The following is a 144,179-nucleotide window of genomic DNA, read 5'->3' on the forward strand; positions in this document are numbered from 1 at the left end:
TCTCCTTTTCTCCCGATATCCCTCTCGCGCGCTACGCGTTGCTACTGATTGCAAAGTAGCTCTATATGCTGCATTTTTCTCTTCGGTAGCAGCACGACACTCCTGGTTATACCATGAATTCCTTTGTGGAGGTCTCTGGAATCCAAGTATGGATTTTGCGGCTGTTTGCATGGAGTGGGCAATATGTTGCCATTGTGTTGTTATGTTATCGGGACAAGGAGTGCTCGCGTTAAGCAACTGGGCTAGTTGAGTGGAACATGCTGTGGCTATCTGTTGTGTTTGCAGCCTATCGATGTCCAACTTCCGCGTTGAGTCTGTTCGTGCCTTATTTGCAACGTTTAGACGGGTACGTACCTTTGCTGCAACAAGGTAGTGGTCCGTATCAATGTTTGCGCCTCGGAACGATCGTACATCCAACACGCTGGATGAATGTCTTCCATCTATTACAACATGATCAATTTGATTATTTGTTATTTGATCTGGAGACAGCCAGGTGCCCTTATGAATATCGAGATGATTAAATCTGGTACTGCTAACTGCCATGTTTTTTTGCAGCAGCAAAGTCTATCAGCCTCATACCATTGTCAGATGTTTCACTGTGGAGACTGAATTTCCCGACTGTTGGGCCAAAGATATTCTCCTTTCCAATTTTGGCATTAACATCGCCTAGAATGATTTTAATGTCATGGGCAGGGCAACGGTCATATGTTTCTTCTAAGCGCTCGTAAAATATATCTTTGGTCTGTTCGTCCTTTTCTTCAGTGGGAGCATAAGCGAAAATAAAGCTGATGTTGAAGAATTTAGCTTTTATTCGAATTGCAGCAAGTCTTTCATCCACTGGGGTGAAGCTGGATACCAGATGTTTTAGTCTCCGACTAACTACGCATCCGCAACCAAACTCATGCTTTACGTCATGGCAGCTATAATACAGTGCGTCACCTTTAGGTGTTGTGACGCCTTTCCCAATCCATCGTATTTCCTATATGGCAGTAATATCGGCCTTGTACTTTTCAAGTACGTCTGCCAATGCGAAGACTGCACCTTCTCTATAAAGAGTGCGAACATTCCAGGTGCAGATTCGTAGATCATGGTCCTTAAAACGTTTGCGGGGTTCGTCAACTTTAGAGGGGTTTGTTTTTCTTTTCTTTCGTTTTTTCATAGTAGGATGTTTTTTCTAGGGGAGGGTTGCTAACCCGACGCCCAAACCCAAGTTTTTAACGTTCTTATGGGTGAACGCGCGGCACATGTTAGCTCACTACCTTTAACGGGTGTTAAAGGCAGTTCTCCAGGTGACACCACGGGGAGGTCAGTGCCCACTTGAGATGAAAGAGGGACCAAGATAAATCCCGGTCAAGACCGTTGCTTTGTATCATTCATCCCCTACGTCACCCACAACATAGTAACTCATAAAATATTCCACTCCTTCCGGTACCTCCCCCACAAAAGTTTGAAAATATTCGCTGAAATGGTAGGCGCAATATCTCATAAACGGAGCAATCGATTTGTCCAAACTTAGTTTAGGTTCGAAAGTGGGCTCTATCTGCCCATTTCCTAGGGTTAAGGGTCTGTGCTAGAATCCTATAAAAATTTACCGAAGGTACTCCTAGTATCCCTGCGACATAATGTTTTTAAGCCCATGTTTCCTGATATAATGGTTCTATCGAGAGGAATGACTCCCAAAATAAGGCACACTTCCAAAATAGACTATGTCGGTCCATTCCTTTAGGTACATCCCTCGCATAACTTTGAGACCTTAACCTAATCCATATCTTCGCCGGCAAGTTCATACGACTAAAATTCTGAAGACCCCCTAAATACATATGTTTTTTGGGAAAAAGGTTATTAAATTCACATAGCCTGAGGGCATACTTCTGTCGGCAAAGCCGACTGATTCTGTTTTACTTGTTTGTGGGGAATTCAATACTTCTTGATAATTAACCAATAAATTAAACTAAAAACTTCTGCCGGCACCAACCAAAAGGATTGATGGGACTATACGTTTCGCATTGAGTATCCGATGTGGTCAACACTTTGTACATTTTAATATTTCTTCCAAACGTGCATTACGTTCCACGAATGTCTATTTGTGACAAATCCTTTTGTCGCCACCCGAACAAAAGTAAAAAAATTGATTGATTGAGTTTTAGGGTATCGTTTTCATATTTTCATCGACGGTAGTACATCTTGTCCTGATATATATTTTTTAATTAATTATTTGAATTAATCGAGCTAACATGGCCTAAGGAATTTGTATTGAAAAACAAGTTAAAAAGTATCAGTCGGCATTGCCGACAGAGATATACCCTCAGCCTGTGCAAATTGAAACACTTTTTTCACAAAAAAAAAAAAAAACTTATGTATTTAGGGGGTTTCAAAATTTTGGTCGTATGAACCGACAAAAATGTTGATTAGGATTAACAAAACAAAACAAAACATTGTTCCACAACATCCCACACGGGACAAGGGAGACTTCTCTCATATCAATGAGTGCACCCCGATTCATATTTAGCTCAATGATATGGGACCTACTGTTTATCGCCGAGTCCGAACGGCGTGTCTTAAGACACCACTTGTAGAGAAGTTTTTCAAGGCTGAAATACTCAGGAAATGTCGCCAACATTACTGAGGGGTATTTTGCCACCGTTGAAAAATGTTTGATGTTGCCTGGCCGGGGAATCGAACCCACGACCTTCTATGTGCAAGGCGGGCGTGCATACCATTGCACCACGGTGACTGTTGATTAGGATTAAAGTTCAAAAATTTTGCGGAAAAGGTACTTAAAGGAAAGGACCGACATAGACCAAGGGGGTGCCATAGGGGGTTTTTACACCCTTCGGACTGTTTTCTCAAGAAGTATGGACTTGCCCCTGAAACAACTTTTACCATCGTAATTGAGGCAGCGAATGTAAGTTAAAAATCAAAGTGATTTAATAGCAGGTCTTAAAGTGAACTTATCCAAAATTTTGTGTGGGAGGTACGGGATGGAGGGGATATTTGTCCACTCCATATTCCATGTTCGAACCTGATCTATATCTTTTTCCGAATATTTTTGAACTTTTGTGGGGTAGGTACCTGAAGGAGTGTACCGATATGGCTTATCTGCGAACATAAACTAAGTTTGGAAACAATATTACGAAGGCAAAATTTTGGCCGGAATCGGCATTTCCGTTCGAGAATTATCTTGCGCTTCCACCCATCAACATGGTGTCATAGGTTTTATTTTTTAACTTTCAGGCTATTTTTTCAGGAAGTATGGACTTGCCCCTGAGGAAACTTGTACCTTCGTATAGGGGACAGTGAATACAAAATGTTACAACAAAAACCAAGGCGATTCGATTGTGTGGGAGGTACTCGAAGGAGTTACCGATTGAGTCGATATTGGAACCTCGTCTAAGTCTGGTAGAAATTTCATAATGTGCAATGTATGGAACAAATCGGATACTTCATTCAAGAGTTATTGCACGCACAAATTTTCCGAACATTTTCGAACTTTTGTGGGGGAGGTACCGGAAGGAGTGGACCGATATAATCCATCTTTGAACTAAGTTTGGACAATATATTACGAACGCCAAATTTTGGACCGAATCGGCAGGTCCGTTCGAGAGTTATCATGCGCTCCAACCACTACAAACGGTGTCATAGGGTTTTTTGTAACTTTCAGGCTATTTTCTGAGGAAGTATGGACTTGCCCCTAATGAAACTTACAGCGTCGTATAGAGGACAGCGAATACAACTTGAGTAAACAAAAATCAAAGCGATTCGAGACCAGGCCCTAAACTGAACTTTTTCGAAATTTTGTGGGGGAGGTACCCGAAGAAGTGGACCGATGGAGTCCATATTGGAACCTCATCTAAGTTTGGTAGAAATTAAACGATGTGCAAAGTATGGACCAAATCGGTTATTCCCTACAAGAGTCATCGTGCGCACAAGTTTGGCGACAATTTTTGAACATTTGTGGTGGAGGTACCTAAAGGAGTGGTATATGGCCCATCTTCGAACTTAAATCGAATCTGGGCAAAATATTTCGATACCCAAAATTTGAACCGAATCCGATGATCCGTTCGAGAGTTATCGTGCGCACCAGCCAGCCAGACAGACAGACGGACAGACAGACAGACAAACGGACGGACATTGCTAGATCTACTCAAAATTGTCTGAAACGGATATCGTTCAAACATACTTGGGGTCTAAATCCATTATTTCGATGAGGCACATTTTTGGTCGTATCAAAGTGTAAATACCCTCTTTAGCCTAAAGGCTGATGGTATAATTAATTCTAGCGAAGTACCACACACTCAACCAGTATGCTGCGATCGTTTCGCTGGTGGTTTAGGCCAGCTCATCAGGCATATTTTGAATGTAAATGGCTAGAAGACAAAGGCTGATTTTGATAACTTCTATTTATACAACCATTTTTACAAATTTGTAGATATGAAGTATGTTTTTCGTTGGCAAATCCATACATTCTAACATTGCCATATATCAACTAGCAAGCCTTTGAGCCCTCATGTCACGTTCGTTCTATGCAAACTATTAACCCAACTGTTTTTTATTATTTTTGTAATTATCCATTTAAATTGGGGAAGTCAAAGTAACATTTTTTTTTTGCGTAAGGACTCTCTTTGAGCAAATTAGGGATATATGAAAGACATGTTAGCATCGATCTTAAATAAATTCCTTTAATCTCCCACCTTTCATCATCTTGAATACTTAAACCTTAGATACAATTTGCTTACCTTACAGGTATTTATGAACAACAAATATCGGTACAATCCAAGTGAAATGTGGTTTCAAATGTTCCTTCACTTCTCCCCTGACTAGAGTTGCTGTTTGTTCTTGTATCGGATTGTTGCTATTGTTTAGCTGTCTGTTTGTATTTGTTCATAGGACTGTGCGGTTTTAATTCAGTATTTTTGTGTTTGTTTCACTTCTTTGTTTTATACGTTCATTCAGTCATTCAGTGTTTAGTTCGTTCATTCGTCTGTTTCAAACGTGTTGTAGTTGTTTTTTTGTGTTTTTCTATTGGGTTTTTGTTTTGTTTTTGGTTTACAAATACAAATTGGTTTTTCTAGTTGTCAGCTGTACAGTACATTTATCACTTTGGGGGTATTTTGTTATCGTACGTCGTCTGTCCACCCCAGTCGGGCCGTTGTGTTGTTGTTGTTGGCGCTTTGTTGCAACAATGTTGAAAAATATATTCATATCTATTTTTGTGCTGCACTCAGGCCACATTGAAAACAACAACGCACACACAAAAAATGAATGTTATTTTAGCCGTATTTCCCCCTTTTTGCCACCATCGTTCCATACTATGTGCAAAAACGCTTAATATTCGTTTTTGTCTTTCTTCTATAAATTTCTGCTATTGTGGTTTTTTGCAAAATTTATTTTGTTGTAAATAGAGTTTTACGTTTTATGTTACATCTAAGCACTACTAGATTTACATCTATAAATATATATACATAGATATTTATGTGTATTTACGCATAGTTTTGTGAGCGTAAGCAAGTTATGGGATGTCCTGAAGACATTTTGAATGAAATAATTTGCAATAAAAATTGGAAAGGAGTATATTTGGGAGTAGTTTACTAAAATTGAGTTAGGTGGCACTATGTAGCTATGGTTGGAGCGCACGATAACTCTCGTCCAAAATTTGGCCATGGTAATATTTTGTCCGAACTTAGTTTAAATTCGAAGATGAGTCATATCGGTTTTTTTCCTTTAGGTACCTTCCCATAAATGGTCAGCAATTTTCAGAAAAATATTGCGCACGATTACTCATATATCAGGTTCCAGTATGGGCTATATATGTCAATTCCTTCAGGTGCTTCTCACTTAAAATTTCGGAAAAGTGTAGTATAGTTTTGATATGTGTTGTTACAACTTGTATTCGCTGTGAACTTGACCCTGAAAAAAACTTGTACAGTCGTAATTACAAGTTATTTTTCAGGGTCAAGTTCACTATGTGTAGTGGCTTGTATTTGCTGCCGCAATTACAACTGTACAAGTTTTTTTAGGGGCAAGTTCACTATGTGTAGTGGGTGGAGTGCACTCTAACTCTTGAAGGTGCAGCCGATTCCGTCCACAATTTGAGCTTATTGTCCAAACTTAATTTATGTTTGAAAATGGACACTGTCGGTGCTCACCTACCGGTACCGCCCTCACAAAAGTTAAAAAAAATTAACTAAAATAGTACGTGCTATATCTGTTGCAAGGAGCAACCTTCCAAACTTTTGTTCAAATGCTAATCCTTGTGGTCCTGTTTAAGCGATATTATGCTTTTTCGTGGGCAAGTCCATGCTTCCGAACATAGAGGCCCAACATTTATAGGGTGACCAACGAAAATTACTGGTGGTCACAATATCTACCGAAAGATTGACTCCCAAATTAAGATCCAATTCCAAAATGGATTATGTCGGTCCATTCCTTCAAGTACATCCTCCGCAACACATTTGAGCTTCAATCCAAAAATATTTTTTTTTTCGGCAAGTTCATACTTCCAAACTGAGCTACAAATTCTGCGTAGCCGGTATTAGATTCGATAATGTCAGAAGATTTTAGTTCACACAGTGTGAGGGTATATCTCTGTCGGCTAAGCCGCCTGATACTTTTTTACTTGCTATACCCTCAGCCTTTAGGCTATAAAGGGTATAAACACTTTCATACGGGCAAAATGTGCCTCATCGAAATAATGGTTTTAGACCCCAAGTATGTTTGGAAGTAATGTGTTTCAGACAATTTGGAGTCGATTAAGCAATGTCCGTCTGTCCGTCTGGCTGGCTGGAGCGCACGATAACTCTCGAAGGGATGAACCGATTCGGTTCAAATTTTGGCTTTCGTAATATTTTGTCCAAACTTAGTTTAAGTTCGAAGATGGGCTATATCGTTCCACTCCTTCAGGTACTTCCCCAACAAAAGTTCCAAAATGTTCGGAAAAATTGTTCGTACGGTAACTCTTGCAGGGAGTGGCCGAATTGGACCATACTTTACACATCCTAATATATCTACCAGATATAGATCAGGTTCAAATATGGACTATATTTGTCCACTCCATCCGGTACCTCCCACACAAAATTTCGGATAAGTTCACTTTAAGACCTGATATCGAACACTATGATTTTTGTTGAAGCAACTTGCATTCGCTGCCGCAATTACTATGGTAAACGTTTTTTTAGGGGCAAGTCCATACTTCTTGAGCAAACAGCCCGAAGAGTGTAAAAACCCCCTATGGCACCATATGTTGCGGCTGGAGATCCACTTCCATAACGGTCAATGTCGACCCGTTCCTTTTAGTATCTCCTCCGCAAAACTTTTGATCTTTAATTATAATCAACATTTTTGTCGGTTCAAAAGCCCAACATTTTTAAAACCCCCTAAATACATACGTATTTTGGGAAAAAATTGTTTCAATATACACAGGCTGATTGTATATCTCTGTCGGCAAAGCCGACTTATACTTTTTTACTTGTTAAATAATCGTATATGAGTTTTTATATGGTTTTTTTTAAAGCCAAAATGTTTTTTTTATTTTTTATCAATTTTTTATTTTTTTTAAATAAATTTTTTTAATAAATTAAAAAAAAAATTAATAATAACAAGTAAAAAGTATCAGTCGGCTCTGCCGACAGAGATATACCCTCAGCCAGTGTCAGAATTTTGTGTCCCTTTTTGGACATTCGAACTTGCCAACAAAAATGTCGATTAGGGTTAAAGTTAAAAAGTGTTGCGAAGGAGGTACTTCAAGGAATGGACCGACATAGTCCATTAGGCACAAACGTTGAACTTTTGTGGGAGAGGAACCCTAAGAAGAGGACCTACATGGGCCATTTTAGATGTTAAACTAAATTTGGGCAAAATATTAGGAGATCCAAAATTTGGACCAAATTGGTTGATCGGGTCGGAAGTTATCGTGCTCTCCAGTTATACAAATGGTGCCATAGAAGTATGGACTTGCCTCTGAAACGGCATTTACAGTCGTAATTGAGGCAGCGAATGCAATTCGCTTCAACAAAAATCAAAATGATTCGAGAGCAGCTCCTAAACTGAACTTATCCGAAAATATTAAAAAGGCCAATTTTTGGACCGAATTGGCAAATCCGTTCTAAAGTTATCTTGCGCTCTAACCACTACACACGGTGTCTCAGGGGCTTTCGGCAACTTTCAGGCTATTTTCTCAGGAAGGATGGACTTGCCCCTGATGAAACTTGTACCGTTGTATGGGGACAGAGAATACAAGTTGCATGGACTACACACGGTGTCTCAGGGGCTTTCGGCAACTTTCAGGCTATTTTCTCAGGAAGGATGGACTTGCCCCTTATGAAACTTGTACCGTTGTATGGGGGCAGAGAATACAAGTTGCTACAATAAAAATCAAAGCGATTCGAGAGCAGGTTTTAGACCCCAAGTATGTTTGGACGAAATGTGTTTCAGACAATTAACCGATTTGGTCCATACGTTAGATGATGTTCCAATATGGACTCAATTGGTCCTCTCCTTCGGGTACCTCCCACACAAAATTTCGGAAAAATTAAGTTTAGGACCTGCTCTCGAATCGCTTTGATTTTTGTTGCAACAACTTGTATTCACTGCCCCCATACGACGGTATAATTTTCATCGGGGGCAAGTATATACTTCCTGAGAAAATAGCCTAAAAGATACAAAAAGCCCTTATGACACCCTATGTAGTTGTTGGAGCGCAAGATAGCTCTCGAACGGATCTGCCGATTCGGTCCAAAATTTGGCCTTCCTAATATATGTCCAAACATAGTTTAAATTCGAAGATTAGCCAAATCGTCCCACTCCTTCAGGTACCTCCCCCACAAAAGTTCAAAAATTTTCGGAAAAATTGTGCGCACGATAACTCTTGAAGGGAGTGACCGATGAAATCCATACATTGCACATCCTAATATATCTACCAGATATAGATCAGGCTCGAATATGGACTATATTTGTCCACTCCTTCTGGTACCTCTCACACAAAATTTAGGATAAGTTCACTTTAAGACCTGCTCTCGAATCACTTTAATTTTTGTTGAAGCTATTTGCATTCGCTACCTCCATTACGACGGTAAAAGTTTTTTCATGGGCAAGTCCATATTTCTTGAAAAGACAGCCCGAAAGTTGTAAAAAAAACCTATGTCACCATATGTGGCGGTCGGAGAGAACGATAACTCTCGCACTGTTCAACCGATTTGGTCCAACATTTGGCCTTCGTCATATTATATCCAAACTTAGTTTCATGGGGCAACACCGGTCCACAACTTCCGGTACTTCTCCACAATATTTAAAAAATTTCACTAAAATAGCATTTTGCTAGGACGATATCACTTGAATGGGGTGACCAATTTGGTCCAAACTTTGGATCTCCTAACATTTTGTCAAAATTTATTTTAACTTCCGAAATGGCCCATATCGGTCCTCTCTAAGGGTACCTCTCTACAAAAGTTCAACATTTGTGTCTTAGTGCAGTTAATTGCTAATGTACATTTTTTTCGGCAAGTTTAAATGCCCAAAAAGGGACACACAATTCTGAAGAGACCTTGAATACTTTCGATCTGTCCGTAGGTGAAAGTTTCACTTCACATTGGATGAGGGTATATATCTGTCGACAAAGCCGACTGACACCTTTTCACTTGTTTTCTCTAATTTCAGTTGATCACGGTATAGCTTAGAGTTATTTGACCACTATGTCAGGAAGCATGAACTTACCAACGAAAAACATAATATCCATGTAAACAGGACCGCAAGGAGTAGCATCAGTACAATTTTAGAAAGGAGATTCAAACAGATTCTAAAAAGAATTTAAACAAAAATGTGGGAATTTTGTAGGGGAGGTGCCCTAAGGACCGCGTACTATTATAGTGACAGTTTTTTTAACTGTTAGGTGGAGCTTCCGGAAAATGTGGACCGATAGTCTGCATCTACTAAAAGTTTGTGTAAAATATTAGGAAGGCTAAACTTTTGACCGAATCGGTTGATCCGTTCGAGACCTATCGTGCTCTCCAGCTCCACTTTTCCGAAAATTTGTGTGGGAAGTATTCGAAGGAGTGGACCTACGTAGTCCATATTTGAACCTGAATTATGTTTCGTAGAAATATTTCGATGTGCCAAGTATGGACCATATGAGTTTCTGCTTTCGAGAGCTATCGTGTGTACAATTTTGTGGGGGAGGTACCCGATGGGTGGATCGATATGACCAATTTTCGAACTTAAGCTAATATTGGACAAAATATTACGATTCCAATAGGTTCCTGTGTCTTTAAAAAAACTTTAACAAAATTCCTTATTTTGCGTTGTCTCTATATTCTGATTTGAACTACGAAACATAATCGTTTGGTCTTTTCAACAAAAGTTTGGCTTTCCCCTTCTGTGTGAATCGGCATTAGTCCATATGTTATTCTAGTTCTGGTCATATTCATATAAGGTTCAAAAATTTGTGCCTGTACACCCTAATAATTTTCCTACAATCTACGAATCTCTTTTTTATAAATACAAATCGAATACACAAACTAAAGTGTCTTCTGTAAAGAATAAAAGAAGAAGAATTTGAATAATTTTTGTTTATTTTTGTGGCCATTATCCCCAAATGGTTAGACGAATACTGACCGGACCGAGTACAGACCATATGCTGCACATAAAGTCGACTTTTTTAAATTATCGGTGGTTTTATCCAACAAAGACAACAACAACACAGAGAAAAGAAATATTTGTGGTCAATGGCTGAATGGATGAACAAATGTTTGATGCTGCAAAAGACTTAATGATGGATGACAAAACGAGTTGATTTGTCAATTCACATTTAAATGCTAAATAAAAGGATTACTGACTGACTGTCGATGTGGAATTTACAAATTATACAAATTAGTTTAAAGACTTGAAAAATGTAATAAACAAATTGATATAAATTTAAAGCCAAGATGTTTTTGACTGTGTGAAACAGGACAAAATTACTGTTATAGCTAAATGAATTAATTCTAAATACATTTTCTATATAAAAAACAATTGAACAAATATCCCCAGGAACAAAGATAAATACTTGGAGTGTTTACATTAAAGCGAGTCACAAATATTGATCCAAAGCTGGCAAATTATGCGGGCAAATTATTTAATCTTTTTCAATATCTTGCCGAAAAATCCAAAATAAATCTTTTTTGAAATAAAATATTTCAAAGGCATTTCAAATTTCCCTCAACGACCACTTGCAAGTACTGTTTCTGAATAACTTTCATTCAAATCCGTAACATAATATTCAGTCAACATGTTTCCGTTCTGTGCTTTACAAAATTTCGAACAATTATTTATGTTAGCCATCAATTTAACGCTAACGCTATGAAGCCATCGAAAAGAAAAAATCCCTTTTTGCACAATTCTCCCTGAATTCGTAAATAAAATATTTAAATGTTTGGAAAACTAAGTGAAATGGAAATTTTGTACATCAATGTTTACGCTCATATGGATTTTTAGAGGAAAGCCAATAAATATAGTTTTGTCGGAAAAATAAAATATGAAAATTAAATTACAATAAAGAAAAAAGTATTACCCTAAAAATATTGATTATTACTTTGTGAATATTGAACAAATATTTCAAATATGCCATATATGCCAAATAGATTTCTAAGGCAAAATATAAAAATGGGGAAATGTAAAGGGACAGTGTGGCAAGATCTTATGCCGTAATACTAAAATAAAATTGGACTTTGTGTGACTCTGTGATTAGTTAATAACAAAGAACAATTACCTACCTACGATCGCTTCGCCGGTGGTTAATCACCACCAGCTGTTAACCAACCACCAGCGAAACCTCAATAAGTCCATATCTACATTAGGCAATTCTCCTTGCGGCACCATTTCAACTTTAATTCAGAGTTGTAGCAGTTGAGTTGTAATTCAGAAATTCCATTTAAAATTCAGAGATTTTAATTGTAATTCAGAATTCCCAATTGAAATTCAGATATTTTATTTGTAATTCAGAAATTCTATTTGAAATTCAGATATTTTATTTGTAATTTAGATATACGGTTTGAAGTTCAGATATTTTATTTGTAATTCAGATATTCCATTTGATACTCAGAAATGAAAATTTGATATTCAGAATATTTCGTTTGAAATTCAGATTATTTCATTTGAAATTTAGAACCATTCAATTATTTATTCAGAAAAAAATCAATTTGTGAGATGTAGTTTAAATTTGATGTGGTTTATTTACATCAACAGCGTTATAAAGTAATTCCGAATTTCAATTGCAATTTTCTGAATTTCAATTAAAATTTTCTGAATTTCACATGAAATATCTTAATTTCAAATGGAATTTCTGAATTAAAAATGAAAATTCTGAAATTCAAATTATATATTCTGAATTTGAAATGGAATATCTGAATTACAAATAAAATATCTGAATTATAAATGCAATTTCTGAATTAAAAATAAAATACCTGAATTTCAAATGGGATTTCTGAATTACAATAGCTATTTTCTGAATTGCAGTTGAAGAAGGTGTAGTAGACATTTTTTAAGTCTTCGATTTCTGATATTTCTACCTTATACGCATGTCTAGTTTGACTGGACTGTACGACTACTACATTTTTTATTCCCTTTTTTAATGGTTCTCCTTTTTCCCACTGTTCCTGTACTGATTCACCCATTCTCTTCTTAAGTAACGCGAGTATGGATTTTGCGTTTAGATTTGTCAGTACCCTTTCATTGCACTGTTACGTTATCGGGACCAGAGTTGCATCCAGAGATGCGCAAAGTACCCTGTAGCAGTCAATTACAATTTTACCTTTCCTTTCGTATTGCCTCGCCTCATTCATTTTTTGGTTACGGACGGCGCACAGTGGTTCAGAATGATTTTTTTCTGGTCAAAATTCTGTAACTTTTCAACGGATAGAAATAGATATGTTCACTTTTTTTCTAAATTCAAAAATTTTTATTTTGTTTAAATTAGAAAAACTACTCAGGTGCTCATAATCCTCATTTATTTAAAAAAATAATTTTTTTAAAAAAAGCTATAATTCATATGAGAAAATGGTAGGAAAAAACTCACATTTTTACCCATGTAATTTCAACAAATTTAAAAACGTCTTAAAAAGACGGAGCGGGGCGTTTACAAAAGTATATATGGGTTGAAAAAGTGATTGACCTTCTGAGTGCAAGGCAGACGTGCTTACCAACCTATCACATTTATGATCGACTATTAGCTTCGATGCCAAAATCGTACAACCACCTACATATGTACATCCATGCCGTCCGGAGGGTGTGGAATTTCAGTACGGTTGGGAGGTTAGACAGTTCCGGAGATACAACCTTGGAGATACCACCTATACTCTGCGGATCTTCGAGTTCCTATTTCTGAATTCGGCAAACGACTGGCGCCCTTACAATGTTCCAACCACGGCTGATGGGAAGACTTCTTTATGTCTTCGAACATCTTGGCACGGTTAATTGCATCGTAGGACTTCGATAAGTCATGACGGTTTTATATGCCGTGTAATGCTGTTGTGGTTCTATGCATTAGGCAACTAGAAAACAGCATCTGATCATAGGAAGAAGTAGTGCCCCTAGAATCTTCGCTATTGGCGACAGATGGGAAATCGGCCTGAGGGTATATCACTAAGGCTGAGGGTATATCTCTGTCGGCAAAGCCGACTGTGACTTTTTTACTTGTTTTCCATAGGCAGATCAAGTTTGAATATGGGCTATATCGGTCCACGTTTTGGTATAGCCCTTCTATAACGATACTTCTGAATATTATGTATTTTGAGCATTTTAGCTGCATTGTTTGTCCGAACTAGCTGCAAATTAAAATTTTAAGTTAGTTAAAGACACCTTTCAAGGTTTTCTTTCCGAATTTCTAGTAGGTTTCTTCTATTTTTTATAGTTTTCGAGATACTCAAATGTCAAAAAAGCTGATTTTTTTTTGCGTCCGAAGTGGATATGGAACATATTGACATTTGAGTATCTCGAAAACTATAAGAAATAGAAGAAACCTACTAGAAATTCGGAAAGAGCAGGATTGAAAACCTTGAAAGGTTTCCATATCCATAACGTCTGGCTTATGTGGACAAAAGAACTTTGAACTTTTTTGTTCTATATCCATACTGTTTGGCTTATGGAACAAAAAAAAAGACAAAAACGAATTATTCTTCACGAAAAATGATGGCCTTTGGAACAAAAAATTGTCCAATTTTGTCAAGTTACGAACAATGTGGCGTATGGAATGAACTGTTTTGGTTTAAAAACTGAAGAAGAATAGTTTTTAAATCTAAATATTTTGAAATATTTTATTGTTATATGAAACTATAATTTATTTTTGCTTAGGCTTAACTATTATTATATTAAATATTATTGAATTTTTCTAACAGATATGGCCTTCTAAACATTATCATTTAATGTGAAAGTTTAAAACCTCAAAATTTTGTTTATTTTGGATGCGTTACCACAGTCGTACAGACCAAAAACTCAATTTTAATGCATTTTTCCAAAAACACTCCTAATAATTTTGAGCTACTTTACAAATCACTTACTCCCTTCAAGAGTTTTCATACGCACAAATTTTCCGAACATTTTCAAACATTTGTGGGGGAGGTACCGGAGGTACCAATATAACCCATCTTCGAACTTAAACTAAGTTTGGGCAAAATATTACGAAAGCCAAATTTTGGACCAAACCGGCTCATCCGTTCCGAGAGTTATCGTGCGCACCAGCCAGACAGACAGACAGACGGACGGACATTGCTAAATCGACTTCAAATTGCCTGAAACACATTTCGTCCAAAGATACTTGAGGTCTAAAACCGTTATTTCGATGTGGCACATTTTGCCCGTATGAAACTGTATATGAGTGAAAGTCAAAAAAAATTAGTTTCCATGAAGCCAAGGTTTGCAGTATTTAATACGCGAACTATTGCAATTTACCAGTAACTATGACTATTGCTAGATCAATTTAAGTGTTTTTGAACAAAGCTCAAAAATTTGGCAAAGAAATTTAATTTGCGTGGACGCTATGACAGCGTAAATGAATAAAAATAGGCAAAAACCCGTTGAAGCTAACGAGGTTTTTCACGTTACTATTTGATTCCTGATTAAACCGTTCAAATGACGGACATATGTCCAAAGTAAAAGTAGAAGAATACAAAATGAAGATTACATTTCTAATGTATCACTTTTCAAAATTTCCACTGCATCCACCTTTTATGGATGCTGACATTTCGAAGCCGGATTTTAGGTGTTTTTCGTATCTTTAATTTAACTGGAACCCGCATTCGAGTATTTCAAAAAACAATTAATAGGATTAAAGTACTCGCGATTACGCATAATTTTATATGTATATTGGCTATGTAGCCCACACAGCAGCAGAGTAATCTACTGCCAAAGGCCAAAATTCAGTGCGATATTTTTTTTAAAAAACCTCTTTTTTGGGTACAGTATTTACAATATACTTTTGAGTGTCCTAGTACCCCGCGATATTTTAGTTTTTTCGGCGGTCCGGATCATATAAATCATAGATCGTGAAAATCCATCCACTAGAACGGCGAAAACAGCAACTGCAAAACCCGAAAAATGTGCGAAAAATGTTTTTGAAAATATCGCGGATTTTGTCGCATTTTCTGTGGATCGTTTCCTTGTCAATGACGAACCTGACACATCACTCGCGGTTTTGCGAAAACAGCGGATGCACTTTGTGCAAATTATAAGCGTTATACAGATAGTTGCACACTAAACTGCAGACGACGCTACATCTTAGTGGCCAAAGTAAATCCTGGCAAATGTGTACAAATTAAAAGAGAAGAATTCGCCGTATTGATAAACCGCATGCACATCAAGCGTTTTTGAGGATTTCGCGATTTACATGCATTGCAAATGATACAGTTTTATTTAAAGATTATACCCCATTCAAAGGAACCCAACATTTATTTGAACGTTACCCATATGTTCCGCTAGATGTAAGCGTGTACTCGAGAAGTGATTAGAATAAAAAACGAGATTTTTTGCGTGAAATTTAACTGAAATAGAAGAATAACTCCGACCCAATTTTCTTACATTTTCTTCAACTAACTCAAAAAAAATTTGAAAAATATTTTCTCTTACAAAAATTGTATAACTTCCCTCAAAATATTTTTTTTTGTTTTTGCTAAAATGTGGAAACCGCTAACCAGATTTCTATATTTTTGGTTCCATTTGAATCGTCGCGATGTTTAGATTACGTATATATTTTTAAAATATTTTTCCGATGCATAAACAGCTTAAATTTTATTAAAACAAGTTGCAAGCAAACAATTTTTTTAATTCTTTCTTAATTTCCGCGATTTTACAACTTTGTCCCCTTAATTAACAATGTTTCGCAATATAATGAGTAGCGTTGTTTTAAGATTTATTTCTTATTATCAGAATTGAAACCGCCATAACTTTTGCGCGCAACAACCAAAATTAGTACCTCGAACAAATTTGAGAATGGGAATTTTTTCCCAATCCATGAACCAAAAGTCTTTCATTTAGCTTAAAATTTTTTTTAATTTTTTTTTTTGTATGGAAAACTAAAACAAATTGATTTTTCCCCATATACCTTTTCTAGCCTAAAGGCTGAGGGTATAAAAATCAAATGTCGTTCGTTGGTAATGACATCAGTTAAAAAGGGCAGACCGATTTCGATAATTTTTCTGTAAAATGTGCGCCATAACCCGACTTCGGTTTTTATGCAAAGAAATTTTTATCAGGCCCACTTTTTCGCCCACTTTTTCAATTTTAAATTTTTATCATTTCCACAAGAACTATTGAGCCGATTTTCCTGAAACATTGCTATGTTAGCGTGAATTGTTGTTGTGTCTCCGACCTTACCCACTTTTTTAGGACCCAAATACTTGACCACATCCTCTTTTTAAAATATGTTACATCTACAAAACTACTGAACCGATTTAATATGCCATAACTCTAATACTACTGAACCGACTTCCATAAAATTTGCAGCAAAAGCTCAATGTTTGCCATTGTTATGTATATTTTATGAATTTTGGAAGGGGTGGGGTACCTTCCCCATGCCTTTCTTTTAAACGCTATATGTATTAGCCAAACTTATTATATCGGTTTCAGCATACATTTTGGTAGGCAATGAAGTTGTGTGCACCCTAGGTACATATTTGGATCCAAAATACCGGACCACGCCAACTTTTTTTAATATGCCCACTCTTTTCAAAACATTATTTTTCCAAAACTACTGAACCTAATTTTCAGAAAATGCTCAGGAATGTCCCGTGATCCAAAATGCTATATATATATAGACGACTATATTTGCATAACCTATGAGTGTATCTGGTTGCAAATGAATTTTCGAGACAACGGTGATTGCGCCCCCGATCAAGAAAAACGTTATATTCACAAATTTCCTTAAATGGTGAGGTTCAGCGGTCCATCAGCATGAACAACTAAAATATATAAGTCTCAATAAGCGAGAGAATTCGACTTAACCATTTTTTAACTTTTATAATTAGATCGCTTTAGGATAAAGACAGGGACATAAACGATAAAATTGGCGAAAAATCTGACAAAGTCCGTAAAAGAAAAGAAAGTTTACAGATCTGTTGATAAATTTAAAATCTTCGCTTTGACAATGGCTCTTCGGTCCATGAGGTAGAAAATACCTGTTTTTCATAAAGTCAGACCGGGGTCTGCTAGTTGTGTATAATTTTTGGGAATATTTTAAGAACGTGGCCCATTAAGCTGATAACACGGTGATCACCACAATGTTTAGCATGACTTTTATTAGAATTGCTTTAAAAGTTGATAATATTAAGTCTTGTGGGTAGTGTCCTATGGTATGTGCATGATTCATGTTAGCATGTCAGTATTATTTTCTTCTACGAGCTTTAGCATTTTTGAAGGAATTTCGTCCGGTCCTGCTGATTTCCTAGTTTTTAGAGATGTGATCGCAGATTCTACCTCGCGATTAGTAATATTTGTTCCTGTGACGACACAAACATTTAATTCTAAGGTGACGGACCCTGATCGAAGATACAATAGAGTCATTCTGGAACATATAAGCGTTTGAATCCATTGGCGCAAACGTGCCTTGTTTTATTACAGCTGAAACACAACTCGTCACCTTAAGGTGTGGGTGAACTGTAAATGGTCCAAAGATTCCAGATAGATACGCACATCATGGTTGTTTTGTCAACAAGAATATATTAGTTTTTCGCCAATAATCCCTTTTGTGTTTCTTTTCACTAATTTACCGATTTTACTCTTAAAGAACAGTTGAATCGATATAGGAGATCAAAACTTTAATTATACCACCAAAATAGTAATGTGATTTCTATTTCCAACTTTAAACTTTAGCCATATTTCCCAATAACACTGTGCAACATTTGTAAGCTCGACATATACAGTAACGATTAAAATTTCATGGAAATAAATATATTTTTTTCCATTCTAATATTATCGTTTGTTCGAAAACATAAAATTGTACATTTTAGTGAGAAAATCCAAACCCTTTCTATTTATTTTTCCATTTTTTTTACAAAGCCATTTACAAATATTTTACCAAACAGTTTGAAACTTTTATTAAATAAAACTTAACGTGGTGTTTGTGATATCAAAAACATCGGTTACAACAGTCAACACATACACATGCAAACATTTTTCGATGCCATAACAACATGCAAACACATCCATAACACAGGATATACATACATATGTACATGCAAGTATGTTTGTATGTATGTTAGCTGAGGTATAGATTTGTGTTTAATCAATTTCCATTGAATTGTATAGCAAACTAGCTTCCTTTATTGGTTTGTTGGTATGGTGTATCCACAAGCACACACCATATGCACACTTGCGTGTGTGTGAGTGCTTGTTTAGAGGTTGAAAGTTTTTATGGGAAATTTATGTTAAAAAATATGAGAAAAATCTCTAATAATAATCATAATGCTGGCAATAGTTAGTTATTGTTGTATTTCCGATGTAGATGTAAGCCAATGTACACACACGTGAACACAGCCTTGTTTGCTTTGCTGGTGCTGAGTATGTGTACATGTACCTATATATATTTCAAGTGGCTGCTTTTATGTCCGTTTAGTTTAACTTCAAATGGTTGCTTCGGCTACAACGACCGGCTGTTGAATTTTTATGGTCCAAAAAACATCAATTCAATCATAAAATTATTTATGCATACATAGACAATTTAAGCCAGGACGGACGGACGCTATCAAATGGGCTTATTCCTGAAATCAGGCATGTCACTTATTCGGCAATTTCTATGCGAAGTGTTATTTGAGTGGCTGCCGCTTTAATTGAATGATTATGCTAACTAAACCAGGAAACTTCCCCATTAATAATTTAGGAGATTCTAGGGGTTTTTTATGTCGAAAAATAACTACTACTTCGATGGAATGGGCAATTGACCAGTATAAATACTGGGTGTAGGTGTGGGTTGGGTTTCCCAAAGAGATAATAATTTAAATATGAAATGTGCGTATTTTTTGTGGGTCAGAGTATTTTCCGTTCGTTTTAACCACAAAATTATGTATTTTTAACAGGATATTGGTTTAGAATTGATTTTGATTGTGCGTAACACATACACCGACATACATACGTACTTTTGGTTGGGCATTAATTTGCCATAGCCGAGGATAGCTTATTTTATGTTAAAAATTACAAATTTGCGTAAACTGAATTTTATTTAATGCCAATATTTGAAATAAATAAAATATTGGTGTTGGAGAAGTGGAACCATGTAAGCCCAACACGCGATATTTTCCTACATAGCTCAGTACAAAGTAGCATTTATTAGCCAGTGTAGTTATTCCTCATATCTCAAAATTATATAAATTTAATGCTGCACTATAGTTTCTGAATCGATTAAATAGTTGAATAAAATTGTACGGAAATTTGCATTAGACTACAGAAATTTTAGTATTTAGATAAACCAATGTGTATTCGGCATGCATGCTGAAAGAGGGTAGAGCGCTACCGAGAAGAAATTACAATTTTTTATAATCTCTATTTTTACATTTTGTGTCAAACATATTTTGTGACGTAGAGGGTAAAAGATACCAGGCAACTGCACTGACCAGGACCTATATTTTTCCACTTATGTGGACACTGACCTCCCCGTGTTTTCACCTGGGAAGGTGTTCTTAACACCCATTAGAAGTAAAGACCTAACATATGTATGTCGCAAGTTCACCCATAACTGTGTTGAAGTAAATAGCAACAATCAGTTTCCTTTCGTATGGGGCGTCATCGTTTATTTTTCCAAAACATGGACAAATATTTACAATATTCTGAATTGAGATTTTGTATCTCTGGCAACACACAATATTAAAAACAAAATTCCAAAAATCTTCAAAAAAAATTTTAGTTATTGCGGTTGAATAATAAGGCTAAAACTTTCAAAACACCGAAAATCGTGAGGTACCGTTATAAGTGGGACATATAAAGACATTTCAGGTGGAAAGTTTTATTTCTCTAACGGAGACTAAGTAGCAAATTTCAGACATTTTGGTGGGATATTGAGGCCATAATCGTCAAAATACCGAAAAACAAGAGGTTCCATTCTAAGGGGGCTATATGAAGACATTTTAGGTGGAAAGTTGTATTTGCATTTTGAGCTTCCCACATAAAGGTTCCGCCCGATTTTAGGCAATTTTTGAAAACGATTCGGCTGTAATTTGGCATTTAGTTTTCTAAGTGAAGAAAATAAAGTGCATCCTTGCAAAAATATAGGCCCATATATATGTAGCGCCCGATTGTCGATATTATGAGGATATTCGCCAAATTTTCAAACCGATTTCGCTGTAATTTTGATTGTTGATTTCAGAGTGAACAAAAAATGTTTAATATAGGTTTTAATATAGGTACCTTCCGATTTTCGACTTTTGCATCAACCGACTTTTTACAATATTGCAGGTGTGGTATAATTGGAATAACTTACCGGGTGGCAGATGGGGGCAGCTGGATTTTTTGTTTTATCGTAAACAAGCTCCTTTTTCCTAAAAAAATCAAGTATTTATGCGGTTTTCAGAATTTTGGACGTATGGATATAGATTAAAGCTCAAAAGTGTTGCGGAGGATGTAATTGAGGAAATGAACCGACATAGTCCATTTAGATGCGGATCTTATTTTGGGAGTTATTTCTTTCGATAGATATTGTCAGTCATTTCAGTTGGTCGCCGTATAACTTAGAGCACTATGTCAGGAAGCATGTACTTGCCCACGAAGAATATAATATCGCTTGAAATGGACCGCAAAGATTAACATCTGTAAAGGTTTTCGATCCGTTCGAGAGTTATCGTGCGCTCCAGCCAGTAAACATGGGGCCATAGGGGGTTTTTACTGAATTTGGGCCATTTTCTCAAGAAGTATGGACTTGCCGCTGGAAAAAAACTTGTATCGATTTGTGAACAGGACTTAAACTGCGGTTTTCCCAAATTTTGTGTGGGAGTTACCCGAAGCAGTTGACTGATATATGTATATTAGAGAGTTATCGGCTCTAGCCAACCAGATAGACGGACATGGTCAAATCGACTCCAAATTGCTTGAAACGGATTTCGTCCAAACAACTTGGGGCCTAAAATCATTATTTCGATGAGACCCATTTTTACCCCCATGAAAGTGTATATACTCTCTATTGTCTAAAAACTGAGGGTATGTAATTGCATAGGCTAATTTGGTCTGAGCAAACACTTTAAAATCAAACAACAACAAATAATAGAATGTTATATTCGGACGGGGCCGACTATGTTATACCCTACACTACAACACCGGGATAAAAGTTTTCACGGAATTGGGTCAAATATTTTAGGAGTCCAGTCATACCTAGATACATAGTAACATACCAGAAATATAGCTCATACAGACACCGTTAGTTTTGGAAACGTATGGTGCTATTTTTCGTATTTAATAATCTACAGACGAATAATTTTTGATTTGGTTATCAAGTTTGGTTTTCGTAAATTGCTGTAATATGTCTCCCAGAAATTAAAATTTTGGACCAAAAATTATCCATTATCCAAAATTAATGGCATTTTCGTTGACTCTTATATAACTGCGGCCAGTGGGTTTATGGTTAGAAAACACACAATTAATACTGTGAGATACATGTGTAGACTAGGCTGTAACTCTGTTATCTAACGACGTACAACAGCATAATTGGCATCAATATACAACAACTTAATTTCTTAATATAACTTATGTTGGTGTAACATATGTTCCAATATAAGATAAGGCCATTATACTTAAAATTTTACCGATTTTCACGCAAAAGTTTCGGTCCATTTAACCCGCTAAATACTACCTGACCATCATGTACAACTGTAAGCTTCTTCTTCGTCATAAACTCGAACCAGCTTAAAATTTTGCGCTGATCAGACAAATATTGCGACATTTAGATCAGCTACAAAATCGGATAAAAATTTAGTTTTTGATCCATTTCACCTCCTAAATACACTCGGACCTCGAATCGAATCCCTGATCATAAAGATTTTCACGGTTGTTGGGTCTAAATTGAAGAAAAAATATGTGTTTTCCTTTCCCGGATAATGGGATTTTGCGATCATCGCCAAAATTTAAATCGATGCGTTTAGAAGTCTATTCATAGTTCGACTTATAGAACAAAAGCCACCTAAGTAAGAATTTTCTTTTACTTCCGCTTGTCAATTTCCTAAATGACAATCAATTATAGAATATTACTTTATATCTTCACTCCCTCGTCCATTTATTGTCCTTCCATGTAACACACACCAACAATACTTATAATTATCACTTTTAAATCCATCCTTTCAAAATCTGAAATATTACTAATTACTCTCCCTAACTAATCACATGTGTCAAATACCAATTTTCAGATTAAATTAGGAAGAAGCAAACCAGCAACATCATAACAATCCGTACTAAATTAGAGATTTCAATAATATTTAATATATTAGAAATTATACAACAACAAATCCTCTTTCTTTCTATTTGAAATCTACTTTTCTTGGCATCATTCAAATTGAAACAATCAAAATCCTGTAGTAATGCCTTGACTTTAGGTAATTATACAAACTAAATCAGCTTAGTTTATTCAAAACTTGCCAATAAATTCAGTTGCAGGCAGAGATTTGGATATTTGCTAATGCCAGTTAGTTAGTAACTGCTGTCAGAGTTTTATTTTACATGCACATCTTTATATTTTTGTCTCTTCTTTGTAAGTGTGTGTGTTTATTGAATATTATCTGAAAACGTAGGATATGCAAAAGCTGTCAGTTTTATCCTTGTCTGTTTGTAATGGCCATATGTTAGTTCTGCTCCAGTGGAAAGTGTTGAAACTTCTTACAATTTCCTAAATAAAAGTAATGAAATTCAATATGCAATTACATGGATATATGGGTGCACACACACACACACACACACTCAAAGAAGTACTAATGTCCTGTAAGTACTTTTACTTCAAATCTAGTCATCTTTATCATCATGTTAGAGTTGTATGCAGATTTTGAAGAGGTGATTTGCAGGGAAATTTTTAAATAAATATGTATGTAAATATATTTTATATAAATATATTAATATGTACCTTCGTATGTCTGTGTGGGTTATATGCAACAAGAATATCTTCTAGAAACAATGCGAGTATAAATTTAGGAAAAGGATTCTATTTGACACACAGTTTTACCAAAATGTGTACATTAGGGTTATGACTTTTTACAACTTCGTATCCCTTTATAATATTTTGATGAGTTTTTACCTAAGATTACATAAAATCTCAATTATAAAGTGCATCGATAACAAGTAAAAAAGTATCAGTCGGCTTTGCCGACAGAGATATACCCTCAGCCTATGTGAATTAAAACTTGCATCTATGGACAGATCGTCATTTAAATTTGCCGACAAAAATGTGGATTAGGATTAAAGTTCAAAAGTTTTGCGGAGGATGTGCTTAAAGGAATAAACCGACTTAGTCTATTATGAAAGTGGATCTTATTTTGGAAGTCATATCTTCTCGATAGATATCACTTCAACTAGCCATTTCGGTGGATCATCGTACAACTTTTGGAACAGTATGCTAGGAAGCATAGACTTGTCCACGAAAAACATAATATGGATGTACACAGGACCACAAGGAACAACATCGGTATCCATAACTGAACTTTTCTGGGGAAGGTACCATAAGGAGAAGATCGATATCGGCCTTTTAAGGAGTTAAACTAAAATTTTACAAAATATTAGGAGATCCAAAGTTTGCACAAAACTGGTTACCCCGTTCAAGAGATATGGTGCATACCACTTTAGTGACATTTTCCAAATATTGGGGGGAAGTTGTTGCCCATCTTCGAACGGAAACTAAGTTTAGATAAAATATGATGAATGGAAAATTTTTGACCAAACCGTTTGAATAGTTCAATAGTTATGGTGCTCTCCAGCGACTGCATATGGTGCCGTAGGGGTTTTAACACCTTTCGGGCTGTTTTCTCAAGAATTATGGACTTGCCCACGAAAAAACTTTTCCCATCGTAATTCAGACGCAAGTTGCTTGAACAGAAATTAAAGTAATTCGAGAGCAGGTCTTAAAGTAAACTAAGTCGAAATGTTGTGTCGAAGGTACCCGAAGGAGACAAATATAGTCCATATTCATCTGGTATACATCTGGTAGATATATCACAATTTTTAAGTCAATGTAAGCTGATATTTTATCATCATATTATAACATATGTATAATATTATCTATATATATAAAATGGAAATTTGTTTGTCTGTTTGTTTGTTTGTTCCTTATAGACTCGAAAACCGCTGAACAGATCTTACTGAAATGTTAAGGGTACATTGCTACATGGCCTGGAATGAAAATAGGCTATATCATTTTTTGAAATTTCGCGTTGATCTGGAGATATAGCATCAAAACCGGAGGTACCTCCAAAAAATTTAGATTTTGTATGCAAATATCTTTAAAACTATTACAGATACAATCTCCAAATTTTGTATGTGTGACGGAATTTGGTGTAGAAATAAATTTACTAAATTTTATTCAAATCGGTTCAGATTTGGATATAGCTCCCACATACATATATTTTCGGCCGATTTCCTTATTTTATGTACCAAACATGCTATTTATGTCCAATTTCAATGACATTTGGAATGTGCGGCGGAATTAGTTTAAGAAATAAATGTGCCAAATTATATCGAATTTGGTTCAGATTTGGATATAGCTTCCATCTACATATATTTTCTGCCGATTTCCTTATTTTATGCACCAAACACGCTATATATGTCCAATTTCGCTGAAATTTAGAATGTGTGATGGATATTGGCCTAGAAATATATGTGCCAATTTATATAGAAATCGGTTCGGATTTGAATATAGCTCCTATATATATTTTCTACCGATTTCATGTGTTTGAGGCACCAAACACGCTATTTATATCCAATTTCAATAAAATTTGGAACGTGTGACTGAACTTGGTCTAGAAATACATGTGCCAAATAATATCGAAATCAGTTCAGATTTGGATGTAGCTCCCATATATATTTTCGGGCGATTTTCCGCATTTGATGGACCAAACACGCTATATATGTCCAAATTCGCTGAAATTTGGAATGTGTTACAGAACTTGGTGCAGAAATAAATGTGCCAAATTATATCAAAATCGGTTCAGATATGGATATAGCTTCCATATATATTTTCGGCCGATTTTCCACATTTGATGCACCAAACACGCTATATATGTCCAATTTCGCTGATATTTGGAATGTGTTTCAGAACGCGGTCTAGAAATAAATGTGCCAAATTATTCGAAATCGGTTCAGATTTGGATATAGCTCCTTTATATATTTTCGGCCGATTTTCCGCATTTGTTGCACCAAACACGCTATATACATATGTCCAATTTCGCTGAAATTTGGAATGCGTAACGGGGTATGGTCTAGAAATAAATGTGCCAAATTATATCGAAATCGGTTCTGATATGGATATAGCTTCCATATATATTTTCGGCCGATTTTCCACATATGATGCACCAAACACGCTATATATGTCCAATTTCGCTGAAATTTGGAATGTGTTTTAGAACGTGGTCTAGAAATAAATGTGCCAAATTATTCGGAATCGGTTCGGATTTGGATATAGCTCCTTTATATATTTTCGGCCGATTTCCTGTATTTTATGCACTAAACTCGCTATATACATATGTCCAATTTCGCTGAAATTTGGAATGCGTAACGGGGTTTGGTCTAGACATAAATGTGCCAAATTATATCGAGATCGGTTCAGATTTGAATATAGCTCCCATATATATTATCGGCCGATTTCCTGTATTTTATGCACCAAACACGCTATTATGTCCAATTTCGTTGAAATTTGGAATATGTGACGGATATTGGCCTAGAAATAGATGTTCTAAATTATATCGAAATCGGTTCAGATTTGGATATAGCGCTCATATATATTTTCGGCCGATTTCATGTATTTGATGCTCCAAACACGCTATATATGTCTGATTTCAATGAAATTTTTAACGTGTGACGGATATTAGCCTAGAAATATATGTGCCAAATGATATGGAAATCGGTTTAGATTTAGGTGTAGCTCCCATATATATTTTCGTCCGATTTGATCAACTTAATGCACCAAAATCGCTGTATATGTCCGATTTCACTGACATTCGTAATGTGCGACGGAATTTGGCCTAGAAATAATTGTGCAAAAATATTTCGAAATCGGTACAGAGTTAGATATAGCTCCCATGTATATTTTCGGCCGATTTCATGTATTTGATTTGATATATACGTCCCATTTCAATGAAATTTGTATCATTGTTGACATATCTATATCAATATTGGAGTAAAAATTATCAATAACAGAAGCAGCTATCCTAAGAGTAATTTAAGATGTCCCAATAGGCTGAATAAATTACAAGTATCCTCAAACTGAAGGTACTCAATTTTAGTGTTGTTCCTAATTTAATTATCTTCTTTAAAGGAGAGAGTGGACTCAGAAGTATTAGAGTATATAAAATTTGTAAATGTGACCTACGTAGGACTCATTCATTTATTTTTCACTTAGTCGGGGTAGCGAAGCGCACCGGGTTAAGCTAGTATTACATATATTTTTTTTTCCTATATCATATAAAATAAAGTAGTTTGTGCGTGGCATTTTTGAGCATTTAAATACAACAGGAAATACTTTTTTGAGAAAAAATCTTCATTTCATAGTATTTTTTTCATAGTAGTTTGTACGGAACCTCTATTTTATAATAAAATGCAATGAACGATTTTTGAAAAAAAATGTCAAAAAGTCATAACCCTAATCTACATTTGTGCGTCGTCGATGGTGCTCTACATTTATACGTTCAGGATGCTTATGCCCAAAAATATTTATTTGATTTATTATAGTTGTACTGTGTGATTTGTAAAGAGTCATGCAATAGAGTATTTAGATCTACCCTACATCATGTTATTCAGGTTCAGAATTTATATTAACAATGCGAACCTTATACAGTTAAGACGATTAGAATGTTGATCTAAGTTAGGCTAACATACATTTTATTTAACCAAAGAAATAAGTGTCGATTTTATACCAAAGTGATATACCAAATGACAATTGCAGTACACTGAGAAGTGTCACTCCATGTACACTGAATGCCTGGATTCATGTCCCAGACAAACACCATCACATATTGCTGACAAAATTGTAACCGAATATAAGACTTTAGTCATCCAAATGAGGTATTGACCCTGGCAATAGATTTAGTACAAAATTGCATCCATCAATTTTTTGTTTTTATACCCTCCGCCATTTTTTTATATATATGTATATAATTTGGGATTTTGTGTTTCCAGAGGTTTAAAAACATTTTCACAAAAGCTGTCTATATAGGTCCAGGTTTGGATATAACGTTTCCTGTTACGATGTTATTTGACCTTCACGAGTTATAGTGGACATAGGTCAACGTTTTGGAATAGCCCGCAAATAAGGGTAACGACCGATTTTAGGTATTTAGCAGTTTTTATCGACGTTTTCTGTCCATCGTGGCTGTTATTTGGCATTTAGAGGTTCTAGTGGTCAAAAATTTATCCACCAAAAATTATGCACATAAGTCTACATTCTGGAATAGGCCCCCATGTGCGGTACCGCCCAATTTCAGGTATTTTGAAGTTTTTATACCCTCAGCATAAAATGTGCTCATCGAAATAATGGTTTTAGACCCCAAGTAAGTTTAGACGAAATCCGTTTCAGAAAATGTCCGTTCGTCTGTCGGTCTGTTTGGCTGAAGCTCACGATAACTCTCGATCGGATTAACTGATTTGTCCAAAATTTGACTTTCATAATATCTTGTTCTAACTTAGTTTAAGTTCGAAGATGGACGAAATTGATCCACTCCCTTCCCCACAAAAGTTAAATTTTTTCGCAAAAATTATGCGCACGATAGTTCTCGAAGGGACTAACCGATGTGGTCTATACTTTGCTCATCGTAATATTTTTACCAGAAATAGATCAATTTAGAATGTGGACTATATCGGTCACTCTATAAGACTTAGATCAGGTTATAATATGGACGATGTATGTCAACTCTTTCGGGTACCTCCCACACAACATTTTGGAAAAGTTCAGTTTAGGACGTCTTCTCGAGTCATTTTGATTGCACTCAGGGCCCCTATTACAATCGTATTAGCAAGTCCATACTTCTTGAGAAAATGACCCGAAAGCTGTTAAAAGCCCCTATGGTAAGCAAGTGTAGTGGCTGGTGCGCACGAATACTCTTGAACCGAATACTTCCACACTTTGCATATCGTAATATTTCTTCAAGTATTAGATAAAATTCGAAGTGGTGCTTATAGGCCCACTTCTTCCGTTATCTCCCTCACAAAAGTTCGAAAATATTCCCTAAAAAGGTAAGCGCGATATCTCATAAACAAAGCAACAGATTTGATCCAAAATCTCAAATGGATCTCGAAATATCGTGTCAAAATTTAGTTTATGTTCAAAACTATCGGTCCACTGCTTGGGGTACCACCCACACAAATGTTCAATATTTTTGCTTAAGTGCGGTTAAGGGCCTGTTCGAGGATCCTTTAGATATTTTTACCGAAGGTACTCTTAATGCTCCTGTTTCGTGGGTAAGTCCATGTTTCCTGATATTATGGTCGAAAGGTCCAAAATTTACTATGTCGGTCCATTCCTTTAGGTACCTCCCAAGCAAAAGTTTTGAGCTTTAATTAAAATCCGTATTTTTGCCGGCATGAACGTATGAACGCCCACAATTCTTAAAAGCTTTTAAATACATACTGTTTCAATTCCAACAGAGGTATACCTCTGCAAAGCCGACTGACACTGTTCGATTTTGTTCGTTATGGTACTGTTTACAGCCACATGCTTCCTGGTATGCTGGTCAAAAAGTTATACGATTACCCTCTTAAATAGTTAGTGGGCGCGATATCTATCGAAAATATATGACTCACAAAATAAGATCCATTTCCATATTGGACTATGTCGGTCCATTCCTTCAAGTACCACCTCCGCAATACTTTTGTACTTAAATCCTTATCCACATTTTTGTCAACAAGTTCAAATGTCCAAAAAGGTCTACAAATTCTGAAAGACCTTAAATTCATTCGTTCTGTCTGTAGATTAAAGTTTCAATTCCCACAGGCTGAGGGTATATCTCTGTCGACAAAGCCGACTAATACTTTTTTACTTGTTGTTGTAGCAACGCGGCATCAATTCTGGTCAAATACGAATTGAAACAGATGCATCGTCCTGATCTTAACTGGGCTAATACCACTCGTGCTTACCTTGGCAGCTGGCGTTCTTCTGCTGCGATGGATGGCGGGTGGTCACTAAGTACGGCATTTTTACTGTATCTGTCTAGACTGGGCCACAAGTCCCGGCCCCGTGTGGGGACCAACTGGTAGTAGCCTTCATGGTTACGAGGTCGTACCAGAGACTTAATTCTGGGACCACGGGTACCGGCAATCCCCCTGGTCCTTGTAGCACTTTCCTTCGGGAATGCAGCCTCGGACTGTGGCCGGTATCTGGTGAGGCCCTTCGGGGAGGATCGTGGTGGCTGTGGTTGCCCAAAATCGCGGGAAGAGTTCGTAGAACTCGAATGGGGTAGCATTCTGCGCCATAAAAAGACAGGAGTTTTAGATGGTGCTCCGCGCCAATCCAAGGTGGTGAACAGGGCCAAACACCTGAACGCAATTGGTACCTCAATACGGTGCAAGGGGCGTTGATTGGTCGCCTGTAACCAGTCCAGTGTTGTGAGAACACTGTGGGGTTAGGCTGAAAGGCAGGGACCCACGGTAATCACACCACATTTTGTATCTGTCTAGAAGTTCCCGTTTATACCTTTGTACATCTCTCTCGTTAAGATCTCTCTTGACGTGCCAGGGTAGGGGAGCCTGTCCATTAAATCGTGACAGGGATGCTCACGATAACATCCTGATGTGCTGATGCGCCGGTAAAAATCCTTCGTCTCCTGGGTTCACCGGTGTCATGAGGAGGCACCCTGTTGAAGTCCTCAGGGCGGCATTCTGACAGGTTTGAATATTCTTCCACTACGTAGCGCTAACATTTGCATACCACACTGGGGCCGCATATCAGACAGGCCTGTTGTAAGAGGCCAACAAGGTTTCTTTGTCACCACCCGAAGTGCTGCGGACAACTTAAAAATATTATCAAAGGTTATACCCAGTATTTTGGGGTATTAGTGGTCGGAATGAGTACACCATCGAACAATAAGTTCAATGGGAGCCTCATTTCAGCCGCCCAAGTGGTGAACAGTGCAGCAGTCGATTTAGCGGATATTTTCATATTCCTAAAAAAGAAGAACTGCATTAGGCCAGTTATAACGAACCCGACGTCAAGATCGTACAATCACCCGCATACATTGCGATCTCTGTGGCGTCTGGCGGGTGTGGAATTTCAGGAAGGTAGAGTTTACACAATTCCGGAGGTATATCCTCCCTTGGGGGAACTCCTGTTTAGACTTCTGGTTTCAAACACGGCTGAAGAGTGGTCTTCTTTATATCCTCGAACAGCTAGACATGGTTGACGGCATCGAATGCCTTCCATAGGTCAAATGCCACCATGACTAATCGTCGCACTGCCTGTTCTGGTTCAGTCCTCTACTGATATGTGTGGTGATGCTAGGTAACTGTAAAACGGCTTCTCATTATTGAAATAGGGCATCTTTATATGCTATTCATCTCTCCTGGTATCCTTGTCAGGCGTCAGTAGCAGGCCAACTTTCCACTGTTCTAGTACAATATGGGTGGCTAACGATAGGTTGAGGACACTTGTTAAATACCCAACTCCGGTTTCATCCAGTTGATTAAGCTTAACTATTGATATTCCATGTGCACCCAACGCTTTGCATGGTTTTGCGTTTTCGATGACGTCCGGAACATCGTCCATTGTGAATTGTGGTGGTACCTCCTCGGCTAGGGCTCTTCTTATACGGCGTAGACTACTCCTCTTCGCTCTTCATTCTCGCGCTTTTATTTAGGTCAGTTACTGTCACGACGTTGAATGTAAAATCCGATCTATTATCCTTCTTTCCCGGATTCGAGAGAGATTTAACCGTTACCCACGATTTATTTAATCCCGTATCAATATCGCATTGTTTTAGGGAGTTCAGCCACTTTTCGTGCTTATGTACGCCTACTAGCCTGTTGACTTGGGTCTTTAGGGTTCCTATGACGATGTTCATCACGCTCATTTGCTAGTCCCGTCTGATTTCGGGTATTCGACCAGTAGGTATGATGTATGCTGCAGTGATGGTGTCTCAGAAAGTTCTCTCAGCTACCCTATGAACTGAGGAAATGAACAGCTCTCTGAGGCGGTGATTGGTAAATTCTCTAAACCCTTGCTAATCAGTTCAGTTCGTAAATATATGGCGTTCAGAGGTTATGAAATATTTTGGTCTATTTACGGAGACGATGATAAGAAAGTGATCTGAGCCAAGGGAAATGACGGGTTGTAAAGATACATCATTTATCAGACCTGGCGACACAATAGTGATATCTGGCGAGCTGTTGCAATCTCCTTTTATCCTAGTAGGAGCGTCTTAATTCACCGGGTGTGTGGATGGGTGTTCGAAGTTTTTGTCGACGTTTTTAGCTAAAATAGCATGTCATTTTGCATTTAGAGTTCAAAGAGGTCAGAAAACTTCTGCACAAAAATTTGTGGACATAGGACAACATTTTGGAATAGCCCCCTTATAACCATAATGCCGCATTTCACTGAAGTTTATCGACTTTTTCGGCCAAAATAGGATGTAATTTAGCATTAACTTAAAATATGGGCATATGTTTTGGAATAGCCCCCTTTAATTGCACCGCCTGATGTCATGTATTTTGAAGTTTTTATCTACATTTTCGAACCAAATGTTGGTCGCCACAAATAGCGAACATTGATACTTTCGTCACAAAAAGAAAACAAATTACATAATTTTAGTTCATAATAGTTCATGGTGGAGCGTATAAAAAGTTCGGTCTTGGAGGAACTTACAATTTTTTTTCATGTTATACCCTCAGTCTTTGTCTTTGTCGCGATCAGAAATATTCCTCATTGCTATAGCTCCCCTTTCGTTTAAATACACATTCTCCGTAGGTCGACACTGACCTACCATATGTCCTCAGCAAATCTGCTAATAAATTTGCATGTGTTGGCGAAGAATATATAAATTTAATTTCGGTTGAGATTTTAATTGCAAAACACTTAAGCCAAAAATACCAAAAACTGTTGGTCATGTTCGTCATTATTGTTGAATAGTAAACTAGGAAAATTCATTACTCGATACGCAAAAGAATGATATCAAACTCACAGGTGTGCATTTAAACTTATCCACAACTAAAGTGAAAGCAAACACAAAAAATACGAATTGAAAAAGACAAGCTACACATATCAAATTACAAACACCCCACCCATCCATCCACCACTCATTGTTTATGCAGCTGTAGATCCTCCATATGGACAAATGTTTGCCAGTTGAAGTTGTTGTTGTTGTTTGTTGTTATTCGAGTTACAAATGAATCTTTATCTTTACTACGTGTAACATATAAATCTATTTAGATTATTGAAGTTGTCAGAAAGAGAGCGAAAAAGGGTGGGTGCCTGTGTCAGTGTGTGGATTAGATTGTTTGAGTTTATATTGCATTTAATATGCAAATATAATCTGTACACACAACAACAACACAATCATACACCTTCAAACACTCATACATTTGCATATACTTAGACACCTACCTTTAGTCAACAACCTAATACGAATCTAAACTTAGTCCTCATTCATAACAGCCTGTAACAGGATACAACATCTTTGGAAGTTATACACTAACCGACCATCTAAATTATGTATCTGTGTGTCTGTCTGTCCATGGCTCCTTGTCTATGTTGCATTTTATGTTTGGAATTGGGTCTTGCAGGAGAAATGCTGCAGCATGTTCCTTTCTTGGATAAAAGTGAAATTTCATTTTGCCAACGGAATAAAAAGGATTGTCTCCTTGGCAATTCACAGATACATGTGTGGAAGTGCATGTATGTATGTGTCACATTGACACACTCTATGGGTGTACACATGTAGTAATAAGTAAAAGGATGAATTTTTGATTTCAATACTGGAATTCCATTTTCCATTTTGCCCGACTGTTGTTTCATGTTGAGAGATGCAATGTTGCTTGTCCATGAATCCATTGCCACCAACAACAATAAAGTGTGTAAAGCAAAAGTGAATTCTCATGTTGTGTGTGTCACACCTATGTCTGTGATGCTGTTTATGGATTTTATTCTCAAGACTATCAGGAATTTTGTATTTTAAAACCATTCGTTCGCCAAATGTTGAGGGACGAAGCCACAATACACTTATAAAAATTCCTATAATTTCTATGATGAATATTTTTAGACATAAAAAATAAAGTACTAAAATATAGAAAAAGAGGAATAACTTTAGCATATGACTGTGCAAAAAATAACAAAAAAAATATTTAAACCCTCATATATTACAAAAACAACGTAAGGGGATTTTCGGAACATTCGAACCATTATAGAAATATGGAAAATAAAATTATGACCTTTAACTTGATACCACAAAAAATTCCTTCAGTAAAAACCTGGACTAAAGTGCACCTTTGCGGGAGATATATAACAAAGTGTCCCCACAAATTGCGATATTTTAGGTCCCATATGTTGGGAGGTAATAACTTTTCCAAAAAATTATCCGTGAATTGTCCTTTAAGTTGATTTATTCTCATCTCAACTCGATACTGACACCTCCGCGTTGTCACCTGGCAAGCTGCCTTTAACACCCGTTAAAGGTAGTGAGCTAACATGTGCCGCTCGTTCACCCATAAGAACGAAAGAAAGAATAGTTGACGACCCCCGCAAACGTTTTAAGGACCATGACCTGCAACTGGAACGTCCGGACACTTTATACAGAAAATACAATTTACTCGCTGGCGGATGTACTTGTAACGTACAAGGCCGAAATACGATGGGCAGGAAATACGGTGGACTGGGAAAGGTGTCACAACAACCCCCAAAGGTGGCGCACTGTATGAGTTTGGTTGTGGTTTTATATTTAGTCTGTAGTCTCATCTCGGTGGGCGAAAGACTTGCTATAATTTACATAAAAGCTAAAAATTTCAACATCAGTCTTTTTTGTGCACATGCCCCCAGCGAAGACAAGGACGAACAGACCAGAGATATATTATCCGAGCTCTTAGAGAAAAAACATATGACGGTTGTCCTGCCCTCCAGGCGATTTAATGCTAAAATTGGAAAGGAGAATATCCTTGGTCCAACGGTCGGAAAATTTAGTAACATCTGACAACAGAATAAGGCTGATAACTTCGCAGCTGTAAAAAACATGGCAGTTTCCAATACCAGATTTAAGCATCTAGATATTCACCTGGTTGTCACCAGATAAGAAAACAATAAACTAAATTGATCAAGTTGGGATTGATGGAAGACATTCAGCGAATGTTTTGGATGGAAGATCGTTCCGATGAGCAGACATCGACTCGGATCTCCATCTTGTTGCAGCAAAGGTACGCACGCGTCTAAACGTAGCAAATAAAGTACGAAGTTGGACTTCGGTAAGCTGCAAACACAACAGATAGCCATTGCATATTCCACTCAACTAGCCCAATTGCGTAATGAAAGCACCCCTTATCCTGATAACATATCAGCACAGTGGCAAAGTATTGCCCACTTCATGCAAACAGCCGCAAAATCCATTCTTGGATACCAGATGCCTCCACCAAGGAATAAATTGTATGACCAGGTGTATCGTGCTGCTAACGAAGAGAAGAATGTGCATATAGGGCTTCTCTACAATCAGTAGCAACTCGTAACCCCCGAGAGAGGTATCGGGAAAAAGTAGAGAAGAAAACGTCTTTTCCGCAGTAAAAAAGATAAATGGAAAAGCGGGAGTGCGAACAAAAGTAGCCAGAATGAAGTCCGAAAATTCTACCAAATAGTAAAACATTAAACTTTTTGGTACAGGCAAATCCTCCTGTAGAGACGAGAAGGGAAATCTGGTAAGAGGTACAGATAGTGTGCTCCGGTTATGGAAAGAACATTTTCCAAACTGTTGGTATCCAATACTAGCGAAGACGAAGATACCGCAGATACAGGTTGAAGAATAATAAGGCCCCAAAAGGCGAAGGCGATACGCTGATAAGGTGTATGCATCAGCTAGTTAGCAACATCTAGCTAATTAGCATCTATTGTCCCGTAAGTCTGCTCCTTATTGCATATATGAGATAGTATCTGAGACATTGTGTGAACGACTAAGGCCAAAAGTCAATGAAATAATCTATATATATAAAAGAGTAGTGAGGTGAGTGACTGACTGACTGACTGACTGATTGACTGACTGATTCATCAACGCCCAGACGAAACCGCTGAAGCTAGAAAGTTGAAAATTTGGGTGTAGGTTGCTGTTGGTGTGTAGGGGTGAGATAAGGCTGGGTTTTTGGAAATTCGACCTAGAAGTGTACGAAAAGTACTAAAAGGTACTAAATATGGTACCCTTTGTATTAGGCAAACGGTAAGAGCTAGAATTCTGAAATTTGGAATGAGGGTCACTTATGGAGAGTTAGAAAGATGTACCAAAGGGTTTTTGGAAATTCGAACTACAAGGGTACGAAAAGTACTAAATGGTACTAATTTTAGTACAATTTGGATTTGTGTGAAAGGATAGAGCTGGAATCCTGAAATTTGAAATTAGGGTCACTGATGAAGAGTAACAAAAAAGGTTTTTGGAAATTCGAACTATAAGTGCACGAATAGTACTAAATGGTACTAAATTTAGTACAATTTTGATTTGGGTGAACGGATAGGGCTGGAATCCTGAAATTTGGAATGAGGGTCACTGATGGAGACTAAAAAAGAAAGGTTTTAAGAAATTCGAACTGTAAGTGAACGAAAAGTACTAAATGGTACTAAATTTAGTACAATTTGGATTTGGGTGAACGGATAGGGCTGGAATCCTGAAATTTGGAATGCGGATCACTGATGAAGAGTAAAAATGAAAGGTTTTTGGAACTCGAACTATAAGTGTACGAAAAGTAATAAATGGTACTAAATTTAGTACAATTTGGGTTTGGGTGAACGAATAGAGCTGGAATCCTGAAATTTGGAATTAAGGTCACTGATGGAGAGTAAAAAAGGAAGGTTTTTGGAAATTCGAATTAAAAGTATACGAAAAGTACTAAATGGTACTAAATACAGTACAATTTGGATTTGGATGAACGGATAGAGCTGGAATACAAACATTTGGAATTAGGGTCACTGATGAAGAGTAACAATGAAAGGTTTATGGAAATTCGAACTATAAGGGTACGAAAAGTACTAAATGGTACTAAATTTAGTACAATTTTGATTTGGGTGGGATTGAGCTGGAATACAGACATTTGGAATGAGGATCACTGATGAAGACTAACAATGAAAGGTTTTTGTAAATTCGAATTATAAGGGTACGAACAGTACTAAGTGGTACTAAATTTAGTACAATTTGGATTTGTGTGAACGGATAGAGCTGGAATCCTGAAATTTGAAATTAGGGTCACTGGTGAAGAGTTACAAAGAAAGGTTTTTGGAATTTCGAACTAAAACTGCACGAAAGGTTCTAAATGGTACTAAATTTAGTACAATTTTGATTTGGGTGAACGGATTGAGCTTGAATCCTGAAATTTGTAATGAGGGTCACTGATGGAGAGTAACAAAAAAGGTTTTTAGAAATTCGAACTATAAGTGCACGAAAAGTACTAAATGGTACTAAATTTAGTACAATTTGGATTTGGGTGAGCGGATAGAGCTGGAATCCTGAAATTTGGAATGAGGATCACTGATGAAGAGTAAAAATAAAAGGTTTTTGGAATTCGAACTATAAGTTACAAAAAGTAATAAATTGTACTAAATTTAGTACAATTTGGGTTTTGGTGAACGAACAGAGCTGGAATCCTGAAATTTGGAATGAAGGTCACTGATGGAGAGTAAAAAAGAAAGGTTTTTGGAAATTCGAATTACAAGGGTACGAAAAGTACTAAATTTAGTACAATTTTGATTTGGGTGAACGGATGGAGCTAGAATCCTGAAATTTGAAATTAGGGTCACTGGTGGAGAGTAACAAAGAAAGGTTTTTAGAAATTCGAACTATAAGTACATGAAAAGTTTTAAATGGTACTAAATTTAGTACAATTTGGATTTGGGTGAATAGATTGAGCTGGAATCCTGAATTTTCTAATGAGTTTCACTGATGGAGAGTAACAAAGAAAGGTTTTTAGAAATTTGAACTATAAGTGCATGAAAAATACTAAATGGTACTAAATTTAGTACAATTTGGGTTTGGGTGAACGAATAGAGCTGGAATCCTGAAATTTGGAATGGGGGTCACTGATGAAGAGTAAGAAAGATGTGCCAAAGGTCGAAAAGTCGTAAATGGTAGTGAGTTTAGTATGATTTGGATTTGAAGAGCTGGAATCCTGAAATTTGGAATTAAGATTACTGTTGGAATATAGAATTGAGATATAGAGGTAGCTTTGGAAAATCGTACTAATGTGCACGAAGTAGTACTAAATGGTACGAAATTCGCTATAATTTGTATTTGCGTGAACAGATTATTGTTGGAGTGTAGGATTGACGTAGTTTTGGAAATTCGTACTTATGGAAAAGTGCTAAATGGAACTACATTCGCTATAATTTGCGTTTAGGTGAACGGATATAGCTGAGATATGAAAATACATTTTGGAAAATCGTGTACGAAAAGTGCTACATGGTACAACATTTGGTACCTTTTGGTAGTTGCTATATGGTATAGAATTTTGTACAATTTGTGATTTTGTAAAGGGTAGAACTGGAATTTTGAAATTCGGTATTAGGGTAGCAATTGGTGTTTAGAGTAGAGGTAGGAAGGACGTTTTGAAAATTCGTACTTATTTATACAAAAACTACTAAATAGTCCTCAAATGGGTTTCAGGGGAACTGGTAAGACTGGAAAAGTGAATTAGGGTTAGGCTATATGTTGAAGTAATTTTTGAAACGTTTACCTATGTGTACGAAAAGTTGGGTACCTATTTGTACAAAAAATACGAAATGGAAAAATATTTCTTATGAAGGTCAATCTAAAATTTGAGACAAAGTTCTGAGTTTGAAAAATTGTACTGAATATTGTTCCATTGATTTGATGTTAACGCCAAGGAGATTCTAAATAATGTACTGAGATTAAGTAGTCAAACGTGAAGTATCTTTTCAAAAAATGTTTATTGTTCTGACCGCTTTGGTATGTAAATTTGAAAACGTGGTCCAATGCGACAATTTTGTTAACTAGAAGGTATTTACCCCCTGATATTAAAAAATCCTAAATTGAAATGCCTCCAAAAAATTTTCCATTATATACGGTTGACTTACCCGTGCACATTAACTACAATTTTTTGTAAAGAAGTTTTCTAGCCCTTCATGCCACAAATTCCGAATTTCGGTTGGAAAATGTGCAGAAGATCTTCAAAATACTCTAAATCTTCAAAATATCTTTTCTAATAAACGAGGATTGAAGTGGAGATTTTTTAAATTAAACTTTTATATCCTCTGAGTATTCAAGGTCCAAATTTAAAGAAAATTGGACAATATAGATTTGTTCTTCTTTTAAAATACACTAAGTCGAGAGGTACCTTTATACGGGGATATACGAAAACGTGGATTTTTATGACCATTTTGAATGCCGAAAATTTAACGGACCTATTCGGGTTCTGGGCGAAAGGGTGAGATAAAGTTTAGTGTTTGGAAATTCGTACTGGAAGGGAATGCTGTGTTAGTGAAGGGTTAAAACCAGGAGTCAAATCTGAAATTTGCAATATGATACTTAGTTTTGGAAATTCGAAATAAAAAATATGGTAGTTGTGTAGGGATGCGATACGGCAGATTTTTTTTGTAAATTCTGACTACAATCGAAAAAAATATTGGTAATAAAAATAGGTCTTAGTACAACAGAATCTGCAGTATTCACCATTCCGGTATTAAATATTGTTTATATATATTTCGTTTCCTTTCCGCATACGAAGTAGCGGGCATTTGCTAGTTGTGTTATACCAGGGCGGTTTTAGACCAGGCAAATACAATATTGATTAGATATTTACCTTGAGACAAATCCTGAAAAGACCCAAGAAATGCAGATCGACACCTATCATCCTTTTGTCGATTATAAAGCAGCCTTTGACAGCCCTATACGTTCACATGTATTTCAAGCCATGTCTGATTTTGGTCTGTCGTGTGATCTCAACTTCCTGTTGGAAAAGGTTATACCATATAGGAAAGTCAAAAGAAGTGGAATAATCTACACCAATAGCCACATGTTACATGCTTATGCCGACGACTAAGACATCATGGGTCGATCAGTAAAATAAGTAACTGATGCTATTAAGAAGGGAAGGAAAATCTGAAGGTGAAGTGGGTCTGGATGTAAACGGGTGCCACTGTGGTGCAATGGTATACACATCCGCCTTGCACGCTGAAGATCGTGAGCTCGATTCCCCGGCCAGGCAACATCAAATTTTCAACGGTGGCAAAGTACCCCTCAGTAATGTTGGCGACATTTCCTGAATATTTCAGCCTTGTTAAACTTCTGTACAAGTGGTGTCTTAAGACACGCCGTTCGGACTCGGCCTTAAACAGTAGGTGCCATATCAATGAGCTAATATGAATCTGGATGCACTAATTGATATGAAAGAAGTATCATTTGTCCTCACTGGGATGTCTATGGAACAATTATTACAATCTAATATATAAAAGACAATGTGTGTATGTTAGTATGTTTGTTTGTTTGTATGTTTGTATGTTCCGAATAGACTCAAAAACGGCTGAATAGATTTTCTTGAAAATTTCAGATAATGTACTGGGAACACCGGTGTTGAAAATAGGCTATATATTTTTTTGAATGGTCGTCGCGGAAGTGAAATATCGCGGTCATCCCAAATTATTAAAAAATGTATTATTTCAGATAATAAACCTAATTTTAGTAAGCGTGACTACAAAACCGCTATAACACTGGCTTCAATATGTGGGATAACGCGGTCAACGCCATATTTTGGAATACAGTAAAATCCCGATAACTTGAGATGTCACTATATAGAAATTCCGAAAAATCGATTGGGAAATCTTATGAAATTTTGTATGTGGTGTGTTTAGGTCTGAGAATAGGCCGTAATCTATTTTTTTATCCCGCTAAGTGTAGTGATCGGTGGTCCTCCCCACAATTTTTTTTAAGAAAACCGCGAAATTCAAGATACGTTTTAATATATTGTTTACAAATTGTTTGCAGTGCTATGGTAATTACAGTCTTGACCCTGAATGGTCGTCCCGGAAGTGAAATATCGCGGTCATCCCAAAATTTGAAAAAATGTATTATTTCAATTAATTAGGACTGTCGGGGACCGGTGGTCCTCCCCCACAATGTTTTTAAGAAAATCTGAAATCTTTGATATTTTTGAACGTATTGTTTACAGATTGTTTTCCCCGAATGATCGCGGTCATCACAAAGCTTTCAAAAATGTATTATTTCAATTAATATACATAATTTTAGTAAGCGTAACACAAAAATGATATAAACACTAGCTTGAACAAGCGGTATAGCGTGGTCGTGAGCTATTTTAATACGGCTAAGTGTAGTGACCGGAGGTTCTCCTTCAAATTTTTTTTTTTGAAAAATCTGAAGTCCATGATATTTTTGAACGTATTGTTTACAGATTGTTTGCAATGCTACTGTAATTACTGTCTTGACCCTGAATGGTCCTCGCGGAAGTGAAATATCGCGAAAAGTGAAATATCGCGGCCATCACAAAATTTGCAAACATTTATTATTTCAGATAATATACATAATTTTGTTAGCGTGCCTAAAAAACGCTATAAACGCTGAACACTAAACAATAAGTGGGATACCGCGATCAACTCCACATTTTGGAATACAGTAAAATCCCGATAACTTGAGATGTCACTAGATCCAAATTCCAAAAAGATCGATTGGAAATCAGACAAAGTTATTGATATACAATATAAAATCATCATTGGAATCAGAATACCGCGATCGTGTTCGATTTTTGAAAATATTATAATTACGGATAAAATCTCTAAATGTGTTAAGTGAAACTTCATGAGCATTGATTTCAATCCTTGGAATAGCTAGATAAAGATACATTTTTTAAATACAGCAAAATCTCGATAATAACAACTTCAATTTATAGAAGTAATTTTTTTATGAATTATATAAATGTTGCCATACATATCCCGAAGGAACATACATTTCGCTGAGGGGTATTTTACCACTATTGCATTTAGAGCGCGAAGAAAAAAGTCGTTACGTTCGATCGGGCTGAATGAGGTTAAATCCACCAAAAATAGCGAAAATAAGGCGCCACCGTTGTATGGGAGCCATATCAAAACGAGGACGTATACTGAAAATTCTCTGCAAGACTGTTTACGACCCCCAGCAGTGGCTATATCTCAGAACTATCGAAAATCGGGAGGTACTGTTTTATGGGAGCTATATCAAAACGTGAACCTATAACTGTTACATACCGAGCGCAAATAAAAAGGCGTGTCTTTCTGCTCTCCTCTTTAAAATATATTAAAACCAGATTTCAGCCATTTCGGTGTGATAATGATGTTAAATGCTCAAAAATAGCGAAAATCAGCCCGTACCGTTCTATGGGAGCTATATCAAAACGTGGACCTATACTGACAATTCTCTGCAGTAATAATTACGACCCCAACCGAGACCAACAATCCAATATATAGCAATGTTAATTGACGTGCACCGACCATTATATGTGGGTCACAAAGTGCTTTAAACTGTCGATTTATGGTGAAGGGTATAATAAAAGAGGAATTTATGTCAAAACATTGATTTATATTATGAAGGTTCTAGAGGGATGCCTAATTATGGCTGTATCAATACTGGATAGATAACTAAAGTTTACACGGAGAACCCAAACAACGGGCCAGCAACGCGGACTGGGTCAGCTAGTTATTATATAAAAATAATAAAATACCTGCCGAGGTACTTAAGTTAATAGACGGAAATAACACCAAGCTTCTTTTAAAACTGTTCAACAATATATATAAAACAGGACAATATCCCCAAGATTGGCTCAAATCAACATTTATCACAATACCCAAGAATTATAATGCGAAAACCTGCAGCGACTATAGACTAATAAGTCTAATGAGCCACGCTCTTAAAATATTTTTAAAAATAATACATAGACGAATCTATCCGATCTGCGAAGCACACATGGGACAAACACAATTTGGATTCAAGGAAGGCATGGGGACACGAGAAGCGTTACTAGCTGTACAAGTATTAATACAAAATTGTCGAGAGGTACAAAAATATGTATTTGTATGTTTCGTAGACTACGAAAAAGCGTTCGATACGGTAAATCATGATAAATTGATAGATATCCTACTTTCAATCGGATTGGAAGACAGTGACATAAACTGCATTAAAAACCTATACTGGAAACAGATAGCAAACATTCAAGTAGATAATGAATTAACTGACGATGTTCCAATTTCAAGAGGCGTAAGACAAGGCTGCATATTGTCCCCTCTTTTATTTAACATATATTCCGAGAAAATATTCGAAGAATCTGTACGTGGAAAGAATATTGGTATCCAACTAAACAACACCATAATAAATAACATACGCTATGCCGATGACACCGTATTAGTAGCAAGAAGCGTAGCTGGGCTACAAAAATGAATAGACGCAGTAAGACAAAATAGCGAAATATACGGATTAAAAATCAACGTTACGAAGACAAAATATATGGTAGTAAGCAGGAATCATGCCGACAATAATACGCCACTAAAAATAAATAACGATGACATAGAGCGAGTGACAACCTACAAATACCTCGGAATTCAAATCAACGATAAATGGGACATATCAAGAGAAATTAAATGCCGAATAGAAATGGCAAGAAACAATTTTTTCAAACATAACAAAGTTTTACTTAGCCATGACATAAGTCTTACTACAAAAATACGATTTGTAAAATGTTACATATGGTCCGTTTTATTGTACTCTGCGGAAACATGGACTTTGAAAGCTGTAGATGAAAAAAGACTGAACTCGTTTGAAATATGGATATATCGTCGAATTTTAAAGATCCCATGGACCGAGCGCATTACAAACGACGAAGTGTTAGAACGCATGCAAGTCGAACGCCAATTAATAAAAAATATAAAAACACAAAAAACCGCATATCTTGGTCACATTATGAGGCATGAAAAATATAAGCTTCTGCAAACAATTATCCAAACAAAAATCGATGGGAGAAGACCGAGAGGGTGACGGGAAACATCATGGCTCAAAAACATTCAAGACTGGACTGGACACCATAATGAAAGAACTCTTCTGAATGCCGCCAAAAACAGAAACCTATATATAAATTAATAAACTGATTTGTTAAATATACCAAATTATCACTATGTAATTGTATGATCGCTAAACCCGAATACGGAATGGCAAATAAAGAAGAAGATTATATAAAAGACTTCGTCTACCTCGCATCGCCATAAACTCAATAAACAACACCAGTTCTGAAATACGAAGAAGAATAGTGTTGGCCAACAGATGCTACTGTGGGCTAAGTAAGCAATTTAAAAATAAAGCCAAATATTTTCAGACAAAACTAACTCTTTGTAAAACACTGATATTACCCGTGTCAATGTATGGTTCCGAAGCGTGGGTACTTGCGCGAGCAGATAAGGCACTGCTTGATGTGTTCGAGAGGAAAATTCTTTGAAAGATCTATGGCCCAATCCTCGTTGACGGTGAATATCTACCTGCATCAACAGAGTATCTTTCTTTGACCGAACTATTATGTCGAGGGAAGTCTCCCTTGATGCTTCGATAGACTTTTACTTTGTCTGGAACCTCGGAGAGGCTCTTTCCAAGTTTAGTTTCTGCCTTTTATCAGTTAGTTGATGTTATGCTGCACAAAAGTATTTGTATTGGCAGGGATATGAAAAAACAGACATGGCCTGATACACATCTGGCCTTAGTGGGTTGTCGAAGGCGACAGGTGGTGTGTGTCCAACTTTTTTCATAGCCTTCACCATGATTAGGGCTAAAGTGAAGATTTGGTCTAAAGTATTAATAATACTCAATTAAATATACTCAATTAATAATACTCAATTATTTCCTTTGAAAAATAAATAGGTTTATACCGAGCAATAAGTTAGAAAAACATTGGTTAGTGGATGTAGGTCCACATTTGGGTATAGCTCCCATATAAAGGTACCGCCCGATTTTTAGTATTGTGACGAATTTGGCAAAAATTTTCCAACCGATGTGGATGTAATTTTGCATTTTGAGTTCTGAGTGAATAAATTACATCTTTGGAAAAAATGTTTGATATATGTCCACGTTTAGGTATAGCCACCATATAAATGTAGCCTCGGTATTTTTACGATTTTAGCGAAATTTTCTGAAACTGATTTAGCTGTAATTTTGCATTTTAACGTTTAGGTATAACCCCCAATATAAAGATACCGCCCGATTTCCGGTATTTTTACGTTTTTAGCCACATTTTTCAACCGATTTGGTTGTAATTTTGCATTGCAATTGAGATGGATGAGGCCGATGTTAAGGCAGATCAAATTCAGACCGTTGCTTGGTACTTCCACTTCGTACTCAAACTGCACCTATTCGAAAATTTTATAACTATTATGGGAGAGGTAGTCGAAGAAGTGGGCCGATATTACTCCGAACTCGGTTTAAGCTTGGAAAAGTTCATAGCAACTGAATCCATAAGACTGAGGATATAATTAGCAAGAGTACAGATTGCCCTTAACATGTCCCATTTATGGACTCATCATGTTCTATTGGTTCTATTAGTCGCCAGGAAAAACCATTTTGTGTAGGCGCAGAAAATTGGCGTCATTCGTAGTTGTACTCTTCCCCTGATTATAAGTTAGTATACGAATGCCTCGGCTATCCGAATAGGATTTTTTTAACTTTTTGCGCCGAGTGAAAAATACTTGGGTAATAAACTGATACGGAACAGGGTGCTGTCTGCTGTTCCCGTTTTCTGTCTAATCGTATTGTGTGCTATATCTTCAACCGGGGTGTACATCTCATCAAACCAGGCAGTGTTACGAAGGGTGGAGCTGGCCTATTACAGAACATTTGTTCTATAGGCCGACATAAGAAAAGATTTCCAATTCTCTCTGTTTGTTGCTTCGCATTCTGGAATACCGCATTTTCAGCTCTTCATCCACTTCGCCCATTCTTATTATATGGCCTAGCCAACGCAATCGCTGCATCTCGATACATTTAACTACATTGATGTCGTTGTATAGCAGATACAGCTCGTGCGACGTCGATATTCACCGTCAACACAGGGTGGTCAGTAGATCTTTCGAAGAAATTTTCTCTCAAAAACACCAAGCACTGCCATGTCTGCTTGCGCAAGTACCCAGGCTTTGGAGCCGTACATCAGCACGGGTAGTATCAGTTTTTTGTAGAGTGTTATTTGACGAGATGTGGCATTGATTTTAAACTGCTTACTTCAACCAAATTAGCATCTGTTGGTCAATACAATTCTTCTTTTTATTTCACAACTGATGTCGTTTGTTGTGTTTACGGAGGTGCCGAGGTAGACGAAGTCTGTTACTACCTCAACATTTTAGGAACCAACTTCCACAGTTGGTCCGAACTCAATGGACGCATTGCGCGTCGACACCATCAACTTGGTCTTCTCACCATTTACCGCCAGACCCACTTTAGCAGATTCTCCTTCGACCTTCATAAAGGCATCAGTTACTTCTTTTACTGATCGTCCCATGATGTCTATATTATCAGCATAAGCAAGTAACATGTGGCTATTGGTGTAGATTGTGCCACTTCTTTTGACGTTTGCCTCTCGAATAACCTTTTCCAGCAGGATGTTGAAGAAATCACATGAAAGACTGTCACCTTTTCTGAAACCTCTTTTGGTACAAAACTCTTCTGATAGGTTCTTTCATATTATAACTGAGGATCTCGTGTCAGTTAAAGTCATTTTACAAAGCCGGATGAGCTTTGCGAGGATACCAAATTCAGACATGGCGTGGAATACCTTTGAACGCAGCGGGCTGTCAAAGGGTGCTTTATAATCGACAAAAAGGTGGTAGGTGTCGATCTGCATTTCTTGGGTCTTCTCCAGGATTTGCCGCAGGGTAAATATCTGGTCAATGGTGGACTTGCCATGTCTAAAGCCGCATTGGTATGGTCCAATTATCTCGTTGACCATAGGCTTCAGTCGTTCGCATAATATCCCTGACACGATCTTGTAGGCAATAGGGAGTAGACTTATGCCCCTATAGTTAGAGCATATAGTGTTTCTTGTGGACGGGACACAGGATATTCAGGTTTCAATCGTCGGGTACTCGTACTTCCTGCCAGATGGTGCTAACTAGCTGATGAATTCACCTTATCAGCGTGTCGCCTCCGGTTTTTAACAGCTCGGCTGGTAAGCCATCGGCTCCTGCTGCTTTATTATTCTTCAGCCGATTTATTGCTGTCTTTACCTAATCTTGGCTGGGCGGTATACATTCGATACCATCTTCTGGGATTGGGTCTGTGGTATCTTCGTCGTCTTCGCTGCTATTGGATACCAAGAGTTTTGAAAAATGAGCACACTATCTGTATCAGTTATCAACTTACCTTGCTGGTCTCTACAGGAGGAGGTGCCTGTACCAAAGCCATCAGTTTGATGCTTGACTCTTTGGTAGCATTTTTGGAATTCATTCTGGCTCCTGTACATCTCGATTTTTTCACACTCCCGCTTTTCCATTTTTTCTTGCGGAAAAGACGTTTCTCCTCTCTCCTTTTCTCTGGTACGCTAGGCATTGCTGCGAATTGTAGAGTAGCCCTATATGCTGCATTTTTCTCTTCGTTAGCAGCACGATACTCCTGATCATACCATGGATTCCTTGGTGGAGGTCTCTGGTATCCAAGTATGGATTTTGCGGCTATACTTTGCCCTTGTACTGATATATTATCGGGATGAGGAGTGTTATCGGGATGAGGAGAGTGGAGTATGCTGTGGCTATCTGTTGTGATTGCAGCTTACCGAAGTCTAACTTTCGTGTTGTGTCTGTTCGTACTTTGTTTGCTACCTTTAACCGGGTGCGTACTTTTGCTGTAACAAGGTATTGGTCCGAGTCTATGTTTGCTCCTCGGAACGAAAGCACATCCAACACGCTCGATGAATGTCTTCCATCTATTACAACGTGATCAATTTGATTTTTTGTTTTCTGATCTGGAGACAGCCAGGTGCCCTTATGGAAATCTGGTACTGCTAACTACCATGTTTTTTTGCCGCCGCGAAGTCTATCAGCCTCATACCATTGTCAGTTGTTTCACTGTGGAGACTGCATTTTCCGACTAATGGGCCAAAGATATTTTCCTTTCCAATTTTGGCATTAAAATCGCCTAGAATAATTTTAATGTCAGGGGAGGACAACGGTCATATGTTTCTTCTAAGCGCTCATAAAATATATCTTTGGTCTGTTCGTCCTTGTCTTCAGTGGGAGCATGAGCGCAAATAAAGCTGACGTTGAAGAATTTTATTCGAATTGTAGCAAGTCTTTCATTCACTAGTGTGAAGCTGGAGACCAGGTGTTTTAACCATCGACCAACTACAAATCCGCAACCAAACTCATGCTTTATGTCATGGCAGGTATAATACAGTGTGTCACCTTTAGGTGTTGTTGTTAGACCTTTCCCAATCCATCGTATTTCGTTTATGGCATTAATGTCGGCCTCGTACATTTTAAGTACATCTGCCAATGCGTAAACTGCACCTTCTCTATAAAGAGTGCGAACATTCCAGATGCAGATTTGCAGATCATGGTCCTTAAAACGTTGGCGGTTGCCGTCAACTTTTGAGGGATTTGTTTTTCTTTTCTTTTGTTATTTTCAAAGTAGGCTGCTTTTTCTAGGGGAGGGTTACTAACTGTTCGCCTAAACCTAAGCTTTCAACGTTCTTATGGGTGAACGCGCGGCACATTTTAGCTGACTACCTTTAATGGGTGTTAAAGGCAGCTGTCCCAGGTGACACCACGGGAAGGTCAGTGTCCATGTTAAAGCCGGTCAGGACCGGTATCTTTCATCCCCTACGTCACCCAATATTAAATATTACCCACGAATATGCCAGAAGGGAAAAGGGTAGACATCTCTCACATGAGAGACAAAGTTTTTATGTGTGAGTTGCTGAAAAATTTAAGCCAAGTTTAAGCTGGGAGATTTGACTACAATTAAATGTGACGTTAAGCGTGCACCCTTTGCAACGAGAGCAGTTTCCTCAAAATACCCATTTTACACTCGAATAAGCTGTCCCGCCAATAACATACCCGTGACACCTAAATTCGCTTGTTGGCCATACAAAATGTTCACTTTTTATAATTTTTTAAACTGAATATAAATTTTTCTTTGTGTAACATCCACACACTGATTTTTGCATAAATGCATGCAACGTTTAGTAGACATCGCTCGCATTGTTTTCTGGCATAATGTAAGTGTATCTGTCCTTTAGGTGAGCAGAAAATGCATAAACATGTGTTGTTGACGTTGTACGGATCCGTGTTTGTTGTTTTAGCAACACTGCTGCACTCTCCATAGAGGAAGACAGTTTCAACATATACTCGTACACCCTGAGGCATTCTTGCTCCTGTGCTAGGTGTAACCGTGTCTAATCATATTTAATGATTATGGTTTCTAATATTAGTGTAATGTCGTTGTCGTTTGCAATGTTGTCATCGTTGTTAGCATTATTTGGTAATGTTGATGAGAGTGTGGTGTTTCGTAGTTTGTCCTGATATTTTGTTTGCAGTTGCACCTGCTTTAAAGCGATTGTTCTGTGTCATAAGAAAATCGGTGTGGTAAGATTATTTGTTTGGAATAAAATGCGTATAACTCCAAGAAGATGTAGAAGTAATGTAAACGTTTTGTGTGTTTGGCAAGGTGTTTAAATTGCATTTATTAAATGAGAGTAATTTGTGAGCTAATAAGAAGAACAGCTGAAAAACTTCCTACGTAATTTGGTGCAGATCTAGTTACTTCAGGTTCTTTCGGAAATCGTTAAATTTCATCCTCAGAGAGTTTTTGAATCCACACAATTAAATAATAAATTAGGACATATAGTCTGTGCCGTAACTATATGTTTGTGTTATTGTATTTTGTTCACAGCTCGGATTTCTTTGTGTCCATACCGGACACATCTATACTCAGTTCTGCATCTAGAACATATAGTTTATATAGTTTGGGGCCGTAACCTCAACAATTACATGTTGGTGTATTTTGTTCACCAAGGGAGCGGCAACATAATCCGGAATGCCAGCTAGGGAAACACTTCCGAGATCGCTCCTGTATTAACAGCCTCCAGTATTATAGTGAAAGGAGTTATGATACAATCTGCGCCAGAACAACGTGTCCCCAACTTCGCAGTCCTAATCATCGCGGTCGTTGGAATACGAGAATACGGTATATTAGACGAAGGAATCGTGGTTGCAATCTGTATGAGTCAGATAAATATCATGGTCGCCGCTTCACATGTGAGCTTGCAAGGTTGCGATGTTATCAATATTTTGCAAATGGCCGTGCAAGAAGCGGAGGAGGGGGGACTTGCATTCCTTATACACTAGTCAGTCCATTACAGACCTATCTTGCATGAGCTTGACTTAGTTGCACTTAGTTCTGCTTGACTCTCATGACCCATACATGCAATGCATGGGGGTATTGCCTTACGTTATACGAGGGGTACTAAAAAACCAACTCGCAGTGTCGCCAGGTGTCATTTGACATTTTTTTTTTGAAGTTTGACAGTTTTTAGCCTATGCGTTCTCAGGTCAGTTTGACATATGACCATGTGTTGGGTTGTTTACAGTGGCTTGATTGAAACACCTCCAAAACATAGTTTTGAACGCTTTTACAATATCTTCTGGCGACGAACGTATGTTTTTCTTGATTTGCTGGAATCAAATGAAGTCATTGGATCCCCAGTCGGGGCTGTACGGCGTATGACCCATCAATTCCACGTTTTGTCCGGTCAAGCAGGCGCTGGTTTGAATCGATGTGTTAGAGCACGCATTGTCATGATGCAGAACAATTCGTCTTCACTTGTTCGTTTTTCGAATTTCTCAGGAGACTTCAGGCAAACAAATTGTAGTGTAATGCTCAGAATTAACCTTTAACCTTTATTTCTCAAGCCGTAGAGTCGCCACATGGTCAGTATTGCCGAAGAGACAGGAGAACATTTGCTTCGAAGGTCTATTTCCATGTACAACTCTGGTTGGATTTGGCTCGCTTTCGGAGACCCAAACGGTCGATTCCTGTTTTGTTTCGGGCTTCTAAGCAAAGATCCAAGATTCGTCATCTGTGACGGTCTTATAAATGTCGTTTGAAGCACCGCGATTATGCACAATATCTTTGCACTAATCCACGAGATCCTTTTTTTGAGCGATTGACCAATTTTGCAGAATCTAGCGAGAAAAATCAATTTTTGCGGCCAGTTGGCCGAGCGATTTGATAGACGAAATTTTGCACGGCGAACGAAGACACTCCAATGAATAGAAGAGGAGATTATCACTGCTCGCCAGACGTCACCATTATGGCATTAGGTCTAATACATGACTTGCCCTGGCAAACTTTGAAATTGCTGGGCTCAGACCGCCTTCCAATAATCGTCCTTCTTAACAGTCTACGCAACTTCATAACCTCTTACCGCCGTTTTTTTCTGAAGGCAACCCTTCCTCAAGCGATATATCCGAATGCGCGACTTATTTTAACTGCCGTTTGTGCAGCTTTACAAAAGCATCAGGGCGAACAGGAGTATGCTACTACGTGTAAGAGTTCTCTCAGCGGACGAGGTAACACCGTAATTTACGATTTTGTAGATGTCATGCGAAGCGGGAAGGCATCAAAGCCAGTGGTAATGCTTAAGCAACTGGATGGACCCGCAAATGAGTACTTGACAAATGTCCACTAATTTACCCTGGCAGTCTATGGTCGTTCCCTACCATCGTAATAGAAAATAACCCATATGCTCACAACAAGCACCTCCATCTATGACATTGAAGTTATTTGCTTGCTATAATCGATGCACAATAATTCACACCAGCTGTGACTTAAGTATTTCAGTTTTCGCCATTGCAGTCAGCTTGTTACTGCTGGGGGCTTACCACCAAGGTGGGGTTTTGGTACTTTTTGGAAGGGACTACTCATTGCGGCTGTCCCATCAATACATTGCACACAGAAACTTTTGGTTTACTGTTCCCCCACGGATTCACGCCCCATACAGAAACTTCGGCTTTCGTTCCCACACTGAGACTTCGGTTTTCCGTACCACAAGGAGGTTCCGGCTTCCTGTCCCATACGAAGGCTCCGGCTTACTGTCCCACATAGGGACTTCGGTTCTGTGGTTTTAGATGTAAGCAGAGGTTTGTACGAGGCCGTAGCTTTAATTAAATTAGAGCTATACAGTAATTATACAGTAGACGTTCCCGAACACCAACAGATCGTCAATAGCCCGACATCAATTAACACGTCCCCGATCACCACCAAATCGTAGCATCCACCATAATCGTCGCTCCCTATCATAGCAATCCCCGATCATCAAAAACTCTCGTTATCAACCAACGTCGTCATCACCGATCTTCGTCAATCTTCGTCGCTCCCGAACCCATCATAAAGTCGTTCCCGATTATCATCGCCGAATTCACGACCATCGTCCGCCAAGTTTCCGAGAGACAGCTTCTGAACATATTGGTCGATGATGTCCTACTTCCGATCTCTAGGCACTGCAATTTGTTTAAAACAAAATTCCAACAACAATCTCACAGTCAACTGTGTTGATGGTCTTTTCAATTCACAGAATTCGATGAATTCTTATGTGATACGTGCTGACATGTTGCAGAATATTTTGCAAAAGCCGAAAAGAGAGTGTGATTCTCATTCATATGGGAATACTAGACACTTAAAGAGTTCGGTTTTTCGCTAAAAAGGCATCATTTCAAAAAACTGAGAAGCCAATTGATAGTTCTCTTCGCCGGGATGAAATCATGATATTGGTAGCGATCAGTAAAATTTTGCAACACTGTCAGTTCGTTTTGAAAAACATTACTCTCTGTAGTAGAGGGTAATAAATGAAGTTGAGCCATTGGGGGAATACTCCAACTCAAGCAATCAGATAGTCGCTAGTCGGCAGCACATATGCTGCAAAAAATCATTGTTAAGCACATATTTATTGATAGGCTGGTCTTTGGTAAGTTATTCGGCAATCAATAGCACTACGCTTTTTAAGAATACGTAAACCTTCAGAACGCCTCTCTGTTGACTGTTACAGGGTGCCACCTTATGCACCATCTTCATTAAGAGGCGAAGATTTTACCGGTTCATCAGTACAACAGGATATTCTCGCTGCAATACCTGTTTGGGTGTTATCGCCATGAGCAGCCCCTCCACCGTAGTGTGGACAGGCTTCCCCACACAGGAAAAATCTTCATGATATAGGAAGACATGTCCAAAGGTATAAATGGGAACCTTTTAACACACGAGCCTGCCAGGCAAGCCTGAATAGCATACATGATGATGAGGGTGCGTAGGTAGTCCAAATATATAGCTTGAATGCGGTAGTCGGAGATCATATAACACGGTGCTCTTGAAGCAACTTTAAGTGGGAGGTGCTTACACCTGGAATTTTTAGCGGATTCTGAAACTACAATGTTCACATAGGAGAAAAATAAAAAAAAAAAACAAAAAACAAGTGAGCAAAGGCTATAGTCGGGACGGGGCCGACCATGTGATACCCTACACCACTACCCCTGTGCATAAGCTTTTCACTGGTAAACATTTCTTTTAGGGAATATAATCCGACTACCACCAAAAATAATATGCCTTTTTCTCTCTGGGACCCCCATAAGCAGCCAACATTTCGTGGCCATCCAATCAAAATTACGACCTGTAGCTTGATTGCAAAAAATGGAAGAATTGGATGCATTACCGACTATTGTGGTATCTCCATTGTTTGACCACCTTGGCCAACCTGCTTTACACCAATGTAAAGGTAATATTTTCTTCTTCCATTGACAGGCTTTGCCGTTGGAATACCCCTACTAGAAGCCGATATATTCACAAAGAATTAAACTTTGAATTTGTCTCCAAATGAGTTTTTCCCCATTCCGACACCTAATATTATCCGACTATCACCAAAATCAATAGGCTTCTTACTCTGTGGGCCCCATCTACCCCCAAAATTTCGTCACTATCCGATCAAAATTCCAACTTGTAGCGTAATTACAAAAAAAATGGAAAAATTGGGCATATTACTGAATTTTGCAAAATCTCGGTTTGCTCTCTTACGCCAACATGCGAAGATATTCGCATAAGAAAAAAAAAACGTTGACTTTTCTCCACATAAGCTTTTCGCTTATTCCGTCTCCTAAATATTATCCGACCATCACCAAATCATCAACTCCCAAAAATTCGTGACGATCCGATCGAAATTGCGACTTGTAGCGTGATTACAAACAAATCGGAAAATTAACGACTATTACGATATCTCTGTTGTTTGAGCAGTTACGACAACCTGCTTTAAATCGTTGTAAGGGTGATATTTTCTACTTTCCTTGCCAGGTTTTGTTTTTGATATACCTCTTCAAGAAACCGAGATATTGGCTTTGAAATAAAATGTAGACCTTTTCTCTAAATAAGTTTTTGCCCATTTCGACCCCTGAATATTATCCAACCATCAGTAAAATCAGTAGGCTTCTTCCTCTGTGGGACCCCCATTAACCCCTAAAATTTCGTGACGATCCGATCACAATTGCGACCTGTGGCGTGATTACAAAAAAAATCGGAAAATGGGATGCATTATCGACTATTGCCATATCTCTGATATGTGACCACCTACGACAACCTGCTTTACATCGTTGTAAGGGGGATATTTTCTACTTTCTTTGCCAGGTTTTGCTTTAGATATACCTCTTAAAGAAACAGAGATATTGGCTTTGAAATAAAACGTTGACCTTTCTCCAAATAAGTGTTTGCCCATTCCGACCCCTGAATATTATCCGACCATCATCAGAATCAATAGGCTTCTCTTTCTTTGGGACCCCCATTAACCCCCAAAATTTCGTGACGATCCGATCAAAATTGCGACCTGTGGCGTGATTACAAAAAAAAAAAAAGGAAAATGGGATGCATTATCGACTATTGCCATATCTCTGCTATTTGACCACCTACGACAACCTGCTTTACATCGTTGTAAAGTTGATATTTTCTACTTTCCTTGTTCGGTTTTGCTTTTGATATACCTCTTGAAGAAACAGAAATATTGGCTTTGAAATAAAATGTTGACTTTTCTCCAAATAAGTGTTTGCACATTCCGACCCCTAAATATTATCCGACCATCACCAAAATCAATAGGCTTCTTCATCTGTGAGACCCCCATTAACCCTCAAATTTTCGTGACGATCCGATCAAAATTGCGACCTGTAGCGTGATTTCCAAAAAATAGAAAAATGGGATGTATTACCGACTATTGCGATATCTCCGTTATTTGGTTACCTACGCCGACCTAGTTTGCATCATTGTAAAGACGGGATCTTCTACTTTCATTGCCAGGCTTTGCTTTTGAAAAATTTTAAACCAAAGCTGTGATATTTGTCAATATAATTAAAATCGCAAAAATGAAATTGGGGTTTTATTTGCTAGTATTGTGATATCTTCATTGTTTGATCACCCACGAGCACCTACTTTACATCATTAGAAAGGTGATATTTTCTGCTTTCATTGTCAGGTTTTGCTTTTGGTATACCCCATACAGAAGCTGAGATATTTGCTTTGGAAAAAAACGTTGTCTTTTTATCCACCTAAGTTTTTTGCCTTTTCCGACCCCTAAATATTAACCGACCATCACCAAAATCAATAGGCTTCTTCCCCTCCGGGACCCCCATCAACATCCAAAATTTCGTGACGATCCGATCAAAATTGCGACCTGTAGCGTGATTACAAGGTTTAGATGGACAGACGGACGGACGGACACACATACCAAGATCGACTCAGCTCGTAGAGACATTCATTTTGGTATATGTATATAAGTATGGGTCTACGACCATTATTTCGATGCGTTACAAACTTTTTGGCCAAAACCAACTTATAATACCCTCCCCACATAGTGGTGTAGGGTATAAAAATCGACGGAGCGCTTTTTAAATAAATAGCGACTGAAGTTGACATTTTTAGGGAGTTTCACAATTTTGCTTAGAAACCGCAAGTCCTATCGAAATGACACTAAGTAAGATGTTGTAGCTATGAAAATTCTCTAAAAGATTGACGTTTAAGATAATCTCGTTGGTTTTACCGTTATTGAGATATAGAAGTTCAAATTGGGACAATGTATTGACATTATCGCCTCCTTATAAAACAATGTCATGACTGCAATTTCTCAACTTAAACTTATTTATCTCGATAATGGTACAACCTAGGAAATATTAAAGAAAGCCAATCTTGTAGGGAATTTTCACAGCACAAAGATTCTTTCTAGTCCCACTTCGATAAGACTTACCGTTTTCAAGCAAATCGTGAAAACCTAACAAAAAATTTAAAAATGTGATCTGAACATCTATATATCTCACAAATGGTAAAACCTAGGAACAAATCGTAACGGTCAATCCTCTAGAGAATTTTCACAGCTACAACATTTTCTTGAGCCCTATTTCGGCAGGAATTGTGGTTTCCAAGCAAAATAGTGGAAATCAAAAATAAGCCTAAAAATGTTAATTTCGACCGCGATTTTTTTCTTGTTTTTGGATTTTTCTCACCTATGAACATTGCTGTTTCAAAATCCTCAAAAAATTCCCAGGTGTAAGCGGTTTTCATTTAAAGTTAGTTAAGGCGCACCATGGATGTCATTGTCTTATAATGTATATCTCAATAACGGTAAAACCTATGAAATTATCATAAAGGTCAATCTTGTAGAGAATTTTCATAGCTACAACAATTTATTTAGTCCCGTTTCGATAGGACTTGCGGTTTGTATGCAAAATCGTGACAACCTAAAAAACCCCTAAAAATTTCAACTTGAATCGCGATTTATTTAGAAAGCGCTCAAGCGATTTTTTGTTTTTTTTTTCTCATCTATTAACATTGCAGTTTCAGAATCCGCAAAAACTTCCCAGGTATAAGCATTTTCCATTTAAAGTTGCTTCAAGAGCACCGTGATAATACAAATTCAAAATATATTTTCTTCCAATCTTGTAAAGAAAAAATTTCAAAAATTCTAACTTTGCTTGTTGAAATCATCAAGGCATTTGTGTTTTATGTGTGGAAGGTATATTTTTTTTCAAACATTTTTCATAAAACCTTCAAACGATGTCCTTGTTATCTTTACAAAAATTACACAATTGATATTTCTAAATTTCACACTCACACACAAAACATTTCATTGAATGTTCATAATGTGCGATGCAATAAAACAACAAATAAAAAACACAAATCACGTTAACAGACAAAACAGCTTAAAACTTTTTTTATTTCTCTCCGTCAAAGTATTAAAAGCTTTGCTTTTCTTAATTCGAAGATTGAATTCTATTAAAAATGAAAACAAACAGAAGAACTCACGAAGAAACATATGTTGTTGCCTTCTTCTCCTAGCCGGGATTAATTTAATAACGATTTTATTTGTGTTATGCAAATAAAATTAATTACATTAAATCTTTTTCTGTTTTTATTGATATTCAGTGTTGAACTTAACGGCTTAGTTGGGTGGCAGTAAAATGTGCGTGTTCCTCTGTTTGTTGTATGCCTCGAGACAAACAAATATGAGACGAACATTAAAATATGCTGTCAAACTTTTGACTTGAACTCATAATTTCTGCACTTGGCTTGGCTGGTTGGTTGGGTTTTGTTTCTGCATTGTTGCTTTTGTTGTTGTTTTAATTTGTATTCAGCATTTCTGGGAAACTGTAAACTTTTGTTTGTGTGTACGAGAGTTGGCAATTTGCTCCTTTATTTGTTGTCACCCTCGGTGTTGCTGTTGTTGTTCTTTTTATTCTTTTGCAGTCACGTAATTTTAAAACATTTGTCGGTGAGTTTATATATGTGACTGAGTGAGTGTGTACTTCTGTCTGTGTATTTACGTTTGTTGTTGATTTTATAAAAATACAAATTGTTTCCTCTGTAAAACTTTATTACGTTTTATTATTATTATTTTAATTTTTCAGCTTTTTTTTTGTTATTTATTTTTGTTGCAGAATAACACTTTGTCGCCAGCGAAACGAGCATGTGAAACAAAGTATGAATGTGGAACACACACACACACACACATCGGAACGCCCATACACGTCGAACACACTTTTGAACAACAATCATAAAATGCTAATTACAACAACATGTTACATTCAACATACATGTGTATGAGGAGCAGCAAGTAGGCTTTGGCATGGGAAGTTTTGTCGGCTTAATTTTGTGGTATGGTGGCACTTTAAATTATTTTATGTATACTGAATAACGTAATTATAGGGGATTAGACTTTTATAACTAGCAAGTAAAAAGGCCATAAACCCTACTTTCTACTTGAGACTTTAACTATTATAACTATCATTTATGAAAAGAAGACAACTTCTACAAGAGGAGCGATTGACATTACTACATGTCAAAACAACTATCCATATGCATGGGTTAAGCACTGTTTTTTAATTTTAATTTTAACATGAGTATTTTTGTGTACTAATATATCCAGCCTATCTTGGGTAATTAAATGTTAGCTATTTTATTATTATCACATAAGTTATGTCTCAGCCAAAGGGAGGAGCTTAAGCTCATGTTTCACAACACCTGGCTTTCGGGGTTAATAAATTTAAGCATAGATTTTTAATGTCTTAAGGTGTTACTACCAGTTGTATAGTTCAAAAAATGGTTTATTTGAAACACAATATGTGGACCGATATTCTTAAATTGGACAATATCGTGCCTTTAAACGAGTATTTAACAAGTAAAAAAGTATCAGTCGGCTTTGCCGACAGAGATGTACCCTCAGTCTGTGTGGATAGAAAAACTTTTTTTCCAAAAAAAAAATGGGCGTATGAACCGACAAAAGTATAGATAGGATTAAAGCGGGGATAATGATATATAGGGATTTTTTATCACACTAGCTGTAAACAGGGCCACTAGAAAAACCTTCGTTAAAAATTTCCAAAGGATCCTCGAACAGACCCTTAACCACACAAAAATGTTGAACATTTGTGTGGGTGGTACCACAAGGATTGGACAGATAGGGCCCAAGTTTGAACATAAACTAAGTTTCGACAATATTTAGAGATCCAAAATTTGGACCGAATCGGTTGCTACGTTTATGTATTTCGAATATTTTCGAACTTTTGTGGGGGAGGTATCGGAAGGAGTGGACCTATAAGCACCACCATCGAATTTCATATAATATTCGAAGAAATATTATAATATCCAAAGTGTGGACGAACGCAGAATTCGGTTCGAGCAATCCAGTCACTACATAGGGTGCCATAGGGGTTTTTACAACTTTCGGGCTGTTTTCACAAGGAGTATGGACTTACCCCTGAAAAAAACTTTTAGTGTCGTAATTGAGGCATCGAATGCAAGTTGCTTCAACAAAAATCAAAGTGATTCGAGAGCAGGTATTAGACTGAATTTATCCAAAAATTTATATTTGAGGTACCCGAAGGAGTGGACAAATATAGTCCATATTCGAACCTGATCATTATCAGGTAGATATTTTACGATGTGTAAAGTATGGACTAAATCGGTCACTCCCATCAAGGGTTATCGTACGCAGAATTTTTCCGAACATTTTCGAGATTTTGTGGGGCAGGTACATGAAGGAGTGTACCGATATGGCTTATCTTCGAATTTAAACTAAGCTTGCACGAAATGTTACGAAGGCCACATTTTGGACCGAATCGGCAGATCCGTTCGAGAGTTATCTTGCGCTCCACCCACTGCACACGGTGTCATATGGGTTTTTTGTCACTTTCAGGCTATTTTCTCAGGAAACATGGACTTGCCCCTGATGAAACTTATAGCGTCGTATGGGGGCAGTGAATACAAGTTGCTATAACAAAAATCAAAGCGGTTCGAGAGCAGCTCCTAAACTGAACTTTTGATAAATTTTGTGAGGGAAGCACCAGAAGGAGTGCACCGATTGAGTCCATTTTGAAACCTCATTTAATCCTAGTAGAAATTTCACGACGTGCAAAGTATGGACCAAATCGGTTACTTCCTTTAAGAGTTATCGTGCGCACAAATTTTCCGAACATTTCTGAACTGTTGTGGGGGAGTTTAGACAAAATATTGCGAAAGCCAATTTTTGGACCAAATCGGCTCATCCGATCGAGAGTTATCGTGTGCACCAGCCAGCCAGACAGACATACGGACATTGCTAAATCGACTCCAAATTGTCTGAAACACATATCGTCCTAAAATACTTCGGGTCTAAAACCATTATTTCGATGAGGCACATTTTGCCCCTATGAAAGTGTATATGGTAAATAACAAAAATGTTTTACAATCGATGAATCCGAGTTTCACCCTTTCAGAATTCGCGAACTGTTAACATATTCTATAAAGTATGACTACAATTCTTTAAAATGAAGTGTTTTAGGAGGGATCCCATAATGTCGACCATTAAAACTAATTATCGTGGGAGCTGTGTTGGCATCAATGTAGAAAAATGGGTAAAAATGGGTTTTTTATGTTCCCATGCGAATTTCCCGGAATTTCCGGGTGTTTTGAATTTTTTTAATAATCCGGACGCGCAAGAAGATGATATTCCAAACTCATAACACAATTATAGAACTCGTGATTTTACGTCGTTTGGTGCATATCTCATGAGTGTGCTCCTTACAGCGTCCTAGTAATTGGAGTCGAAAGGCCAAAATTTCATGCGTGAATTTTCTTACAAAACATATTTTTTGCGTGTAAAATTTACAACTGTCATCCAATTTCCTTTGAAACCCGCGTGAATTTAGTTTTTTTTATGCGACGGTTCTAATGAAGCCTTCCGCGATCGAATTCATCTACTAAAACCGCGGATATATAGCATTTCCAGATTAAATGAAACCTTTTCCAAATTAAATGAAACCTTTTCCAAATTAAATGAAACCTTTTCCAAATTAAACGAAACCTTTTCCAAATTAAATGAAACCTTTTCCAACGGAATTGAAACCTTTTCCAATTGAAATGAAACCTTTTCCAATTGAAATGAAACCTTTTCCATTTGAAATGAAACTTTTTCCAAATCAAATGAAACCTTTCTTTTTTATTATAAGGAACTTGAATCTGATATTGATTTTTATTGTTTCAAATTAAAATGTTAACATCAATTGATGTAATTAAAACAAATATTGTTATATAGATATGTATTTGTGAATAAACCCTACAGCACACATAGGTTTCATTCAGGAAATTTTTGGCCAAAACTACTTTTTTGAAGTTTCAAAATTTTAACTGTTTTTTGCGCTGAATAATAAAAAACACTTCAAATCATGCGAAAATATATAGATATTGGAAATACCGATAAATGCCGTTAGTTGGCGCAGTGTCAAAGTTGGCACTTTTTTGTATAAAAATAAAAAATATTTTGTGTAGTAAAATATACCCTTTTTCATGGTACAATAATACAGGTAGCATTATCATACCAGCTGATGGTAACATAATGTGTCAATTGCATTGAATTGATGTCAAATTTTGACATCTTATGTTGCCAACAATTGCCGATGCGGCTACCTGTGTATTTGTACCATGCCCTTTTTGTTGTGTTGTGTCGCTGCATAAATATAGAGAAATGAGACCAAATTTATAATGAATCAGGAAGCTGGTGGTGAGTACTTTCATAATATTTAAAAAATCTCTAAAATTAGCGTAGCAAAATCAATATTTGTATGTATATTGGAAATTAGTTTTTACAAATAATTTTTTAATATATTTAAACTTTTAAAAAAATGTCCAAATTTGTCCACCTCCAAATCGATTCTGGGAGCTACTAGGGCTTCTGCACTAATAAATTAAGAAGTAATTTCTTTCTCAAATTTGCCACAGTTAAAATAAAGTGGAATTGTGTATTTTAATATGGGTGATTTTTTTATAAATTCCTGTTGTGACTGTACATAACATCCAAAATACATATCTATCTTATAATGTAGGCAGCACAATCTGAAGATTAAATCCACTATCTTCTGTAAATATTAAGTGTTCCTTTTGTTGAAGTATCCATTTTGGAAAATATGGAGCCTGTTTTTTCTTAACTCCGACGTTTTACGCTCGTTCTATTTCGACAGAGGCTGTTTTTAAAGCAATTTTCAATTTTCGTATTTCATTTTTAAGGTTTGGAAAACATATTTTTTATTGTTAAGACTGAAGTAAAAACTATGAAATAAAAACTCAAAAACAAAAAAATAAATAAATTAAAAAACAATGATATCTATAACCATACTTGTTATAATAACATCAATTTATGTTAGTATTTTATTTAAAAACAATAAAAATCAATATCAGTTTAATGTTCATTATAATAAAAAAGAAAGGTTTCATTTAATTTGGAAAAAGTTTCATTTCAAATGGAAAAGGTTTCATTTCAATTGGAAAAGGTTTCATTTCCGTTGGAAAAGGTTTCATTTAATTTGGAAAAGGTTTCGTTTAATTTGGAAAAGGTTTCATTTAATTTGGAAAAGGTTTCATTTAATTTGGAAAAGGTTTCAGTTAATTTGGAAAAGGTTTCATTTAATCTGGAAATGCTATAGATACCATGAAAATCGGAAAATCAGCAAAAATATATTTTGACAAATCCGCGTACTAAACCGCGATTTTCTTTAAAATTTTTTATATAAATGGAATACTTCACTCGCGATTATAATATTTGCGAAAACACGTGTCATAAAAAAACAGAGATACGCGAGTAGTATGGGTATTTCGCCAAAAAATGAATGTGGAGGCACATCCGCGGTTTTTGAAGAATCTATTTGAAATAGGTGTATATTGACGTATTTTTGATGCGCAGATGCGCATCAAAATCGTATGCACATTGCGCGACTTTTACCAACTTTAAGGTTTTTTTCAGTGCATGATGCAATATTACTCTTAATTTCCTATCCTTATAAGTTATCACAGTAAGCAGTTAAGCTTTCACGATGGTAAACCATATATTTTGATAAAGTTTTAGCAGAATACTTTAATTTCTCTCTAACTCTCACATATTTTTTTCTAATTTTTCGAAACAAACCAAAAAAATATATTTGTAACAATATTTTCCAACAATGAGTTGTTTCTCTTTTGTTGTTGTTATAATATGCAATTTATAAAGCCAGTGTTTTTAATTTTGGTTTCACAGTTTTTTACGCGTTGTCTGGTTTCTGTACGTATTTTTAATTTAGTTTTTAGAGGTTTATAGGACTCTGAGTTAGTAGAATTTGAATTTATTGCCAGATTTTTTTAATTTTTTTGATTTTCCGCGAAAATAAAAACACATTTTGGAAATTTTGGTGCATCTACGGATGGATATCAAATGCTGTTACTGATATATGCTTACATCTTCTCAATACAAAAAATAAGAAATTTTAAAATGTTTTTTCTTTATAAGAGGATAAAAAGCGCTATAACTTTTGCGCGCATCGGCCAATTTCATGAACGCGAGCAGATTTGAAATCAGATTTTTTTTCCTTTAACTCTATACCAAAAATCGTAGATATGCTCGCGAAAATTTTTTTAATTTTTTTCAAATGGAATTGCAAAGGAATTTTGTTATTTGCCATATAACCTCCTTAGCATAAATGCTGAGGGTATAAAAAACCTTAAACTATACATGTTCCAATTTTTGTGTGGGAGATACCCTAACGGGAGATACCCTATACGATGTACGTTCCATATTTGGACGTAATCCAAGTATGTACCCGAGTGTTATGTTAGGCACAACCAAGTTTAGTTAGTAGCTCCAGGGTCATTATCTCAAAAAGTATGGACTTGTCCCCGAAAAAGAATACACCGTCAAGGAAAAGAATACAAAGTCAAAATTTCGATTTTTAACAAAAAAATGTGCAGTTTATTGGTCATTAATCGGTCAAAAAAATTTTAAGGAAAATTCTCTTATTTGAAGACGAAATTTTGATTTATTTAATAAACTCACACAAATATATGAAGACTGAACACCAAATTTCTGTAATTTTGGGTGGATAATGTGGCTAAAACCTTAAAAACCCGAAAATTTGGGAGGTACCGTTCCACGGGGGTTGTATTAAAACGTGAACGAATACCAACAATTCTCTGTAAAAATATTTCGCAAGACCTGGCTAAGACTAAATACCAAATATCAGCTATATTGGTTGTTTAATGTGGCTAAAACCTTGAAAATACCGAAAATCGGGCGACACCGTTCTATTGGAGCTATATCAAAACGTGGACCTATGTAAATAAATTATATCAGAAAAATTTTTGGGTCCAATGGGAACCCTCAATGCAAAATTTCGGCGTATTTGGGCGTGAAACACATGTAAAATCTTCAAAATTCCGAAAATCGAGAGGTACCGTTAAAAGGGGCCTATATCAAAACGTGGACCTATATCCATAATTTTTATCGGAACATTTTTTTGTAAAGTGAAAACCCCGCATCTCAAAATTCAACCAATTTGGTTGATAAGTTTAGCTAAAATTTTCAAAATACCGAAACATTAAGAAGTACCGTTGCATGGGGACTATCCCAAAGCGTGGACCGACCTTCCCAATTTTTTGCTCTCGACATTGTCAGTGTACTATACGTATTTATACCAAAATTCATCTGCCAACACCAACCCATTTTATATTTGTCCACGGCGACATAGTTCAGCGTTTTTTCAGGTTATGCGCCATTATCTCGGAAACTATGGACTTGTCCTCGAAAAAAATTACAATGACGTAACGGGGGCAGCACGAACATCCTGTTGCAAAAAATTTCATAACGATTCGTGAGGTGTCACTTAACTGCACTTATTTCAAATTTTGTGTGGGAGGTACCTGAAAGAGTGGACCGATATAATCCATATTCGAACCTGATGTATGCCTAGAGGTAGTATTACCATATGCAAAGTTTGGTTCAATTCGGTTACTCCCTTCGAGAGTTATCGTGCGCACAAGTTTTGCGACAAAATATTTCGATACCCAAAATTTGAACCGAATCGATTCATCCATTCGAGAGTTATCGTGCGCATCATACAACTAGACAGACGGACGGACGGACATTGCTAGATCTACTCAAAATTGTCTGAAACGGATATCGTATAAACTAAAACCATTATTTCGATGATGCACATTTTTGGTCGTATCAAAGTGTATATACCCTCTTTAGCCTAAAGGCTGAGGGTATAAAAAACATATAGCAAATTTTAACGAAAAATTGGTTAACACAAACATTTCCTTGCTTGAAGATAAAAACGCTAGAGGGCATACTAGGGCGGTTTTATCTCATATGGTAAAAACTCGTTGTCGGATTTTTTGCAGCACGTCCTTTAAATGTTTCTTTTTCTTAGATTTTAATAATGCCAAAGTTTGATATGTTAACACGTGCCACAGGGGTATCGAAATTTTGAAAATATTGATTTGTTTCTATTTATCAATTTCGGCGACTCATATCTTTGGAACGGATAAAGCTATTTGCCCGTATCATACATCAAAATAAAGACCATAAAGTTCCTAACATTTTATTACTGACTGAAAAACAAGTAAGTTGTACAATTCGAGATAATGGGGCCAATGGCCCTAAAAACGTGATTAGGTACACATTAGGGTGAAGGTGGAACCTATTGTGAAGCTCCCTATTTCTTTCTGAAGTTACAAATTTTAGAAATGAACACGATTATGTCTGTCTGTTGTAATCATTCTAGCGTCCACAATCATTGTTTTTGCACAGAAGTCTATTTTTTTGCATATGCAAGTCGAAGATGTGCTATGTCGACCCACGTTTAGATATAGTCCCAAAAACGGTACCTCCCGATTTACTGTATTTGCAGGATTTTAGCTATAACATAGTTCCAGGTTTTGGTATAGCCCATATAAGGTTGCCTCTTGATTTTCGGTATTTCGAGAATGTTAGCTACATGTTTAATTTGACATTAGAGTTGGCCTTTGGACATAAAACTTCTTCATCAAAAAATTTAAATACAGGTCTATGTTTTAGTAGAGGTTCGATTTTCGGTATTTTAAGGATTTTAGCTATATTTTTGACGGAACTACTGTAATTTAATATTTGAAGTTCCTAGTGGTCGCAACACCTCTCCACTAAAATCTGTCAGAATAAGTCCAGGTTTCGGTATAGCATCCATATATTTTGAAGATTTTATTTAAAATTTTTGACCTAACTACCTGTTGGTGCCAGTGCAATGGTATGCGCAGAAGGTCGTTGTTTCGATTCCCCGGCTACGAAACATCAAATTTTCAACAGTGGCAAAATACCCCTAAGTAATGTTGGCGACATTTCTTGAGTATTTCAGCCATGTAAAACTTCTCTACAAGTTGTGTCGCACAGTGTTGCCGCAGTGGACAAAAATCGAAAATCGTGATGTTAACTTTTTTATATGTTTACGTTTCTTTCTTACAGTAAATATATCAGATACAACGAATCTGAAAGAATTTTGTCGATATGTGCATCCATAACGAAGTTATAGCTCTTTGAATATAAGAAATATTTCCCAGGTAATCTAAAGCGATAAACATATGAAAATTAGACGACTACTAAAATAATTATTTCTGAAAATTTTGTTGATAATATTAAAAGTTTTGGATGGGGATTTGATGGGTGGGCCATAAATATAAAATTTTAGTACAATAAGTTGACATCAACTGGACATGGGCTAAGTATCCTTATCAAGAATTAAAAATTTAAATTTGATAAAAAATATAAACTACATTTTTGAGAATTTTAGCTGCAGTTTGACAGAACTACTTGTAAATTGACATTTCAGATTCCCTGTAGTCACAAGACTTCTCCGCCAAATTTTTCGACATAGGACCACACTTTGATATATACCGCCCATTATATTTTATGATAAAAGGTAAAAAAAATACCCGGCTGAACTTAACACGGTGTGCCTTAACAAATTTAAATGGAAGGTGCTTACACCTCGGAAGTTTTTACTGATTCTGAAACTACAATGCTCATAGATGAGAAATATCAAGAAACAAAAAAAAAAAAAATCGCCGGAGGGATTTTCAAATAAATCGCGATTTAAGTTCACAGTTTTAAGGGTTCTTCAGGTTTTCAAGATTTAGCTTGGAAACCGCGAGTTCTATGTAAATGGGTCTAAAGACAATGTTGTAGCAGAGAAAATTCTCCACAAGATTGTCCTTTATGATATTTTTGTAGGTTTTACCGTTTTTGAGATATGGAAGTTCAAATTGGGACAATGCACTGACTGTATCTTCCCCTTATAAAACAATATTATGCACAGTGCCCCTTAACGAACTTTTAATGGAAACCGCTTACACATGGGATGTTTTTGCGGATTCTGAAACAGCAATGTTCATAGATGAGAAAAATAAAAAAAAAACAGAAAAAATCGCCGGAGGGATTTTTAAATAAATCGCGATCAAAATTCACAATTTTAGTGTTTTTTAGGTTTTCACGATTTTGGAAACCGCAAGTCGTATCGAAATGAGTCAAAAGAAAATGTTGTAGCTGTGAAAATTCTCCACAAGATTGGCCTTTATGATATTTTTGTAGGTTTTACCGTTTTTGAGATATAGAGGTTCAATTCAAATTTTTAGGTTTTTATCTTAAATCTTCACGATTTTGCTTGAAAACCGCAAGTCATATGAAAATGGGAATGAAGCTGTGAAAATTCTCTACAAGATTGGATGATTTATTTTGTTCTAGGTTGTGCCATTTTCAAGATATATAAGTTTAATTTGGGAAATTGCAGTAATGACATTATTTTATAAGGAGTCGATGCAGTCAGTGCATTGTCTCAATTTGAACTTCTATATCTCAAAAACGGTAAAACATACAAAAATATCATAAAGGTCAATCTTGTTAAGAATTTTCACAGCTACAACATTCTCTTTAGGCCATTTAAATAGGACTCGCGGTTTCCAAGCAAAATCGTGAAAACCTAAAGAACCCCTAAAAATGTGAACTTAAATCGCGATTTATTTGAAAATCCCTCCGGCGATTTTTTTCGTTTCTTGATATTTCTCATCTATGAGCATTGTAGTTTCAGAATCAGCAAAAACTTCCGAGGTGTAAGCACCTTCCATTTAAATTTGTTAAGGCACACCGTGTTAACGATTTGTATACTCTCAGCCTTTAGTATAAAGAGGGTATATACACTTTTATACGATTCAATTCATAAGCTACAGTGCTTATCATTCATTGTAGTTAGTGACGACAAAGTTTTTACAGCGTTTCGTTCATTATCTCAGGAATAATGGACTACTCTGCGAAAAAATTACCGTCGTAGAAATGGTCATGAGAACAGTCTACTGCAAAAGATTCTAAACTACCCGAGTCCTGTCTTTAAATTAATTTTTTGAATAAAATTGAAATTTAGAAAGAGAGGACCGACGCACATTAGGAATGCACGCTGTACCGAGAAATGCATTATGCACACATCAGGCATAATGTTTCGTGGGTAATAAAACTACACAATTTATTGCAGCCAGTTTTATCTTTAAATATACATATGTAGACCCTAATCACATAATGACATCATGCGTCGCTGAATAGAAACCTCCAAGACAGATAAAACAATTGTACAAAATTGTCCAATCGCTCATAGTCGATCCTGGTTTATATCTGCAATAAATATTACAATGTGCAAAGTATGGACCTGGGCCCTATTCCTCGAAACAACTTATCGCTTTTCATTTTGCATTTATCAAAAAGTAGTTATTTTGAAAAGTGATAACCTTTTTTTGTTCCACAAAATTACTTTTCAATTTCCCTTGCACTTAGCAAATTTGTCTATCACTGTTCTTTTAGCACAGTTGTTGTGCTCTCTTGCTCAATTTTTCCGCCATATTGGTAAGTCTCTCAGTTCTCTTGCAAAGTGTGAATGATATTTGTTCCACAAAACGATTTATCATCTTTGCATTATTTTTTACTTGGCAATAATAAATAAGACATGTAAAATTGAGACGAGCGAAAAATGAAATGAAACTGATATTATTAAAAGTAAATAAAATAAAATTAAATTAAATAAATTAAATTCAACTGAAATAAAATGAAACAAACTAAAATAAAATAAAATAAAATAAAATAAAATAAAATAAAACAAAATAAAATAATATAAAATAAAATAAAATAAAATAAAATAAAATAAAATAAAATAAAATAAAATAAAATAAAATAAAATAAAATAAAATAAAATAAAATAAAATAAAATAAAATAAAATAAAATAAAATAAAATAAAATAAAATAAAATAAAATAAAATAAAATAAAATAAAATAAAATAAAATAAAATAATATAAAATAAAATAAAATAAAATAAAATAAAATAATATAAAATAAAATAAAATAAAATAAAATAAAATAAAATAAAATAAAATAAAATAAAATAAAATAAAATAAAATAACATAAAATAAAATAAAATTAAACGAAATAAATGAAAATAAATTAAAATAAAGTAAAATAAGATCAAATAAAATAAAATGAAGTAAAATAAAAAAGAATAAAATAAATTAAAAGAAAACAAAATAAAATAAAATAAAGTGAAATAAAATAAAATAAAATTAAGTGAAATAAAGTAAAATAAAATAAAATTAAGAAAAATAAAATAAAACAAAATAAATTAATATGAAATAAAAATAAAATAATTTTAATAAAGATTAAATAATAATTAAACGAAATAAATTAAAATAAGATCAATATAAATCAAATGAAGTAAAATAAAATAAAAAATAAAATGAAATAAAATAAAAAAATAAAACAATATAAAATTAAGTGAAATAAAATAAAATTAAATAAAATTAAAGTTAAAAAATAAATAAAATAAAGTAAAATAAAGTTATGCGAAATCAAACAAGTAAAAAGCGTTATATTCGGCATAGAGTAATTAGTTTTCTTTCTCCACAAAGTAGAGAAGTTACATGTCAAATTATAACTAATTCGTTCTAGAAATGTATCTAAAAACCTTAAAATAGCTGAAATCGGACGGTACTGCTATATGGAGGCTATAAAAAAACGTAGACCTATATCCATAATTTTTTGTGGAGACGTTTCTTGGTGATTGACTGAATTATACCTAATTCGGCCTGGAAATGTAGCTAATAACCACAAATTAGCTGAAATAGGGCGGTATATGGGGGCTATAATAAAAGATGCGCCTATGTCGGTAAGTTTTGGAAGCATATTAAAATTGATTCGTTCTGAAAATGTAGCTAAAAGCCTTAAAATAGCTGAAATCGACGGCACTGCTATATGGGGGCTATAACAAAGCTCAACTTCCAACTTGATTTAAGACACGTGTGAACAGCATTTCATCCCCCTATCACAACTCGTTCGGAAGATAGCGTGATTACAACAGACGGACGGATGTGGTTAAATCAACTTAGAATTTTACGCTGATCAAAAATATATGTATATACCTTATAGGGTCGCAAATGATTATTTCGATGAGTTACAAATGAAATATTATGGTGGAGGGTATATGTAGTAATAAATAAAAATAGTCTCTCAAATAGAGTTTAGTCTAAATGTAAAATCGAGAAACATCGATTTGTGAGGTTGTTAGCAGGGTGGAAGTTTGGAATGGGGTTGTTCGTAGGGTGGAATTTCGGATAGTGAGAGTTCGAAGTAGGATGGTTGATTCAGAGGGTAGAAGTTCGGAAAAATCTTTACAATTTCTTGTCATAACCGTGTTTTCAGTATTTCCGAACAAAATCTCGCTTTAACAATGTACATTGGCAAAGAGAACGTTTACCTCGCAAATTTAAGGCAAACTTAGCAAAATTTGATCCGCAAAATCAAAATGCAGAGTTTTCTGTGGAACGAAAGAGCAAATTTTTTTGCAAAATCTTAGCCAAATACGCTTTGCCGTTACAACTTTTCACTTAGCAGAAATAACGTTTGTGGAACAGAAATCAAAAAAAGAGCTACATTATTCTGAAAAGTAAGCAAACTCACTTTATAATTAACAACTTATCACTTATCAAAAAATAATGGTTCTGTGGAACACTTAACTTTGAGCATTGTCAAAAATATTGATAAGTGCAAAATGAAAAGTTGATAAGTTGTTTCGTGGAATAGGGCCCAGGTCGGTTATTTCCTTTGAGAATTATCGTGAGTTTCCTTTTTGGACATTTGTGGGATAGGTAATCGATGGAATGAACTGATATGACTCATCATGGAACCTGGTATAAGTATGGACAAAATATTACGAGTTTGATTCGTTCAAAAGTTATAGTTGCCAGCGAGTCAGACGGGCGGAAAGGGCTAAATCGACTACACTTAACGTCTACAACCATTATATCGCAACCTGTTAGGGATGATTTTTTTCACAGAAATCACATTTATGAGCGGTCATAATTTAAACCATATTTAAAGATTAATAGGTTTGAACACCAAACATTGAACTTGCCGCAAACCTCTGATCAACCAATTTGTGCAAAACTAACAAAACTTCTGGAAGAGTACCAACGATGCGGAAAAAACAAAATGTTGATTCATTGAATGAACTGTTTCACATCACTAAGGTAAAAGGCAAATGGAAGAAAGATAACCCCTACAAACTGCAGCGGGAAATATGCTGATGCCAATATCATCCACGCACCCAAGTGAAAGAGAACAAGTGAACGAATAGTACCCACGTTTACCCACTCAGCGATTCCTGATTATTCTGAAAGTGGCACGGGCTCATCCGACAGCAGTTTTAAGATCACGAAAACTAGTTCGCACAATTTTGAGTAGATTTATTCATGTCCGTCCGTATGTATGTCTGTCTGTCTGTCTGGCTTGTGCTCACGATAATACTCTAATGGCTCAACCGATTCGTTCCAAAATTTGACATTCGTTATATTTTGTCCGTGTTGGGTCACATCGGTAATCCCCTTCGGGTACCTCCCATACATAAGTTTTGCGGTCCTCTTTACGACGGTACAATTTTGTTTCGGAGGCAAGTGCATACTTCTTGAGATAATGACATAAAAGCTCTAGGAAACCTTCACGGTAGCAAAGAATAAGGTAAACCTTATTGAGGCTTTCAAAAAATAATTACAAAATTCATATATGCCTTTAGGCTAAAGAGGGTGTATACACTTTGATACGACGAAAAATTTGCCTCATCGAAATAATGGTTTTAGATCACAAGTATGTTTCGACGAAATTTGTTTCAGACAATTTGGAGTCGATTCTGTCATGTCCGTCCCTCTCTGCGTCTGGATGGAGGGATTTTAAACAAATTGTGCACTTCGTAATATTTGACCCAAACTTAGTATAAGTCCGAAGATGGGCCACTCCTTCGGGTACATCCTCCACAAAAGTTCAAAATTTTTCTGTAGAATGGTGTGAACTATGATCCTCGAAGGGAGTAACAGAATTCGTCATGGTAACATTACTCTCAGGCATATATCGGGTTCGAATATGGACTATATATAACTCTCGCGGGAAATTTCTTGTTGGTCCAAACTTTATGGACTATATCGGTTTCGTCCTGCAGATACCTCCCACACAAAATTTGGAAAAGTGCAGTTTAACAATTCATCATCTGTAACGACGATAAAATTTGTTTCGTGGGCAAGTAATCATCCTGAGATAATGGCACAAAATCTCCAAAAAAGTCTGCCGGTACCAACTATATTGGGTAGTACGTACGACAACCCTCGAAGGGAGAAACTGATTTGGTCCAAACGTTGTACAACGTAATATTTCTTACAGTCTCGAACTGAGGTGGGCGGTTGTCGTATTCGTGGCACTGGAAAACACGAAATGTTCGAATATCGACTACCACTCTTTCGGGTACCTCTCACATAATGTTTAGAAAGCGTGTAGTTTATGTACTCGTCTGAATCGCAACATGTTTTGTATGCGGTACCATTTTTCGGGGGCAAATTCATACTTCCTGAGAAAAATCCCTACATACGTCAGAAGTATTGTGTCTGCTTCTTTTCTTTAGGTCCGAGGCTAAGGGTATAGCTCTGTCGGTACAGCTGACTGATACTTTTTCATGTTTTACTAGCAAAGTGCCCGCTACTTCGTATGCGGAAAGGATATAAAAAAACAAATAAACAATATGTAATATGGAAATGCCTAACACTGAAAATTTTATTGTACTTATACCAATTTTTATCATTATTTATTGTTATTTTAGCACTGTTCGTACCGCTTTAGTTTGATTTTCAAACAAATCAGCCGTATCTCACCGTTACCTGTTAACAGCGAGACCAAAATAATACAGATTCCAGCACTGTCCCTACACCCAACAACAAATTGAGTGCCATTAAGTACTCTTAGTACCATTAGTGCGATTTTGCAAAACTACCTCAATCTTTCACTTCACCAGCGCTATCGGTGCACTCAAATTCAAATTGTACCATTTGGTACATTTCGTGCCCATAACAATCCAACCTTTCAGGATTCCAGCTCTATCCATTCCGCCAAATACCCACTGTGCCAAATTTAGTACGATTTAGTACTTTTCGTACCCATAAGTACGAATTTCGAAATCTACCTCAATCTTACACTTCAACATAAATCTCAATTCCAAATTTCAGGATTCCAGTTTCCTAATCCAAATTGTACCAATTTTAGTACGTTTCGTACCCATAAGTACGAATTTCCAAAACTACCACAATCCTACACTCCAACAGACATCTCAATTCCACATTTCAGGATTCTAGGTCTATCCGTTGACCCAAATCCAAATTATACCAAATTTAGTGCTTTTCGTATCCACAAGTACGAATTTCCAAAACTACCTCAATCCTACACTTCAACATTAATCTCAATTACGAATTTAAGGTTTCCAGCTATATTCGTTCACCCAAATCCAAACTGTACTAAATTTAGGATTTTTCTTACCCTTAAGTAAGAATTTGCAAAACTAAATCCACCCCTACACCCCAACAGCAAGCTTAATTCTAAATTTCATTATTCCAGCTCTGTTTGTTCACCCAAATCCAAATTTGGTACTTTTGTACCCATAAGTACGAATTTTCAAAACTACTTCCATTCTTCAATTCAACAGTAGCCAGTCATATACTCCAGCATCATTTTTATTCCAAATTTCAGAAATTCAGCTATATCCGATGACCCAAATCTTAATTGCACCAAATTTATTACTTTTCGTAACCCATAATTATCTCCATCGAATTTCCAAATTATCTCCATCCCATACTACAACATCAATCTTAATTCAAAATTTCAGGATTTCAGCTCTATCCGTTCAACCTAAATCCAAATTGTACAAAATTTAGTACCAAATAGTACTTGTCGTACCCATAAGTACGAATTTTGAATACTACTTCCATTCTACTCTCTAACAATAGCCTTAATTCAAAATTTCAGGATTCCAGCTCTATCCGTTCGTCTAAATCATGATTGTACCAAATTTAGTGTCATTTAGTACATTTCGTACACATAAGTTAAAATTTTCAAAACTACTTCCATTCTACTCTCCAACAGTAGCATTTGTTCAAAATTTCATAGTTCCAGTTCTATCCGTTCGCCCAAATCGCAATTGTACCAAATTTAGTATCACGATTCCAGCTCTATCCGCTCAACCTAAATCCAAATTGTACAACATTTAGCACCATTTATACTTGTCGTACCCATAAGTACGAATTTTCAAAACTGCTTCCATCCTACTCTCTAACAGCAGCCTTAATTCCAGGATTCAAGCTATATCCGTTCGCTCAAATCGCAATTGTACCAAATTTAGTACCATTTAGTACTTTTCGTACCCATAAGTACGAATTTTCAAAACTACTTCCATTCTACCCTCTAACATCAGCCTTAATTCAAATTACAGGATTCCAGCTCTATCCGTTCGCCTAAATAATAATTATACCAAATTTAGTACCATTTAGTACTTTTCGTACCCATAAGTACGAATTTTCAAAACTACTTCCGTTCTACTCTCCAATAGTAGCCTTAGTTGAAAATTTCAGGATTCCAGCTCCATCCGTTCGCCCAAATCGTAATTGTACCAAATTTAGTACCATTTAGTACTTTTCTTACCCATAAGTACGAATTTTCAAAACAACTTCCATTCTCCAACTATAGCCTTAATTCAAAATTGCAGGATTCCAGCTCTATCCGTTCAACCTAAATCCAAATTGTACCAAATTTAGTACCATTTAGTACTTGTCGTACCCATAAGTACGAATTTTCAAAATTGCTTCCATTCTACTCTCCAATTCAAATTTCAGATTTCCACCTCTATCCGTTCGTCCAAATCGTAATTGTACCAACTTTAGTACCATTTTCCATTCTACTTCCATTCTACTTCCATTTTCAAAACTGCTTCCATTCTACTCTCTAATTTAAATTTCAGGATTCCATCTCTATCCGTTCGCCATAAATCGTAATTGTACCAAATTTAGTTCCATTTAGTACTTTTCGTACCCATAAGTACGAATTTTCAAAACTACTTCCATTCTACTCTCTAACACCAGCCTTAATTCAAATTTCAGGATTCCAGCTCTATCCGTTCGCCTAAATAGTAATTGTACCAAATTTAGTACCATTTAGTACTTTTCGTACCCATATGTGCGAATTTTCTAAACTACTTCCAGTCTACGCTCCAACTGTAGCCTTAATTCAAAATTTTAGGATTCCAGCTCTGTCCGTTCAACCTAAATCTAAATTGTACCAAATTTAGTACCATTTAGTACTTTTCGTACCCATAAGTACGAATTTTTAAAACTACATCCTTTTTACTCTCTAACAGTAGCCTTAATTCAAAATTTCAGGATTCCAGCTCTAAACATTCAACCTGAATCCAAATTGTACCAAATTTAGTACCATTTAGTACTTTTCGTAGACATGTGTACACTTTTCCTAAACCACCTCCTTATGTCAACCGTACCTTTTAACCTTGATTCTCACACCAAATTTCAACCTTTAACCTTTATCTGTTCACAAAATACGAATTGGTACTAAATTTAGTACACTTTAGTACCTTTACCCTTTAGCACATCTTTCCTACGCTCCATCAGTGACCTTCATTCCAAATTTCAAAGTTCTAGCTCTACCGGTTTGCCAAATACAAATGGTACCATATTTGGTACCTTTAAGTACTTTTCGTACCCTTCCAGTTCGAATTTCCAAAAACCCAGCCTTATCTGACCCCTTCGGACCAAGAGTGATCCACACCCAAAATTTCAGGATTCTAACGTCAGCCGTTTCGTCTGGGCGTTGATGAATCAATCAGTCAGTCAATCACTTTACTCTTTTATTAATATAGATTCTTATTTAAATGAATGCAAGGTAAATGCATAATGTGGGTTTGGAGTTATCTGGATACGCCTTTTAGTTGTATCAACTTGTATTAGCTGCCCCCATTACGACGGTTTTATCAGGGCCAAGTCCATACTTCCTTAAAAAATAGTCCGAAAGCTTGGCACCATGTGTAGTTGTTGGACCGCACGATAATTCTCGAACGGATCAGCCGATTCGGTCTAAAATTCATAATATTTGTCCAAGCTTAGTTTAAGATCGAAAATGGACCATATCGGTCCCCTCCATCATATACCTCCCCCACAAAAGTTTGAAAATGTTCGGAAAATTATACGTACGATAATTCTTGAAGGGAGTAACCGATTTGGTCCATACTTTTCGTATACTAATATCTCTACGGGGAATACATCAGGTTCGAATATGGATTATATATACGGTGACCAACCGTACTCTATTATAGAGTACAGTACTCTATTTTAGCTATCTGTACTCTATTTTTTTAACGTACTCTATTTGTCCTCTATTTTCATTGGGCGTACTCTATGTCCTCTGTTTTTGATTTGGTTTAAAAATATTTTCTTGGTTTAAGTGAAATCACGATTTTTTCTGTTGATTTTAAAACTTTGGAAGGTAAGTTTTTAATAATAGGAGCATTAAACTTAGTTGAATTTTTTGTTAAAGTATTACAAAATTCCCATCCTCGTTATTAGCTATTATATAAGATTCTGTCCTAATAATGAAAACGCATATACATATTTATAATCATAAAATCGTTTTATTGTTTTCTAACGTATTTTCGAGCATGATTTATGAATTTTGCATGCGTTCAAACCTTTTTCCACTCCATTGAAACACTTCCAAAACGTGGTTTTTGAATGCTTCAGTAGCATATTCTGGCGGATGCCCTCTGTTTCGGGCTTATACGCATAGATCCGTGACCTGCGACGTTTTAATAAACGCGCGATCGTATTTTTGCGAAGTTTCTTTCACCGATTGACACGGGATCCAATGAGAACAACACTTGTTTGCGGCCAGGCGTTCATGCAATATCGAATGTAAGCTTGCGGAAGATAATAAGGTAATCTTGTGCAAACAATTTGAAGTGAGAATTTCTTGAAAGTACAAACCCAAATGACAAAAGCCCTAGTTGGGTTTTGTTATTTAGCTTAGATTTTATGGTCCCATCTAAACATGGTTAAATATTGACTTTTTAAGCAATTCGGGCTATATCTCTGAAACCAATGAGAATATTCTTCTGACCTCTGAGGCGAATTTGTACAAAATATACAATACAAAATACCGCTAATATATTAAATAACGTAAAATAAGCATTTAAGAGTTTTGAACAATTGATGAGAACATTACTTCGAAGAATTTTACAAAAGCTGACGTGCTTCAACTCCCAATAGCTTAGCTAATACCGACAAGAACTCCAGAAATTAGTTAACATTTTTTATATTTGATCGATTTTGATACCCTAGATGGAGTTTTTCTTATGTGGTCTATTGAACAGATAAGTTCGGCTAGTTTACGCCTACAATATTGCTAAAGACAGCAAGGCCAAATTCCTATTCGATAAATGCACAAAAATTAGTTTTAGTCCAGTTTAGATAGAATTCATTAATCGAGTTTTCACGGTGCTATCGGGTTTAATTTCATCGATGCATTATGTCGTTATCGACGCAATATAGTCGTACGTCAAACTGTACATAGTACGCTTATGCTAAAAATATCAAACTATGCAATTTAAATGTCAAATGGCGCCTGGCAACACTTACTGTTACCTAGGCCTGCAACTTATGTAGTAGCCCTCGTATTTGTACTCTATTTTCATTCAAAAATATTGGTCACCGTAATTATATAGGTCCACTCCTTCGAGTACTTCCCACACAACATTTGTGAAAAGTGCAGTATAAGGCCTCCTCTCAAATCGTTTTTCTTCTTGTTGTAACAACTTGTATTCGCTGCCTCCATTACGACATTACACGTTTTTTCAGGGGAATGTTCATATTTCCTGAGAAAATAGTCCGAAAAGTTTAAAATATCCCTATGGCACTATATGTAGTGTCTGGAGAGCACGATAACTCTCGGAAAGATCAGCCGAATCGGTCCAAAATTTGGACTTCAAATGCCCTTGTTTTTTGTTGTAACAACTTGTATTCGTTTTTTCAGGGGCAAGTCCTTGCTTCTTGAGATAATGGCTCCAAAAAATCTGCCGGCATCAACGACGTAAGATAATCCTCGAAGGGAAAAACCGATTTGGTCCAAATGTTGTCGGCCTCTCTGTCGGCCAAGCCAACTGAGACTTTTTTACTTCATATACACCATGTTTGCTTCTTGTGCATTTTTTTTGTAGTCAAATTTCAGATTCCATTCTAATTCCTCTATCTGTGAGAGTAGACCTATATCTTAAATTTTGCTATTTGCCAGCAGCTCGATACCCTTGTTCATATTACAAATTTCTTGGCGAAGCCCTGTAGTAGGATAGTGTTGAAATAGCAAATGTTTGGAAAGTGGGAAACACTTTGCCTGAATTTGTTTTGTGTCATTAAATCGGGGGTAATGGGGACTTATAGTTAGTAGAAGTCGAGGTTAGTCGAAGACGTAAACACCTATGAGAGAATGTGAATCACCCGATATTCACCACGTGGCCAGAACCGGAAGAATAGCATTTTTCGTATAGCGTGTTAAAATTATGGGTAGAAATTTCATTTTTAATTTTTATCGATTGTTACTGAATAGACCCGCAGATGTACGGTTTGAAATTAATTTTATTATTGTTGGCGTTTTTTATTGGTGGACTGCAGAATTTTACATCTTTGTGTTTATTTCAGCTTAAGTCCATATTTTGTTCAATTGTTTGAATAACAATAAAATATTTTAAAGTGGATATGAAATTGATTAGTTGCGGGCGAAGGGTAGGGAATACTATAGTTTCAGTTGTCACCAAACAACTTCATCAGTTCCCTTTTTCGCCGACTCTGTATCGATAAACAGGTCAATAAAGCCATCTAGCAAATTAAACAAAATGAGAAATTTGCTGTATGGCCCTAAAGCTGTTTACCCTATAATTTGAGTCGAACTAAAGAATTTTATATCCTCCACTGTTTTTATGTCGTCTTTGCTTCGCAAAGAATACGAACATAGGAATGTTGCTTCAATAAGCGGGGGTAAAAACAACAAGAAAGTTGTTTTTGCATTACGCATTAGTCAACAAGGCCGTGCTGATGCCTATTATTGTTGTTGGCGTTTTTTATTGTTGGACTAAAGAATTTTATATCCTCCACTGGATATAAAATTATTTAGTTCGACTCAAAGTGTAGGGTAAACAGCTTTAGGGCCATACAGCAAATTTCTCATTTTGTTTAATTTGCTAGATGGCTTTATTGACCTGTTTATCGATACAGAGTCGGCGAAAAAGGGAACTGATGAAGTTGTTTGGTGACAACTGAAACTATAGTATTCCCTACACTTCGCCCGCAACTAATCAATTTCATATCCACTTTAAAATATTTTGTTGTTATTCAAACAATTGAATTACAACAAAATATGGACTTAAGCTGAAATAAACACAAAGATGTTAATTTTATTATATGCAATCGCTTCAGATAAAGCTTACATACAACCATCCTACCATTTTATAAGTAGGAAATGGCTCATTAGAAACTATGTTCCGAACAATTATCTCCCAAAGGACTCAAAGACGTGGGCTAAAAACCAAATTTAGGGTAAATAAGCGCGCGTTAAGGAACGACAATCACAAGGTATCGTTGGGAGCATAATCAATGGAGTGAGGGGAAACCAAAGCTGTTGTTTTTGATCCCAAAAATTAAATAAATTCGTCTAAATATGGGCAAATTTTGGAAAACATTACGTATGACCTAATTATCGAACTTAGGCCATGTTTATATTATAGCCTTTTGCAGGGTTAACCTTCTTAATGAGGATTTGTTTGACGTATATGTAATGGAATTGACATTTAAAACCCAGTGGGTTTGTTAAATCCGGTTATATATAAACGTACTATTAGACTCAATAATATTTACCATTCAAGGCCATTAGGCATTTTAGCCCATATAAATATTTAAATATTTGAAACGAAGCGAGGCAAATACTTTTTAATACGCTGTCGTTCTTAATTATATCGCCGCGACTTTACATACATGTATTTCATGCGCTTTCTCAATCCTTTCTTTGTCATTTCAGGTGGCAATATGTACGTATGTATCGTTTCCTGAAATGACAAAAAAATCAAAATTTAAATTGCGATAACATTGCAGATTTTGTTGAAAAGAACGATCCCAAAACCATGCGTTCCCGTTATTTTTTTTTTTTTTTTGTTCCATTACTTATACATACATCCCTAACATGTTCGCAATAATAAGATTGATATTTCATTCGATTTATTATTCTAGCTAAATTCAGCATAACACAGATCGGGTTCTTCTTGGTTCTTCATTCGTTTCCTAAATAAAAAAATATCCTCTTTAAAATTGAATACCCATATCAAACTTTGTAAATATCGATTAAAAAGATTTGATTGGGATTTTCCTAGAATTTAAAACAAAAACAATATTAAAATTTTCAATTCTTTGAATTTGCCCCTCTCTCCCTTAAGTTTCTGAATGTGTATCCCGCTTTGTTCAACGTAATCAATTCATATCACGATTTTCCACTGGCTTAATTGGCTATTGAATCTGGTAAACGCTTAACGCACTGCTTTGTATGTTATACGCTTGTGAAATGTGTATTTAGTCAATTTAAAAACAATCAGTTAAATCGCTTGTATAAACAACACAACACAAACAATAACAACAAAAACAGCAATAACAACAAAGGCAATAAAATTATGCAAATGCAAAAGTAATGTATAGTTGCTATTTACATTTTTATAGAAAATTTACATAAACAAATTAAAATAAACATTGCAGTAAGAAGTATGGTGGGTGAACGAGTGAGAGTATGTTTGTATACGTTCTCCCAGTAAACATATTTGCAGAATTTCGTAAAAGGTTATGTGAAAGTATAAGTGACAGTTCCAGCAACTTGTTTAGTAATTCCCCAGATCATTCAGCCATGAAAAACTTATCTACACGTGGTGTCTTTAGACACACAGTTTGAACTCTGTGATAAGAAGTAGGTCTCATATCATGCAGCTAATGAATCGGGGTCCACTCATTGATTGAATGAAGTCGTTCTTGTCCCCTCTAGGATGTTTGTGGGAACATATGCAGATATGTATGTATTCTGAATCTCCCATATCACTAGAATCACAAGAAATCGTTCACTGGGTTACCATGTAGGAGGAGTTATTTTGGTGGAATTATACTTGTATCAGTTTGTACATACACAAGTGTAAATTATATTCATTGCTATTGTTGTCGATGACAAAAAAATGACAACAAATTTCAATTGCAACAAAATAAGTAATTGGAAAACAATTTAATTATTTTGTTACGGTACTCACTCTCGCCAAAGTTTGCACATAGCCCAAGTGATACTGTTTTAAGTCCTGTAATGGATAATCATACTGCAACGTATTGTAATGTATTATAGAAATAAAACAATGTTAACATATCAATAAAGGCGTTACGAAATAAGTCCCCAATGAAATAAGTCCCCAAACTGAAAATGAAATAAGTCCCCAAATTTGGGGCGTTATTTCATAATGAAATAAGTCCCCAAAAATTTAAATGAAATAACTCCCCAACGAAGTGAAATAACTCCCCAACATAAAATGAAATTACTCCCCAAATTTGGGACTTATTTCATTATGAAACAAGTCCCCAATTTTAAAAATGAAATAATTCCCCAAAAACTTTCATCGATTGTTATGTTTTTTTGTTCGTATGCAGCAAAAATAGTAATTGATAACATATACAGTTATACAACATCAATTTAGATACAAATTTTCTTGAAGGCGTTATCTCGTTCTGCAATTGAGTTATTTTTCAAAGATTTTATTTTCATCTGAAAAACAAACTTTTCGAATTTTCTCTTAGAAAATATCTACTTTTGGTACCACATTTGTACCGTTTCTCTCATATATTATCCAAGTTAAAAAATTTTTCACGGTTATCTTACCGTTTTCCAATAACTCTGTTGACTTATCTATTTCACTGTCCTTCATAGGAATATTTTTTCTTTTTTTAATAAAGATACATATTCAATGCTTTGAAATATTAAGAATTTGAATGTAAATTGTTTTGTTGTGAAAGTAGGTTGATATTTTGGTATGAAACAATAATTCGCGCGAATTTTGGTTTCATACCAAAATATCAACCTACTTTCACAACAAAACAATCTACGATCAAATACGATGAATGGTAGTACGAGTAGTTCTTTTTCCCACAAACAACGACTCGTACTACCATTCATCGAAAATGATTTACTTTCACAATCATATTTCCCTATGCTTTTAGTTATACATATATATTCCTTCTTCATTCTAATGATTAAGCTCCATATTTTTTTGTTGTTAAAAATCTTTTCATCTTCCACATTCTCTCTTGATTTGCAACCTCTTATGCTGCATAGCATAGTGAAAAATATGGATTATCAATAAACATAAGAAAAACTAAATATATGATTGTCAGCAGAAAACAGGTGGAAAATAATGTACCTATGATAATTAATAACATAGAAATAGAACGTGTAAGAACATATAAATATCTAGGAGTCCAGATAAATGACCGATGGGATATGTCAAGTGAAATTAAGTGCCGAATCGAAATGGCAAGAAATTCATTTTCCAAATATAAGAAAACGCTAACCAGCCATGACATAAGCCTTTCAACGAAAATACGTTTTGTCAGATGCTACATATGGTCAGTATTATTATACTCTGCAGAAACTTGGACGATAAAATTAGCCGACGAAAAACGACTAAATTCTTTTGAAATGTGGATTTATCGTCGTATTCTAAAAATTCGCTGGACTGACCACGTTTCAAATGAAGAAGTACTACGACGGATGAATGTGGAACGACAAATAACACGCGATGTAAAAAGCCGAAAAACATCTTATCTGGGCCATATAATGCGCAATGAAAAATATAAGCTCCTCCAAGCCATTATCCAAACCACAATAGATGGAAGAAGACCAAGAGGCAGAAAAGAAACATCATGGATAAGAAATATTCAAGAATGGACGGGACTGCAAGACGAAAGAAACCTCCTGAATGCTGCCAAGAATCGAAACCTATCTATAATGGAATAAAAAATATAATTAAATTGTTAACAATGTAAAACAATTGTATGATCGCCAACACCCGAATTAGGGTTGGCAAATAAAGAAGAAGAAGATGCTGCAAATGCAGGTGTTGTGTGTAAATCATTTTTGGAATATATAATACCTTCGAACTTTTTTTCTCAGCGGCAATAATTTCGACTTCCATACTGATCAGTAGACGCTCTTCAAAAAACTACTTGATAAGCAATAACTACATGAGAAAGCACAACGACAGCGTGGTAAGTCCAGTGGGATATAAATTGCATTTTCTAAATAATTTGCAATTTTAGAAAAATGAAATAAGTGCCCAAATTAATTTTTGGGGATTTAATTCATTTCTAAATTTGGGGAGTTATTTCATATTGAAATAATTCCCCAAATTTTTGTATGAAATAAATCCCCAGAAAAATGAAATAAATCCCCAAAAATTTAAATTATATTTGTTGTTGTTTTGTGTATAAAATTTTGGGGACTTATTTCATTTTCAGTTTGGGGAGTTATTTCATTGGGGACTTATTTCGTAACGCCTCAATAAATGTCGGATTTACGAATAACAATTATGAATACGACACACTAACAGAACGAAAGACATTAGGGCAATATGTCGGCTTAGCTAATTTTACCTGTATTTGACATATGCATACATATCTACATGGATCACGTAGACGATGGAAGAAACCAAGCAACGGTCCTGACCAGCTTTGACTTGGCAAAGCCCGGGGCGTTGCTTAGTACCTCTTTCATGTCAAGTGGACACTGACCTTCCCGTGGTGACGCCTTCAACACCTGTTAAACGCATTGAACTAACATGTGCCACGCGTTCGCCCATAAGAACTATAAAAACTTGGGTTTGGGCGTCGCACTATGGTCGAAATCACTGATCTAGCGGAGCGAAATTAATAACTTTCAAACGAATGGAGATATATTTCTGAAATTTTGCACAAACGTAGAATGTGTTCGTGGACTAAATATGAACAACATCGGCTAATATTATGGTATAGCCCCCTCAAACGGTACCTCCTGATATTCGGTATTTTGATGATTTATGCAATCTTTTCCTTCCAAATTAGTTGAACTTTGGTACTTAGGGTTTGTAGTGGTCACTAAACCTTTCTACCAAAAATTGTTGTTGTTGTTGTAACAGTGTTTTTGTTATGTTTATTTGTTCGATCCTCTGTTCAATCTGGCTCTGGGTCTATCTCCAGTTCCAGAAAAGTGGCTGCTTCGATGGGATGTAGCCACAGATCCACTGGAGTTAGATGGGTAGGTTTGGCGGGGCAGTTAAAAAGGTGTTGTGTGTCGTGCGGGCCCATGCCGCATATTGGGCAGATGTCTTGCACGGCGCGATCGATTTCCGCCCAATAAGAATTTAGGCGACTGCAATATCCCGAGCGTAGTTGAGCCAAAACTACTCTAGTTTGTCGTGGCAGCTGACGCTCCTCAGCTGCGATAGATGGAGGATGTACTCCGAGTACTTTATTCAATCCTGCTTGATATGCTTGTTGATCTAGGGGTTCTCTCCTGTATCGTTGGACCTCTCCCTCTAGAGCATGGATATCCTTCCTGATCTCCCTGAATGGGCCGGGCCTACCCACAAGATGGTGATTGGGATGGCCCACACGATAACATCCAAGCAGGTACTGCAATGAAAGCATCTCATTGTGTTGCTTTACAGGAAGAATTTTTGCCTCCTCATGTAGATGGTCCACTGAAGATTTGAGGAGGCACCCTGTCGCTGTTCTCAGGGCGGCATTCTGGCAAGTTTGAATCTTTTTCCAGTTCGAATCACACAATCTCGGGGACCAGACTGGAGCCGCATAGCTTACCACAGACCGACCTATCGCGTTATACGTGGCCAACAAGGTTTCTTTATCTGCACCCCAAGTGCTGCCGGCCAGGGACTTGAGGACCTTGTTCCTACTTTTCAACTTGTCGCAGATAGCTGTGGCGTGTGCGCACGAAGTGAATGTAGTGTCGAATGTGACCCCTAAAATTTTAGGGCAGTTTGTGGTCGGAATTCTGCTACCGTCGACCACGACATTCAACTCACGTCCAAACTGCGCTGTCCATGTGGTGAACAGAGTGGCTGTAGATTTTGTGGGGAAAATCTGCATATTCCTCGAATGGAAAAAGGTGGTAAGATCAGTTAAATAGTTGTTCAGTCTCTCACAGATGTCATCAGGATAGGTACCCGACGCCAATGCGACGCAATCATCCGCATACGTCACGATCTCAATGCCGTCTGGAGAGGGTGGAATACAGGAGAGGTAGAGGTTAAACAGAAGAACATCAAGGTCGCGGCGGTGCAGGAAACCAAGCTGAACAACAACCACAGCTTAGAGCATTGTGATGGTTACAATGTTCTGAGGAAAGATCGCACCAGAAGTGGAGGGGGGGGGATTGGCTTTCCTATTGCACCAGTCTGTCCAATACAGACCTATCTCGCTTGAGCCTGTCTCTAATAACCCGTACATGGAATGTATAGGGGTAGCAGTCAGGTGTGGAGCTGCCGAGATAGAGTTGCTGAATGTATACATCCCGCCGAGAAATAGCTGTATCCCTGATTATAGGCCTGACATTAGCCCGCTCTTGCAAGGTCATAATCGTCTGGTCCTGGGGGATTTTAATGCGCATCATGAGATGTGGCATTCGGCCCTCGGAAACGACCAGAGAGGTACAGCGCTGGCTGAGCAGATTGATAGCTCTACGTTTTGCACTGTCAATGAGGACGCCCCTACCAGAATTAGAGGAGAGTGTCACAGTTCGCCTGACACCTGGTCTGACAAATGACGTTTTCTGGCAACCCGTCATTTCCCTTGGATCAGACCATCTCCCCATAATTGTCTCCATTAGCAGACCACCCGACTTCATCACCTCTGAACGCCGCACGTTCGTCAATCATAAAAAAGCTGATTGACCGAGTTTCAGAGAGTTCACCAGTCACCGCTTCAGGGAATTGCCCAATCCTTCTGATGTTCGGGTAGCGGGAAGGACGTTTCGGGACATCATCACTGCTGCAGCCGCTCGCCACATCCCTGCTGGTCGAATACCCGAAGTAAAACCAAATTTCTCAGCAGAGGCGACGGGATTAGAAAACGAGCGTGATGAGCTTCGTCGTATCAACCCCAATGACCCCAGAGTCAGGGAGCTGACACTGGAAGTTAACAGGCTGGTCGGCGAGCATAAGCGGAACAAATGGTTAAATCATCTGAAGAGCTGCAACATTGGAGCCGGTATAGGTGAATTGTGGGCAACGGTTAAGTCACTCTCGAACCCTGGAAGAAGGGAAGATAGGACCTCAGTCACGTTTGGCGACGTTACGTTGACTGACCCGAATAGGTGCGCAAGTAATTTCAATCGACAGTTTGTCGAGCATCCCGAGAGTGACAGGGCGAAGAGAAGAGTATTACGTCGCATCAGATCTCTTCCTGCGAGGATGAACCACCACAATTTACAATGGATGATGTTGCCAATGCCATCAGGAACGCTAAATCATCCAAAGCGTTGGGCCCTGATGGAATCTCCATGGTAATGTTGAAGCAGCTGGATGAGCCGGGAGTCGAGTATCTCACCAAAGTCTTCAATTTGTCGCTAGCCACCCTCGTTGTTCCCGAAGCCTGGAAAATGGGCAGGGTGGTCCCACTACGGAAGCCAGGCAAGGATGCCAGCAAAAGTGAATCGTACAGACCGATTTCGCTTTTGTCGCCCGTAGCAAAGACACTTGAGGCCTTGATCCTCCCCAGTATCAGAAATAGCTATCAAGTCGCGGATCATCAACATGGATTCCGTAAGCAGCACAGCACGACAACAGCGCTGCACGCCATTACCACATATATCTGTAAAGGACTCAACCAGAGACGGCCGTGCAATAGAACAGTGATGGTGGCTCTTGACTTATCAAAAGCCTTTGATATAGTCAGGCACTCCACGCTGTTTGAGGACATTGAGCAGACAACCCTCCGGCCAAGCTTGAAACGTTGGATAGTCAACTATATGTGTGGACGCCAGTCGTACGTGGAATTCAGGAATAAGAAGTCCATACCCCGTAGAAAAATTGTGGACACGTTTGGTTATAGGTCCCTTTAAGCAAAATTTTCGCCCAAATTATATGTAGTTTGATATTTGGAGTTCCCAGTGGACACATTAGACAACTTTTGTAGTTACGCTCCATTTTATACTTTTGTTAAATTACACTAAAAAAAATCACAAGAAAAATAATATTTTTTGAAAATTTGTTGCTATATACACTCCACGTCAGTAGAATAGAACACCTAAATTTCTGTTAATGTTAGCTTATTTACCCCGAAGCAAATGAATCTACGTTTTTAATCTTGTAGGGATTTAAAGCCTATGATGTTCCGTATCAAACACAGAAAAAATTATGTTTCTAGCTTTTCGCGAAATTATTTTCTGATCATTTTTCCGACATTACTATGAAAAATAAGCATTTATTTTCGGTCATCAGGATAGAACAGTCATTTTATTTTCGCGAATTGTAGAGATATTAACTCCGAATTTTCTTTCAGTCGATAAAGCGGGGCTTTCTAATCATTTTTCACCAATAAAACCATATAAATAATTCCGCGGACGCCAAAATAACAGCGTAAACGGGTTTAAATTGACAGATAATTGAAACATCTCTGAATATCAATAAGAGTCGCGCAGTTATGTCATATTTCTTCACAATAAGATAGAATATGACGCAGACAACCTCGACGGATACATTCGGGTGCTGCGGATGCTGATAACATGGAACATTTTCAAAATAAGTATGAAAAACGTCAAAATTTCTTATAAAAACCTTGATGTTTTGTTCAATAAAATGATTTTTCCGCGAACAAGTCTGCCGTTTAAAGGTTTGGAAATATGCTCCACATTTAGAGAAAGATAATCTGATATGAAAACAACCGCTATTTTAATACACTGAGCGAAATTTTAGTACTTTTTAAAAGCAACTTACGCAACCTAAAACCTCAATTTCCATGACAGTGTTTTCCCGCGAAAACGGGGCTTTAACATATGCCAGTTCAGTTAGAAAACGACTAATTCTTAAAATCCGGTATGGAGAGCATAACCTGGTCCATTATTATTGAAACATAACGCTATTGAGAACGTCGCGGACGCCGAAATAAGAACACATATAAAATGCAAAGTCCAAAGGACGTGTTCAATTTGAAAAATGTGCTAAAATTTCGCTCAGTGTATTAAAATAGCGGTTGTTTTCATATCAGATTATCTTCCTCTAAATGTGGAGCATATTTCCAAACCTTTAAACGGCAGACTTGTTGGCGGAAAAATCATTTTATTGAACAAAACGTCAAGGTTTTTATAAGAAATTTTGACGTTTTTCATACTTATTTTGAAAATGTTCCATGTTATCCGCATCCGCAGCACCCGAATGTATCCTTCGAGGTTGTCTGTGTCATATTCTATCTTATTGTGAAGAAATATGACATAACTGCGCGACTCTTATTGATATTCAGAGATGTTTCAATTATCTGTCAATTTAAACCCGTTTACGCTGTTATTTTGGCGTCCGCGGAATTATTTATATGGTTTTATTGGTGAAAAATGATTAGAAAGCCCCGCTTTATCGACTGAAAGAAAATTCGGAGTTAATATCTCTACAATTCGCGAAAATAAAATGACTGTTCTATCCTGATGACCTAAAATAAATGCTTATTTTTCATAGTAATATCGGAAAAATGATCAGAAAATAATTTCGCGATAAGCTAGAAACATAATTTTTTCTGTGTTTGATACGGAACATCACAAATCCTCACAAGATTAAAAACGTAGATTCATTCGCTTCGGGATAAATAAGCTAACATTAACAGAAATTTAGGTGTTCTATTCTACTGACGTGGAGTGTACCTATGTACCTCCAGCCCCAAAATTATTTTTTTTATCTAATTTACACCCTCCTCTATTAATTAAAAATAAACTTTGTTTAGTTTTATTAAGAATTTATATAACAATTAAACAAATATTAACATAGATAGTTTGCAACAATTTTCTTTTAAATAAATTATCAATTATTTATATAACAATTAAACAAATATTAACCTAGATAGTTTGCAACAATTTTCTTAAAATCTGATGCAGCTACGTTTCTTGTATTGGATAGTGAATAGCTGAGAGAATATTTACAACAACAGCAATGTAAAAACGTAATATTAAGCACCAGAGTGTATGTAATGGATACAATGGAAAACATTTCTCAGTTTTATAGATTCATTTTTTGACTTTCGCGCCGCTAGATCAGTGGTTTTGACCAGTGTGCGTCGGTTTAGTAACCCAACCCTGGAAAAGCATTCTGCTAAAAAGAAACAAAAAAAGGAAAACCACGGTGGACCTGAAACAACTTTATATGGAAGGTGCTTGCTTCATAGATGAGAAAAATAAAAAAAAAAAACAAAAAATCGCCGGAGCGCTTTTTAAATAAAGCGGTCAAAGTTCACATTTTAGGTTTTTTTAGGTTTTCACGATTTTGATTGGAAACCTCAAGTCCTATCGAAGTGGGATTAGAAAGTGTTGTAGCTATGAAAATTCTCTACAAGATCGACCTTTAAGATTTATTCCTAGGTTTTACAATTTTTGAGATATAGAAATTGAAATTTAGACAATTAACTTATTGTATCGCCTCCTTTTAAAACAATGTCATGCCCGGTGCGCCTTAACTAACTTTTAATGAAAACAGATTTTACCTATCACGTTTTTGCGGATTTTGGACCAGCAATGTTCATAAAAAAATCCAAAGACAAGAAAAAATTGCCAAAAACCGCTTATATCTAGCACGATTTTGCGGATTCTGAAACAGCAATGTCTATAAATGAAAAAAATCCAAAAGGAAAAATCCAAACGCCACAGTTTTTTGGTTTTTTAGGTTTTCAGGATTTTGCTTAGAAGCTGCTAGTCCTATTGAAAAGAACCTAAAAACACTTTTTAGCAGTGACAATTCTCTACAACATTCTTTTAGTACCATTTCGATGGGGCTTGCGGTTTCCACACAAAATTTTGAAAACCTAAAAATCCCTAAAAATGTGAACTTTGATCGCGATTTATTTAAAAAGCGCTAAGCATTGTAGTCTCAGAATCCGCAAAAACTTCTCAGGTGTAAGCACCTTCCATTTAAAGTTGGTTCAGGCACACCGTGAAAGAAAAATAAACACCTCTACCCCCGGATGAGTTTTAAGGGCCATGATCTGCGAATCTGCACCGGAATGTTCGCACTCTTTATAGAGATGGTTCAGTTTCTCATATGCAGATGTACCACGGTGCTCTTGAAACAATTTTAAATGGAAGGTGCTTACACCTCGGAAGTTTTTGCGGATTCTGAAACTACAATGTTTATAGATAAGAACAATCAGAAAACAAAAAAAAAAATCGCCGGAGCGCTTTTTAAATAAATCGCGATTTAAGTTGAAATTTTTAGGGGTTGTTTAGGTTTTCGCGATTTTGCTTAGAAACCGCATTTCCTATCACAATAGGACTAAAACAAATGTTGTAGCTCTGAAAATTCTTTACAAGATTGACCCTTATGATATTCTCGTCGGTTTTATCGTTTTTGAGATATAGAAGTTCGAATTGGGATAATTCAAATTCAATTCAATTCTGTATCGCCCCCTTATAAAACAATGTCACGACCGCAAATTCCCGACTTAAACTTATATATCTAAAAAAATGTTACAACTAAGATAAGTAACTTAAGCCAGTCTTGTAGAGAATTTTCACAGCTTTAAGATTTTCTCAGGTCACATGTCGATAAGACTTACCATATTCAAGCAAAATCGCGAAACCCTAACAAAAAAACCTAAAAATGTAAACTGAGCTTCTTTATCTCAAAAATGGTACAGCCTGAGAACAAATCTTAAACGCCAATCCTGTAGAAAATTTTTGACAGCTACAACATTTTCTTCAGCTCCATTTCGATTGGACTTGAGGTTTCCAAGCAAAATCGTGAAAACCTAAAAAACACCTAAAAATGTGAATTTTGACCGCGATTTATTTAAAAATCCCTACAGCGATTTTTTCTTGTTTTTGGATTTCTCTCATCTATGAACACTGCTGTTTCAGAATTCACAAAAACTTTCCCTGTGTAAGCGGTTTTCATCAAAAGTTAGTTAAGGCGCACCCTACATGACATTGTTTTATAAGGAGGGCGATACAGTCAGTGCATTGTCCCAATTCGAACTTCTATATCTCAAAAACGGTAAAACCGACGAGAATATCATAAGGGTCAATCTTGTAGAGAATTTTCATAGCTACAACATTTGTTTTAGTCCTATTTTGATAGGAAATGCGGTTTGTAAGCAAAATCGCGAAAACCTAAACAACCCCTTAAAAATGTCAACTTAAATCGCGATTTATTTAAAAAGCGCTCCGGCGATTTTTTTTTTGTTTTTTGATTTTTCTCATCTACGAACATTGTAGTTTCAGAATCCGCAAAAACTTCCGAGGTGTAAGCACCTTCCATTTAAAATTGTTTCAAGAGCACCGTGGTACTCGAAAAGTACAAGGTCGATATAACTATCATACAGGAAATACGATGGATTGGAAAAGGCGTCATAGCAACACTTAAAGTGATGCACTCTATTATAGCAGCCATGACAAAAAGCATGGGTTTGGTTGCGGATTTGTAGATAGGCTTTGAACATTTTTGAAAAAATTGACATAACATTAACATTAAAACTCACGTTTTTAAAAGTGAAAAAATCTACTTTTTGCCTAAAAACCTGTCCAAGTTACCTATAGTGCGGCATATCTCGTTATATGTGGATAACAAGGCAGGGACGTAGCCAGGATTTCAGTTCGAGGGGACCCACCCGCTCAATCGCGCATCTGTCAATAGACTATTTTGGCGTCCAATCGTCGGACTTCTCTTATAGAGATTCTGGATTACTATCGTGGATTTTCGAATAAATTGATCAGGAACTAGGAAAACTCTTGTCTCTTTGTCAAATTTTAGCAGAAATCCATATACACAATTTTTCCCAATCTAAATTTTGTATACTCTCATCGAAATAATGGTTTTAGTGCCACAGTGTGTTTGGAAGAATTCTGTTTTAGAAAATTGGGAGTCGACTTAGCTATGTTCGTCCGTCTGGATAGCAGCCTGGAGAACACGCAAATTCTCGAAAACATCAAAAGATTCGGTCCAAAATTTGGCCTCCGTGATATTTTGTCCAAATATCGATCCACTGTTTCAATAACCTTCCACAGAGTATTTCAAAAATTTTCAGAGAAGTGCAGTTTAAGACCTCTCTGGATAATTAGTAAATATACCAGTGTCAGTCAGTAGTCATGGCTTCACTTCCTTTATGCTAATAATTTAGTTATAAGTAAAAATATGAAATAAATAAATTAATAAATAAAAATACCTCTCTGGAAACGATTTGCTTTTTTGCAATAATTGTTTTCGGGGTCCCTATTACTACAATACAAGTTTTTGTCAGGGACAAGTCCATACTTCCAGATAAAATGGCCCGAAAGCTGTAAGGAACACGTACTTCCATTATGTGTAGTGGCTGGTGCGCACGACAACTTTCGAACCGGTTATGGCTTTGGTCCAAACATTGTTTATGGCAATATTTCTGCGAGCCTTATATAAAGTTCGTAGATGGTGATTTTCGGTCTACAGCTTCTGTTATGGGCGCAATATCTTTTAAAAGTAATGACCCCAAAATAAGATCTACTTCCAAAATGAACTATGTCGGTCCGGTCCATTTCTTCAGGTACCTCCTCCGTAACATTTGTGATCAATGATAAAATCCATATTTTGTTGGTGAGTTCGTTCCGAAAATGGCTACACAATTCTGAAAATCTGCTAATACATAGCTTTGGGTTAAAGGATTTTGAATGTGTAGCCGCTATTCGATCTGTATGTCCATAGATTAATGTTTTAGTTCACACAGGCCCAGGGAAAATTCGTGTCTGCAAGGCGAACTGATACTTGTTGAGTTTTTGACGAATCTGTATCTGTTTCCGATCATTTTTTTTCTTTTTTGATTTCGTTTGTCGTTACAAGGTCTTCTGCCACAGAAGGAAAAAGGAACAATTCTAGAAATGTGCATCCATTGAAGGTACTTCCCAAAATACAATTCAAAGAGTAATCGACAGAAAAATCCCTGAAGATGAAATTCAATGTAATTTCCAAATATTAGAAAAACTCGTAATACGCAATAAATAAAATATAACATTCGAAAGGTCGAATAAAACATAAAAATACGAGAGAAAATCCTTTTTGATACAATAGACATTTACTAATTTGTAGGAAGAGACTAATTTCAAATAATCTCAACGGACGACACTGCGGTGGAATAGAAATTGTATCATAAACAAGTAAAAAAGTATCAGTCGGCTTTGCCGACAGAGATATACCTTCGACAGATAGAATGTATTTAGGGTCTTTTCAGAATTTTGTGGCCCTTTTTGGACATTTGAACTTGACAACATAAATGTGGATTAGGATTAAAGTTGAAAAGTTTTGTGGACGAGGGAATGGACCGACATAGTGCATTACGGAAGTGGATCTTATTTTGAGAGTCATATCTTTTTGATATGACGATGGACTTGTCCACGGAAAACGTAATATGGCTGTAAACAGGACCACAAAGAACATCATCGCTATAAATCTCCCAAGGATCTCCGAACAGACCCTAAACTGCACTTGAACCAAATGTTGAACTTTTGTGGGGGAGGTATCCTAAGGAGAGGACCGATATTGGTCATTTTAGAAGTTAAACTAAGTTTGGACAACTCCAACTACTACATATGGCGCCATAGGGGTTTTTACAAATTTCGGGCTGTTTTCCCAAGAAGTATGGACTTGCCACTGAAAAAAATCTTTTACCGTTGTAATTGAGACAGCGATTCAAATTGTTTCAACATCAAATCAAAGTGATTCGAGAGCTGGACAAGGATTGGACAAATATATTCCATATTCGAACCTGATATATGTATATCTTGTAGATATTTTAGGATGTGTAAACTATGGACCAAATCGGTCACTCCCATAAAGAGTTATCGTGCGCACAATTTTTCCCAACATATGTGAACTTTTGTGGGGGAGGTACCTGAACTTTTGTCGGGAGTTACCTGAAAGAGTGGACCGATATGACTTATCTTCGAACCTAAACTAAGTTTGCACAAAATATTACGAAGACCATATTGTGGACCGAATCGGCAGATCCGATCGAGTGTTATCTTGCGCTCCAACCACTACACACCGTGTCACAGGGTTTTTTTTTTTTTGTACCTTTCAGTCTATTTTCTCAAGAAGTATGAACTTGCTCCTTATGAAATTTATACCGTTATATTGGGAGGCAGTGAATACAAGTTGCTACAACAAAAATCAAAGCGATTCGTGAACAGGTCCTAAACTGAACTTTTCCGAAATATTGTGTGGGAGGTACCCTATTGAGTGGACCGGATTATTTATTGTCTGCTCAATGTCCTCAAACAGCAAGGAGTGCCTGAATGTATCAAATGTTTTTGACAAGTCAAGCGATACTATCACTGTTCTATCAAATATGTGACAAATAAATATGTGTTCAGAAGGTGTACATCGCTTTTGTCGTACTATGCGGCTTACGGAATCCATGCTGATGATCGGCAACTGGATAGCTACTGGCGACAAGAGCGAAATCGATCTGTACGATTCACTTTTGCTGGCATCCTTGTCTGGCTTCAGTAGCGGGGCCACCATGTCTAAACTATTGGTATGCAATACTAGCGAATATTGAATGATGCCGCCCGGCCGAAATGATTTAAAAACAGCAATAAACCGGATGAAAAATAATAAGGCAGCAGGAGCCGATGGCCTACTAACCGAGCTGTTCAGAACTGGAGACGACACTCTGATAAGTGGTATGCTTCAGCTGGTTAACACCTGCTGTCAGGAAGAACGCGTACCCCTTGATTCGAACGGGAGCATCCTGTGTCCCGTCCACATGAAAGGAGATACAAAATGTGTGCTCTAAGTACATTGACATAAGTCTGCTCCCTATTGCCTACAAGAAGTCGACATCCCAAATAAAAAACGCCAACCCTCCTAAAAACTTATATATTAAAAAAGTTATATAAAGTAAACTAAAAAACAAAGACCTTTGCAAAAATTAAGCATTTTCTAAAATTGCAAAAAAAATGTTCGTCTTTAGGAGAACGCCACGCCCACGCCTTCCAATATATTTACCTATTTTGTTTGGTTTCCATAGTTTCAATATATTTACTATCGAATCCAATATAGAAATTCAGAATAGGTGATGACTAAAAATTGGGGTTTTGGCCAGGAAAATCGTCGTATGAACAACGAACTGTATCAACTATACAACGACATCAACGATTACGTTGCCTAGACCATGTCATAAGAGTGAGTGATGATGAAAATGCTAAAAAGGCGTATAAATACGGACCACATGGCGGCACATGCACAACTGGACGGTCAAGGCTTCGATGGAGCGAACAAATAAAATATGAAATCAGGAAGCTCAATATCCAAGATTGGCAAAGTAAACCAAGCTTATGGAACACATGTTCTGTAAAGGGCCAGCTATGTACGTAAGTAATACATATCATTGTTGACATTGGGGATAAACACGTTCAATTTGTATTAATAAAACAAAAAAATAAATAAATAAATAAATAAATAAATAAATAAATAAATAAATGCAAACAAATTTAAATACACAAGTTCGTGTCTTCGTCCTTAATACCACACTCTCACATATTCATATTTTTATGCGTGTATGTCCGCTTCAGCGTTCAACTGTTGTAGATTTTAACCCCCGATTGTGGGGTGGCTTGCTGGTCATGATCCTTTGGCCTAAACACGTAGATGTTCCGAGAGATACATGCAAACGACACATAAACATATGACCTATTTCCGCAAATGTGGTGGCGGCCAGTCGGATAGAAATGCCTGTCTGTCAGTTAACTATCACTACTGTGCCACTAATACAACCACAAAAATAGCTACACAATTACTTTGCCTACAACAGTAGCAACTCATGAGCCATCGACAACATCTAAGCCACTTTGCCACACAACAGTCATGTGTGGGTGTGTGGTGCAAATAATGAAGTAAAAACACACTAACAACAACAGCAATATTCGAGGATATGGATAAAGAAAACAAAAACACATCACTGAAGAAGTTGTTTGAGAAGTAGAAAAAAAATCATGCAAAAATGGCACGCACAGCATATGTGGTGCATCATTAAAAATAAATTTACGCTTGACATAATGCTTTGCATAGATCCTGAACGCACTGAAACATTTTGATGAGAAGAAGACAAGGCAGTAGAAGTTGAACAATTCAATGTGCCGGCGCTTTCTGGCCGGCAATATGAACGAACGAACGTAACACCATAAAGCGTAAAGCTCTTTAAAATTGCTTTAAGGGTGTTAGGTTATGCGCCACAACTGCCACAAAAGTGGCAAATATCTGCTTCTCCCATTTCGTGTTGGCATTGCTTACGGTGTCGCTATACCGTCATGTCCTACAGGTGTAATGAAGTTTTCATGCTCCTTTTTTATGAAAATGCTTTTCACAGTAGTTTTTCGATGCACAGTTTAGGAATCACTAATTGAGATATCTGCCAAATATTTTCCAAAAAATAATTTTGTATCTGTGGGTAATAATGGACCGAATATGAGAAATATCGGTTCATGTTTTGTTATAATTTCCCATAAAATGGTACCACGCTATTTGAATAATGTTTAAGGTCTTAGTTATCATTTTAAACCGACTTGGTTTTTATCCCTTAAATATGACTCTCAGAGAACAGAAAACCTTCTCGTCAAAAATACCGAAATATGCCCACTTTTTGATATACCTGCCAGAAAGTCGAGAAATGTGGAGTTTAACCTGATATGGACGCCAGAGATCTATGGTCTCCAAGAACCTAAAACTGCGTTGACTTAAATATCCCTACAAAGAAACACATTCTCAGTGCTGCGAGTATTTGCGTAGTTCAGTGGATTTATGGCTACTTTGACATATAGTCCCCTCTGATAATTACTTACTTATTTAGTTGGCCCTATACAGGACATTTGTTTCATAAGTCGAACTAAGAAAAGATTTCCATTCATCTCTATGTGTTGCTTTATTTCTACAATTTGGAATACAGTCGTTGTAGAAAAGATACAGCTTATGATTCATCCGACGTCGACATTTACCGCCAATATGCGTGGCCCGTAGATCTTTCGGAGAATTTTTCTCCCAAACACACCAATCAATGTCTTATCTGCTTGCGTAAATACCAACTCTACTGAACCATACATTAGTACGGGTAGTATCAATGTTTTGTAAAGTGTTACTTTCGTTTGACGAAATGTGGCTTTTTATAAGCTGCTTACTTAAGCAAAAATAATAACTCTTAGCCAGTACCATTCTTCTGATTTCACAACTGAAGTTGTTTCCTGCGTTTATGGCGGCACCGACGTAAACAAAGTTTTTAACTACCTCAAAATTATATGAAAGCCTTTCATATCGATACCATAAATGTTGTCTTTTCCATTTATCTGCCAGACCCACATTAGCAGACTCCCCTTCGACCTTCTTAAGGTTATCAGTTACTTCTTTTACTGACCGATCCATGATGTCAATATCGTTAGCGTATATTGTGTCCCTTTTTTGACGTTTGCATCTCGTATAACGCTTTCCAGCAGAATATTGAATTGGACACACTAAAGGCTGTCTTCTTGTCTGAAACCTGTGTTGGTAATAAACTCTTCGGGAGGTTCTTTCCTATTTTAACTGAGGACCAAGTATCAGTTAGAGTCACCTTACAAAGCCCAATGAGCTTTGCGAGAAACCAATTACATGGCTTGGAATACCTTTGAATCTAAAGGGCTGTCGTAGGCTGCTCTATAATTGACAAAAAGATGGTATGTGTCGATCTGCATCTCGTAGCTAATATATTTCCCGTGTAAATATCAAACCAATGAACTGGGTACAGTTTTGTGCTGCCGCTAACATTGTTATACGGAACCTTGATATATGGAAGAAGAATTCTTGACCCTTCCATTGGTGCCAAATATGTTAATATACGTGATCAGATAACAGAGTTATACCCTGATTATCCATAGCCTTTACCAAAGGCGAAACATATCATGTCACATAGTGTGAGTGTGTGGGTTCAAGTCGTCGGGTTTCCTTTTCATTTGCATTATTGATCATTAAGCACGATTCCAACGAGACATTTATTAAAAAATTAATACAGTATAGTCTCGATAATCCGGACATTTGTTAATCCGGACAACGCGTTAATCCGGACACTAGAATTTTTTACATTGTAGACTCGGTGACGTTTTCGTTCTTTGCAATAGCAATTGTTTAATAAAAAAAAAAATTAAGATTTTACAATTTTTTTCGGTCCACATGTCGTCTTTCTGGCTAACCACTGTTCACTATTTGAATATGTCGAATGATTTGTCTACCCTTCAACCATCGATGGCGGACCGGGATAGCATAGTTCGATGTTGGGTGTTCCTTTCCTCTAAAGGAATTAGTTCATTAGGCCTCCAATTAGTGAGTTATCGCTAACTTACTGAAAAATTTCGTTAATTACCGAAATTATAAGCAATGCTCAAATTCAAACAACACGCATACGTTAAAGGCGGATCAGTGGAAAACGCTTTGTACGAGATAGTACGCCATATAGAGAGAACCTTTGATATGAAGATGTATACACTTGCTGTATGCATTGATATCAAAGGCGCTTTTAACAAGATCAGCACTGAAACGCTGAACCACTCTTTAGACGAGTTTCAGGTGGACAGGGCCTTAAGGAATTGGATCAACCATATGCTAAGGAACAGATGGATAAGCTGCGGGCTATATGACGTCAAAATAAGAGACAAAGTCGGTCAAGGAACGCCACAGGGAGGGATACTATCACCTCTTTTGTGGGTTACTACCATAAACAGTCTCTTAAGGACCTTAACCGAAGAAGGATTTGACCCAGTCTGCTACGCAGACGACGTTATAATATTTCTAAGGGGAAAGAATCCGAATATACTTTGCAGAAGAGCAAATTTGCATACAACTGGGCCAGACTGAGAGGTCTGAACGTTAACCCGGAAAAACGGAAATATGTCTATTTACTAGGAAACCGAAAGTGGGAAACTTCGAGGAACCAGTTTTCCTAAATAAGACAATAAATATGTCCCGCACAGTTAAATACCTAGGAGTAATTCTGGATAGGAAACTTAATTGAAAAAACCATATTCGAGAAAGGGCCGACAATGCCCAAAGATGTTGGTCAATATGTAGAAGGGCAATAGGCTCAAAATGGGGTTCCAATCCTAGGATGACACACTGGCTATACACAGGCGTAATTAGACCAATCTTAACATACACGTCTGTGGTATGGTGGACAGTTATGGACAAAAAATGCAATGTGAAGCTATTGCAAAAAGTCCAAATAACATGTTGCCAAAGCATTAGCGGGGCAATGAGGACCACACTGACTAGGGCTTTAGAAACAATTTTGTTTGTACGCCCAATAGAAATGAAACTAGTGAAGTAGCTTTGTGTGAAGTTTCAATACCAGAGAGAGACATGTGGATGGATAGAACCGGCTGGAAGCTGCGGCTTTACGGATGGGGCTGTGCTAGAGGGGAGAACCGGGTCTATATATAATGGAACCGGAAACGAAAATCTCCCTCCGACTGCCGGATCATAATACGATTCTTCAAGAGGAAGTCCGAGCGATAACAGAGTGTCTGATCTGGTTTGATACTCACACAAAGCCTACCACTGCGAACATCCTTACAGACAGCAAAGCAGCCATCACGGCTATAACGGCCAAGACAGTGAAATCTAGAACTGTCTTGGAATGCATACAGTCTATTAACAACTACTCCCGACATGCTACGGTAAACATTACATGGGTACCAGGGCATATTGGGATTAGGGGTAATGAAATAGCAAACTCCTTAGCAAAACAGGCCAGGGAGCAACCTACAGTCAGCCTAGATAACGCCAAGCCCTTACAGGCAACGCGCATAGAGCAAAAGGCATTGGCAAAATATGCACATATATCCCTCTGGAATAGAGAAGACAGGGGAAAAAAACATAAAAATCCTATGGGGGACAAAACGAGGACGAGGACAAAACAAAGGACTGCTTTTACTAAGAAAAAAAGACATTAGTACACTGACGGATATCCTTACAGGACACCTGGGTCTACAAGCGCACCTGCACGAAATAGGTTGTTCAGAAAGCAGTGAATGCAGGACATTGCAAACCCGAGAAAAGAGCTACTAGGGAGCGACATAATGCAAGAACTCGACTATATCAGGACAATCGAGCTCGAAACATTAAGAGACTATGTCAGTATGACAGAAATCTTAGACTAACATCAATAGAATAATCAGGAATTTTAACTAATTCATACACTAAATATACAACCTCATCCTTACCGAAAATTAGAGCGCACAACAGGCCTCCTTTATGGCTTAAGTGTATGTCCACACGGACATGTGGTGATCCTGCATTACCCCTCTTTTCAACCTGACCTAAGCAATTTAATTTTACCGATTTTTTCGGCGACGCAAAAAATGGGTTGGAGAACAGCAGTTCCTGTTCAAATTATTTAAAAAACACACGACTCCTTTTATTTTCAATCGTTGATATACAAAATCACCGGTAACTACGGATTGTTGTATTGTATTCACGTAATTATACAACCAATAGATTTGAATTCCATTGTCTTATTCGAAGGCTATAACATTTATATAAAACAATAGCTTTTTTTAATTAATTAATTTTTTTATTTTTTTTTATTTTTGCCTTATTAAGGCGAAGGTCATTTATAGTGATATTTGAGTCGTTCAGAGCACTCATCGACTAACTCCACTTTTTGAAAAATCTTATATTTAAGTGTCAAAGCACTTGATATTGTCATAACTTTTTATATTAAAATTAACATTCCTGAATAATAAAGGTTAGCACCTTTAAATTACAAAAAACCAATGGCAAATATACAGAGATGCAATGGCAAGCATAAACTTCATCATCGTTTTTCTCAACTTTTTGTTTTATGGAGTTAGTCGAAGTGTGCTCTGAACGCCTCATTTAATTAATTCTCTTTCGAGTTGAGCTTATTAGACCTATTATATACATTGAAAAATTAGGAGTCTACCGAAGTCCTACACATTCATTGTTTTTGTGGCAGACGAAGGCAAAGCTTGGGAACTAGTAAAGGGTGTTTTTTTAAGGTAGATAGAACTTTAAATTGTAAAAAGTAACACAAAAAATTAAATTTTGATGAATCTTTTTTTTTATTTGTTTCAGTATACTCTGACAAATCATCATGAATAGACTCACGCTTGAACAACGCTACGAAATTATCCAAATTTACTTTGAAAATCAGTCGTCGATTCGCGCAACTTATAGACGACTTCGTCATTTGTATGGCGTTCAGCGATGAGGCGCATTTTTGGCTTAACGGGTTTGTTAATAAGCAAAATTGCCGCATATGGAGTGAGACCAATCCACAAGAGGCCCTACAGACTCCATTACATCCAGAAAAATGCACCGTATGGTGCGGTTTTCACGCTGGTGGCATCATCGGACCTTATTTCTTCAAAAATGAGGCCGGAGCTCGCGTTACGGTCAATGGAGATCGTTACCGCACCATGATCAATGATTTTTTGTTTGAAAATATGGATGACATTGATCCGGAGGAGACGTGGTTTCAACAGGATGGCGCTACGTGCCATACGGCGAACGCAACCATCGACTTATTTAAATCAAAATTTGGCGATAAGTTGATTTCGAGAAGTGGACCTATCAATTGGCCTCCAAGGTCGTGCGATTTGACACCTCTCGATTATTTCCTGTGGGGCTACGTGAAGTCACTGGTTTATGCTGATAAACCAGCAACAATTGATGCCTTGGAGGCCAGCATTGTTCGTGTTATTCGTGACATACGGCCAGCAGTGCTCGAAAAAGTGGCCAAAAATTGGACGTCCAGAATGCACTTCGTCAAGAACAGCCGCGGTGCCCATATGCCCGAAATCATTTTCAAATGATTTCGAATAAAAAAAAAAATTGATTACAATTTAATTTTTTGTGTTATTTTTTACAATTTCAAGTTCTATCGGGCTTAAAAAAACACCCTATATATGTATATTGCACTTCATTAGATAAATGCATATGTGAAATTATGTCAGTTAATTTGTATATAAGGGCTAGGAAGTTTATTTATATCCTTAAAAATACTATGAATAAGTATATACTAATTGTAGAGAAGTTTTAGACTGCAAAAATACATAGGAAATTTCACCTAAATTACGCTGGAATAGTAAAATTAAGAGGTAACTTTGGTAGCCAGGAAAGCTGCTTAAAATGGTCGCCACCCGTGATATTTGCTTAATATAAATTCGTTTACCTTAGATGTCAGGTTATTATCTAGTAAACGTCTGATATTAATGATTTTAACTTACAAAATTATCTGTTTTTGTGACTACTCGGTAATTCGAACAATTCGATAATCCGGACATCACCATAACATGTGGTGGCCGGATTAGCGAGACTATACTGTACTTAAAATGATCTTCGCCAAAAAAAGGCAATATTAAAAAAAAATAAAAAAATAATATATTTTAAAAAAGATCCATGTCATAACTGTCAGAGTTGCCAAATGCTGTACCAAAATTTTGACATTCAGTGTTTTGTTTTTGGCCAATGAATGAAACCACTGTGCAAAGATATGGCTCCATTTTTCGTTGACCATAGGCTTTAGCTATACACACAATATCTCTGACAATATCTTATACCCTGACACTATCTAATGCCCTATAACACTGTGCAACACTGGAAATGCAAACAACTTCTAATGGGCATTTTCTGAAAGTACATATTGAGACTACAAAAACCGTAATTGGGTTTTGTGTTCTTAGATCGGGTTTAGATTTTATGGCCTTATCTAAACCGACCTAAAACGAACCTTTTTTCCAGTGATCGGACCTTTATCTCCGAAACTAATAAAAATTTTGCTTTGCAGTCTTCAGCAATATTGTACCGCTAAAGTAGTACAACTTATGTGTCAAACAGGTGAACTGGGAAAAGCTGCATCTAGCGCATCAAACTCCTTAAAATATAGAAAAGTTTACATAATTTCTGAAATTCTGGTCAGTAACAACTAAACTGTTGGGAGTTGAAACAAGTACAACAAAAACAAACATTGTTCCACAACATCCCATACGGGACAAGGGAGACTTCTCTCATATCAATGAGTGCACCCCGATTCATATTTAGCTCAATGATATGGGACCTACTGTTTATCGCCGAGTCCGAACGGCGTGTCTTAAGACACCACTTTTGGAGAAGTTTTTCAAGGCTGAAATACTCAGGAAATGTCGCCAACATTACTGAGGGGTATTTTGCCACCGTTGAAAAATGTTTGATGTTGCCTGGCCGGGGAATCGAACCCCCGACCTTCTACGTGCAAGGCGGGCGTGCATACCATTGCACCACGGTGGCACCCAGTTGAAACAAGTAACCATTCTAAAAATTTTCCAAATAATGTGAACATCAATTCCTCAGAACATTTTGAACCTATAAAATGGTTATTTTACGTTGTTTAAGGGGTATTTCATAACATACCTTTTACAAAACTTATTTCAAACAATGTTCACACATGCTGTTTATTCCGATGTTGGGGATTTCAATGAATTACACTGTGAACCGAAATTTTGGGGGGTGGAAAATTCCTATTGGAGATGAAAGCCCTTGTTGAGTATATACAGAACCCCGAAGGACAGATTCGCCGTGAGTCGAACTTTCGCGATATGGCGTGATGAATATTTTGCTGGAGACCCTAAAAGCCATCTGGAATCAGCGTTATATCTTTGTTCGCTGTTGTTTAAGCTTATATTTAAGATGACATGTCTTCAATCAAATCAAATGAGGATTTTATTCGTAGAACATTTCGACATTCTAACTCGCTTCCTTCAATGTCCTTTTCGTCCTTTATTTCAAGAACCGTAATAAAAGTGGTACAAGATGACATTTTTCCGCTTCGAAATATTCTACAAAAATGTGGCACGGAAGATTTTAGGTGCGGTTCCCAAAGACATAAAATCGATAAAATCTTGTTTAAGCGGTCGTGTTTCACTTTTACCCGAATCGTGCTCAGACAGCCCTATATCCATTTATTTCAATATATTATTGTTAACCTATTGATGACCGAGAATTCTCGGAGTCATTAAAACTGTTACAACTCGTTTTGCTAATCACGTTAATTTAATAATTTTTTTGGAATAAAGATCCGGATATCCGAATTATGGAACCGGTTATTCTGATATTAAAACCGAATTTTTATCCGGTTTTTATGAACCGATTAACCGTATATGTATATCATTAGAAAGCTATTAAAATTGTCAGTCAGATATGATTAATATGCATTAGACATTTTAAGCGGTTTTGGTGCTGGAACAATAAAACCGTATTTTCGAACCGTTTCTTAACGTTTGTGAGGATACATTTCTGTGCGTGAAAAAAGTATGATCATGACCTGGGGGGTGGAAAATTCTTTTTGGAGGTGAAAGCTCTTGGTGAGGACATACAGAACCCTGAAGGGCAGATCCGCCGTGAGTCCAACCTTTGATTTATGGCGGGTTAAATTCTGTGCTGGTGACCCATTATTGCAAGTGTAAAAAGTTACCTAAATGAATTTCAAGTGGGTTTAGGGTTCTACTGGGACAATATGTGCTATGTCGGCGTAAGATTATTGTCGTGATATGCCCTAGCCAAGTCGGATGATTTTTTTTGTTTTGATATTTTAACCCCAAAATTGCATCTTTCCTTTTCTTTAAGGGATATTTTTATACCTTTTTTTAACAACAAGGACATAAACAACAAGGCAGGATAAGAGTAAGACACTAAATGTTCTACAGAATCGTCTTAAATCGATTCGACTTAGCACATACTGTCCCAGTAGAGCCCTAAACCCACTTGAAATTCAGTTACGTAACTTTTTACACTTGCAATAATGGGTCACCATCCCAGAATTCAACCCGCCATAAATCAAAGGTTGGACTCACGGCGGATCTGCCCTTCAGGGTTCTGTATGTCCTCACCAAGAGCTTTCACCTCCAAAAAGAATTTTCCACCCCCCAGGTCATGATCATACTCTTTTCACGCACAGAAATGTATCCTCACAAACGTTAAGAAACGGTTCGAAAATGCATATTAATCATATCTGACTGACAATTTTAATAGCTTTCTAATGAAATACATATACGGTTAATCGGTTCATAAAAACCGGAAAAAATTCGGTTTTAATATAAGAATGACCGGTTCCATAATTCGGATATCCGGATCTTTATTCCAAAAAATTATTAAATTAACGTGATTAGCAAAACGAGATGCAACAGTTTTAATGACTCCGAGAATTCTCGGTCATCAATAGGTTAACAATAATATTTTGAAATAAATAGATATAGGGCTGTCTGAGCAAGATTCGGGTAAAAGTGAAAAACGACCGCTTAAACAAGATTTTATCGATTTTATGTCTTTGGAAACCGTACCTAAAATCTTCCGAGCCACATTTTTGTAGAATATTTCGAAGCGGAAAAATGTCATCTTGTACCACTTTTATTACGGTTCTTGAAATAAAGGACGAAAAGGACATTGAAGGAAGCGAGTTAGATGGTCGAAATGTTCTACGAAAAAAATCCTCAATTGGCTTAACTGAAGACGTGCCATCTTAAATATAAGCTTAAACAACAGCGAACAAAGATATAACGCTGATTCCAGATGGCTTTTAGGGTCTCCAGCAAAATATTCATCACGCCATATCGCGAAAGTTCGACTCACGGCGAATCTGTCCTTCGGGGTTCTGTATATACTCACCAAGGGCTTTCATCTCCAATAGGAATTTTCCACCCCCCAGACTTTGAGCTCCATTTTGTTGCACAGTGTTATTGAAATATTTACCAAATTTTTGTCGAAAAATTTGCTATAAACAAGGCGATAGAGGCATTTTACAACAATATAATGTTCTGAAGAGTTGTGTATTACATTCCAAAGAATATTATCCCAAAAGGTAACATTAAGAAGAATTTAACATTTTGGGAGATACGCTGCGAAATATACACAAATTATAGAATTTTTAGACATATTATAAAATTTGAGGCAATAAATGCAGTCTTTCTAGTTCACTATTCCTCCAAATATGTCCTTCTTGCTCTTATCTACAAGTTTGCTGTAGATGTCAAAACAAGATTCGTATTATTTTCAGAGATAGAGCCCCGATTTCTTTTAAAAATTCGATCTTTAACCATGTTTAGATGAGGCCATAAAAACCGAACCCGATCTAAGAAAACAAAACCCAAATATGGTTTTTGCCTATTGGTCCTCTACTTTCATAAAATTCTGGACAGAAGTTGTTTGCACGCGATTGGCTCAAAAATGTTGCACAGTGTAATTAGAGCACATATTCTTATCTCCTTCTTTGTGGAGGGGGCATAGGATGCTTAGATTTCAATTTTCATGTCAGATGGTTCTAACTAGCTAATGCATATCCCGTATAAACGTCTCGTCTCCGGCTTTGAACAGCTCGGCTGGTAATCCTTCGTCTCCTTCTGCCTTATTATTCCTTAGTCGCTTTATTATTGTCTTTCTCTCATATTAGCCTGGTGGTATACATTCATTACCAACTTCTGGGATTAGATCTGTGGTATCTCAATGGTATCAAAGCTATCAGGTTGATGTTTCACTCTTTGCTATAATTTGCGAACTTCATTCTGTCTCCTGTTCAGCTCGATTGTTGCACACTACCGCTTTCTATTTCTCTATTTTCTGCAGAAATTACGTTTCTCTTCGCTCCTTTTTTCCAATACCTTTCCTTGCGAATTTTTCTATTCGGCAGCTGCATGACACTCCTGGTCATGCCTGGTCATGCCATGTAGGTCTCTGGTATCCAAGTACAGATTTTGCGCCTGTTTATATCAAATCAGCACACTTTGCTATTGTGCTGATATTTTATGGGGACTAGGAGTGCTTTGATGGAACAATTGAGCCAGTTCAGTTTATTTGCAACGTTTAGACGGGTACGTACCTTTGCTGCAACAAGGTAGTGGTCCGAATCTGTGTTTTCTCCTCGGCACGACCGTACATCCAACACGCTTGATGAATGTCTTCCATCTAGCACAACATGATCAAATTGATTTCTTGTTTCTTGGTCTGAACTCAGCCAGGTGCCCTTATGAATGTCGATATGCAAAAATCTGGTACAGCTAACTAGCATTGTGAGATGTTTCACTGTGGAGACTGAATTTCACGACTGTTTTGCCAAAGCTCCCACGCATCTGCTGACACCATGGGGAGGTCAATTTACACCTAAGATGGGAGTGGAACCAAGATAAGTCCTGAGCTTTGCCACGTTAAAGCCGGTCAGGCCGATGCTTGGCATCTTTCATCCCCTACGTCACCATTCTGCCTAAAGAAAATTCAATCTATACTCAATATCAATATTTATGTATTGTTTGGCTTTAGCTCATAGTAAAAATTAAAAAATGTTGTTTTGTTTTTATTTTATTATTTTTTCCAATATTTCTATTATCCTCGGGGATTGGCTTTAAAAAACAAAAACATTTGTTATATAGAAATATAAACAAAAAGGTAGAAAATATCAAAACAAATAAACAAATTTGTTATGTGGAACCCTGGAACCACTGTTCCCGTTTTCATTTAAAAGCTCTATAAACTTCACAGGTTACTCAGTTACCCCAAAACTATTCAACTCCACAAGTGTTGTTGTTGCTGGCTGGAGTGCGTATTGTTGGTGTGAATCGTTTTTTTGTTCGTAAAGGTGAGTGATGTTATTTTTAGTTTTAATAGTGGCTACGGGTAACATTTCACAGGTGTTTTATCTGTGTTGTGTGCGTTGATATTCTAATGAGTGCAATGAGCTTAGCGGACGAAAAAAAAGGCCAGCCAACTAAACGTACACCGACACTGTCTAATTTACTGGCTTCCTCGGGCGCTATGACATAAATACACGGATACTACTTTAATGTTACAAATACTAACATCCGGTTTCTGATACACACACAGACACATAATGAGAAAAGTGTGTGTGTGTGATAAACAAATCCACCATTCTCCAGTAACATTTTAAAAGAAGGAATGGAGCAGCAGCATTGAGCAGCGTTGATAGCTTGGTTATATTTTTTTTAAATTAACATAATGACAGCTCAAGCACATGCAATTACTTTGGTCGCGGTGGGTGACATGTATGTGAGTGGGTACGTGTCAATGTATTCGAGTTCATTTTGTGAATAGAAAACTACGTGTGAGGGAGTTAGTGTATGGACATGAGATTGAATGAAGTTAACTACCGCATCATTGCAGAAAAAGAGTGAAGCAGGATACCAAACACCAACTAACCAACCATCCAACGGAAACTTCATTAAAAACACATGTGTTTTTTTCTTCAACAAATAGAACAAAAGCAACAGTAATAGGGAACAAAAAACGAGAACAAATATGAGGTAAATTCCCATGCACGTATTTCAGTCACATGCTGGTGCAGCCAATGTGGGGCACTTCGCTTCAGTTTTAATACAAACAGATTTTATGTTTGTTTTAAAGGATATATCGCAAATTCAATGCGACGAGTTTATTATACATACATATATAACGTAATAGAAATAAACGTGATTTCTCTTCAAACCTAATCTGAATTTCATTTGCAGAAAATGGAGAACAAGTTGAATTTCTTATTAAAGGGCCATGGTGACGTATGAACCTTTTCAACAGGGTCACAAAATAATTATACGCCCCACACTTCACATACGCCCATTTCTGCGAGTTTTCGGTTGTGTTACAGTTTCGATTGGTTACTGATTCTTAAATATGTTACAAGGATGATTATTTCATATTAATGGAAGTTTTATTTTTTACAGCTTTCAGAATTATTTATTTATTCCGTGTTTGTGGGTGACGTAGGCGATGAAAGATACAAAGCAATAGAATGTTCGCACTCTTTGTAGAGAAGCTGTATTTTGGGCATTGGGAGATGTACTTGAAAAGTACAAGGCCGACATTACTGTTATACAGGAAATAGGATGGATTGGGAAAGGCGTCACAACAACACCTAAAGGTGTATTATAACTGCCACGACATAAAGCATGAGGTCGGAGGTTAAAGTATCTGGTCATCAGTATCACCCCAAATGCATCAAAGACTTGTTACAGTACGACTAAAAACAAACTTCGTGTCCCTGAGATTTGTTTGCGCTCCTTATCCCACTGAAGGCAAGGACAAACAGACCAGATATATTTTTTACGAGTGCTTAAAAGAAACATATGACCACTGTCTAGCCCATAGTATTAAAATTATTCTAGGCGATTTTTATGCCAAAATTGAGGAGTAGAATATCCGTCAGGAAATTAAGTCTATACAGTTAAACTTCTGAGAATGGAATGAGGCTGACAAACTTCACATCGTCAAAAAACATGGTAGTTAGCAGTACCAGATTTAAGCACCTAAAAACCCGAGATCCAATCGGTAACCTTGTGCTAGATGGAAGGCAGTCTCTGACCAAAAAAGCAAGCATAATATGCCGTATATAAAATATATTGATTTGTATCACGAGTTTACTTCAAAATATGTGTAGGTACCGTAAAGTGGGGAGGGACTACTTCAAATCATTGACACATACCAGAATGGGTCTATGGAAGTACCCTTTCCTTCAGAATGGAAGAAATTTTGAAAAATTTTTAAGAGTTATCTTGCTCACTATCTATTTACTATGGACTTACTCTGGAATAATTAGGGACCATGAAAATAAATAACAAACACTTTCAAATAGATCCGAGGCGAGTACTCAAATTTTTTGGGGGATACCCGATATTACGACCTGATACATGGCTGGATGAAATAATACGATGTACAAAGTTTGGAACAATTAGAAACTCCTTGCAAGAGTTATCTCACTGATTTGCCATTTTAGTTTGTGCCTTCAGGGTTTCTTGAAGTTTTTTGCCCATTACCTCAGGAATTGTGGACTTGTCCCCGAAAAAAATTTACTGTCGTAAAGGAGACCGCAAGAACAAGCGCTGAAACTTAGTTTAAGCTCGAAGATGGGTTATATCGGTTTACTCCTTCGGGTACCTCCCCCACAACAGTTCGAAAATGTTCGGAAAATTTGTGCGCACGATAACTTTTGAATGGAGTAACCGATTTGGTCCATAGTTTGTACATCGAGAAATTTCTACCAGACTTAAATGAGGTTCCGATATGGACTCAATCGGTCCACTCCTTCGGGTACCTCCCACACAAAAATTCGGAAAAGTTCAGTTTAGAACCTGCTCTCGAATCGCTTTGATTTTGGTGGTAACACCTTGTATTCACTGTCCCCCATACGACGGTACAAGTTTCAGCAGGGGCAAGTTCATACTTAATGAGAAAATAGCCTGAAAGGTGCAAAAAACCCCTATGACACCGTATGAAGTGGTTGGAGCGCAAGACAAATCTCGAACGGATCAACCGATTCGGTCATAAATTTGGCTTTAGTAATATTTTGTCCAAACATAGGTTGAGTTCGAATATAAACCATATCGGTCCACTCCTTCAAGTACCTCCTCACAAAAGTTCAAAAATGTTCTGCAAATCCTAATATATCTAACAGACATAGATCAGGTTCGAATATGGACTATATTTGTCTACTCCTTCTGGTACCTCCCACAAAAAATTTCGGATAAGTTCACTTTAAGTCCTGCTCTCGAATCACTTTGATTTTTGTTGAAGCGATTTGCATTCGCTACCTCCATTACGACGGTAAACATTTTTCAGGGGCAAGTCCATATTTCTTGGGAAAACAGCCCGGAAAGTGTAAAAACCCTTATATCAAGATAACTCTCGAACTGTTTTACCGATTTGGTCCAACATTTGGTCTTCGTCATATTTTATCCATACTTAGATTCATGGGACAATACCGGTCCACAACTTCCGGTACTTTTCCCCATATTTTATCCATACTTAGATTCATGGGGCAATACCGGTCCACAACTTCCGGTACTTTCCCCCAATATTTAAAAATGCCACTAAAATGCTAGGAGGATATCACTTGAATGATGCAGCCAATTTGGTCAAAACTTTGGATATCCTAATATTTTGTCAACATTTAGTTTAACTTCTAAAATGGCCCATATCGGTTCTCCCTAAGGGTACTTCCCCCACAAAAATTCAACATTTGTGTCTTTGTGCAGTTAATTCCAAATCCTCATTTTTGTCGGCAAGTTCAAATGTACAAAAAGGGTCACAATATTCTGAAGAGACCCTAAATCAGCGTCGCCCAAGAATTTCCATCATTGTTTTAGTGTGTGTGTGCATGTATGAAGTGAGAGAGCAAATCAAATGCAAAAACAACTCAGTGGGCGCCTTCACTATACTGTCTTTGCAAAGAAGCGCGTCGCTGCCCTAAATACATTCGATCTGTCCGTAGATGAAAGTTTCACTTTACATTGGCTGAGGATATATCTCTGTCGGCACATCCGACTGACACTTTTTTACTTGTTGATCGTATCAAAGAGTATAGACCCTCTTTAGCCTAAAGGCGAAAGTTGGACATCGGTAAGCTGCAATCACAACAGATTACCACAGCATATTCCACTCAACCGACCCAACTGCTTATTTAAAGTATTCCTTGTCCCATGCAAATAGCCGCAAAATCCATACTTGGATGTCAGAAACCTCCACCAAGGAACTCATGGTACGATCCGGAGTTTCCAGGAGTGCTACCGAAGAGGAACATGCGGCATATAAGATTACTTTACAATCAGTAGCAACTCGGAGCACACCAGAGTGGTATCGTGAGAAAAGGAGAGAGGAAAAACGTATTTTCTACAGGAAAAAAGAGAAAGGAATAGCGAAAAAAGAGAAAGGAATAGCGAAAAAATCGAGATGTACAGAAGCCAGAATGAAGTGCTAAAATTCTACCAAAGAGTGAAACATCAAACTGATGGCTGTAGTACAGGCACATCCTTCTGTAGAGACCAGCAGGGTATGGAAAGTGCATTTTTCCAAACTGTTGGTATCCAATATTAGACGACGATGGTACCATAGATCGAATCCCAGAAGATGGTATTGAATGTATACTGCCTGGCCAAGCTGAGGTAAAAGCAACAATAAACCGGCTAAAGAATTATAAGGCATCAGAAGACGATGGCCTGCCAGCAGAGTTGTTTACAACCAGAGGCGACATGCTGATAAGGTGTTTGCATTAGCTAGTTAGCACCATTTGGCAGGAAGAACTCGAGCACGACGATGGGAACCTTTACATTCCGTGTCCCGTACACAAGGAAAGCGATAAGACTGTGTACTCTACATCTGCTTTCTATTGGTTATATGATAGTTTCAGAGATTTTTTGCGAACGACTAAAGCCTATTAGCAACGAAATAATTGGGCCATATCAGTGCGGCTTTACTCCTGGCAAATACCCCATTGACCACATATTTACCCAGCAAAAATACTCATTAAAAATTTGCCTACTTTATCATTATTTTAACACGGGCATGTCATAGGGAGTAAGTACTTATTTTTTGGCCACTAAAAAGTAGATAAATAAGTAGTTACTCCCTGGTTACTTCAAGTCGTAACTACTTATTTAAGTACTTATTTATTTACTGTTAAGTGCCAAAAAATAAGTACTTACGCCCTATGACATGCCCGTGTTAAAATAATGAGAAAGTGGGCTTATTTGTAATGACTATTGATATCATGGATCAATCAGTAAATCTGGTTATTTTGTAAACAAGTGGAAGACGAGATCGAAAAACGCGGTATTCCAAATTGGAGAAATCAAGCAACAACTATAGAGAGAATGAAAATATGTTCATAGTTCGACCTATAGGACAAATGTTCTATAGAGAACCAACTAAGTAAGTAATATGTGTTTGTTGATCGTTTTACAACAGCCCCATTGTGCCAATTGTTGCCCAAGTATTGTAAATGACATTGCAATACTCTGACAAGCGTGTTAGTGTTGATATTTGGTGTTCAAATCATATCACAATGTTAAAACTTTAATGTTACAAAAAAACAATGCCCGAAGTGAAGAAAAAATAGCATAGCGTTCATAGTTGTTGGTGGTGCATTCATTTTACACGACGGATGGGTAAAGTACATTTTGTTGTTAGTTTTAACCGCTGATATTGTTGGTGGTGTGTTGTTCAGCTGTTGTTGATATCCGCGTTGCTTTTGTTGTCTCTGCCAGTAATTTTATGTTAATGTTTTGCACTCTCCACTATTTCTAGCTGGTTGACTGTTGGAGAATAGCTATTTTTTGTGGCTTAGTAGATTTTTTTTGCACAGTTTTTGTGGATAGCAACAAAAAACTGCAACCAAACAAAAATTTAAAGTAAAAAAATGGGAAAGAAAAATGGCAACAACAGCAGCTGCTGTTGTGTAAAAAAGCAATAATTGTGTAAATTATATGTTTCACCAACACTTTGTGGGTTAATGAGTTCATTTTGCCTTTTTTCTCATTATTTTTTACCTTTTTTGTTGCTTTCAATAAAACACACGTTTGCCGTAGTACTTTTGTGGTGGTGATATATTCCTGGGTTATATTAGAGGTTTTGTTTTTTAGATAATGCAAACATGGCAAATGTGTATATCAGTGTATGCAAGTGTTGTTGTGAGTGTGTGTGTTTGCCACTTTTATGGCATTAAATTAGGTGTAGATTAAAGTAAGGAAGTTAACCTAATGCAGACATAAATATCTCTGTCACAAGTAGCTGTCAGTCACTGTCGACTGTCATGCAATGCCAACAATGTTGTCTAACGTTTGGATTACAGTTTATTTAATCAACGGTATTTACTTAAGTAAAAGCTATAGATGTTATATAACAAACAAAACACCTGTAGTTCGATTCTCTAACTCATTTTTTGAGTTACGGACAAAAATATAATATTAATATTGAAAAGCTTATAATATCGGTAATTAACTATATTATTCGGTAAGTTAGCGACCAATAAAAAGTAGTCGTAAAGTTCTACCGATAGCAACAGTGTTGTCAACTTTTATTTGAACTTTTCATTTCGTTTTAAAGTTACCGATGTTTGTCGCTAATTCAAGCAAGTAAGAAAACCTTAAGTTCGGTCGGAGCGAACTTTTTATACCCTCCACCAAAATTAAATGGACAGAGAATGGAATAATAAGTTTCCTTTCATCTACAAAAGTACTTAGCTCCACCTAATTTGGTGGTATAATGAAGCTAAAACCTTCAAAATACCGAATATCGGGATGTACCGTTCTATGGGGGCTATTTGAAGGCGTAGACCTATACCAACAAATTTCAGGTCGAACTTTTTATATCCTCAACGAAGACTACTTAACAAATTTCAACCATTTTGTTGGGATACAGAAGATAAAACCTTCAAAATACCGAATATCGGAAGGTACCGTTCCATGGAGGCTTAATGAAGGCGTGAACATATACCAACAAATTTCAGGTGGGACGTTTTATATACTGAACGAAGACTAATTAAAAAATTTCAACCATTTTGGTAGGATAATGAAGTTAAAACCTTCAAAATACCGAATATCGGGAGGTACGGTTCTATGGGGGCTACATGAAGGCGTGGACCTATACCAAAAAATTTCAGGTGAAACGATTTTTTATATCCTTAACGAAGACGAATTACCAAATTTCAACCATTTTAATTTTTAAGACTTTGTCTTATTGGGCTTTAAGGTCCTTGTTTGTTAATGAAAAATAAAGATTATTTTATTTCATTTTTTATTTTTTGGATAAAAAATTTTAATTTTTAAGACTTTGTCTTATTGGGCTTTAAGGTCCTTGTTTGTTAATGAAAAATAAAGATTATTTTATTTCATTTTTTATTTTTTGGATAAAAAATGAAATAAAATAATCTTTATTTTTCATTAACAAACAAAGGCCTTAAAGCCCAATAAGACAAAGTCTTAAAAATTAAAATAAGAAATAGAAAGGTCGAAAAACAATATTAAACCAGTTCAACCATTTTGGTTGGATACAGAAGCTAAAACCTTCAAAATACCGAATATCGGAAGGTACCGTTCTATGGGGGCTATATGAAGGCGTGAACCTATACCAACAAATATCAGGTGGAAAGTTTTATACAACCAACGATAACTAAATACCAAATTTCAGCCATTTTGGTGGGATAATGAAGCTAAAACCTTCAAAATACCGAATATCGGGAAGTACCGTTCTATGGAGACTATACCAACAAATTTTAAGTGGAACGTTTTATATCCTCATCGAAGACTAATTACTAAATTTCAACCGTTTTGCTAGGATAATGAAGCTAAAACCGGGAGGTACCGTTCTATGGGGACTATATCAAAACGTGGACCGATATATCCCATTTTCAATACCAACCATCCTGCTAGTAATAAAAACTTCTGTACCAAATATTGAATCTCTATCTTTAAAATTGCGAGCTGTATCTTGATTTCAACAGACAGACAGACGGACATGGTTAAATCGACATAGAATTTTATGCTGATCAATAATATATATACTTTATAGGGTCTCCATATGGTGGAGGGTATAAAAATGAGTTTGAGAATCGCACTACTGAGAAGATTTAACAAAGTAACGTGTTGCACTTGTCTTGGGGACTTTTTCATCTTAAATAGAAATATGTAATGTAATAATCACTTATTTTTCTACATATCCGCTTTTCACTTATTACTTTCGCCCATAAAACTACATTTTGTATGTTTTTTTCCAAATTTTTTAACAGATATATTTTCGGCTTAAAAGGCGCATCTAGATCTTCTTTCGGCAATTTCTATTGAAATATTTGCATAGTTTTGTGATAAAAGTAACTGTGTTCATGCTATAGTGGAAACCATTTTTAACAGAAACATTCGTTTAAATATATACTTTACAATTTGTTTTCCAACTATAATATCTCTGTCAAATTTGTTCCGATCGATTACATTTTTTTATACTTCAAAATAAGCCAATGGCATTTTCCGACTTTCCAAATTCTACAAGTCAACATTTTCTTTAAATGTCCGTCGAAATCTTGAATTTTGCTATCTATACTGAATTCATCAAAACCTTGACTTTCTGTTTTACGTATACAGAAGACATGCCCAAATGCATATGCCTCTCTTTAGACATCTTAATAAAATATGAGTACATTTCCTTACCAACAAAATCAATGCAAGTTCGTTTTGAAAAACATTACTCTCTGTAATAGAGGGTAATAAATGAAGTTGAGCCAATGGGGGAATACTCCACTCAAACAATCGAAAAAAAGTTAATACTAATAAATAGCTTATCTTCCGAATAATTTAATAAAATTCTGCAGCACTATGTGTGGAGGTCATAATAAGTTCGTTTTGACTCATCAGCTTGAAATAAAATTGTTTAAACAAATACATTCTTTAAAAAAAAAGAAAAGAAAAAAAAACAAAGAACAAATTAAAAAAATAATTTTCCTTAAAAAAATTTAAAGAATCTATGTCGCATGAAAATTGTTAGAAGCTATTTTTAAAAATCCAAGTTATTCAAAAATTCTTAGAAATCTTAAAAAATCCAACTTAAACATAACTTCTTAATAATTATTTTAAAAAAACGCAACTTAAACAAAAAGCCTTAATAATTATTTTTAAAAAATCCACGCAATCGAAAAGTCTTAAAAATGTTTTTGAAAAATTACGTTAATCAAGAATTATTAAAAAATATTTCAAAAAATATTCCTGACCGAAAAGCCAAACTAAACCAAGAAAAATAGAGAGTCCAAAGGTCAACAAAAACTACATTCAACACATTTAAAAAAATGTTTTAAAAAATCCAAGTTACTCAAAAATTCTTAAAAAAGCACGTTCCTCGCAAATTCTGAAAACTATTTAATACATCCACGTTACTGAAAATGCTTAAAAAAAGTATTACAAAACGTTCCTCAAATATCTAAAAAAATATTTAAAAAAATTGATGTTTCTCAAAAATTCGTAAAAATTGTTTAATAAAAATGAAATTCGTAAAACTATTTGTATTCAAAAATTCATAAAAAAGTAGAAAATCCACATAATTCAAAAATTCTTAATTTTTTTTAGAAAACCTATGTTATTCAATTTTTTTTTTTTTTTAATAATCCTTACTTACTTGCTTAGCTGGCCCATTACAGAACATTTGCTCCATAGACCGAACTAAGAAGAGATCTCCAATTCTCTTTGTTCATTCCACTTGTTTGCGCCATCTGCCAGTTCTGCGTGCACCGCCATGTGGCTCGAATTTATACGCCTTTTTAGCGGTTTCATCATCGCTCATTCTTATTATATGGCTTAGCCAACGCAATCGCTGAATCTCGATACGTTAAACTCCCAGCAAAATTTGACGGAAGGGGTTCTTTGCGATGACGTGATTTCATGTCATCTTTTGCATTGGTTCAAAGGAAGTCGTGAAAGATCCGATCTTTTCATTAGGATTTGAACCAATGCCAAGGAAGTCGTGAAAGATCCGATCTTTTCATCAGCATTTGTACCCATTCCATCGATCCAATAGAGATGATGTTTGTGTTTTTATTTACACACCTGTTTATTTTCATTTTGGTATGTTCCAGTACTGCAAAAATCTACTAATTTTTACTATTTTTTCCGATAACACAAAGGAAAAATTGTTATCGTAGTAAAAATAAGTAGATTCTTGCAGTTTCTGGAACAGACCACAGTTGTTAGAACTGTCGTCGTGATGTTGTCTTACATTTCCTGCATATCAAACAACTAAAATTTCTAAACAATTGGTATTATATGAAGTCCCAACCATTGAGCTAAAAATAGAATCGGACTGCACACATTGCTATTTTAAAAGTTCCCTTGTCTGTTCTAAATCTGACATAGAATGAAATCAATCAAATTTCGCTTCTCGGAATTTGAAAAAAAGTCCGAAACGAAAAGGAACAAGAATCTGAAAATAAAGAAGAAACTACTTTTGGAAAGAAACAAATAAAAATAAATTAATTAAGCATAAATGGTATTTTCCATAAAAAGTCTCTCCTCCCCGTTCGTTACATTTTGTTCTTAGAGATCCCTAAAGCAAGCCGGGTTGTAGATCCCTACATATTTCCGTCACTAAACAAAAGAGTATAAATTATCAAAATGTTGTTATAAAATAACAAAATTATAAAATAAAAGTAATTTACGAAATAAAAATACTTAAAGGAGTGCATTTGGAGTCCATGTTGAAATCTGAACTGGTGATGGGAAGATAATTGAAAAAACCTTTTGTAAGATGAAAGAATATCAGTTGCGGAGAACGGAGGAAGTAATCTTTTGCAGCGGTGGTGATAACATTGCAATTTTGGATGTAAACTTTTGAAAAACTAAACTGAAATTAATTGTAGCTATTTCATGAATTCGTTTGAATTAATAAAGAGTTTTGTTTTTCATGAAAACCATATTTCAATACAGCATTTCCATTTTCCAAACAAGACATGAAAATTTCATGCCTAGGGGTTGGTGTAAATGACATGCCAAAGCATTGGTTAAAATGACATGTCAAAGCATGGGTGAAAATGACGTGTCAAAGCATTGGTGAAAATGACATGTCAAATCATTGGTGGAAATGACATGCCAAAGCATTGGTGGAAATGACATGTCAACGCATTGGTTAAAATGACATGCTTAGGATCCAGAAAAGAACGTCATCATGATTGAATGTCATCTTTGGCATCGAACATTTTGCTGGGCTATATTGATATCGTTGTATAGCAGATACAGCTCGTGGTTCATACGACGTCGATATTCACCGTCAACTCAGATCGGTCCGTAGATCTTTCGAAGAATTTTCCTCTCAAACACGCCAAGCACTGCCTTATCTGCTTGCGCCAGTACCCAGGCGTCTGAACCATACATCAGCACGGGTAGTATAAGTGTTTTGTAAAGCTTAATTTTTGTTTGACGAGTTGTGGCTTTGTTTTTAAAGTGCTTACTTAAGCCAAAGTAGCATCTATTGGCCAATACAATTCTTCTTTTTATTTCACAACTGATGTTGTTGTGTTTACGGCGGTGCCGAGGTATATGAAGTCTTTTACTACCTCAAAATTATAGGAACCAACTTCAACAGTTGGTCCGATCTCAATGGACGCATTGCGCGTTGACACCATCAGCTTAGTCTTCTCGCCGTTTACCGCCAGACCCACTTTAGCAAATTCTCCTTCGACCTTCATAAAGGTATCGGTTACTTCTTTTACTGATAGTCCCATAATGTCTATATTGTCAGCATAAACAAGTAACATGTGGCTATTGGTGTAGATTGTGCCACTTCTTTTGAGGTTTGCCTCTCGTATAAGCTTTTCTAGCAGGATGTTGAAAAGATCACACGAAAGGCTGTCTCGTTGCCAGAAGCCTCTTTTGGTACAAAACTCTTCGGAGAGGTTATTTCCTATTTTAACAGAAGATCTTGTGTCAGTTAGACTCATTTTACAAAGCCGAATGAGCTTTGCGGGGATACCAAATTCAGACATTGCTTGGAATACCTTTGAACGTAGCGGGCTGTCAAATGCTGCTTTATAATCGACGAAAAGGTGATATGTGTCGATCTGCATCTCTTGGGTAAATATCTGCTCAATGGTGGACTTGCTAGGTCTAAAGCCACATTAGTAGGGCCAATTATTTCGTTGACCATTGACTTTAGTCGTTCGCAAAATATCCCTGACACTTTCCCTTAGGCAATAGGGAGAAGACTTATGCCCCTATAGTTACAGCATACAGTATTATCTCCTTTCTTGTGGACGGGATACAGGATGCTCAGGTTCCAATCGTCCGGTACGCGTTCTTCCTGCCAGATGGTGCTAACTAGCTGATGCATACACTTATCAGCGCGTCGCCTTCGGTTTTAAACAGCTCGGCTGGTAAGCCATCGGCTTCTGCTGCTTTATTATTCTTCAGCCGGTTGATTGCTGTTTTTACCTCATCTTGGCCGGGCGGTATACATTCTATACCATCTTCTGGGATTGGATCTGTGGTATCGTCGTCTTCGCTACTATTGGATACCAGCAGATTGGAGAAATGTTCCTTCCATGTCCTGAGCACGTATGTATCTGTTACCAGATTACCTTGCTGGTCTCTACTGGAGGATGTGCCTGTACCAAAGCCATCTGTTTGATGTTTCACTCTTTGGTAGAATTTTCGGACTGCATTCTGGCTCCTGTAAATCTCGATTTTTTCACACTCCCGCTCTTCCATTTCTCTCTTTTTCTTGCGGAAAAGACGTTTCTCGTCTCTCCTTTTCTCCCGATATCTCTCTCGTGCGCTTCACGTTGCTACTGATTGTAAAGTAGCTCTATATGCCGCATTTTTCTCTTCGGTAGCAGCACGACACTCCTCGTCATACCATGAATTCCATTGTGGAGGTCTTTGGAATCCAAGTATGGATTTTGCGGCTGTTTGCATAGAGTGGGCAATATTTTGCCATTGTGTTGTTATGTTATCGTGGACAAGGAGTGCTCGAATTAAGCAATTGGGCTAGTTGAGTGGAACATGCTGTGGCTATCTGTTGTGTTTGCAGCCTATCGATGTCCAACTTCCGCGTTGTGTCTGTTCGTGCTTTATTTGCAACGTTTAGACGGGTACGTACCTTTGCTGCAATAAGGTAGTGGTCCGAATCAATGTTTGCGCCTCGGATCGATCGTACATCCAACACGCTGGATGAATGTCATCCATCTATCACAACATGATCAATTTGATCACTTGTTCTTTGATCTGGAGGCAGCCAGGTGCCCTTATGAATATCGAGATGATTAAATCTGGTACTGCTAACTACCATGTTTTTTGCAGCTGCAAAGTCTATCAGCCTCATACCATTGTCAGATGTTTCACTGTGGAGATTGAATTTCCCGACTGTTGGACCAAAGATATTCTACTTTCCAATTTTGGCATTAAAATCGCCTACAATGATTTTAATGTCATGGGCAGGACAACGCTCATATGTTTCTTCTAAACGCTTGTAAAATATATTTTTGGTCTGTTCGTCCTTTTCTTCAGTGGGAGCATGAGCGCAAACAAAGCTGATGTTGAAGAATTTAGCTTTTATTCGAATTGCAACAAGTCTTTCATTCACTGGTGTGAAGCTGGATACCAGATGTTTTAGTCTCCGACTAACTACGAATCCGCAACGAAACTCATGCTTTACGTCATGGCAGCTATAATACAGTGCGTCACCTTTAGGTGTTGTTGTGACGCCTTTCCCAATCCATCGTATTTCCTGTATGGCAGTAATGTCGGCCTTGTACTTTTTCAATGCAAAGACTGCACCTTCTCTATAAAGAGTGCGAACATTCCAGGTGCAGATTCGCAGATCATGGTCCTTAAAACGTTTGCGGGGTTCGTCAACTTTAGAGGGGTTTGTTTTTCTTTTCTTTCGTTTTTTCGTAGTAGGCTGTTTTTTCTAGGGGAGGGTTACTAACCCGACGCCCAAACCCAAGTTTTTAACGTTCTTATGGGTGAACGCGCGGCACATGTTAGCTCACTACCTTTAACGGGTGTTAAAGGCAGTTCCCCGGGTGACACCACGGGGAGGTCAGTGTGCACTTGAGATGAAAGAAGGACCAAGATAAATCCTGGGCTTTGCCAAGTTAAAACCGTCAGGACCGTTCCTTGGTATCTTCCATCCCCTACGTCCCCCCGAGTTAAAGATTAAAATAATCAAAACATGGTTTTTTGTATTTTAATGAATGTGTCTTTATTCTGGTGGTCTTAAGACTAAATTTTAAAATTATAATTTTAATATTTTTTGAAATTTTTCCGGTTAAGGCGAAGATCTTGTTTTAAAAAGGCATTTGTCATGCTGAAATACAATTCAGCGGCCAAATATCCGTGGTTGTATAAAAACACATTTGCATTTGAAAAACCAAAGTTCTAGGACAGAGAAGCCATCCCACAGTCGATACGTCTGAAGATTTCCTCAACTAACAGCGAAACCAGGTCACGTAATATGGTGACTGTGTGGGTTCGGGTCCTTGGCTTTTCTTTTTCACTTGCAAAAAATGTTCGATCATCAAGCTTAACTCTAAACGAGAAAATTTATAAAAATATAATTTTAATAGTTTGTCATTCAATGTAGCGAAGGGTTTTTGCTTACGCTGCATTGAATGAATGTCTGAGAATATGGGAACGAAACAAAAGTTTCAAATTTCATTTGAGACTTTTGTTTTCGCTACATTAAGCAGACACAAGTACATTTTATTTAATTTTAATCAAGGGGGAAGGGTTGGGACGTAACTCACGCGATAAAAGATAATCATAATAATTCTATCAGCATTATCTGTGAAATTTACAAATGATCGTCTTTTATCTTCCTTGGCTTGTCTCCGGAGTGACGTCTTAGGCGAGGGAGTGAGAAACTCCCTTCCAACTGCTGGCAGGGTGAATTCAAAATTCATGCATGCATGAATATCTACTGTCAACTGAGAAACAAAATCATAAACATCATTTTGTGCTTTCTTTTTATGGAGGTAATCAAATTTGTGTCTATGACTTTGTTTGCCAATACAAAACTTAAATTGAATTATTTCTAGGTTTTTGTGTCTCCTAAAAACAATGAACGCAAAAAAAAAATTCTGCAGCAGAGGATTAGACAATAGTTGTGTACAATCTGACACTGGAATAACTCCATTGTTCTTGCAATGGCAGCACATTGACTTACTTTGTACTTTAAATTAAGATAGAATAGTGTTTGTTGTACACAATTGTTGTTTGTGACTATACAGACACACACATCAAGACATATTCATACACACAAAGATAATCGTACATACATACTTGACTATTGAAATCCTAATGGGAATTGAAATTATTTAAACATTTTCAATTAAATTTATACCAGCTGCTAGTCGGACACTTCTTTGGAAATTGCAAAATTTCTGCAGACGACAGACACATTGGACATGGAGATATGTAAATTTTCTTGATAATTAATTTAAGACTTTCTACAAAATCAGCACAATGTCTGGTTGTATAGAGCTAATGTTAAAAGCTATACGATATGACAAGTGAAAATAAAATTAGTTGTTTTCAATTTTACAAAATTGCCCTACTTTACAACAAATTGTTTTCTAATTGCTGATGAATTGGAAAAAAAAAATGATGATGAAAAAATGTCTTTAACTTAAAAGAAATCTAAGCCATTTAATGTGGTCAATTTTCACAAAATTTCTGCTTTGCAATTTCATAAAATATTCATTTGCATTTTGTGGTTACGCTTTAATGCATTCACTACTTCTACTTTCAATAATAGATTGACATTAACATGAGGGTGGTTGTCAAATTCTAGGTCACTAGAAATATCCTTTAAGAATATATGGTTAGAGGACGGTTGGTTATTAAAATCTATTTTTTAAATTCACGCTCAGTGGACGAAATCTATTTTTAAAATTCCAAGCTTAGAGTCCTGTATGTAGATGAAAAAATGCTCTTTAAAAAATCCACGATTGGAGATCTGATGAACACTTTAACTTTTTTAAACTGACTTCTCTTTTGTACAATCTACCATCATTACCCCACTAACAGTACATAAAGAGCAGGCCACACATGAGTATCAACCTCTTTTCTTTGAGAAGTTTCACCCACTGTCACAAATTTGTGTAGATTTGTTTAAAAGTTCCTTATTTGCTTTAGTAGGCAAAAGCGAGGTAGAACTCCCCGCCAAACTACCATGACACAAATTTTTGTGGTCTATCAGGTGTGGCTGTTTGTGTGCCTTGGCTGTCCAACTAACCCAGAATTGACAGCTGTTGTTTTCACAATTGCAAGACATGAACGAACAAATTGTGCTTTTTTTGCAGCCTGTGACAGAGCAGCAACGAAAGGAAAATTGGCGTTTAGTGGTGTAATTTGCCTGCCGCAAATAAATACTATTTGCATTTTAGAGCGTTTTTATGTTTTTGTTGTTGTTGCTACAGTTGAATGGACAACTACAACGGTAAAGAGGACGACAACAACAGCAACCATTATAACTATTGTTCTTCAATTCTTTGGTAAACAATTTTAAATAATAATTTAATTTGCAATTCGTTCTAAGAAATAGATTCCATTGTTGTTTTTGTTATTGCTTTTATGCCTTGCATTGTTGTCTTTGTTGTCAGTGATTATAATCAATTTTAGTTTTTGAAATTATGTCACTTGCACACATTTACGCTACATTAGAGGACAATACGTTAATTTCCTTTTTGATGACCGAAACTATAGCATATGAATATATATTGTTGGATCAGTTTAAGTTAAAATATACTGACACCTGTAGATTCGTACACCCAGAGAAAAAACCATACACCATACGTGGTCAAACGGAGCACATCCGTTGTCGATAGTGTAGCAATCAATTCGAAAACGAGATTTTGGCATTGGTTTCAACCACAGTCCACAATGGACTGACTATAGGTCATTTGGAATGGTTTTTAGGCAAAAAGACAATTTTTGCACTTTTAATAATGCGAGTTTTCTAATTTGATTTGTTTTCAAACATATTAAAATTTCGAGGTATGATTCAAAGTCAAAATAGAAGGCAAAATAGAACATATTAAACCAGTAAGAAGAGGATCATAGATAAAAGACTTCGGAGATCAAAGCTATTAGTTTCTGGGATATTGGTTCGACAATTTGTCCAAAGCTCACAATGGGTTTCTTAGTCTCAAACAGTACTGCGAGCAGGATTCGGAGCCTATCCCAGCAAAAATCCTCATTACAAATCTCCTTTCCCACCCATTATTTTAACAAGGGCATGCCGCGCGAAATGTCTGGTTATTTTGTAACCACTGAAATAAGTAGATACTGACTACTTATTTCAGTGGTTACAAAATAACCAGATATTTCGCGCGACATGCCCTTGTTAAAATAATGGGTGGGAAAGGAGGTTTTTAATGAGGATTTTTGCTAGGATGAGCGGTAAACTGTTTCGACCGACTCCAGGCGAAAACGTTTTATTTTTACCTTTTTTGGTTGGCACGCACCTATTCCTTTTCCTTTTCAATCCAAATATCCAAGGACTAATATATACTTATAATACATAAAACTATGTACCATATTTCCACCTTGTATCTTATATATTGTAAGCTCTCTCTATTGAATTTATATAATTTGTGTCTATATTTCATATTTAAATAAACAACATACTTTAAATTAGCTTAAAATAACTCAGCTGCGATAGATGGGGGATGTACACCGAGGACTTTATTCACACTTATGGCCTTAGCAACTGTGTCCGCGTGAGTGCTATTCAGACCTGCATGATATGCCTGTTGATCTAGGAGTTCTCTCCTATATTGTTGGACCTTCCTCTCTAGAGCATGAATGTCCTTCTTGATATGCCTGGGTGTGTCGCGCCTAGCCAACAGATGATGATTGGGATGGCTCTCATGGTAACACCCAAACAAGTACTGCAACTAAAGCATCTCATTGTGTTGCTGTACTGGAATAATCTTTGCCTTCTCATGTAGATGGTCCACTGAAGACTTGAGGAGGCACCATGTTGCTGTTCTCAGGGCGGCATTCTGACAAGTTTGAATCTCTTTCCAATGCGTATCAACTAAATTCGGGGACCAAAATGCAGGTAGAGGTTAAACACATATAACTGATTATCTAACGTTTCAGACTTGGCCGTAGGGTTATCTGTTCAATGTCCTCAAACAGCGTGGAGTGCCTGACAGTATCAAAGGCTTTTGATAAGTCAAGCGCCAACATAACCGTTCTATCACATGCTATGCTGATGATCGGCAACTGTATAGCTATTTCTGTGGCAGGGGAGGACTAAGGCCTCTAGGGTCTTGGCTACAGGCGATAAAAGCTAAATCGGTCTGTACGATTCACTTTTGCTGGCATTCTTGCCTGGCTGCCCCTCTTCCAGACTTCAGGAACTATGAGGGTGGCTAGCGAGAGGATGAGAACTTTAGTGAGGTACTCCACTCCCGGCTCATCCAGCTATTTCAGCATTACCATGGAGATTCTGTCAGAGCCCAACGCTTTGAATGATTTAGTGTTCCTGATGGCATTCGCAACATCGCCATTGTAAACTGTGGTGGTTCATCTTCGGCAGGAAGAGAACTGATGTCACGTAGTAATCTTCTCTTCGCCCTGTCACTCCCGGGGTGCTCGACAAGCTGTCGATTGAAATAACTTGCGCACCTCTTCGGGTCAGTCAACGTAACGTCGTCAAACGTGACTTAGGTCATATCTTCCCCCCTTCCGGGATTTAAGAGTGACTTAACCGTAGCTCACAATTCACTTAAACCGGCACCAATGTTGCAACTCTTCAGATGATATAACCACTTGTTCTGATTATGCTCGCCGACCTCCCTGTTAACTTCCAGTGTCAGCTCCCTGACTCTGGGGTCATTGGGGTTGTCTCGACGAAGCTCATCACGCTCATTTGCTGGGAAGTTTGGTCTTACTTCGGGTATTCGAGTACAGTAGGTACATGGCGAGCGGCTGCAGCAGTGATAATGTCTCGGAACGTTCTTTCCGCTACCCGAACATCAGGAGGATTTGGCAGTTCTCTAAGGAGGGGATTGGTGAACTCTCTGAAACCAGGCCAATCAACTTTTTTGTGATTGACGAATGTGCGGCGTTCAGAGGTGATGAAATTGGGTGGTTTGGTTATGGAGACAGTTATATGGAGATGGTCTGATCCAAAGGAAATAAGGGGTTGCCAGGTAACGTCACTTGTCAGACCCAGTGATACGATGGTTATGTCTGGCGAACTGTGTCACTCTCCTCTAATTCTGGTAGGGGCGTCCCCTTTGACCGAGCAATGCCTCGAACTGTCAATCTGCTCAGCTAGTGCTATACCCCTCTGGTCGTTTCCAAGGGCGGAATGCCACATCTCAGGATGCGCATTAAAGTCCCCCAAGACCTGACGATTATGACCTTCCAAAAGTTAGGCTTGTAATCTAAGATACAGGTATTCCATGGTGTTCAGCAACTTTATCTCGGCAGTTCCACACCTGGCTGCTACCCCCATACATTCCATATACATGTCATTACAGTCAGGCTCAAGCGAGAAAGGTCTGTATTGAATAGACTGGTGCAATAGTAAAGCTAATCCCCCACCTCCACTTCTGGTGCGATCCTTCTTCAATACGTTGTAACCATCACAAGGCTGTAAGCTGCAGTTGTTGTTAAGCTTGGTTTCCTGCACCGCCGCGACCTTGATCTTCCTCTAATTCATGTATTCCACTATTTCTTCCATCTTACCTCGGAGTCCATTGCAATTGTATTGCAAAAAGGATACATTTTCTGGGATTGGAACAACAACGGCTGGTGTTAAATGCTGCGCGTGCGGTTGCTGTTGAGAGGACTGCGGGGGAATTTCGTAATCTGACGACGACCCACTGGGGACTGTGTTCGCGCAGCAACATAATTTGGATGTGGCAGAAAATGCAGATGTGGCAAATTGAGCACAAATATATTGGTCCTGGGTTTTCCTCCGTCCCGACAACGACAAAAAGAATCCGAAACGGGCATTCGGGGATATGTTGCGAAAAACGAAACAAATACAAACACATGTACACTGAGGGTTCCGGGTCAATCCTGTACGAGAGCACCCGCTGCGTGGAATTGAAGTAAGTGGCTTCGCTGGCAATGCTTCGAATTGTAACTGCGAATATTGCGATTAAGAGACTAAGGGCCATTATTACATGTTGCCTTTTACTATTGGATGGATTGAAAATCGCAAAACAAACCAATTTAGAGGACTTGATGATATAATTTACACATTAAAATTCAATGCTAAGAAGGTCCTCCTTCGAATTTAATGATCACTTTTAATTTTAAGTTAACCGGAACCCTAATTAATCTGTTCGAAAAATCCAATAAATAACAAAAGAAGACTTGTAATAATGGATGTAAGCTTGCCATCGAACTTGAATTTTTCAACAAGCGTATTTTCCCAATCTAGATAGTATAGCCTACAAGATATTTTGATTGATTACATATATGCTATTTTTTATTCAATGTTTGCATAGATGTGTGTATATTTGTATATATTTTCATCATGGACAATAACATCTGGTTTAATATAGCATCAGTTTAAATGTCAAAATACAATTTAATAGGAAATAGATTTATTGCAATGACTTCTTTTCAACTTTATTAATAAAATTTTCTCAAACTTTCTATCAATCTCTATATGTAGTATGTACGAACATATGAACATAAGTACGTTTATATAACAAATTGTCAATACTTAAAACAATGTTCAAAAGAATCAAATCAAAGATAGATTCACATTGTCTTTTTTACGGAGGTATTGTATTAGCAGCAAATGGCAAATCGTGGTGGCTTCTTTCTCTATCTGTCAATCCATTTCCTTATGTTGTTTGCAGAATAAATCACCTAGAAAAATATTTTTATGGAAACACATACATATACAGTAATAAAACACTCATATAAACACACATACACACATATCTATCTCTACATTTGTATCAACAAAACTTTGGCATCCTTCAATTGTGAAGTTGGTTTGGCAAAGTTTTCCCTTTGAAATCAATTCAATAAAAATGAAACATTTTCATTTCAATTCGATTTAAAATCGATTGAATTCAATAAAATGTGACAAGCATGTCAAATTTGCATTTGGTAGATGACATCAAATGGTAGCAGCAACAACAACAGCAGCAGCAGAAGCACAAATGGAGCAGAAATGTAGTATCGACAGACAGACAGACCACACATCTAAACCAAAGTATTAGTTGAAGAGACAGAGGGGGCGGAGTGGAAGTGTTAGTGTAACAGTTTTTTTATTCTGCCACCAAATGTTAATGGCAGCTTTGCTCTGGCAAGGCAGGCGGGTGTCACAACGACTGAATGAGTGACGTTTAGAGCAATATTGTGAAGATATTTCAAATTTATCTTTTGCATACATCACTTTTATGCCAAAAGACTATGTCAAAGATGGCAGCAAAACTTTTTTCCTTTTTTTCATTTTGTTTTTCAATTTCATCACCGCAAATCATTGATAAAAAATGTAAAATAAAATCTGTCAAATCAGCATGATCACAACAAAGACATCAAACTTCCCCCCGTATGTATGTCATCCCTTTCATGCCCTGCTCAATCATACTGTCATCTTGGGGAGCAATGCAATGGGTTCTATTAAAGAAAGTAAAGTGAGCGACAAGAACTGATGGCTTTCAGGCTCAAGTACATAACAATCATTTCAGCGCAGCAAAAAAGGCGAACAAGACTTTAAAAGGCGTCCTCTTCAATTCGGCAGCAGTTTGCCAAAGACTATAGAGGCGGTACGCGCCAAAGGAAGCCAACAGTGGGAGCAAATTATAGATTTGATTATACATATATTTGATTAAGCCAGAAATAAGAGAAACTCCACCATTGCCACTAATATTCTAAAGAAGTTTGTATGTTTGTAGCTATTGTTCTGTCTTTGTTTTTATGTTTTATTTAAAATCAAACAAAACAAATCTCTAAATCCTCTCCCACTGTCAAATTCATCGCCCTTTATGGCATTAACCAACATCTTGGCAAATCCATATTTAGGATTTCTGTGCAAATGAAAGAGTTATAGCTAAAGGTGGCAGCCGGAACATCTTCAGCGCCAACGAAATGCTCAATCTTTGACAAATGACTTCAAAGCAAACGCATTTGTACGTCTTCTTATATACCACCCAGACAAACACATGCTCACAACACAGTCAAATCGAATTGAACACATATCTGGATTATATCCTCAACCCGATTTTGTAGCTTGTGAGAGCTTCGCGCATTCAATGTGACAAAAGGCTTCCACACACGGCACCAACAAAACAAATGAAATGAATTCACATTTGACACATTTTCTAGTGGGTTATTGAGTTGGTTAAGATAACATGTTTGGTGTGGTTTTTATTAAACTGCAGTAGGGAAGATTTTGAAGATGTTATCACAAAAATATCTTTGTTTTCTTAATATTTCGTTGAGATGAAGATAAGGGTTCATTGCAGAGGTGGTGGGATTTGATGAATGAAGTAAACACTTCAAGGGAATACCAAGAAAATTACATTTTTGAACAATCTCTTCATGGATATAAGCATGGTTTAATTAGAAAGGTTAGCTAAAGCTCTCTGTCAGTTTAAATTTTTTCTTTCGAGTGTTCCTGAAACATCAAAACAATACAATATGTGTGTGTACAGATTGAATAATGTGCCAAACAGATTTAAGAACAATCGAATCCAATGATTTTTAAAAATGTTTTTAAAACATTTGTATGGAAGATATGTTTCAGTTTTACAATTAAACAAACATTTAACCACATACACTGCTCGATAATTTGGAGCAACCTTGACACTTCATTAATTTTTCGCGTTTTTTATAAAATGCTATAAAAAGGATTTATAAACAAACCCGCTTGTTGCTTTTGTGTTTAGTATTTTTCACGTTTTGCGAGACGTAGGGGATGAAAGATACAAAGGAACGGTCCTGACCGGCTTTAACATGGCAAAGGCCAGGATCTATGTTGGTCCCTCTTTCATCTCAAGTGGACACTGGGGTGTCACCTGGGGAGCTACCTTTAACACCCGTTAAAGGTAGTGAGCTAACATGTGTTGCGCGTTCACCCATAAGAACGTTAAAAACTTGGGTTTGGGCGTCGCACAGTGTTGCCTCGTGGACAAAAATCAAAAATTGTGATGTTAACTTTTACACATGTTTATGATTTTATCTTACAGTAAACACATCCCATACAACGAATCGGAAAGAATTTTGTCGATATGTGCATCCATAATGAAGTTATAGCCCTTTGAAATATGAAAAATATTTCCCAGGTAATCTAAAGCGGTAATCATATGAAAATTAGACAATTTTTAAAATAACATTTTCTGAAAAGTTTGTTGATAAAATTAAAACTTTTGGATGGGGATTTGATGGGTGGGCTATAAATAAAAAACTTTAGTACAAAATGTTGACATCAACTGCACGTGGGCAATGTACCGTTATCACGAAATCAAAATTTAAATTTGATATAAAAAATTCAAATTCTTATTATTTAGTAGAGCAGATCTTTTGATTGCCACCTATTGCCACCTCGGCTCTTGTTTTCCGTTAATTGGACATCTCTTCCAAACAAAAATGTGCAAAAACTTTCTGCCCATCCCTGCAACCTTCTGAGATATATCGGTTCAGATTTTTTATAACCCCCATATATATCTTTTCCCGATTTAGCTACAACTTGTTCAATTTTGATCGGATAGCCTTCAAATTTAGTACGTGTTATTTTCATAGACCCCTGAATAGCTACACCGATTTCACATCGGTTCAGATTTGGATATAGCCCCTATATATATCTATCACCGATTTAGCTATAACTCGGTCTATTTTAATCGAATAGCCTTCTTAGGCCCCTGAATAGATTCACCGATTTTCATATAAATTGGTTCAGATTTGGATATGGCCCCCATATATATCTTCCCATGATTTTGCTAAAATTCGCTCAATTTTTGATGAATAGCCTTCAAATTTAACATGGGATGTTCCTCAGGCCCCTGTTCAGTTTTACCTTTGACCTAGGTTGATGAATGTTTGCACAAGTACTTATGAGGGCACATGAATGAAAAAAAAATCAACTTTGGTCCATACCGGTTCAGGTTTGAACATGGCTCGATATATAATTTCGCCCGATGTCACTCAAGTACGGATAATTACGTCATATTTTCTTATTTAACCAATATCTCACATACATTGCGTGTTTAGTGAAAATATATATGAGAACTATATCCAAATGTAATCCGATTTTTGTCAAAATCGGTGAAACTGAAAAAGGCCTTAAGAAAACATCCCATGTTAAATTTGAAAGCTATGTTTTAAAAAATTATCGATTTATAGCAAAATCGGTGAAAAATATATATAGAGCCTATATCCTAATATGTTCCGATTTTTGCGAAATTTGAAGGCTATTCATCAAAGATTGAGGGATTTATAGCAAAAGCGGGGAAAGATATATATGGGAGCTATATCCAAATCAGAACCGATTTTTACGAAAATCGGCGAAACTACTCGGGGGCATAAGAAAATATCACATATAAAATTCGATTAAAATTGACCGAGTTATAGCAAAATCGGGGAAAGATATATATGGGGACTGTATCCACATCTGATGCGATTTTTGTGAGAATCGGTAGAGCTACTCATGGGACCAAGAAAATATTACATATTAAATTTGAAAGCTATTCGATTAAAATTAACCGAGTTATAGCGAAATCGGGGAAAGATATATATGGGGGCTATATCCAAATCTAAACCGATATGGACCAAAGTTGAAATTTTTCATTCCTATGACCATATAAGTACTGTAATGTCAGGTTCAAAATTTCAAACCACACATAAACGTTAAATATTAGAGAATGTATTAAATACCCTTCCATTCGCACAAGTACTGTACACACAACGCATAATATCTTTCGATAACCATATATTACAGCAAGCGCTCACTCAATACTTAGCAGAGAATGGCAGATTGTAGGCATATTGACAGCGACGTTGATTTGTTAACATTCTTTCCTATATCAACTCTCAAACCGAAAAGACAAAACGGAACAAAACCATACTCAACGTGAAATCGCAGAAGAATATTTCTAATTCTATCAAATAAATCTCACTTCAACGCTTATTAACATAAAATTTCTCAGGAAAAATCGTCTAAAGGTAAAATTAATTTCAAAAAATGTGGAAAAAAAACAGTGAAATAGCGTGTAAATTTTCTTTGTGTCTTTAGAAATTTGTACCCCTCAACCCTGCGGAGGGTTCTGCCGTCACATAATCACGTTTTAGTTATAACGGAACTCCCATAAAACAGTGGCATTAACTAAAAAGATCGACATTTTGTTAAAGATATTCCAGTGCTGGCTAGGCTAGTTGGCCCGCCACGCTCGTTCTTTACCATATTCGCAAAATCTTTACATGCCAAAAAACAAAAAAAACCTCTAGAAACACACGTTGCATCACAATTTGATTCCCTGCCTGCAATTTGTAAGCCAATCTGTACTGCCAACACGTATACAGTTGATAGTGCATCAGTACTCGCGATCACATAAATCATCCTCAACCATTGGTTATTTCCATAATGTATAACCTGGAGAGTCTGGCTTCTGGTTTCTGCCACTCTACTTACTCAAATTTACAATAAAGTAGTCGCCAGTGAAAAAAAAAAAAAAAAAACTGAATCGTGATCGCCTACCAGTTTACACCAGTAAGACATCACCATCACTTTCATTGGTTATGATGGTCTCTAAACTAGCAAAGCCAACAGAAGAATATGTGTGGTAATCTAGTCAAATAAATATTCTAAATACGCAATATTTTCCTGACATTCAGCACCAAATTGGCCAACACTAATCTTACACCTCACAAATTAGTCAAATAGTCCGCCAAATAATACCCGAAATCGACATTCTCAATTCTACATATATGTATAGATTCCTGTATTAAGTACATACATCATTATCAAACAAGTCATCTATTCATCTGACAAAAGATGCGTTAAATGTAGAGTAACTCTTTGAACCTGTATCAAAAGGCAGAAAAACTGATCATAATTATTATGAAGAGTCCAGAAACATCAACAATTAAAACTTAAGATAATTATTAAGTTACACGTAAGCATCAAGTAAGCAAAGCAAAATCACATTTTACCTCCTAAAGCCAACAGCGCCAGCAGAGGAAGAAGCCTCATCCCGCAGCGGCAGCGACGTCACGGCATCGGTGAGTTTTTTTTATTTTTTACTTCCTCCATTTTTTATCATATGTAATTTTGCTTTGCATTGTTTTTGTAAATAAGCAGTAGAGAGAATTTGTCATAGGCAATAATGAATGACCCAATCATTAATCGTTTTGTTCTAACCTTCATTGGTTTTGTTATTATTTCCTAATTTCATGGGTTTCATTATTGCCTACCTGCAATCACACTGAACCCCTACGCTACTGAAGTAGAATATCTCAACTTTTCGATAGCTTCATCATAAACTATTTTGCGATTTTAATTGAATAATGAAATTATCTAAACACATGATTAGTAATACCAGTCAGTTCTATGATATAGGATTGAAATCATAATCTTGATTATTTAAGTTAATGTTCATTATCCTAGTAACTAATATTTTTTTATAATAAATTTTGAATTCATGATGAATTTGTAAGTGAACTTGTTATTCCTTACCGGGTGTGAGCAACAGGTAAGCTTGATGTAGGACTTCAGGGACTTCGGCAAATAAGTACCAAAAGTGCACGCTGACGTCATAGGAAGGGAGGGTGTAGAGTACCAATCTCCAAAACATCACGGAGATTACAATGTGTAGTGATTATTTTTTTTTTGCAGTTATTGGTCGACAGGGGAGTTTCCTTTATTGCCATCTGAAATGTGTAGATCAATTTTCACGCTTTTTGCTGTTATTATAATTAGTTTTCTGTAAGGGAGTCTATAAATGAATTTATGTTGAACCAAATTTTTTCATTTTTTTGGAAGTAATGGAGAGCAAGAATCCCCCAGGCCGACTGAATGCTAGTCTTATCAACGACTCCCATTCGTTCTCCTTCTTCAGACCTATTCTATCCATATACTTGAAAACCTGGAAGTTGGTTCTTTACAGTACTTGTACAAAAATTCATCAACCTAGGTCAACACCTTCTATTTTTGTCCACTTGTGTATGGAAGCGGCAACACTGTGCGTCGGGTTAGTAACTCTCCCCTAGAAAAAAAAAACAGCCTACTATGAAAAAACGAAAGAAAAGAAAAACAAACCCCTCTAAAGTTGATGACCCTCGCAAACGTTTTAAGGACCATGATCTGCGAATCTGCACCTGGAATGTTCGCACTCTTAATAGAGAAGGTGCAGTTTACGTATTGGTAGATGTACTTGAAAAATACAAGGCCTACATTACTGAGATTGGGAAAAGCGTCACAACAACACCTAAATGTGGCGTTACGACATGTTTGATTGCGGATTTGTAGTTGGTCGGAAGATAAAACATCTGGTCTCCATCTTCACCCCAGTGAATGAAAAACTTGCTACAATACGGATAAAAGCAAAATTCTTCAACATTAGATTTATATGCGCTCATGCTCCAACCGAAGACAAAGACTATCAGACCAAAGATATATTCTATGAGCGCTTAAAAGAAACATACAGTTAGTCAACTATATTATTGCAAACGATGAATTTTTAAAAATTTAGATATTTAATTAGGAATTACTACAAGTAATTCTTTTAATAAAGTTGGGCTTTTTGTAAATATCTGTTGATTAACTTCTTAATAACAATATCAAGCCAATAAACGCAGAAATTTGTCGGTAATAACAAAAAACAACGGGCAAAATGGATAGGTACCTGGTTTTTGTGATGTCAACTAAATAATTGCAAAATAAATTAATGTGCAATGAAATCGTGGGATTGGACATGTAGATCCATAACTATACCCTACACCAATATGTGGGGAGGGTATTATAAGTTGGTTTTGCGCAAAAAGTTTGTAACGCATCGAAATAATTGTCGTAGACCCATACTTATTTATACCAAAATGATTGTCTCGACGAGCTGAGTCGATCTGGCTATGTGTGTCCGCCCGTCTGTCCGTCTGTCCATCTAAACCTTGTAATCATGCTACAGGTCGCAATTTTGATCGGATCGTCACCAAATTTTGCTTGATGATGAGGGTCCCGCAGGGGAAGTTTTGATTTTGGTGATGGTCGGGTAATATTTAGGGGTCGGAATGGGCAAAAAACTTATTTAGAGAAAAGGTCAACGTGTTATTTCAAAGCAAATATCTCCGCTTCTATAAGGGGTATATCAAAAGCAAAACCTGCTAATGAAAGTAGAAAATATCACAATTACAAAAATGTAACATAACATAGGTTGTCGTAGGTGTTCAAACAACGAAGATATTGCAATATCCGCTAATAGAACCCACATTTTCATTTTTGCGATTTTAGTTATGGCTTTGGTTGGCGACTTTCCAAAAGCAAAGTCTGGTTATGAAAGTAAAAAATGCCATCTTTATAATGATGCAAAATAGGTTGGCGTTGTGGCCAAATAACGGAGATATCTTAATAGTCGGTAATACATCCCATTTTTTATTTTTTTGTAATCACGCTACATGTAGCATTTTTGATTGGATCGTTACGAAACTTTGGGTGTTAATAGAGGTCCCCCACAGGAAAAAACCTATTCATTTTGGTAATGGTCGGATATTATGCAGCGGTCGGAATTTGAAAAAAAAACTTACTTGGAGAAAAGGCCAACGTTTTATTTCAAAGCGAATATCTACCTTCTGTAAGAGGTATATCGAAAGCAAAACCTGGCAAGGAAAGTAGAAAATATCACCTTTACAATGATGTGAAGTAGGTTGTCGTAGGTGGTCAAACAACAGAGATATCGCAATAGTCGGTAATGGATCCCATTTTCCGATTTTTTTTTTGTAATCACGCTACAGGTCGCAATTTTGATCGGGTCGTCACGAAATTTTTGGGGTTAATGGGGGTCCCACAGAGGAAGAAGCATATTGATTTTGAGAGTGGTCGGATAATATTCAGGAGTCGAAATGGGCAAAAACATATTTGGAGAAAAGGTTTTATTTAAAAGCCAATATCTCTGTTTCTTTAAGAGGTATATCAAAAGCAAAACCTGGCACGGAAAGTGGAAAATATCGCCTTTACACCAATGAAACGTTGTCGTAGGTGGTCAAACAAGAGAGATATCGCAATAGTCGGTAATGTCTCCCTTTTTCCATTTTTTGTGCAATCACACTACAGGTCTGAATTTTGATCGCATCCTCACGAAATGTTGGGGGTTGATGGGGGTCAAACAGGGAAAGAAGCCTATTATTGGTTGGCGTACATCCCACTCTTCCATTTTTTTATTTGAGTTGAACTGACGATGCACTTAAATGCGTTTCAACAAAATTGACCTGTATTAATGAAGACATTCAGAGCAAAAGCGCTAAGCTATCCCAATTTAAATATTTTAAATTTTACCAGTCAAAAGATTATGTACAGGGGTAGTGGTGTAGGGTATCACATAGTCGGACCCGACCCGACTATAGCCTTGGTCACTTGTTTTTTGTCATAAATAAATTTTTGTGTGTGTAACATAGGCAGTATATTCAGAAAAAGAGAAAGTCAGGTAAACGGTTTTGGAAAATACGGTACATTTGGTCTATTCCAATTATAATAATGTTAAATCCGAAAGAGAAATCCTTAAAGTCACCTCTAGTAAGCTGAGAAGTGTATACAACATCATTTACGGCACCGAGAAAGGAGTCAGGCTCAAACTGAAGGCGTTACAAGGCAGACCCAAAATAGAACCGCGCTAGTTGACAAGACAATGATTAAAGAAATTGACGAAAGAGCCCAAAGCAGCACGAGAAAATTGATTTTTTAATTAAAATTGATTTTGGTGTAAGTGTGTCACATGGAAAAGTCAGACAAGTAATACATAATAACAAGCACTCATCACGAGTGACTGGATAAAAACCATAGCCCTCCCAGTACAATACATAGAAACTATTCAGACTTGTAACAGACAACTTTTCACGCCATCTTTAATATCGGCATGTCGTTATATTTTCTGATGAGACAATTCATGGGTACACCTGAAGGAAAATGTCAGAAATAGGCCGCCCACTAACCTGATGGTCTAAATAAAATGCAATAAAGAAGAATGGCAAAAATACCATTGGAATATGATATTACGAAACTTATTTATTAAATTCAGATACGTTTACAAGCTGTATTTGATGCCAAAGGTGGGCATATGAAATATTAGAACCAACTTTTCGAAAAATACCGTAAAAGACTGAAAAGTTGTGAGATTTGCAATTCTTTAGTTGACAGTGCAAATAATGAGTTGTTTTTATTTTTGTTAATTTTAAGATATGTTTTAAGAAGCTGTTCTATTAATTTATTATATCAATAAACATCTGTAAGAATTATACTGTTAACAAAAATATTAAAAATTATATTTATACGAATAAAATGATGTTTTATTTCAAATTTTGTAATAATTTTGGTTTGCAATAATTAGGTTGACTAACTGTACATACGACCTTTGTCCTGCCCATGACATTAAAATTATTCTAAGCGATTTTAATGCCGAAATTGGAAAGGAGAATATCTTTGGCCCAACAGTTGGGAAATTCAGTCTCCACAGTGAAACATCCGACAACGGAATGAAGCTGATAGACTTTGCTGCGGCAAAAGACATGGCAGTTAGCACCACCAGATTTAAACATCTCGACATTCATAAAGGCACCTGGCTGCCTACGGATCAGAAAACAAGAAATCAAATTGATCACGTTGTGATAGATGGGAGACCTTCATCGAGCATTTTGGATGTACGTTCGTTCCTAGGAGCAAACATGGACTCGGGCCACTACCCTGTTGCAGCAAAGCTATGTACCCGGTTAAACGTAGCGAATAAAGTACGAACAAACACAACACGAAAGTTAGACATCGGCAAGCTACAATCACAACAGATAGCCAAAGCATATTCCACTTAACTGGCCCAATTGCTTAATCAAAGCAGTCCTCGTCCCGATAACATATCAGCACAATTTCAAAGTATTGCACATTCCGTGCCGCAAAATCCATACTTGGATCCCAGAGACCTCCACGGAGGAATCCATAGTATGACCAAGAGTGTCGTGCTGCTACCGAACAGAAAAATGCTGCATATAGAGCTACTATGCAATCAGTAGCAACGCGTAGCGCACGAGAGATGTATCGGGAGAAAAGGAGAGAGGAGAAATGTCTTTTCCCCAGGAAAAAGAGAGAAATGGAAAAGCAAGAGTGTGAAAAAATCGAGATGTACAGGAGCCACAATGAAGTCCGAAAGTTCTACCAAAGAGTAAAACATCAAACTGATGGCTTTAATACAGCGGCAGGAGATTATGCGCCCGTGTGCGCTCATTTACCATTGCTCTCTCCACACACACACAATTCAACCCATTGAAAAAGCATGCACTCACACAATGACACCCCGTAAAGTATGCAATCTAGAAGTCGCTGCTTTAATACAGGCACATCCTCCTGTAGAGACCAGCAAGCTAATTTGCTAACTAATATAAATAGTGGGCTCAGGATATGGAAATAGTATTTTTCAAAACTGTTAGTGCCCAATAGTAGCGAAGACGACGAAGATACCACAGATCAAATCCCAGAACAAAAAACCGGTTTAAGAATAATAATGCAGCAGGAGCCGATGGCTTACCAGCCGAGCGGTTCAAAACCGGAGGCGACACACTGATAAGGTGTATGCATCAGCTAGTTAGCACCATCCAGCAGGAATAACGCGTACCCGACGATTGGAACCTGAGTATCATGTGTCCCGTCCACAAGAAAGGAGACAAGACTTTATGATCTAACTATAGAGGCATAAGTCTTCTCCCTATTGTGTCAGGTATATTATGCGAACGGCTAAACGGCTATTTCCAATAAAATAATTTGACCATACCAATGCGGCTTTAGACCTGGAAAGTCCACCATTGACCAGATATTTATCCTGCCACAATCCTGGAGAAGACCCATGAGGTGCAGATCGACACCTACCAAAATTTTGTCGATTATAAGGTAGCTTTCGACAGCCCCCTACGTCCAAAGGTTTTCCAAGCCATGTCTGAATTTGGTATCCCCGGTATCAGTTGAAATAGGAAAGAACCTCCCCGAACAATTCAGTACCAAAAGAGGTTTCAGGCAAGGAGACAGCCTTTCGTGTGACCTGTTCAACATCCTGCTGGAAAAAGTTATACGATATGCAAATGTCAAAAGAAATGACGCTATAAACACAACAGGCACATGTTACTGCTTATGCTGATGACATTGACATCATGGGACGATCAGTAAAATAAGTAACAGATACCTTTAAGAAGGTCGAAGGAGAATCAGCAAAAGTCGGTCAAGCAGCAAACGGCGAAAAGACAAAGTTGATGGTGCCGACGCGCAATGCGACCTTTAGCTAATAAGCCGAACTAAGAGAAGATCTCCAATTTTCTCTGTTTGCTGCTGTATTTTCCGAATCTGGGATATGGAGTTTTCTGATGTCGCATTTTACTTGTTAACTCCAACGAAGCATTGACCTTTTAGTTCTGTACCGCCATGTACCCTGTTTTATATGCCTTTTTAGCGGGTTCATCATAGCTCGTTCTTATGACATGATCTAGACAACGCAGAATTGACCTTCTAATTCTGTACCGCCATGTGGCCTGTTTTTATACGCTTTTTTGAAGGGTTCATCATAGCTCGTTCTTATGACATGACCTAGACAATGCACACGTTGTTTCACGATAGATTTAACTATACTTATGTTGTTGCATAGAAGTTACAGCTCGTGTTTCATACAACGTCGATATTCGCCGTCAAAGCGGATTGACCCGTAGATGTTTCGAAGATTTTTTCTCTCGAACACACCCAGCACTGCCTTTTTCAGCTTGTGCAAGTACCCATGCATCGGAACCATACATAACCACGGCAAGATGCTCTTTCCATAACCTATGTATATACGGTCTGTAGCAAAAGTAAGTATGCAGCATTGCAATCAAAATGTATTAGGGATTAAGAGCACTACAACTTACTGAAAACAACAATTAGTTTTATTTGGTAGACATGTAGGTTGTCTTTGGTGATAACAATGACAATTGAGCAATATTTGCATACATTAGAAAATGTACGGTTCGAAAAATCACAAAATTTATATTGCAAAATTTAGTATGCACCACAGAACCCTTGTGTGAAAAATTCTTGATATTTTTGAACAAAATGAAATTAAGTCTGTATTAAGATTCTCGAGACGGTGTTAATTAGTTCTAGTTATAGTAGTTATAGTTATAGTGTAGTTATAGGGTGCCACCGTGGTGCAATGATATGCACGCCCGCCTTGCACGCAGAAGGTCGGTGGTTCGATTCCCCGGCCAGTCAACATCAAACATTTTTCAACGGTGGCATAATACCCCTCAGTAATGTTAGCGACATTTCCTGAGTATTTCAGCCTTGAAAAACTTCTCCACTAGTGGTGTCTTAAGACACGCCGTTCGGACTCAGCGATAAACAGTAGGTCCCATATCATTGAGCTAAATATGAATCGGGGTGCACTCATTGATATGAGAGAAGTCTCCCTTGTCCCGTATGGGATGTTGTGGAACAATGTTTTGTTTAGTAGTTATAGTGACAAATCCACCGTACACTGGGCCGTAACACCCAGAAAAATTGGTAATCTATAAATGCAACTACAATATTCCGGTATTATGTCCTGTTTATGGATTTTAAAACCATGAAATGCTCGGAAAGCTCTAAAGTTTAAATATGCGGTGATCTTGGACGATTTTCTACTTATCCTGTTTGATAAAACGGGAATTTCTTGAAGGAAATCCACACTTTTGAGTGCATTGTCCTTTCGAAACATGCAATAATCCTTAATCCTTACACATACGAGTTTTGAGTTAATTTTCTCACAAATTATGCCAATTTTCATATTCCCACCAAAAATAAATTGTAGGAGAACCTCAAGGTCAGTTTTAAGCGTAATTGTTATACTGATCTACCAGTTTTTTAACAGTATCGGATATACTTCTTGTGTCTCTAATATCTAATGCACTACTAATGTGTAATGAATGTACTTCTTTTAACTGACCCATTTAGTTGTACTTTGGTCCTAATTGTAGCGAACACTGCTTTTCAGAAGATTTTTGCACAATCGATACGTTATAATAGCATTGATGCTGTGTGTTAAGACGACTCCTAGTCTCAACACTAAAATGTAACCAAAGAAATTAGGAAAAAAGAAATGAAACCGCCGCGAGATGTTACTTGCCTCGTGGTTGTAGAGAGACTCTTTTATTTAGTATTCATTCTTAACTCTAGACCTTACAATCTACACATAGACAATACATACATATCACTTATGTACGCAGTACATAACATTCTGATGCACCTCACGCACACAATGTGTTGCAGGCGATCGACCTTTTGTGCATTACCACACAGCAGGTATAAGTGCTGTGGGTAATAAAAATACATAATTTATGGCCGACAGTTTTCTTATCTTTAAATACAGATTCTAATCTACCTGAGCCCATAACAGAGAGAACAATTCTACAAAATTGTCCATACTCCCCGCCGTGAAAAGATCCTAATCTTTTAACAATTATATGTTTGTATGTTACTTTTTACAAGATAGGGATATTATCATTAACATAATATAATATTTTTCATTTTCAAATTGCTGAAAGCATTACTTAGGTTCTACATTAATCCTAGGAATAGAAAGAATTGTGATACTTTAAATCTAGGTGATGGCACCCAACACCTTCAGCAACCAGCTAGGATGAGGACTTCTTTTCCGTTGGTTAAATGCGTGGTAAATCCATTTTCTTCTTAGGGGATAACCTGAAACATTGCTAGCATCAGCTCTGGTTGTGCGATAACCGGTAACTTCTTCGTCAACGGCATTACACGGTGACCTCGTTTCCCTTTCACCACTCTGCTCTTGTAGGGACTTCATAACAATTTTGGTTGATGATTTATAAGCTGCGTTCGCAACGTTGCGAGGACAATAGAACGGATTGTCCTTACGTTCAATTCGCCAATCATCATTTTCCATCTCATTGGTACCTTTGTTTTGTACCGTTACCTTCGGTTCATATTTAGCAATTTCTCTGGTGGTTACAACATATTTCCTTTGACTTAAATTTTCTTCTTCGCCACACAGTAGTTTGTCGTAGGCAGAACTTTCTTGTAGCTGCTGTGCCATTTCATCACGGCACCTTTGTAGTTCAGCTTCCATATTGGCGAAATCAGTAACATGCCGTGCACGTTCATTGTCGAGCAATTTTTCTAAATCATAATTGCGGCCATTCAATGCAGCATTTGTAGCTTCCAACTTAAAAATACATGTACGAGTGGCACGTAATTCTTCTATAGCACTTGAAGCTACAACGGACTCACGATTGGCTGCTGCTTGAAGATTGTTATTCTCTTGTTTGTATACAGTTTCCATTTTGCGCATTACTCCTACGTGTTGTTCACGCAACTCTTGCAGCGACTGTTGTAATTTGGTCTCATATTGCTCACAAAGACGCTCATCCACCACACTGATTTCAAGTTGGTGGCTAGAATACATTTCATCAATTTCTCGCAAATGGTTCTGCTCCTTAAACGTGAGTTCATCGCGTAGACTTTGAATGCGGTTTTGCAACTCAGTACGGATCATAGATTCAGCGTTTAAATATTTACGAGCTTCGTCCAATTGTTTTCGTAGACACTCGGATTCTTTCTGCACTTCACCAAGTTTTTCCACAGCCTTTTTTCGATCAGCACCTGCTGCTTGATACTTCACGCTAAGGTCAGCAGCTCGGGACTCATACTTTTGAGCATTTTCTTCAGCAACTTGCCAGTCCTTGGATTTGTACTCCAAATTGGACTTAAGTTTTTTATTTTCGTCCAATAATTGATTTAATTTAACTTTCAACATTCGCGAAACATCACCGCATACGTTTTCATTCTTAGTTTCCGAAGTTTCTTCAACACTCCCCTGTTGAGAGTCTATACTACCTGGAAAACTCTGCTCAATTTTTCTAATTGAATTACTATCTACATGTATAGTATTTATCTTGGGAACCCATTTCCCATTGATTTCTTCATAATCTTTTACCTTCACCTCTTTAGGTGCTACTCTAGAAATTTTCCCAAATCTCACCATGCGGTAACAAATTTGTAAAAAATTGAAATTCTCTACGAGATTATCCTCTTTAGGAAACTCATTCAAATATTGCATCAGTACTGATGACGCAATATCATATCTGTCTTTGATATCTTCTACACTTAGAAACTCATTCCTTATCTCAGTCTCCAGCGCATTTAATGAATATTCAAACTCTCTAATTAAACCTCCTTTTAATGTTTTTGAATGGCGCAGTATGTTTCTTTTTTCATACTGTTCCAATGGACTTAAGCTGTCCATCTCAGCTATATATTTATATCTAGAAAGAATTCGCAACTCCGACGAATCCCTATTTGATTCTAAGCCCAAATCTATTCTAATCTGACGATCTAAATAGTCGAACTT

The sequence above is a fragment of the Musca autumnalis genome, unplaced genomic scaffold (assembly GCF_047663935.1).
Source record: "Musca autumnalis isolate F117 unplaced genomic scaffold, ASM4766393v1 scaffold_2, whole genome shotgun sequence".
NCBI classification, from domain to species: domain Eukaryota; kingdom Metazoa; phylum Arthropoda; class Insecta; order Diptera; family Muscidae; genus Musca; species Musca autumnalis.